Raw genomic sequence first — 115,384 nt, forward strand, 5'->3', positions numbered from 1 at the left:
ATCCTCCCGTCTCGACTATTGCAACTCCATCTTCACATGTTTAAGTAAAAAATCTCTAGAACGGCTCCAGATTGTCCAGAACGCTGCTGCCAGGCTTTTAACCAATTCATCCAAGTTCTCACACATCACCCCGTTGTTAATGCAGCTGCACTGGCTCCCCATTCACTACAGAGTGCATTTTAAAATCCTGGTCTTAACATACAGAGCTCTTAATGACCAAGCACCAGTCTACATAAAAGACCTGGTGCAGCCATACACTCCCAGCAGGTCACTGAGGTCATGTGACCAGGGTCTGCTGGCTGTTAAGAGAACCCGTTTAAAGACTAAAGGAGACAGAGCCTTTGCCACGGTGGCCCCATCCCTCTGGAACTCTCTTCCTCTCAGCCTCAGATCTGTGGACTCAGTGTTTTCTTTTAAAAAGCAGCTAAAAACATATCTTTTTAAAATAGCTTTTTCTTAATTTCTTTTTAACATGTGTTTTTACTGTGTTTTACTGTTGTTTTATCGTGTTGTACTGTGAAGCACTTTGTGATTTTTATCTGGAAAGGTGCTATACAAATAAAGTTATTATTATTATTATTATTATTGTTGGCAAACCAGGCCAATGCAAACGTTTGAGGATGACGTCCGCTTCACAGCGACTGTGCAATGCTACGGAAATTCAGAGTGGTTCCTTGTTTGAAAATAAAAGCTCTCATTGAAGCTCCCCATGCATCCCAGAGTTCAGGGCCTGGAATCAGCAGCAGTCAACCCAGAGGTGAGCTCAGACGTGGTAAAGCTGACAGCAAGCTGCATGTTAGGATTCAGCTGGAAGGAGCTTTAGCTGAGCGCACGTTCATCAGCTCATGCTCAGACTTCCTCATGAAAAGGATCACATCATTCTACACAGTTCACAGGTCACCTCCAGCTGAAGAACTCTGTTTTAGAGTTGAAATTGGTGCAAGCAAATGATGTCGATGCATAAAGAGTAACACCTCTGTAACCTCTACTTCAGCAGTGAGGAGGACCTTTGGCTTAAATAAGAGATAGAAAGATGGTCCTGCTATTCTGATGGAAGTGCTAAAAGGAAGACTCTTTGAAATTATTTAAATGTTATGTATTTAAAAACAAAAAAAGGGTATTGGTAGTATGAAAGGTTTTTCATAGGGTGCCATTGATGTCTTCATAATACCGAGCAACATAATCATTCATCAGCATGTGAGCATTTTTGAGCATGTCCTGAAAACCCATGACTGTGCTTCTGTACACACAGTCGTGCTCGGCAAGAGGCTGTAGGAGATTCACAGGCTTGGCTTTTGTGATCTCTGCAGGCAGTTTCATCAGTGTAATGGAGGAGTTTCCAAGGAGGACGTGCTTCAGCAGCTTCTTCTGAAGGCTTTTCTCCACAAAGGTCAGCAAATCCCGCAGCCGGCAGCCCGCCTCACCTCGGCCCCAGTCCGACGGCTTTTTCTTCAGAAGCAGATGCATCAGCGCAGCTTTGAAGTGGAAATCTCTCAGTGCCGTACTTCCGAACCAGGTTGCATGTCTTCTGTGGAGGAAAAGTGTAATTTCAAGTGTCTGAATGTGACAGGAGTTTTCAGGGAGCTGCTCGGAGAGCTTGTGCATAAGCTGCTCCTCATAGCCGCTCAGGGAGAGTGGCCAGAAAGTATCCAGGTCACTCGAGGACCAGGGGGCGATGAAGAAATGAGCTTCTGCGTTGAATCGAACTACTGGGTTCATCCTGAAGCTGAGCTTCTTCCCAGACCGAAACCGGATGGTCAGAGCCCCCGGAGCCTCGATGTAGCAAAGGATGAGGTCAAAGTCGTACTTGTGCGAGATCAGAGCCCACGCTTGTTTGAGAGTGCTCTGGAACCACCTGGTAACTCTGGATTTTGACAGGAAATGAGTGTTCTTGGAGCACAGAGGGCCATCGCGAGCGTCAGACACTTTTTTTCTGATTGGTTTTGGTTCACAGTGGACCAGACAAACCACATCTCCATCTGCACCCGGGGCCTGACAGGGACAGCCGTTTAAGACCACTGCTTCCTCCACCAGCTTGATCTGACCACAGACCTGCATTTCTGTTGGAGGGACACCACCCTCATCATTCGAGAGCAGACACCGAAAACCGTACGGCTCAGGTGGAGCGAGGGGAATGATGATCTCCTTCACACTCACTATGTGGAAGTCCTCAACCCTCATTCTGCCATCTTCATCACAGACGCTCCTCATGGCTGTCAGCAGGTCGTTAGCAAAGCCTTCCATGAACTCCTCCTCCCTGCACGTCTTCTCAGGTGGTGCTTGAACACATTTGACATAAAACTGGTGCAGAACGCTGGCGTCTGGCAGTGGTGCTTCTGCAGCCATGCTGGTCCCAGAGAAGGCCTTGGGCTCCTCATGGTTCTTTCGAATATTTCCTCCAAGGTATTTCCAAAAGAAACAAATTGTGGAAATTATAGAGAATGCGTTCCAGATGTGTTTCAGGTACTCCGTCTCGAACTGTGCAGAAGCCCTCCCTGAACTCTTCTTGTCTGCCATCTTTGTGTGAACAGGAGAAGCTTGTGAGTGGGTCATTTCCGGTTTTGTGGGCTCCCCCTGCAGACTCTCCGGCTCCTGCAGACTCTCCGGCTCATCAGATGTTCTGTAAATCAGGAGATATTTTCTCTTTTGCTCGTCGGCAGACTGGGAGGCTTCCAGAGCCGGCTCTCCTTGTAGACGTGGGATTTCTTCTTCCAGGAGCTGCTGAGTGACAGCAGCATTCAACTCTGGCATGCTGACTTTTTCTCTGGCAACAGTACCTGACAGACTCTGATCTTCGACATTTCTGTTGGTGTAATCTTGAGTCTTCTTGTCAGATTCCGCCAGCGTTTTCTCGCTGACAGGTGCCACTGTTTGCTCTTCCTCCCTCCACTGTCTCTCCTCAGGCTTTTGCAATCCGGTAGTTAAGACTTCATCCCATTGCTGCAGTCTGGGGTCGTCCTTCGGACACACCAGGAGTCCCACAACCACCACAAACACTCGGAGCAGAGTCTCTTGCATCGTGAGGAGAGTCTGCAAAATGATCAGGTAGCAGTTCTTAGCTTCACCTCTGACATTATAAAGACGGGAGGAAAAAATTCTTTCAGTTTCAGATTTGTTTCCTTAGAGAGGAATTCATGCAGATACTAAGAAACAGAAAATGTGATGACTTTCTCATTTCACTTCTAACACAATTATATTTATGTTATCTCAAAATGCAGCAAATAAAAAAGAAAGATACGCACCTAAAAGAGAGGCTATGATAAAACGAGCTTCTGCTACCATGCATGGAGGTAAAAGGAGGAAACCACCTCTGATGTCTCTTCCTATTCTTGATATGGGTTGTGACTTACTTCCTGCACACCCAGCCCATGTGCTCTCTACTGAAACTTTCCTGTGCAACACTCAAACCAAGGTTTGCACACACTTCCGTTTAAAAGTCAGAGTCACTGAAACCGTCTCGGTAGAAATGCACCGCACAGCTACGAGTGCAGAAATGCCCAGTCATCCACACGCATGCAAGCTTTCTTCCAAAAATGAGAATGAAACAAGCCAAAGTAATGCACAAATACTTTAAAAACAAAACACACACAGTTGTGATGTCATGTTCAAACATCCGCAGCTTCAAAATACCAGAAATGACAAAAGAACAACAAGAAAGTTCTGTGAAACTGTTGTTTTGTCATCAGTGCCTGTTGAACAACATCAACTGAACAGAGTTTTGATTCATCCTGATGCAGGGGCCATCTTTGCAAATGACTAGCTTCATAATGTTTTTTTAATTGTCATGTTATTATTATTATGCATTCAAACGATCCAACTCTATGTTTGAGTTGTAAACTCTTTATTTCCCTGTATTCTTTAGTTTGAATTGATATCAAATCCACCGTTAATTGGATGTTCACATTTTCTCACATTCAAAGTAGTTTGAATTTTCAAATGACAGTGTTTGACAGTGACAGACTTCCAGGAGAATCGAACCAAACGAGCGAAATGCCATTGTAGGTACCAGATGTTCTCGGGTTGCCGGATATTCTCGGGGTCCTTCAGGGTCCTTCAAATGAGTTATATCACTAGAGGACACATCACGTGGTTCCTCATGGGAGGAGAGCACCGCCATCTTGGTGAGGTCAAGTTTTGAAGACCAAATCACTTTTATAACATTTAATAAAGAGCTCTGTTTTTGCTTTCAATCACTTCATTATATGAAAAAGAAGAATGGCTTGAAATTGCTTAGTTTTGTTCAGAAATACAAACTTCACGAGTACCCCTAACTACTTAGATTTTTTCTATGTTCCTTTATTTTATTTTACTTATGTTTTTATTTATTTGTGTGTTATGTTCATTGTTTCTTTTTCCCCCTCTATTCTTTATTTTCTATGTCAATATGTTATATTTGGCAATGGTGACTGATCTTCGAGGCAATATTGATTACATCGTTATTGTTCGTTGTTAACGTTAATGTCATTGTTAATGTATGATACCGCAAATGTATGATACCGCAATTGTCAATAAAGTTTTTTAAAAAAAAACTTAGCAACGTTAACTCATTGGTCGTGGCAACTTACAGCCAATCAAATAGTGTGACGTCATCATTGGTCGAAGGACCCCGAAGGACCCCGAGAACATTCGGCAACCCGAGAACATCCGGTACCCACACCGCCAGTCCAGGTGCACACGGAGCGCCATGACTGACAGGCTGCCATGGGAAACAGGAATATCTGTATCCTGTACAGTTTAAAGGTCAAGATAAAAACTATTATAGGTTACACAGAATTACTTTAATGGGATTTCTGCTCCTTCAAATCAAATCAAACTTTATTTAGAAAGCACATATGTTTGTAACACAAAGTGCTTTACAAAATAAAAAAAAAGCCAAAACAAAGATCTTCACAAAATCATGCAAATATGAGAAATGGCCATAGTCCCCAGACACCCTACTCCCCACATTATGAGAGATAAAGGGGAATGTAAAAATATTAGAAATGGAAATTCATGGTTTTCATTCTCCTCAAAACACACAGCTCACAGCATCTCCTGCCTTTGGTTCTCCCCTTCTCTTTGGTTCATGGAAAGTCTACACGGCACCAGAGATCAGCTGCAACAGAACAGAGATCTTTGTTCTCAACAGGACCAGAATTCACTCGTTTGGTCTGTTCAGGTGAGCGTTCACATCTGCAGAACCAGGAGGACCATCCGAAGAACCAGTTCTGGTGAGCATTAAATTAGGACCAGAACCACACTTCAACAGGATGTTCCAAAGCTTTGAAGTTTTTCCATCTGTCTGTCACAGACTGGCTGCTGCGCTCTTTTGTTGTTGACTCCGTTTCGGATTGGCTTTTATTGTCAGGTTCAGGGTGAAAGTGTTATAAAGGTCCTGTTAATCCTAAACAAGGCCACATCATAGTCCCTCCCCCTCCTTACTTTACAATAAAAAGAATGGTTCTCCTGTGGTTGGTTTCTTGGAAAAACAGAATAACTGGTGACAGGTTAAAGCTGTTTCAGAGGATAAAGATCAGTGGGAGGAGGCTCCTCTTGATGTCAGGCATGAACATTTTTCCTTAATTGCTATATTTTTAGAAGGAATGTAAGAAAATTGTAGGAGCTCTGGTTATAGTCATTTATTAACCTGATTAGAAGATGTTTTTTTTTTTTGCTCAAATAAAGACAATACATGTCACTGTATTAAAAAATGTTGTAGAGGAGTTGCTTTTGCAAAGGGAAACTTGAGCTGATCCAGCTGATGTATCCATTTACTGTTGCATGACTTTTTAAAAAGAATTTAATAATGCAATGATGGTGCATTGACATGATGGTGCAATACTAAAAATGCACATTCATGGTAGATAGAAAAAAAGTGTCCTCCAGTCTGAACGGAAACTAAAGGGTTGGTGGCCATGAATAGAAGGGTGAACTCCTGCCTTTTATTCTCATGTGGGCACATAACTGGTTTGTCGAGCTCTGTTTCATTCTCTGAGGCAGATGTCTTCAAAGCAAAACACACTAATCCCACCACGATACAGATGAAATCGTTGTGCAGATGGTTCCTACTTTCATTGATTTCTTCTTGGGAAGAAACAGGCTTCATTCACCACCATCTCTCAGGCAACAACCAAATTTTCCAACCAGAGCTAAAGAAATTTGAATAGTTTGAAATCTCCTTTGCATGTCTAGATTGTTTGAAGCCACACACGAGCAAAGCTGCACCCTCCAAATTCACATACTTTGTGACACCGGCACACACAGAAGTCAGCCTTCAAAATAAACACACTAATCTCTGACTTTGGAAACTATGTCAGCGCTTCCTAACGCTTGAGTTGATTTACCTTTGAGATATTTGCTCTGAATTCACAATCTTTTCTTACATCACACCAAATCAGGTGCCTGGGGAGGGAGGGGCATGACGACAGACGCTTGGGTCGCCCCCGGAGAGTTCCAGAAACACTTTCGTGTGACGTTTGTCCAGTACGCATAAGGCTATTCCACACAAAATGCTTTTGTACTCTAGGATTTATTCATCCTAATCTACTGGAAAAATCCTAAACAAAAAGGTGAGTCGACAGTCTGACTTCCAGGTCAAAGCTTTCATCTTTCACTGCGTTTTTCTGTCAAATAGAATTTCCTTGATTTAGAAAAAAATCTGGCTAATATTTTATTTAGTGAAGTGGCTTTTCATATTTATGCATGTGTACCTTTGTGATTGCGCAATGTCTCAATTTTAAGGAATGATCTTTGCCAGAGCATTCCAGCCAAACATTTTTTAATGTGTCAGTGGCTGCCTCAAGGCCTGGACTCCCTTCCAAAAGAGGTTTTAATCTCAAACCTGGTCAAGTAAAGGTTAATTATATATTTAGGGATTTTAGTTGTCGTTGGTTTACCATAAAAAACAGTCATTTTATGATCAAAAAACAGTTTTGTGGTATAAAAAGTAGTTTGAAACAAACTGTCATGTGAGTCACTTTGCATTAGCTTTATAACGATAGAAACGTTTATGACATGCGAGGCAAAATAAAGAAAAATACATTTTCAAACAAACTGAACCTAAACTTGTAGGTGACAGACTGCAGAAACTGCGACATGTCTTAGTCTAACAAAACCACTGACTTTAAAAACAGTGACCAACGGGGAACATGGGGCTGAACCAGGACAGCGATGAGGTTTTTGCGATTCATGCAGTGGAACTGAGTGAAGGAACATGAAGCAGGTGCTGCGACTGGTAACCTGAAGCCACCGTGAACACGAACCAGCTGAAACCTCTTGAGACTTTTTTTTTTTCAGCTCATTTTTGACCCTTTTAACTTATCTTATATTTTATGTATCAACCAGCGGAAAACTGAAGGCAGACTGGAGCCAGGAAGGAAAGTCTGTTCTTGTACATCTCCCCCCACCTTTTAGCCCTGGATGAAGGCTCAGAGGTGGCAGTGACAACCAAGGGAGGAATCACTTACAAAAACGGAAACTTGTCTTCGTGTAAGGAAACGTCTGCTGGATTAGAGTCCGGTTTATGGGTTTTCTTCTCTTCTTTCCTTCAGCCTGAAGTCAGACACTGCGACAGTTTTTCATTTAAACTTTACTGTTGTGGAGCACTTTAACAGCTAGCTGTGAGTTGGTTTGTGTGCCACTGTCTACTTAAGTACCACTCCCATCATCTTTTGATTTTCTGTATAAGTGTTCCTAGTGAATGAATAAGGATAAATAGACCCCCCCCCCCCCCCCCCCCCCCCAATTCAGCTTTGTTCACTTTAGACACGAAGGGATCATTGGTGAAGCAACCACCAATGTTAATGCACCCCGTCTTAGTACACACACCACAGACTTAACATCAAGATACGCAAGTACACTCACGCCGGCGTGTTGGTGGCGTCGTGGGGGCCCCTGCGTCCATGACCTTGCGGCTCTTTTCCACGCAGAGAGGGAGTCTACAACATCTGAGCGGGTGGGACGTATCCCCCGGGAAGAGATTGGGGCCCCTTATTTGGGCATACCAGGGCACCCCAATTTTTTCATTGTTGCTCGCAGCAACTGGAGCCTGGTCCTCAGGCTCACCATCCCCTGGCCCTGTCTGGGTGCCGGGTCTCCTGCCTTTGCTGGAGCATTCAGTTTGATCAAGGTGCACTATAAGAAGCAGGGATTCATTCAACCCACCTGCTTATTCACTTTTGCACAAATATGGGCATGGGTATTGTTTTTACACCCCTCTTCAAGAATATTGGTAATGCAAATCTTGTGTGTAGCTGTCTGTCTGTCTGTATAAGTCTAGTGAGATAAATCGTCCATCATGAAGGTATGACTATACTTCCAAACTGTAAACAGTTGTTGTTGTTTATGTGTGAACTAAGTCATGCAATTTACTCATGACATTCTTATGTTTTGCCTTTTATTATCGACTGCCCCCCCCTTCTCTCTTCTTTCTTTCCATCTGGTCCAACAAGGACTGCATAAAAAATATAATTATCATAGACAAAGCTTAGCCTCAAACACAAAAGGGTTTAATACAAATATACACTGTTTGAAGATCCATAAACCCCTATTATAACAGATAAAATTTGTCCAAGACATGAGGCCTTCAGCTCTGATCTGCTTGCTTAGCTGTTGGACAGGGCAAGTTAAAAAAAAGTGTTCCCAGTGGTCCTTTCATTATGATTATGCCATTTTAGGCTAAATAAAAAAACCTGCGTCGTATAGGAACATAGTTTCTGTAGAGCGACAGTAGTTAGGTAGAAATTCTCCTCTGAGTTGTGCAGAGTAAGTCTGCCACTGCTTTTCATCATCCATAAGTATACATTCTCTCCCACAAACTTACAAACCTTCACACCCCCGACCTAACATTACCGGTGCAACAAAAACGTAGATAAGCGATATGTAATATGGAGCAAAATGGAGCTAGCCAGCTGTGCAGTTTTAATCCTGATAACAGTTCAGATGAGATCTCAGTGTCTGCAAGTGGATGCATCAGAATGTAAGGGAGTTTGTGGTTTGCCATTGTAAGTTCTACATCAGACCTACACGCTTTTCCTTCCTCCCTATATAAAACACCAACTCTGAAGGCAGCCTGATACTGCCACCTCCATGCTTTAAAGTAGTGATGGTGCTCCGACACTTGAAAGCTTCTAAATTTCCAATCCAAATGGTAAATGGCGTATACTTATATAGCGCCTTTCTTCCTACAAGGACAAAGCGCTTTACAGTCACGGACCCATTCACCCAGTCACACACACATTCACACACACATTCACACACTGGTGGCGGCTACGCTGCCAAAGACAGGCGCCCGCCCACCACCAGAAGCAAGGTGGGGTTCAGTGTCTTGCCCAAGAACACTTCGACTCATGGGCGTGCAAGGCGGGAATCGAACCTGCAATCTTACGATCAAATGGTTTATTATAACCAAAGAATTCCAGTTTTAGTTTCTGGAAATGTGCTCTTTGAGTTCTTTTTAAAAATCCTTCCTCTGAAGGTTTCAGCAGCATCTTCTCAGGGTCATTCATTGGTGTTCATTCACAACCTTACCATCTCAGTTTGTTCATCTAGTGTGTTTTCATTCTTTGTGTTGTTTAATAGAAGAGCTGGAGACCTTCATATATCTGTAAAATCCTACCTTAGGATGGGTCAGATTAGTGAAGGCTCACAGGTGTTCTAGTTGATGATGTTTGTCTCTCCCCCACAGTTTTAACTGCTCCTGAACCAAAGGTCCACCACATCTCACAAGATGGATAAGTTTCGAATGATGTTCCAGTTCCTCCAGTCCAATCAGGAGTCCTTCATGAATGGGATCTGTGGAATCATGGCGCTAGCAAGCGCACAGATGTACTCTTCCTTTGAGTTCAGCTGTCCCTGTATGCCGGAGTACAACTACACGTATGGGATTGGACTTCTGATCATCCCTCCCATCTGGTTCTTCTTGTTGGGTTTCGTGTTGAACAATAATGTGTCGGTGCTCGCAGAGGAGTGGAAGAGGCCAACGGGGAGGCGGACGAAGGACCCGTCTGTGCTTCGCTACATGCTGTGTTCTATCACACAGAGATCTCTAATTGCTCCTGCGGTCTGGGTGTCTGTCACTCTCATGGATGGGAAGAGCTTCCTCTGTGCCTTCAGTATCAACCTGGACATTGAAAAGTTTGGGAACGCTAGTCTGGTGATAGGAATGACAGAGACAGAGAAGCTGAAGTTCCTGGCCAGGATTCCATGTAAAGACCTGTTTGAAGATAATGAAGTGAGAGTGGCAGCAACAAGATACATCAAGTGTATTTCACAGGTACGCTCCAGTTTTTATCCAGGATTGTTGTGAAGGTTTTTCCTTTAAAGCTCCTGAGCATTTTAAACAACACCAGTCTTTGCAAACATCTGCAAGCAGAGGTTTTGAAGGTTAGGAACCTTTTTTATTTTATTTGACTAGTATCTCCAATTCTAGGACATACTTTTGTTTTCTAGAATAACTAGTTATTTTTCAAACAGAGACTATTGTACACCCAGTTTGAGATTACAAGTCCAATTCCTCCATTCCATGACAGGTTTGTGCAAAACCTTAGTGAAATTCCAGAAACGTCAAAGAAACACAATTTCAAAAACATGGCCACAGATGTGAACAATACTTTGATTCACAGCAGATACATTCACATTTCTACCACGGCACGAGCGCTCATCATCATCCATCAAAGGAGATGTCAGTGTCTTATTCATGCATGATAAAAGGATTTTGGGAAATGGTGGCTGGTGATTTTACAGAGGAGCTGTGGATCCAACAATTCTTCATAACACGCTCAACTTTGGATGAGCTGTGTGAGGCTGTGGGACCTCTTGTGGCGCCCGCTGTGCATTGACCAAGGCAGTCAGTTCCTACTAAGAAGCACATTGCCATCACTATGTGCTTCAAATGAAAACACTATTATTTCTTTTTTATTAAAAAAGAGTGTTTCCATTGCAGTTTTGTGAAACATTTTAATTTTGATATGCTCCAAAAACCACGTCTAATTTCATAGTCAAGGAAAACACAGCTAATGACAGTTTTTTACTTCTTCTTAAATTGTTAGACAATTGTGGGTTTAAAGTCCCCCTATGACAATTTTTTTAAATAAAAACATTCCAAGTGGTGTTTCAATTATGATTATGGAGTTTTTAAACAAAATCCCACAACCTAAATGTCTCAAAGTCATAGAAGTGGCTGGGGCGAGGGAAGTCTGGGCATCTTTGCTTAGACTGCTAACACGAAGACTACGAACACGAAACTATGAGACTCCAGCTGCTCTGCTCAGAGACAAGGTTCGCTTGTGTGGAGCAGCAGGTTCATTCTAACAGCCACAGATCTTTTTACAAAGTGGGTTGTGGCAAAATTTCTCTGTAAACACTACAATGATTTATGTCAGATGCAACTTATGAAGGAAAAGTTTAGATTACAAAAGGGAACGTGAAATGAAAATGTGTAGAGCCCGAGCAGATCTCCACGCTACGTAGTTTGTCCAAGTGTGGTTACCGTAGTGTTACGTTATCCTCAGTCGAAAAGACCCCGAACAGTTATTGCAGGCCAAATGGTTATGGTACCTACACCAACACATGCAGATTGTTGAATTAATCTGCCCAGCAAATAAAATGAGATGCCAGAAGGAAATTGAATATCCCACATAATTTTCCAGAGATGTGTGGCCAGTGCTGAACTTTTTTCTTGGTCGCCCAGAAGGATTAAGTTTAGGATTACAGGTTAGGGTTGAGCTGCGTTCACAATGAATGAAATTCACATGGCTGAGGCAGCCAGTTTCAATGTTAAGTCGATGGTACAGATGCGATCTGAGGTCCCGTGGTGCGATTTGAGCAGCGGGTGCAGCGCAAAGGTCTGGTAGCAGCGCGATTTCAGCGGCATAATTTGGTACCCGTCTGAACCCGTCCTGGCTACTGTTGGACCATCGTGACATCACAAAAGCATTCACACCCGGCGTCTTTGCGACAGTTCGATTGACAGTGATTTGAAAGGAGAAATGCTCAGAAAGGCAAATGAAACCATTTCTTATTAGGTGTTCTCTTTCCCAAGCAAAATGACACAAGTATGTCAAAAACTCAAAAACAGGATTTTCATCAGAGGGAGACTTTAAAAAAAAATTGTGAGCTACTCTCTGTTTTTTTTTCATTTTAAAACCCTAAAGTAAGTCTGCACAGAGAAAAAATATTTTTTCTTATTCCATTACACTTGCAAGCCTTAACCTACCACTTCCCCGTCAATGTTTTCATCTGTTTTCCTGCTTAAAGAGTAAATGAAATCCAAGAGGAACATTACTGGAGCTTCCATCTCAATTCAGTGTTGCCATGGTGAATGTTTACTCTCACCTCCAGATGACAAAAGCTTTTCCCATTCCAAGCAGAGCAAGAAGTGCGAAAAGCCAGTGGCTGACATGCGAAGAGGGCAGTCAAACATAATCCAGATCTTTATTGTTATTTACTAATCCTAATCTCAGATTACAGTCTGAGTTTTTTTTAAAGGGTAACTTTGCAGATGTTTTAAATATAAAAGATGGCTTGAAGTTCCAGACTTATGTTAATACTGGACATTTCATTTGAATGAAATGACTGTCGGAACCAGAGCAAAGAAAACATCAATAAGCGAATAAAAGGTTTTCAATTTATAAGAATTAGGACAGAATCCTCAAACAAATTTGGTTAAAAAAATGAAATTAACTTTGGCCATGGAACACGTGAACCTAAAGCTCCAAATACCTTTTTGGAGGCTTTGTGAGAAGTCAGCAAAAAATGGAAATAGCAGATCAGGAATCTGTTTTTTTCCCCCTTTCTCTGGTGTCCAGACAATCACAGAAAAAAACAAACAGTTTTTGAAAGACATCCCCACAAAAGCCTTTGGGCTGTGAAAAACTGGCTTCCAACTGGTAGAGGACAGCAAGAAACATCTGCAAACTTTAAAGAGCAAAAGAAGAAAAAACTGAACAGACAGCATTAGTGAGACTTTAGAAAGTAAAAGTTCAAAGGAAGAGTTTCAAACCTGTAATCTGAAGTTCAGACCACAGACCCAAAACCCAATTTGCACCTGTCAAGTCCTGTTTTCAGCAGCCATACACCTGCAGGTGGAGGTTAACATCCAGAAGTCTCTCTGAGCCCACATTTTTAGGCTGGGGGGGGGATAAGAATCATAAATTATCTTTAAATTTTAGATGGAGGCTGTAGATAGAAAAGTTGCCAAGATAAAAATTTGACTCAAATTTTTTTCTTAAATTGTAAATAAATTAAAAGTCAAAGAGAATTTTTCAAAGCTGAGTACAAGTAAAAAAGCTAAATGTCTGCTGCTTTGTCAGAGGCCTAAATGATCTTTGGATCAGAAAGTGTGATAAAGTTCTTTGCCAACAAAAACAGCTTTTTAAGTGTATTTGAAGTTTTCCCCATTTATTTTCAACAAGTAGAACAGTCTAAAGTTTCAAAAAAGGTTAAAGTGAGCATCCTCAAACTATCAGGCAGGAATCTCCTGAAGAAGCTGAAAGTTTTCATACCAGAAACAGCAGGAAGCATGAGTTTAAAAACCCACAGGAGAGGATCTGTGAACGTTGAAATGCCTCCGAGGTCCAAACCTGTCTGGGCCTGAGTGCATCAACACATGTTCCTGTGGCAACCAGGTAGATATGCCAAGAACGCACCTGTGTTACTACAGAGAATTTTGGATTTTACTCTCATGCTCAGACTCGTAAATCTTTGGTTGTGTGTTGCAGCCTCAGGCAAGAAAAAGAAAATAAGCAAAACCTCCATGGAGGGAAGCGAGTGTGAGGCTGCAGCTGAAGCGAAAGATTTGAACGCAATGGAAAGGAAACTGAACTCAAAACATGACAGAACAAAAGAGAACCAGAGCACAAAAGCAAAGAAACTAAAACTGTAACACACACCCCTTCTATTGAAAGTGGCTTGGGAGAATCTGTCAATCAAACGTTCGAGGTGAGGGACAGTGGGTACCACATGCTTTTACTGAGGCATCTGATTGGTCCAAGTACAACTTCAATAACTTACGATAAAGAAAAAATGTTGTGAAAAAATATTAGGATTAGCAAGAAGATGTTAAAAAAGGTATCAGAGCAAGAATGGTGATTTTGAACACTGAGTGACAGCTGTTTATCACTGTAAGTGACTGGATAGAAACTATTTAAACTAAACTTGGATTACCTGGAGCCAAAAACAGGAATCTTATGTTCTGTGGGTGTAAACAGCAGACAGCATTGAGGAGTCCATGCCACGAGTGAAACTGTTAGCAGTTAAATGGGAATTGTAAGTCTGTGTCCCATGTCCCTAGAGTCATAAAGGAGTGTGATTCTTCTAAAAAAAAAAAAAAGGTCTGAGGGAAACATGTTTTATGTCTGTGTTCTGCCTCTTCTGAGCGTTTTAATCACACTGCTGCTTTTCCTGCTTTGAATCTAACTTGTGTGTTCTTTCCAGGCATGTGGGTGGATGTTTCTGCTCATGATGACCTTTACCGCTTTTCTGATCCGAGCCATCCGACCGTGCTTCACCCAGGCTGCCTTTCTAAAAACCAAATACTGGTCTCACTACATTGACATCGAGCGCAAGATGTTTGATGAGACCTGCAAGGAGCACGCCAAGAGCTTTGCTAAAGTCTGCATCCACCAGTACTTTGAGAACATCAGTGGAGAGATGCAGAACTTCCACCGCCACCAGAGCAAGGACACCAGCGACGCTGAAGAAGAGGAGAAGCAGAGAAGTGATGAAGACAAGCTGTTGGGAATCAAGGCCCAGGAGGACATGAACAAGGTTCTGTGGAACTGGCACACTTGCAAACCTGCTCTGGCCCTGAGAAAAGACCACTTGGATACTGAAAGCAATGGCAAACTAAACGGGACAATGAACGGAGCTGTAAATGGTTTTGCACAGGGACACACCCACGATGTGGCAAAGAAAGAGTGGGCGGTGTATTACAGCAAGGTCTAGATAGTTCACAGGAAAACAGTCAAGACTGGAAACTCAGCTTTCAGGCAGTTACGAATGTCTTTCAGCAATGGTTCTGTTTCAGGTATGACCTTACCGGAGCTTCAGAAGTTGTGTGCAGCACTATAGTTTTTACAGTTTAGATAATGTCTGATTTCAATGCACAGACATGTTTAGGAAGAAATAGTAAAAGTGTCATATTTGTGTGAAATGAAGGCCGCAGAGGGTAGCTTTTTGTCTTGTCAATGTCAGGTGTTTTTTTTAAAGCGTTTTATGTTAGTTCTCATCTCACAAAGACTTTCAGTCTGTAAAGTGTTGAAGATATTTACAATGTGTTTAAAACATATCCTAGAGTTTTAAAATTGACCGTTTTTACATTAAACTGAATCATCTGCCGTTTTGTACAAGTTCATAAGAAGCGGATCACTTCATCCAAAATCGATTCATCTTTCAATGACCAAAGAGGTTTTTTGATTGTGAGACGTCTAATGAGAGATGTCTTTGGAAGAAAAGATTTTGGTGCAGAAGCAGACATTTACTCCTCAGATCTTAAGCACGGCAGTGGGCATGTCATGGTGTGGGGATGCCTCTGTGATGGGTTGCAATGTAGTTTTACAAGAACATATCAGGCGGTTTAAGGGCGAACTTCATTTAATTTGATATCAAACCTTACATTTTTTTGTGTTGATGTAAAGAATCTAGTGGGCCAACTGCCGCTCTTCCACTCTTCAGTCAGCACTGCTTGGCTTTTAGAAGACATTTGTATAAGCTGCAAATGCTAAATGAAGGTGCCACCACCTTGCCTGTCATCTATCAGGTAAACGCGTATTTTCAAAAGCAGTCTTTCAGCTTCCAGCTCTGTTTCCATTTGCGCCCATGTTCTGTTTGTGACGGAGTAACTTGACATAAGTACAGCCCTGATTCTTTGGATACTGGACAAAGTTCACGAGTAAAAATGGATAACTGCTTGAAGACAAAGTGAGGTCATCTGTCTGAAAGATAAACTCAGAGTGGACCTTTGAACGGGATAATGATCCTCTGCAAGCCAGCAAATCTGCCAGGATCTGCTTCACACAGACGATATGTAAATCTAAACACATTTCAGTGTATCAACCATGAAACTCACATCGGCAAAGCTCTAAAACGAAACAGATCTGTTTTTGTGTTAACTCAAGGCACTTGTCAGAGAGGGTCTCTTTCAAATGTGTTCAGGTTTCATTCCTTCCAGTTGTGTTTTATTCCTGTTTGACTGTGGTTGCATTGATCATCAGATGGTATAAGGTTGTTCCATCAGGACGACCTGCTGTCATTTTCAGCTCTCTAGAATTCTCCCATCAAATGAAGTCACCACGGCAACAGCTAAAAATGCTATTCCTTTGGATGAAAACGTGTTTGAAAAATTAAATTAGGAAAATGAATCAATGCTACACCCATAGTTCACAGAGAAATGGGAAAAAGGACGTTTCATCTTTGTGAACTCCGGGCGTGGCCATCTTCCTGACATCATTGCTTTTCTTCAGAAGTCAAGCCTGAATCCAATTCACAGTTCGTTTGTGGCTGGATGATGGATTATGTCTTGACAGATATTTTTAACAATTGTCATAAAACACAAATTATTAATTCTGAAAAAAATGATTAAAAATTACAGTAGTTTCTTATTGAATACCATAAATCTAGTTCTGCCAAAATTGTTCTGCCTTTCAACCTTGAAGGCCGTGTAAAAGGCTATGAGAAAAAAAGGGAAATTGAAAAAAGTTTAAACATGCCTTAGGTTCATTTTGGAACATTTGTCTTCATGACTTTAACAATCTCATAGTCTATTTTGTGCCTACAAGAACCAGGAAGTTGCAGTGGTCTCCATGTGAATTTGCACAGTTGACATAATAATGTACTCTTTCATGTTTTGTTCTCACTGCACTAATCTGAGAGCAGGAAACAGCCGCTTTGAAAGCAGGACAAAGGCTACCTACCTGAGAAATGAACAGACCTAAGAGTCTGAGATCCTCTCGTGTGGAGAGACCCTTAGGTCTCCTCTTGAGGTTTTGGCGTGATAAGTTGGCTTATGATGATTTTAGAAAACATAGGTAGAAATCCCAAATTATTCAGTGTGGTCAAACAAATTTAATCCTAATGCATCTGTCTCATTCAGAGATTAAATGTCCATTTGAACTCAAAATTTCTGGGCTTCAGGGGGTGTTGGGGATGACAGGGCACCAAATGGTAAAATATGGGGAAGGCCATTAGGAGCAGCTTGAGGTTTCGGTCTCTTTCCACTCGTGAGCAGCCAAATGAGGACAGCAGAAGATTATCCAAAAAACTAACATCTAATTTAAAAAAAAAAAGAAAACAGAAAATCAAAAACATTTGGGCCTAAATAGAAGTCAACAAAGTCATGCGAGGAAATTAACTAACCTTTAACTTAACCATTTGAACAGACAAACTAACAGAAAATAGCTAATCTGAAAATCAAACACAACAAAGAACAAATAGATTCTGATCGGACCATTTTACAAACACTCAAACCATTTCACAAAAGCTTATGGGAGCTGGTCTTTCATTGGACAAAGGAAGACCGAAACAAAAATAATTAACATGAATGCACGACTGCTAAATAGTCATAAATAATAATATAATCAAAATAATCATGTTCATTTCCCTGCTCTGTGAACTGGGAGGATGCCTCCAATTTGTTTCTAGAAAGGCCCTCTTTCTTCGCTCTTCCTCCCATGAGGCTCCACAAGCAGATCCCACCAAGGCTGCAACAACCAGCAACTCGCCCAGCCTTTGGTTAATCATCATGAGGTTAATTAACCTCATGAGGTTAATTAACCTCATGATGAAAACTATTAGCGTTAGGGAGCAGTCGGGACTCGAGGTTGAACATAAACTCCTTCTGGGTTTATTTAGAAATGAACTTGAGTCACACTTACAGAAAAAGTCTGGACCAAAATATCTGCAAACGATTTGCATCTGATTTGCTCTTATGTGCGCAGTGACACCTGTCGAGGTGGTTTTTTTGCTCTCAAATGTGTTTACAACTGAATGTTTTGAAGAAAACAGGCCACACTGGGGTTGTTTGCATGTAGCCGACCTTCTGAGGGGAAACCACACGTGAACCAAAGATATGAGTTCAACAAGCATCAGCAACAACATTCTTTATCTGCAATCCCACATTAAGGCCCGTTCACACCGGGACGAATTTCGCCGGCGATTTTCGCCGACGTTTAACGCCTCGTGACTAAACAAAAGGCACCAATGAGAGTGTGCACCTCAACGCGAAAAAACGCCACGCATCAAAGCATCAAAAAAAAAAAAAAAACGCCTCGGGTTCGTTTTTTTTTTTTGACGCCTCGCGTCGAAATCTATTCGACCAATGAGAATGGCGCTTTTGCACACGTGTCTGAAGCTTCTGAAGTTACAGTAAAACACAACTTGGGGGCGCTCAAACACAAAACTTCCTTGCTGAGCACACATACCAGCGAAGAAGATAGACGCCAAGTAGCGTCTACACTGCCGCAAAGAAATAATGACGGACATTCTAAAATATCCCCGAACCAAGCACCAGTTGCTCCAACTGGTGCTTGAAATATTCATGTTTTCTTTGTATGATTCTGACAAGCGCGTAAATACTTGCTCTCTTCTTCTGAGCGAAAAGCGACTTTAAGAAGCGTAAAGTTGCGCAGCGCCACCTTGTGTACAGGAGTATTTCTGTTTACATTAAGCGCCATCTAATGTCAGGGAATGAAATTGCATGTTCGCTCGGCTCATCGTCAGCGAAAATCGCCTGGGTGTGAACACAAAAAACGCGGCGAAAAACGCTGGCGAATAACGCCTGGCGAATATTCGTCCCGGTATGTACGGGCCTTAAGGGACATCATCAGGCCTTCTATCCGGCCAATCCTCAACCCTTGTGCTATCTTAGATGACCCCAACCTTACACTGACGTGTTCTCCCTACCATGACAAAGGTGGATGAAGGTGGAAAGATTTCATGTAATCCATGGACATCAGTGAAGATCACAAATCATTGAAGAAAAAAGATTCAGAGCACTGTCTACTGGGTCTAGATGACCCAACTCCCAATGGTAAAGTGCCTGGGATAGCACAAGGGTTACGGAAAGTTGAGTGATGTGCAAATGAAAAGTTTCACCCTAAAATCAAAGAATGATTACTAAAATGGATTTCCCTAAGAAAAAATTTGACTTTAGTTCACCAGGTTTCCTTAACCTCTCACCCTGTAGCTCTGTTAATCTGTGAGATTTTTTTTGTTCAAATCTTTCTTGCTTCTCTTATTAGAAGTTGAATAACCGACAAAGGGAGTGCATACTGCCACCTACTGAATACATTGTTCTGGGGAATGAAGGGCTGGACAGAAAGAATGTAGACACGTGGAACAAACATGTTTCTAGCTTGGATCGCTCTGGTTCAGGGGTGTCAAACTCAAATTCACAGTAAACCAAAATGAGGCAGTGAAGTAAAGTTGCGGGCCAAACTCAATAATTATTGAAAAATTAAATGCAACTGATATGTAATGTTTAACCTTTTCATATGGAAACAAACTTTAGTTTTGCTTAAACACAGAATCTGGAACCACCAAAGCTTGATATTACAAACACACGAGAAGTTAAATTTGAAATATAAGACACATCAGTGGTATTTTTTTCTTATTTAAATAAATAAATAAATAAAGTCTGTCTCTACCCACATCCTTTCAAGTTCCTTTTTAACCCTTGTGCTATCTTAGATGACCCCGCCCTTACGTTGACGTGTTCTCCCTACCATGACAAAGGTGGATAAAGGTGGAAAGATTTCATGTAATCCATGGACACCAGTTAAAATGTTAAAGTGCCTAGGATAGCACAAGGGTTACAGTAAATCTCTTTCAAAGTCAACAACAAAAGAACCAAAGATAATCATGTCATTGAATAAAAATCCAACATTTCAACTATTAACAGACCATGCATTGCAGTAAAAAAAAGTGCATAAGAGAGACAGATGTATTCAAGCTCAGTTTGATGCACTCTGACTTTCTCTGCACTTTGGTCTAAGCCAGATACCTGGCATCTTTTCTAAGATGCAAAATCATCGATGTCTGGGGTCATGCTCTGAGCTGAGGAAACCTAGAATTTTAGCAGGGCTGTCTTGAAAGATCTGGTTGTCCATCTTTTGTTTGGCCATTTTTTTGAGAGTGAAATTAATTTGTCCTATGTGACTGGAGCATGGCTGTCAATGACTGTCAACAGAAAGAAGAAGCGCGTGCCAGTTTGGACTGCGCGCCAACATTTGTAGTATTTGTGGTACAGTACATACCGCGGGCCAGCTCTAATGCACATTTAATATGATCTCAGGGTCCGATTATAATGACACTGCAGGCCAAAATTTGGCCCCCGGGCCTGATTTTGACACATGTAGTCTGGCTGGTGTTGGGGTGTTATAATAGAGAATTCACTCAGGTAGATTTGGTCCTGGACTGGCAGTGAGGAGCGGCAGGAGCTTCTTCATATATGAAAGTCAGAGTTGTAGAGGGTCAAGTCAATTTTCTTATTGCTTACAGCTGATATAACTGTGCAATTTTCCAAGATGGTCAGTCTTTGCTTCTATCCTGAGAGCGCTTCACATGACAGCATTTATCAGCGTTCCCTATCTGTCTGAACTGACCTCGAGTGGAAGAAACCTAAAAAACAAAGTAGGTCCAGAAAACTGATAGTAGCCTGGTTCCTTTAGCCTGGAAAGACCACAACATCAAAGTCAAAGAATGGACAAAAAATTCAACATTTTTGCTATTTTAAATGTTTTCTAAAGCCTTCAATTAAATCCACTAATCAATTTTGGAGATTTTTCTTTAGATGAAACCATCAAATATGATGCATTGGGTGGTTTTGTACGTTTTTGATCATCACAGTGTTGGTTTAAGATACAAAAATATTGTTGTTGATGTTTTAACATGTTCTTGAAGGACACACATAAAGAAAATTAAGATTAAAACTGTTTCTGAGAATTTTTTTATTCAAATTGTTGTGAATCAGGAAAAAAACAAAAAAAGCAGTAAAAAACAGCCACTCATTGTTACTTAAAATCTACAATCAACAGGCCATAAGCTTACTGCTCCGCTCCATTCTGATGCATCCACTTGCAGACAAAGACATCCATGTACGTCTTTGTTTTTCTTGTCTGCGTTGGCATTAGGCTCAAAACTCTACGAGTGGATAGCTCCAATGTTATTCGCCATTTTTGTTTCACCGGTGATGTTAGCTTGGGGTTATGAGAGGCTGTAAGCTAGCAGGAAAGGTTTTTTTTTTTTTTTAAATAGAAAGGATGATGGGAAATAAGGGCAGGCTCACTCCGCAGCAATAGTCCTGCCCACAGCTGATGAACTACTGCCGCTCTGCAGAGGTAGATCCTGTCTGCAGAAACTCTCCAAATTCAGGCTCAGCTGAATCAAGGTGAGCGGATAATAATAATAATGGATTCGATTTTTGTTGTTGCTTAAAGCGCTTACAGTGTGTCCATTATTCTTTCACTCCTCAATCATTCTTGGTGATGATAAGCTACTGTTGTAGCCTTAGCTGCCCTGGGGCAGACTGACAGAGGGGTGGCTGCTAGTTTGCACCTATGGCCCCTCTGACCATCACCGGGATCATTCACACACATTCACACAACAGTGGAGCCACACTGGAGGCAAGGAGGGTGAAGTGTCTTGCCCAACAGCTGGCTGGGGGGAGCGGGGATCGAACCGCCGACCCTTTGGGCATTGGACGACCTGCTCTACCACCTGAGCCACTGCCGCCCTTTGAGATGTTCCTATGAGGCAGCAGGGGTGGCGACCTGGTAAATGTTGCACATGTAAACTTTAATCATCCTCACAACTAGTTCCCATTTTTTTAATGTTATACATAAACACGTTACACAAGAGGGCGTGCTGCTCCCGGAACCAGCAGCTTGGCAATAAGCCTGCAGTCACAACATTCTCAACTGCGCATGCGAAAACTTTTGAATCAGTACAGCTGATGCAGCTGTTCCTAAGAGCTCATGGCTAATGTCTTGCTGGGGAGTTGCGAGTGGGATGGGGAATGAATGAGGATGCCGTGCACCTCCCCTTCCCCACGGGGGGTGGGTGGGGGGGCAGTACTCCCTTTTGACCGTCTCGCAGCTTATCCAGCAGCCCGGCAGATGTTCTCCTCCTCCTCGGTGGGGGCTGCTGGTGTGGTGGGCGTGCCTCCTCACGTCCCCCTCACCCCCCCCCTCCCTCCCTAGTGAGAGCGCTGGCAGAGGATGCTCCCGCCGTGTCTGCGCGTGAGCGCAGCGCTGCGTCTCCTCCTTGACCTCCATTTCACTCAGATGGCTCTGTTTTGGTTGTCAGCACATCAGTGGCCTCCCCTGACTTTGCTTCGAGTGTCTCCCTCTCACGCACATGCGCACGCGCGCGCCTGGAGGCGCCCCATTCGCCCGCGCAGCCTCATTGCGCCGTCCTCCGCGTGCAGATTGGAGGACGCGGGCAGCGGGGGAGGGCCGACAGAGAGGAGCGTTGCGAGGCAAAACGGCAGGTCACATGAGCTCAGATCTGTTTACAAACCCGGAGCGACGGGAGGAAGGAGAGCTGCAGCTCTGAAGCACCATTATGGACTGAAGGAGGAAGTCTGCCACGACGAAGCGCGCTGGAGCTGTGAGACGCTCGGCGCGGCACGGCGCACTCCTGCGCGCACACTCCGCCTTTGTCCCCGATTTTTCTTCCTTCAATCGAAGCAGCAGATGGTAGAGGGAGAGTAGGACCCCCTCCCCGCAAACACATAGCAGCTTCTCTGGGGGCTGCATGGAGCTTTCCTCACTTTTGTTTGGGCTTTAAAGGAGATGCAGCTTCGCCTTCTGCGCTGAGGAGGACCGCAAGACCCGAGGAGTGGAGGAGGAGGAGACGGCAGAGGAGGGCGAGACTTGAGAAAATCTCCTGCTAAAAAAGCAGCTTTAGAGAAGACAAAGCACAGATTAATGTTGGATAATTACCTTGACTGGGGAGGAGTGTCATCCTGCTGGCTGGGGGTCTGTGAGTTGGAGGGTCAGAGAGACCTTTTTTCTGCTGGAAAGGTGAGTATTTCCTGTCAGAGAGCAGCCTGTGTTTATCTGAGCGAGGCCGCTGGAAAGCAAATACAGGCCTCTGAAAACCTGCCACTTTCTCTCAACGCCTTTTCTTTGTGTCTGCCTCTCCTCCCCGTGATGACAACATTCTGGTTGGGACCAAGAAGCTCATGAGGTCCCCAGGACCGGCCCAGAGCCCAGCCACAAATCATCTCCCAGTCTGCCCACAGAGCGCTTAATCCAGATTTGGAAGTGCTGAGCCAGCACAAATTCACAAACAACAGAGACGCAGCTCAGGGCGGCCGCGTCCAGAGCGCACTCCTCCGAGTCCGAGGCTCCGGCCCGGCAGCTTGGCCCTCCTCCAGCCTTCTCCGAGCGGGGCCTGAATTTACTGCTGCTGCCCTGGGAGTCAAATTTCATGCAACCATTCCAGTGGAGTAACGGTAAGTGAGTGGATGTCCAGCCTTCGAGCTGCGGACGGCCACATAAACAGAGACATCCAAGATGTTTGTCCTTCAGAACCTCCTCCTGCAAACACAGGAGCTCCCACACATCAGCCCAACACCCCACCATGCATTGTAGATGTCAAATTGTCCAAGTCCAGCACCCCACAAGCGCGCAAGCTGCTCCCATTCATCCCCCAGCATCAATGGGAACACATGCAGCCTCTGCCATTGTTTTACCAAATGGTCCTCATCCCTCCAGCTCTTTTTGGTTAACACGCCCCCTGGATTCCCCCCCCCCCCCCCCCCCCCCCTAACAAATTACCTTCTGTCTCGACACACACAGTCACTCCTCACCTCTGCAGAGCCAGAGAACAGATGGCGGCGTGACGAAAGTGGTCTCTGTCCTTGGTGTTTGTCTTGTTCACAGCCAATTAACGCGCAGTCATACCTGCTCCTCAGCTGCCAGCCCCAAAACTACTCTGATTACTCCTCCAGTTTCTCCTCAAGTCCACGGCTGCACACAGACGCCTTGATCCTCCTGCAGTCCGAGCTGCAGAACAAACCGGCAAGCTCCAGTTTAGACTCAAAACAGGCAGACAAAATGAGCAGGAAAGTCAGTAAAAGTACCAGTGGCTGACAATGAAGGAAAAAGCATCTTGAATGTCTTGTTATGAGGTTTTTGCCTCTACAAAAAATCTCAAAACGGCCAGAAAGAGTTGATGTGTTCTGCATGTACGTGTACCACCGGGTAACAGCTGCCCTCTTCCTGGCAGGATGCCTTTGTAGTTTGGGTCGTCAGTGCTCTGAACACGACTACAGCATGACGTCAGACATCTACCACCTCCCACTCAACGTGTACGTCATCGTGCTGGGCATCGGCCTCTTCGTCTTCATGCTCAGCCTCATCTTCTGCTGCTACCTTTTCAGGTGGGAGGAAGGTTTCAAAGCTACTACCCCCTCTTTGTTACAATCTGCCACCACATCTCGCTAAGATAAGGTCTGCCATGCAGCACAGGAACTGCTCCGGTTGTGGTTCTCAGTGGAAACCCCCCCTGAATGGGTTTGTTTGCATGGCCTTGCATCGGTTTAGAACTTTGTGTTTTGGTTCACTCTTTCTGCTCCTACATGTGGATTCAGAGAACAAAAAAAAAAAACTCAATTTGAATAAAACATAAAAACTGCAGAGATTCTGCAAATGTTTTACCAATGTGCAGGTAACCTCCGCTTTATTGGTGTGTATTTGCACAAAATGCACAAACTGTGTATCAGACCAGAACTGTGTATTATAGAGTCAATGTTTATTCAGGTAAAGCTTTACATTTGACCTTTTTTAAGAGATCAAGTGCAGTTCATGAGAACCGAGCAGCAACCCCTTTGACTTCCTGATCGAAACACGCTAAAAAATGAAATGAACTGTTCCACCTCAATTCACCAACTTACCTCAAATACAGGTGTTCTTAGTGTTTGTCCAGAATGTGTTTACATAGCCAACCCCACTCCCCATTAATACATATCGAGTTAAATAAAATACTCAAAACAAAGAACTACACTAATTGTTTACTATTGTGTTCTACTCTAGTTTAAAATATAAAAAATGCATAACAAAACAGACTTCACAGTTAAGATGATTACTTTTATTTTAATCAAACTTTTGTATATTAAAAAGAATGATGAAGAAATGCATAGATGGCGTTCTCAAAGCTGAGGTTTTTGAGGTTTATTGTTCGTGCCGTTTTACAGGGAAACATACAACATGGGCTCTTCTTTATTCTTTAGGCTTGATCAGTTGGAACAAAATGATAAAATTTTTCACAAATGTTCCTTTAACACAAACACAAAGGCGAAAAGTAATAACAACAAAAACAACAACGAATCTTTCAAAACTGTAACCCATGTCATTTTTCTCAGATGCTACTTTACATGCTAATTTCATTTCTCTGTCTAATATCCCATCTTTAAATATTTTTTAATGTAACTAAAGTATGTTTGTACTTTCTTTCAATGCCCAGTGAGTTCCATAGATTGACCTCATAAACTGATATGCGTGTCTGTCTCGAAGTTGAGCGGACAAAAAAAAGATTAAATTTTGTTTTGGAGAGTTTTCAAATAGGCTTTTAACATGAATAATACTTCCACTTTCGGCTTCTCCCATCAGGGGTCGCCACAGCGAACGAGTCGCATGGAAAATTTGGCAATGTTTTATGCCGGATGCCCTTCCTGACGCAACCTTCTCAAACCGGGCTTGGAACCGGCAGAGGTAGAGAGGGGAACAGGGAGCAGCCCGGAGTCGAACCCGGGTTTCACGGACGGAAGGCGCCGCAAACCAGCACGAGCTAAACTGGCTCCAACATGACTTAACATGAATAATAAAGTTTTTAAATCAACTAAATATTCCGCAGTTGGGACCAGTAAACAGATTATTTGCTGCCTTATTTGTTGATCATTCTGATTGCTTTTTTATTCTGTTAGTCAAACAAAGGTTTAATAAGGGATAGAATATGCTTTTGCCCAAACTTCAAGACAATAACTGAAATACAGTAAAATAAATGACCAATATAATATATTGACCGTTAAATAAATCCTTTACTCTGTAGAGAAATCTGATATTTTTACTAATCTTCTTTTTTTAAATAATTATAGTGGGATTTCCATTTTAACCTTTTATCCAACAATAACCCCAAGAAATTTAATTTCCCTCATTGCGCAAATGTTAACTTGATCAGTATTTAGTGTTAATTCTTTTGTTGTTTGGCTACTAAAAGTTATGAACTTATTTTTTTATAAAACCAATTTTCACCTTGGCTATTTCTTCTTTTAACGTTAGCATTAGTTTAGGTCCATTTGCTCCGGAGTGGATAATTGAAACAGAAACTGAATTATTGTAGAGACTTTGCAGATATCATTTATGAACAAAATGAAAAATAAGGGACTATGACAAAATAGTTTTGGCTAGAATCATGAAACTGTGAACCTGTGAACCCAAAGTGTAGTTAACAAGTCCAACAGAACAACAGTACTTTGAAGTATGCAGCCTCTTTTTAAACTTTTAACCCATGTGCTATCTTAGAACATTGACGTGTTTTTCCTACCATGACAAAGGTGGATAAAGGTGGAAAGATTTCATGTAATCCACGGACACCAGTGAGGTTCACAAATCATTGAAGAAAAAAGGTTCAGAACACTGTCTAGTGGGTCTAGATGACCCACCTCCCAATGCTAAAGTGCCTAGGATAGCACAAGGGTTAAATGTTTATTGTGTCATTTTGCTTAACAGCCAGAAGTCCCCGGTTCGAATCCTGGCTGGGGGACCTGAAACAGAATCCCCAACCAATTTGCAATTCTTGTTCCCACCATGCTTCATAGGTGAATTGGTTTCTCTAAATTGTCCCTAGATGTGAATGCGAGTGTGTATGTGTTTGTGATTGTAGTCCTGGCGTGGACATGAGTGGCTGGGTTTGGCTCCAGCAGTCCCGTGACCCCAAAAGGCAGAAAACGGGTTTAAGGTGATTTCTTTGATTTGATCACAGAAAAGGATTTTATCAAGAACCAAATTTCAATTTAACTAAGAAGGCGGGTTTCTGATCAGCAGGTTAGTTCTCCCAAAATTTACTTTTTCCTGCAGTTTTTGTATCCTTAATTAGGTGGGCGGAGGGCAAAGCAAATTTCTAATATCTGTGATGGTGCTTCTTAACACAGCCTTAACACCCCCCCATGCAAGTCCAATGGATGATGCCATGGTTAATCCTTTCAGCGTACACATGTATGTGGTTAAAGCAGTCATGATGTACTACAATACACTTTTATCAGGCTCAATAACATTACTTCATTTTTGCTTTTGTTTTATTTTTGATGGAAGTCGTTCTTTTTACACTTGAGATCAAAGTTGCTCATGAAAGGGGGTGTGGTCTTTTGATTGACAGGTGACAATCATATCCTCAACTGGTCAACAGCCTTGCTGGGCGGGTTCCAACACTTTCATGTTACATGTCCGGTTCTAACCCAGAGTATGAAGACGTGGGGACAAAAAACTAAATTGGAGGGGTTGTCTTAAGGTGCAGCTTAAATAAAAGCAAAACGTTACATTTAAAGAAATGTGTTTCAAAATCAGTGTAACCTATGATCCAAAGAAAAGAAGGATTGGAAAATTAAGTTACTGATTTGAAAATAATAATAAAGGTAATTTTATTCCTACAGGCAATATTGGTAAAAGTTTAATAAATAAACCTGGTCTTTTAAATTGGTTTAATGCTAATCTTACATTATATTTTTAATGATATATTTAAATATACGTTACATTTATCTTATATTAAAAAATAATACAATCGGGAAATTATTTTAAAAAAAAGGTTAAATAAAAGTCTCTGTAGAGCTGTGATAACTGACTTAAGTGACAAAGACTGTTTTTTGAACTAACCTTGTTAACATGTTACATTTTGTGAATATTTGTACCATTTAATGTAAATAGTAACGGTCTTATGCCTAAAAGTTGCTTGGTAAACTGCATGTGCCTCCATTTTTGTTTTTGTAGATCAACCTCTCCATCAGGAAGTCAGAGCTGCTGTTTAGGTTGAAGGAAACCCTGGTGGTTCCTGGTGGTACTGCAGGTTCTGCCATGACGCTTTGGCTCCTAAAAATCATACAGAACTAAGAAACTAAAACTGTTAATTTCATGAAGACATTATTTAAAGTGCTGCATCAGAATGAATTACACACATACATAGACAGAAAGCCAATGAAGACGGTTTCTTAAATGTTTATTAAAAAGTTTCTTCAAGTGATACATTTAGAAAAAGGTAAACTGTTGTATTTGTATTTACTTTTTAAGTACACAAGATAAGAATTGGGATTTGTCATGATATTTATATTCCAGTTCAGTCTAGATTATTCCAGTTAGGCCAGTTTTCTCCACTGAATTTCAGTCATGTGACCAGCAGATTAGATGAATCAGTCCACCCTGAGAATGAGATGGATACAAATATTGTATTTTTCTTTTAGAGGTTCCAAGTTAGAGTGCGGACAATTTAGCATCCAAACCCTGCTCTGTGTCTTGCAGGCGCATGCTTTCACCCCTGCACTGATTCCCTGTTTGACTGAGGTTGTCAACAGATCTGTGTCAGTGGGCGGAGTCACGCTCATGCTGTGCACGGACTCGTGGTGCGCACGGTCTCCTCTGACGCTTGTTCTGTCTGTCCCCCAGGTTGAAACAACAAGGAACGAGGGAGCAGTTCAGCTACAATGAGGTATTTGCTGCAGTCTGTGGCTGCGGGTGAATCTGTAACTCAAGCCTCTGAGGCGCGTTATAAATACATCTCACTCTGTGAAACTGAACGCTACCCTTTATAGATGACCTTGACAGCGTATCATTACCTACGCTCTGCTCCTAACTGCTAATCCAGCTGCGGTGAAAAGGTAGTGGGGCATGACGGCGCGCTGACAGGAGGTTCAAATGTGCTCAGCCTCGGGGAAGGTTAAACTTCCGCCTCCGCAGTCCGAGTGCGCACCGCTTTAAGCCTGGAGACTGAGCTGGAGGGTTAGAGTCTGATGTCTGACGGGAACATTCACCCGGTTGTCCTTCTTCTTCCCTCTCTAGGTGGTGCTGAAAGGAGCGAGCAAGAAACTGAGTCTTCTTGGAGTAAGTCCATATTTGACCCCAAAGCTTAGAGCTTTTCTGCATCCACTAAGACGAGTCATTATGGGGAGGGGAGGCGGGCATTGAACTAAGTCACCCTCCCTTTTGGGATGAGACTGACAGGAAGGAGGCTCCCTGCAAATCTCTACCATCAAATCGTCTGCATTTCTGGACTAACAACTCGCTGCAGGTTCTCTCTCCTTTGTCCCTGAAAAGACTTTTTAGGCATCTTTTATTTAGCACACTTTGGGTCTGAACCCAAAAGTGTCTTGCTGCTTGGAAACAAAGCAAAAAGCAGTGATTGGGATGCAGTGAAGTGACAGAAACTCCCCAACAGAAAGTGAAGCAGAAGTCCAATCGCTTCTGTTCTCCTTTGAACATTGGCTGTACCAAAGAATGACTATAAATAAAATAAAAACACTTGGCAAGCACATTATTTTAGAAAATTGTTTTCTTTGAGATTCTTTCTAATCGTGTAAATTCTGAGGCCTGTACGTCTGATGTGGCTTAAGGGTGAAAGAGCAGCTTCATTTGAGCTTCAGTTCTTTCGAAGACGTTTAACTTGGCGTTTGTGTTCCTGCAGCAAACGTGCGCGGTGTGTCTGGAAGAGTTCAGGACTCGGGATGAGCTGGGAGTGTGTCCGTGCTCACACGCATTTCACAAGAAGTGAGTGGCGCCACACCAGGAAGAAAACGCTGCAAGCGAAAAACAACTCATTTGTGCAAATGAGCGGCTGCAGCAGAACCAGTTCAACTCCTCAGGGCAAAAATAAATCTACACAGTTTTTAAAAAAAAATATTATTTAACTTCTGTTGTTCACATTTGGGCAAAAGAGGTTAAAGAGTAGGAGTTGGTCGGTGTGCAAACCAGATCGGCTACACATGCAGTTTCTGCATCACTAATGCTTAGAAACATTTGTAAATAGTTTGCATCATCTATAAGCCCCCATGTGAAAGAACAAACTTTGATCTCAATCTCTTTCTTTCTTTTTCTTAATCAAATGCTCTTTTCCGTCCAGGTGCCTGCTCAAGTGGCTGGAGATCCGCAGCGTGTGTCCCATGTGCAACAAGCCCATCCTGCGGCTCCACCCCGACGCCCCGCAGGGTGCCGAGGGACCGATGGACCCCGAGGAGGTGTGAGGCAGCAGGGCAAACAGCAGACAACCCCCCTTCCAGGAACACGCGCATCAAACACACTAAGGATGACGAACAGTGATCGTCTGACAGGAAACGTTGGGTCTGAGAGGCGCCACTTGTGACCTTCAAGCTTTCTGCCATGACAGGAACCGCCGTGATTCAGAGGAGGACGGAGAAGTTAGAGCATAGGATCTTTCATCAAAAATGTTCCTTGTTGTACTTTCATGTTGCACAGTTCACCAGAAAAATGAAGAGAGACGATACAGGAGGCTGCCAGCGAGCTGGTGCAGCACTGCCACAGACGTCACGGAGGCGCCGAGGAGCCCGGACTATGACCAACCTCCACGAACTCAGGGGCGTCACCAGAACAGCCAGCACAAACCCCGACGACAACAACGCATCAGCCCGTGCCACGCATGCATCTTCAGTACTGCCAACGCTTCGGCAGCCAAGAGCCGCCACCACTTCAGGCTGAAACAAACCAGCTGGAAGACGAACTTCTACGTAGACGATGTTGTTTCTGATTGTGTCCCCGCCCCCTTTCCTTTCTCAGAAAACTAAAAACAAAAAAGAAACAGAAAAAGATAGAAAACTAGTCTTGGCTCTGTGTACTGTACGTAAACGTCTCCCTATATATTGTTTTTTTGTATTTTAAATAAAGCGTCCTGTCATGTGTTGGATTTATTGAAAGAAAGTTCATAGAAAACCTGTCGGAGTTACAGAAGTTCTGCTTTGATCCTTAAAAACGTTCTCATACAAAAAGAGCAACAGCTGCCCTCAAAAGTCTGATCTGACGCAGATATCCAGCTTTCATGTCCAGAAACGATAACCGGAGGAGCCAGTTTGATCCTTCAGCTGGAAGCTTCCGCACCTTTAGCTTCCACAAACTCCACAGCTTTGTCTTTGACATCCTGGACGCTCTGCGCTGTGCCGTGCTTCTTCTCGTACTCCAGGTAACGCTTGAAGAAGAACTTGATCTTCTTGGCAGAAACGCTGAGGTGGATCACCCGATCGAAGAGCGCCCTGAAAGAGGAGGAGAACTTCATGAAGGTTTTTGTGCCTTCAGGGATCAGCTATCTGCAGCTGTGAGGGCGGGATCCTCCCTCTGCTGCCCACGCTCAAAGAATCGTGGCGATATTCCCCTCAACATGCTTTGGATAACACACCAAGACAAGCGGCTATACTGGAACTTTCCTCATGTCCTGTCAGACTTTCCTAGGGTTTGGTGCACCACAACAGGATCATTAAAGTCCGGTTTATGCCATGGAGACGTAGAAAAGCAGATGAAATTAGTTAATGTGGAGATTTTTTTCCTTTCGTAATCTGTTTTAGAGCAGAATAATATCCAGGAGAAGTCAATCGTTAGGATTAACCTTTAAGTCCACCTTCAGTTCCTCTTTTTTTTGTTTGAAACTTTAAAGTGAAACTTTAACTTGACAGACTGCAGCTACGGCCCGTCACCGGTGCAGTTTATTTTTTTAAAGATGAAAACAGCCTCCAGAACTGTCTGACAGTGGAGATCCACATGTTGTCGTCGTGGCAACAGAAGCGACTGGCAGGCTTGTAAATACCAGAATGAGATAAATACCGAACAGCTTTCTCAATTAAAGGTTCTGGGGTTCCACAGGCACACAGCACTGAGTGTGCACATGTCGCACATCATCATCTACATCTGATGATCAGATTAGAAGATCATCCTTCAACCAATCCTGAAAGTCTTGACTTCTGTGCAGAGTCCGGCTCACAAACGTGCGCCGAGAGATCCAGGCTGATGGCTTCCAGCCGCGTGGAACGGGTGACTGTTGCTCACCTGACTTCCTTCTGGGAGCCGTGTTTGATCTCGAGGTCGATGAAGATGGACCACAGGTCCGTCCGCTTGGGATAACTCGTCAAGACCTTGTCCAGCATGTTCCGACCCGTCTCTGGATTGCCGTAACGGAACTCCAGCTGAGCAAACTTGGCAATCACATCGACACCTGCGAAGGAGACGGTGATGGTTACGTCCGGAAGGAAACACCAAATGGTCAATCCTGGCGAACATACTTTCTTTGGCAGGCAGACTCGCTAGCGCCCTCTGCAGGAGAGCACTGGCAGCGTCGCTCTGACCCTGCTGCAGAAGGAAGGTGCCATAGCTCAGCCAAACCCCTTTGTTCTGACGGAAACGCTTCACCATCGTTTTATACAAGCTCTCTGCTTCCTGAAGGTAAAAAGAAATGCACAAACTAGGGTGAGAAGCTGCAGTTAAGTCTGAAGGTACATTCCCAACGCACTCATGGCAACGTGCATTTAAAAGGACCACTTCAAATGAAAAGTCTATACGCATGTAGACTTCTGCATTCAAAACTCTCGGATTCCCGCATAGCTCTAGTTCTTACAGCCCTATTTGGGCTCTACCTACAAAACATGTGACCATTAAATGCAGCTTGAAAGTCAAACCAGGTCAAATCAGGGACTTGGATTTAGTAGTGACGTATGGATGGCGTCCCTTTTAATTCACGGAAGTTCCAACCATTGGAAGATTGGTGCACAGATGGTGCACGGCCGGAATCCTACGGCATATCGGAATAGAGCTGTGACAGAAAAAGCCTGGAGAAAGATTTGAACCACTTCAACATTTCGCACCAAGCCTCTTCCAACTGTAGGTGGCGGACATGTGCCAGTAAAGAACCCCACCCTGCTCATCCAGTGTAAATATCATGGGCTAAACGTGTATCCAAGATCCAAGAACCTGCATTTACTACGTTCTTGAACGCGCGTCACATGCCCTGTGTGAACGTAGCTTGAGACATTTACCTTGGTTTTGTTGGACTTGCTGTAGATGTCTGCCAGCTGCTGGTACACAGGCATGGGCTCACAGAACTGCACGGCTCGCTCGAACACCTTCTTGAGGCTCTCCTCCGTTCCGTACATGTTCTCCAGGTTCAGCAAGGCTACCCACACGTTCAGCTTCTCCTGCTCCTCCCTGGACCGGCAGCATCAGTTCACACATTTTCTCTCTGAACTGGAAAAACTTGGCCCTTCTGTCAACCACTGAAACCATATCATGACACGTGCACCGCCATGCTTCACTGTGTCATCTGTAAGACTGTGACCTAAAGGCCAAAACTTTTTCCTTCCATCAGCCCCAAAAACTTTTTTATTTTTTATTTTGACGGCTATTTAGAAAACGGGCTTGTCTTCTATCGACAGACTCCACGTCTTCTGACTGATGCAGTACCTTCGGGTAACCTTCAACACTCCTGGGTCCTCCTCTGATCTAATCAATTTGTTAAAGCATTTGACATGATTTGGGCTCAGGTGCTGTTCAGCTATTCTGCTTTTCTTGATATGTTTTAAGCCTTTTGAACTCCTAACTCAAAAAGCACCGACATACTAATAAACAAGTTCTCCATTCAAAAATCTTCACAAAGAAAAACTTTTTTGTCTGGCTTCTTAAGTTTGAGGATTTTGACGTGAGCATACCTGAAGGAAATGGTTTTGAGGGCCCTCTCCGCAACAGAACGGGCCTGTTCGATCTGCGTGGCCTGCAGGTGGTGGGCCATGTACTGCAGCCACAGCAGGGAGCTGTTGGGGGAGGCCAGGATCAGGCGCTCAAAGGCAGAGTCATCCTGCGGTCGCAGGTTCGGGTCCATCAGCTCGGCCTCACGCTGAACCAGAGCCCTCTCTGCTGCCTTCTTCTGCTGTTCCAGCTCACGGCGCGACTTCTTCTGGGTCTGCCCCACAGAGACGAGGATGAGAGGAGGCCACAGAGTTCACAGACTTGAATTCAATTCAATTCAATTTTGTTTGTATGGCCCAAATTCACAACAACGGTCGCCTCGATGGGCTTCGTATCGGTAATTATAAAAGTAAAACATAAAATCAAAAGGATCATGAATGCATAGAATTTAACAGGAAAATACTAAAATGAACAAACTGACTACCGGAAGCTAAACTGGCATCCCTGCCCTTAGTCCCCCCTCCGCGGTAAGGAAAAACTCCTAAAAAACGGATTCCGGAGAAAACGAAGAAACCTCAGGGGTGCCCACATGAAGGAGGGATCCTCCCCCAGGACGAACAGACGATTTACCAGAACTCATAGAGAAAAATTAACTTATCTAAATCTAAAACTACATATATAAAGTCCAGCAGACGAGCTTCATCCAGCCAAACAGCCATGTTGGGGCTTTACCTTCTCACTTCTGTCTTGATCTTCGGCGTCACTGGACTCTGCATCCTGAGCAGCAGACGGGGGCTTCAAGGCGCTCAAACCTTCATCCCAGGAGAAACCTGCCGTCACCTGCAGCCTGGACGGACCGGATGAGCCGGGAGTCTCCTGTGATCAAGAGAATCAGAAACCAGCTTTAAGATGCTGCTGAAGGTGTTCTTCACAGAAACATCCTCTAAGTTTACCTTTGATCTTCTTGGTTTGTCTTCTGCTTCTTCATCCTCGTCTTCCTCCCTGAAGTACACTTCCACTCCGCTGTCTTCCCCATCAGCCTTCGCTCTCCTTTTCTCTTTCTTCTTCTTATTCTTTGTTGGTATCTGGGACTCTTCTCCTTTCTGTTGACAGGAGACAACAAACAGATCTTCTGTCAGAGAGAAATGTTCATGTTTCCAAAACAGTGAGGAGGAACTGCTCTTTAATTCATCTGGAAAAAAAATTTTCTCTAGCCGGTGAATGTGTTGACCTTCCCAAGGTCAGAAGGTCAAAAACTCAAAGGAACAGAGAAGTAAGATCTTCATCTCAGATTTGCCTGAGGCAGCCTCCAACATTGCAGGACTCCTGAAAGAATGGGATGTTTGGTGTGAACTGTGTGCAGTGGCGGTTTTTGATATGGGCGATGTGGGCGGTCGCCCAGGGCGGCACTTCATAGGGGGCGGCATTTGCCGTGCCTGAGGCGTTACACCTAATGTGCTACATACTATATTCAAAGAGGAAGCTTGGAGCTTTTAATTTTGAAATTGCTTCAGCAGCCGACACTTAGTGCTTTAAGTTTGACACATCAGACTCTTAAGAATGTCTTCCTCCTATTTGCTCTTCACACTTATGGTGCAAAAAAAAAAAAAAAAAATAAAAAAAGAATATCTCAGAGTGAAACAACGTAAAATAGGCACATGAAAAGGAAATAGGCAGAACAAACACCCGTGCTCAACCCAATTTCGAAAAAAGCAGGCAATGGAGATTATTTCCCACAATTCTTTGCTCCGACACAGCAGACCCGATGCGCACGTGACCACCGCCCTCTGCTGCAAGACGCTTGCGGCCACACCTCTTTGCGGTAGTCTTTGGAACATAAGTCAAAAAACTCGAGAGGGGAGCGCAACTCACCGGTGGCTGGCTGAATCACACTAACAGGTGATTGGGAGTCTTTTTCTATCTGACAATCAACTCTGAGCCGCAGCTGCGCCTCCCGTCATAGAGACGGAGCCGCGTGTGTCAGAGGGAAGGGGAGGGGGAGGGGGGATGAGCGCAGACCATTTTTTATGGACTGAGTTTTTTCTGAGGATTTCTGCTGCTGGTGTTGCACAAATTTAGGGAAATGCCAAATATTTCTGGAGTAATCCCACTGATGAGTTCTAGGATTTAGTCTTTAATGTTTTATAAGACCTAAACATATTAATCACAATAAGTTTTATTTTTTAGATCTAATCCCTCTGATATGTTTCACAAAGACACACACAGGACGTCACACATTAAGAAATTATTGCTAAAAATGAAGCAGGAGTCCAGCTCTAAAAATATTTCTCTAAAAAATGATGAAAGAGCAAAAAAAATGGAATTATTTGATATAATTTCTTATTAATATTTCCAGGCTTTCTTTGCTTTTTGTCCTGCAGCATGTTCATATTTGTATAATTTTGACAGAATATATTTATATGGAGAACAAAATATTACAACTTATTTAAGGTTTAACTTGTGTTCCTGTTTTTATTCATATTTATGTTCAAAAAGTTCAGTTTAAAAGGTTTAAAAGTTTAGCTTTAGCGTGTTCAGTAAACATTTATCTTCTTCGGCCCAAAACCTTAAGCGTGTTTTTAACTTAGGCCCCTGTGTGACTGAGTTTGACCCCCCTGTAATACGAGTCTAGAAAATTCATGCATTTTTTGTGTAAAATGGCTAAATAGAAGATAGGGAACACAGCAGGATGTTGTCAAATTTTGTATGTGTGTGTGTGTGTGGGGGGGGGGGGGGGGCGCTGGTGGGGTTACTCGCCCAGGGAGTAAGTTAGTGTAGAACCGCCACTGACTGTGTGTAATGAGAAACATCAAGATCTTCATCTGGAAGCACAAACTGAACAAAAATGTATGTTTCCAGCAGGCTTTGACATTTTAAAAAATCATTTAGACTTTTTAGAAAGTCCTGCTTGCACTCCTACTTTTTCTCACTTTGAGATATTAAAAATTTGTTTGCTCATCTGCAATAACCCTTCTTTTAAAGGGCCTTTACCATGCAAAATCAACATTTTGAGCTTTTGAGTGAATTATCATGTTCATTTCTCAAGAAAAGAAGCCTCAAAAACTGTATTTTAGATCCGTTCATGCATTTCTGAGTATTCCTCTAACAACCTGCGTTCTGAGCACCAGCCCCTCCCAACCCACGAAAACGAGCGGATCCTCACACTGTGATGTAGACAAATGAGGAAAAGCCTCTTCCAGGAAGAGTCTGCGCTGAAGGCCCCGCCCCAAGGCTGACACACACGCCCTTTCTCCACGGAGCAAGTAGTGATCGACGAAAACACTTTCCTTTTATATGCATAATACACACATCCATCTTTTCAAAAGTTTGGATGTTGTTTGTCTTTGACGGCAAAATGCAGCCTTTAATAAACATTTCCTTTTGGTCATTGAAATTTAGAATAAAAAACCATTTTACCTTAGCCTGATCCCCAGGCTCTGTGTGGACCTGATTTGAAAATGTTTTTAAAGGTTTTAAGAGCTAAAAGGCTTTTAGAAGCCAAAACCTAGCTTAGGTTAAGTTTTAAAGTTCTAAAGCCTAATTCTAGGCTTAATTCAGTAGAATTAAAACAGAGGCTTTAATTATTTGTTTTTATCTCGATGAAAAAAAAAATGTATTTTTATTTTTAGCACGGATCTTCAAATGCCCCCAGTGGTTTTTGGTGGAACTGCAAAATTTAGTGATTCCTGGTTTGGATTGACATAAGGGAACCATGAAGGAACCACGAGGGAAACCAAGGACTACTGTGTGACTCAGGCACGAGCCCATCTGACTGAAAGACCCACAAAAGAGAGGATAAAAACATGGAGGGCAGATCTGAGGGGCTCAGAGGAGCAGAACATGATCTGAAGACGGAAGAACAGCAGAAAGAAATTCCAGAAAAATGATGCAGCAAGCTGAATCTGGAAACACCCTGAATCCCTGAGGTACCAATTATCCGCCAACGTTTCCTTCTTTTCTGGCTCCATTAAATCCATAAATGATTCCAAAAAACAGGAAGTTGGTGAAAGGTGCGGGAAAGTGCTGTCAGGTGCTGCCATACCTGTTCACCCTCAGACAGCTGGCGCTTCCTCTTCTGCCTCAGGTCGTGCTTCTGCTTCTGCTCTCCAGTGAGACGCAGCGGCAGGTCCAGGGACTCTGGCAGGACGTCGGGCTTCCCCGTGTCTGCAGGAAGCAGGGAGAGCTCCACAAACTCCTTCTCTTTGTCGATGCTGGGAGGATGAAGAAAATAGGTAAAAAACAAAGACCGAGTAACGGAAGAAAAGTCTGAATGCTTCCTGGTGTCACCTGAGGACTTTTGTGCTGAGAAGAGAGTTGGGCTGCAGATGTTCTGCCAACACGCTGTGGCTGTTGACAAAGTACTGTGTGGCCTGCTGAAGCTGGGCTCTTCCTATGATTGTTCTCGACAACCTGAGGAGGTAAACAATGAAGAGAACGTACAGAAAACGATGCAGAGAGCTCGAGCTCCGTCCGTTACCTGATGAAGACTCCCTGCTCTCCCACAGACTTGACAAAGCCTCTGATGATCTGTCCTGCCTGGAGCTCGTCCAAAGTCTTCACCTCTGGGTCTTTGACAGCCTTAGGCTGCTTTGAGTTCAGCCTGGAGGGGCAGGTTCCAATGAAATCAAGGTTCCTCAAACATCTCCACAAATGCTGCTGCTTCTTACCTTGAAGGACGCAGAGACAGATGCCACTTTTCTTTTTCTTGACACAGGAGGAAACATCTGAGCAGACAGGAAACAGTGGGTTTATGGGTTGTATGAGCCATCACAGGCAGACAGACGGGTCTTCTTCATCCACAACATTCTCTTTAAATAAACATACTCCAGAAACATCTCAGATAGAATCAGAAGAAAATAGGAAAAGGGACATTTTCCCCAGGATCTGGATCAACCACCTTCAGCCTAAATGCCTGAGGAAGCCAGTTCCCTGGTGGTTTCAGCGTCTTTGGATCTTTTAGCTCTGCGGCTTTAAACGCAGCTTCAGTCTGGACTTGGAGACAAACTCAAGACAGAAACCAGCCATCAGGAAAAAGCATGATATCTAAATCCGAAAAGTCTCCAGGTCGGCCTCCAGAGAATTCACTGAACTGAACCTGAATCGCAGTGGTCACTGGTCACAGAGGAAAGACGATGCATTTACTGACCTGACCAGCTGACCTTTGCTGAACACGCTCAGCTGGTTTGGCCGGTAGGCGTCGGTGAGGTCCATGACAGAAGCGGTGCCGGTGTTGCTGAAGGGAAGCTTAACCTGAAGACCGAGCTGTGGATGAACGGCGGTCACTATTCCCAAACTCGAGCTGCCTTCCTGCAGTTTATGAACACCTGAAGAACATGAGAGATGAGCCAATGGATCCTATGGTGACCATCACGGAAGTGAGGGAGAAAGCAGGGGGCGGTTCGTACCTGTGAGCGAGAGCACGAAGCGAGAAGGTTTGACGCCCACTTCCACCACTTTGGCACGTACTGCCTGGCCCAGCTTGTACAGTTTTTCGGGGTGACCAGCATCCTGAGGGGGGAGAAATGGTTAGGATCTGAAGATCTTCCCCCCCCAAAGCAAAACAAACAAACAAAAAAAAACTTCCATCTTGACTTCAGCAGTTTTAATTGGTTTAAGCAGACCAGCCATCTACATCATGGAAGGGTAACCCCGTACTGAGGTGGCACCTACCCCCAGCGTGCACGCCGTGGTAGGACCAACCTACCTTAGGGTCGGTAATCATGGCAAGCAGCTCCACCGTCCCGGTGACACTTGGATCAGTGGTGACCTCCAACGACCTCCGGTCAGCATGAAACTGGAGACAGAAGGGAGAGCCGCTGAAAGAAGGCGGGCCTTCAAACAAACGCCGGCGGTTTTGGTTCTGTGAGTCTAACCTTTGACACGAAGCAGGTGATTTCATCACCCGCCTTGTAGAGCTCCAGCTTCTCTTTGGCTGAAACTGATGGTAAATCGACGTTCTCGTCCAGTTTGCTACAGAAAACAAACCGATTAACTGCTGAATGTGCAACCAAATCATAAAATAAATGACAGTTTAAAGACACAGATTTGCTTCTTTTCCTCCTTCTTACCCCCTTTAGAGAGGACGTACTACTTTAGGATTTCATTGACAAACATTTTTCGCTCAATTAATGACTGAAAACAGAAAACTCCATGAACTTTAGTTACCTGGGTATGAGTGTGAGCTCCGGAATGGTGTAAGTAAACCTGGGATGAGAGAAAGGCAGGAATCTGGAAGGAAAGTTAAAGCGAGGGTTTAAATAGTGATTCTATGGGATTGTCCTCAACCACTGTGCGTGTCACATTACCTGTTACTGGAAGCCTCCCATCCCCCAATTACCCTGGCGGTGACCCGGCTGCCCACCTTCACCGAGGATGTCGGGAAGGATCCCACACGCACTTGGCTGGGCTCCACGACCTGGGACACGTGCACACTGCCTTTGCTTCCGTCCTCCAGCGTGACCTGGATGCAGGTGGGCTTCACGGCGCGCACCGTGCCCTGCAGGAATTCTCCAAAGCGGTGGCCCCGGGAGCCTGCCTGGCCCTCTGAGGTGGTGCGCTGGCGTTGGGGTGCTCTGTGCTCCCACGACACCAGGGGAAGGCCTTGCAGCTCCTCGCAGCTGGCCTCCACCACTTGAACAGGGAAAGTTCTCCCTACGTCCAGCTTTTCAGACTCATGAATGACAACCTCGTTCAGGTGGTTCCTGGTCTGGATCACAGCCAGCTGTGCCGTGTCGCCCAGAGAAACAACAGCGAAGTCGGTGTCGACGTGCTGCACCGTGGCAGTGTATCTGTAACCTTTATTCAGCTGCAAGAACAGGAGGACTCCCATGAAAAATCAATCTGACACGACCCACCGAAGTCTAAACGCTGCTTTGATGGTGCTTAGATTTTAGGTTAAAGACGGGAAACGAACCGTTTTCTTTTTCCCCACCAGCTTGGGAAGGACGGACACGTAGACACAAGCAGAGAGAAGGTCGACGTGAAGGACGGGGGCTGAAACCTTCTGTCCGACAGTCAGGTTCACCCCTGGAAAACATCACACGACACATTGTGTTTACGGAGGTGAGAAACTTACACACAAAGAGACACACTGAAACCGCAAACTTGACAGTCATTTTAGCAGAAAACCGAATCAACAGACAAACAAAACCACAGAAGACAAACGGATCTATTTCACTGAAGCGGCTGACAGGCAGTTAATGGGGAGTACAATCTGGAAAGACCCCCCTCTTTGTTTTCTCGCACTATGTTCAAGTCTGTTTACCTGATGTGGCCCCGACCATTTTATCCGCATTTCTTTTAACTTGTTTTAAATGATGTGCATAAGAACATCATTGGAAAGAAAACAGAAGCAACATAAGGATGCTTCATATTATGGAGCTACAAAAAACATCAGACTATGAAGCATATCAACACTTTTAAAGCATCGCTTCTTCTTCAGTATAAAAGAATCTGGAAGCTCTGAAGGCCAAACTTTAGCTTAGCCAGACCCTGTATTATTTCTTTAGTTAACATTAAGAATGAACCACAGGAAGAAGAACCCACCATCATGCGGCTAAGTAATGTCAATGGGTGTACCCGAGCTTCATGCTGCTTTATTTTATTTTGGCTTTTAGTTACAAAATAGAACAAAATGTTGGGATTTAGAAAATTATGTTAATATATCCTAATAATCAAAAACAAAATTACATTTGTGGAAGTCCAGCTTTAAGGCTCTTCCTTTCACCCGACAATTATCAAAGTTACAGAGAGTTTGCACTAAAACAGCCGACAGTCCGTTGTACAGGAGTCCAAATGCGCCACAGAGTGGCTGAGTCCATGCAAAAGCTGTCAGGAGTTCTGCTGCAGTTCCTACCCGTCATGTGTTGTTTGCTGGCCAGAACCGTGGCACTGGTCAGGCGGTCTGACTTAAAGATGGCGCCGCTGTCCTTCACAGAATCCACCGTCAGCATCAGGCGCTCGCCCACTGACAGCGCAGCCAGACTCTGGGCAAGCTCTGCACCGTCTGAGAGGCCAGAGAGAGGATCGTGAAAAGACTGACATGAAATGCGACTTTTCCTCGCCCGAAACGCAGCTCAGTGTTCTTCTGCATGAAGGAAACAAACCGTCATCAGAGATTCTGGATGAAAGGTCTCAAACAACATTAAAGCATTTATGCTCTCCAGCTTCTTGTGATGTTTACGTTTTAACAAACATGCCAAATTTGCTTAGCTCTGCCTGGAAGAAGTCCAAAAACGGGATCTGCCCGTGTCTCAGATGTGCAGGAGGGTAGTTTCTCTGTACACACACACACACACACAAATGTACATGAGCACACCTCTGGAGGACATCATTTCCTTCACAGCTTTCCTCTCCTGCAGACCGTTGATCAGTCTGGTATAGACGTCTCCCTCTGGACAGATGACCTCGGAGATCTTCAGTGTGACCAGGAATCGCCGCTTCTCCTCATCCAGGTTGGTCACCTTGGCGAAGACGGTCTGGCCCAGCTGGAAGGCGGCGGTCGCGTCACTGATGAACTTGTCGCTCATTGCCTGAAAGTGTAAGAACAGCAGAATTGAGGAAGAGCTTAAAACCAAAATGGAGGGGAGCTTCGAGCTTCTGTCTACCACTCACAGATTTGGGAGCGAGACCCAGAAGGCCGTAGGGGAACTCCACGAAGACGCCATAGGGCATGATGTTCTTCACCCATCCAACTAGCTGCATTCCCACTGTGAGCTCAGAGAAGTTTTTGGCGACTGCTCCTTCCTCCAAAATCCTCCTGACCGCGGGCTTCTTGGTGAGAGTCTTCAGAGCAGAACAGTTAAGGAAAAAACCTCTCAACCCTCCCCGTCTCAACCTGTGAGCTCACAGAGCAGCAAAGCGGATACGATGTTGAGGTTGATTCTGTTGAAGCAGACGGCGTCCGAGATGACGTCCCCCTCCTGCAGGCTTTCCCACAGCAGAGGGCAGTTGGACACGTGATCAGACAGATGCATTGTGGGTAAGATGGCACGAATTTCATCGGGTAGGATGGCCACCTCCAGACCGTTGACAGACTTTTTCACCACCTTTGCTTCCAGCCTCTTTATCGGAAAGACATCCAGGAAGGAAAAGTGAGGAAGGAAAAACAAACACACAAACAAACAAACACCCCCTCATCTCACCTTCCCTACGTCACAGTCAACATGAGCCTCAGTGGCCTCGGCAGCACCTCCCTCCACTGCTGCCTTAAATGACAGAATCATCTTGGATCTCTCTGGGTCACACTGAAGAACTGCAGCTTTTAAAACCTGGAACAGAAGGAGAAACATTCTGATACCCGACAAAGCCACAAACCTCAGCCTCAGCCGCCCCTCTAACCTGTCCAACATAAAAGACATCTTCCGGATGGACAACGGGCTCGGAGCTGAGCTCGCTGAGCGGCACCAGGCCTTTCACATCGTTGTAGAAACGGACAATGCAGCCAAAATCCTTGATGCAGACGACGTAGCCATGCGACACGCGGCCGGGACGCGCGTCAGAGTAAGTGAGGAACAGAGGGAGGGGGCTCTCCACCAGAGCCTTTTTTCGGGTCAGGTACAGCTTCTTACCCTCGGGATCTACGGACAGAACCTGAACCAGCAAACAAAATTCAAAACTCCTGAAGCCCCAAAGGTTTGATGCAGGAACTTTCAGGAGAGAACTGAACTCACCCGGCATTTCACCTTCATGCCCGGCGCATACTTCTTCTCTGGGTTCTTCAGGACGATGTCGGAGAGGTGGGTGCGAGGCACCAGACCTTTGATGTGGTCCGACAGATGCACCACCATCCCATGACTCAGGAGGACCGACACCGTCCCCTTAGAGGAGAAGAAGGTGAGACAAATGATGGACACAGTGGGCCGATCAGTCCACAGGGGGCGTCAGACAGCACTTTAGTAACTCTGGGGCCACAATTACGGTTGCTATGCAACAACCCAAATGAGGATTGGAACCCACAGCCTCCCTATCCCAGACCAGAGACACATTTTCACAAGGCCTCTGACGGAGTCTCTGCAGACAGGGGTTTCTTACCTCCACCACCTGACCAGCCTTCAGGTCCTGGTATCTGTAAAAGGGCTTCTCAATCACGCTCCTGTAAAGAAAGGCGCATCCATCAGCGTCAGTCCTCCGCAGCACAAGCAGTGTAATGGGGGAGGGGGCACATACTTTCGTAAAGTGGCAAAATGAATCTGTTCCATGGGACTGAAGTCCAGGATCCTGCAGGTGTGCTCAGGTGCTGCGTACACTCTGTTCTCATTGGTCGGCTCGTTCGGCTCCTTCAGGTGGTTCCTCTGTCCGAACAACAAGGAACGTGCTCTCAGACTCGACCCCCACAGCATTTCCCTCAATGCACCACACCATTTGCTCCATGTGTCAGGACTCACGTGCACAAACGCTGGGCTTCCGTCCGGCAACTCCAGCACAGCTCCGGACTTGTGGTGCATGGCTGCCAACTTGCACCCCTTCAGCACTTCCCCAATCCGGTCCCCCTCAGCAGGAGAGGGTTCGATTCCGGAACTGGGCTGGAGGAGATGTCTGCGCAGGCTGAGTCCCACCAGCCGGGAGGACGGCTCCACGTAGAGAACACACGCTTGCACCTGTGTGTGTGTGTGTGTGTGTGTGTGTGTGTGTGTGTGTGTGTGTGTGTGTGTGTGTGTGTGTGTGTGTGTGTGTGTGTGTGTGTGTGTGTGTGTGTGCGGGGGGTAAGAAGTAAATCGTTTTAGCTCCACTCAAACAGCTGAAGCTGAACAGCAAATGAAGAGGAGACCTGAAGCCTTGACGAGAGCAGCAGACCAAAAGCCCTGCATGTTAGAGAGCTGCAGACACCTCGTTTCATGGCCACACCACCTTTATATTTGTTAGTTCTAACTTTCTTGAGCTTTTAAGTGTATTTTAATGTTCATTCCTCACTTATGTATAGTTAAAGAAAAGAGCATGATATAGGCCTTTTAAACAACAATGTTCCTCAACACAGCCAAAGAGTTTCTACTGCATGATACCGAATCAAAAGAAAGACTTTGTAGAAATGTTTCAACTTCAACATTCACAACTGAAAAACACAAATACCTTCATTTTTCAATTACCTACATTTCAGGATATATTTTTAAAACATTTTCCAACACCACCTGGTGTCTTTTCTGTGTGCACGACCGAAACGAAGACATCAATGAGATCTGAGTCCAGACGTACTCCAGTCAAAAGCTTCAAACTGGGACTGTTTCATCAAATGACTGAAGCGGCTCTGACCCAGCTACAACTGCAGCAGCAGTTCGGCTGCTGAACTGTGACACGCTCAAGCAGGTGGTTGCCTGTGACGTCGATTCATGCCGTCTCATCACATGCATCCTAGCAAACACACCGGAGTGCATCAAATCTGTGCTTCTTCCTGCGCAGCCGCAGCTGAGACGCTGTATGCGATGACGTTGCTGAACCGGCGCAGCATCCAAGGGGTTTTTGGGACATGGGAGTGGGCTGCATGCACCGCTAAGATGTTCCAAAGAGCAGGTTTTCAGCTGATGGAGCCTCTTTTTGTTCTTCAGCTCCTACCATCTCCTCCTCCTGCAGCTGAATGATGTTTGCATTTGGTTTCAGCTTTGAGTCCTGATCCTGCTGCTTTATAACTCAACTCATATTTTCTAACACTCACACCAGGAGAAAAAGCACCAATCAAAACATTTTACCTTTGATAAAACTCCAGTTATTCCACATTTTGCAAAAATTCATGGAATTTCAGTTTTCAGTTTCAATTCAGTTTCTGTGCAGCTTTTAGGTTTTGGGGGTATAAAAAATAAAATTGATACTTTATTGATCCCACAATGGGGAAATTCCTCTCCGCATTTTGACCTCTGGGGGAGCGGTGAGCTGCAGCCTAACCGCGCTCGGGAGGCAGTAGCGTTAAGGGCCTTGCCTAAGGGCCCTCACTGGGTGATGTTCATTGCTCGCCATTGATATGGTAATTGACCCAGTACCATTGTTTATCCCCCTCCGGGAATCGAACCCTGGATTCCTGCCTCTCACCTTACCAACCGAGCTACCCAGCCTGTATAAAAGACACGCGATTTTCCCACACTGGGATCCAGGTGAGCTTACTTGAAGTCCCTCTGTGTAGGTAGATGTCGGTTCAGGCTCCATGTGCAGGAAATCCACCTGGCCACTGAAGGAAGACAGGAAGTCCAGCAGCAGCCCGTGTTTGGTCACCTGGTAGACAAATGCGAACATTTGTTTATGAAGAAGCTTCAGATGTGAGTGAGCATTCTGGACCAAATGGCTTCACCTTTTTGACGGTAGATTTGACCAAAAGGCCCGGCAGAAGGTTGCTGAGGCTCCAGCCCTGTCTGGGTTCAGCACACGCCTGAGCGACAGCAGCCGGGTTCACGGAGAGGCTGACTACGCGTCCGTCGTTTTTGACCCGCTCCACTAAACAGGTCAGATACTGACCCAATCTGAGCTCTGGGCAAAAGAACATAGAGTCTATGAGAAGACCCCACATGCTCCACCTCAGAGGAGCCAAAAATCTAACACCAAATGAGTACATTTACACATGCATGAAGGCATGCAGGCGCACACACACATGCTTGCTCACACACACCTCGTAGTTGGTTTTGTTCTGTTTTCATGGCTTCTTCAGGCAGAAAAGCTTTGGTTCCGTTGACACCTATGTCAATAATGCAGCCATGATCCTCCACACTCTCCACACACCCACTCAAGACCTACATAACAAAAAACTTTATTAAAACAGTGCTTGTTTAAGAAATTAGATTGAAATCTTTGGGGCAGATCCTAACCATTCCAGCCTTCAGGGAGCTGGAAGTGACACTCTTGTTGACCAGTTTTGGGTTGATTGACAGCTGGATGCTCAGTGATCCTCCTTTTGTGACATCCAACTGAGCGACCACACATCTGAGCACCATGCCGGGGTGGAAAAGGTGGGGCAGGGAGCAGATCTATAGGGTGAAGATGCAAACATCTCTGAAAATCTTTAAACCAACTCCAACCCTCAACACTCGTGGGATTTTCCGTTTGCAGGCTCACCTCTGCGTCATCAGACTCCAGCTGATCGCTGAGCAGCTTGGTGTAGGAGTCGCAGATGTTTTTGATGCTGAGGAAGCCTTGCAGGCCACAGGGCAGACCCACGCTCACCTCAAAGTCTGCCACCGTCTTCACACAACCCAGCATCAGCATGCCCACCTTCACGTTCTGGAAGATCGACAGAGGCGGTCTGCACAATAGCACAAAAGCAATCCAACATGCTGACGGTTCCTGAGGGGGGCATTACCTTGGTGTGAAGAATCTCCAGGTTCTTAGCAGGAGCATTGAGCATCAGGGCATCATCTGATTTCTGCTTTTTGAGTGGTTTGCTCTCATCTTTGGCTCGTCCTTTTCTTTTTTTATTCTCTGTTGGTTCATTCACCTGAAGCAGGAAAACAATCCTTTACAAATACAAGCATCTCTTTGCTTCTCCGTTTCTTTGCACGCATGATTACGTCCAAATATCAGTGCATTTTAGAGAGCAGAGAGCTTCCTGAATGTCTCAGTGAGCTGCTTCTATTCTTCTGCATCCCGCTGGGTTTGAGAAAGAAACAAACGTGTGCCTGAAAAGACTCCTAAAAAAAAAAAAAGACTGCTTTGTCAAGCTTCTTGATAGGAAACACCAGGCAGACAACTGCAACCAACCCTGTCCAGCATGTCCAAACTGGAACAGAAAGCACCACCTTCCAAAAATCCGTTTTGAGTGATGAGTATAACTACATCAGCGAAAACGATCAGGATAAAAAAGATCTCAATCTTCTCAGCAGCTAGCAGATGAGCGTCTGCCTGGTCTAAAGCAAGAAGATCCAAGATGAAGACAGATTAAGAGATGCTCCCATCGTGTCAGAAGTATTAGCACTGGGGCTGTGGTCTGGATACAGACACAGCGGGTATGAGTCCAAAGGTGGACCAGAACACCACTGACTGAGGGAGGGGCTTCTGGGTGTGCTGGTCTTACTCTCCAGCATCATCTTTGCTGAAAAATGCTGCATCTGTGGTGTGTGACTTACTGCTTCTAAAATGATTTCAGGTAAAGCAGAAGCCAGAATGATGTATACCTGGAACAGGTTGTCCACTTGAGCTCGTCCCACCGCGATTTTACTGTCAGCAGACTTCTTCTTTACTGTCCCTCCCCGGGGAAAGTCATCCTCTGCTGATGCCATGATTTACCTGACTGTCAGATTTCAAACACAGACGCTGCGGTTAATGTTAAAAGCAGGGATAAACACATCTAAAACATATATTCAAAGAGCCGCAGGGATTTAAAAGGTTAAAGTGCAGCGTTAGCACGCGAGCTAAAGCCTAAATAGCACATGTTAGCATGTTAGCTAATAATAAAGAGGCGGCTAGCGCAGATGCATGAAATAATTGTTTTAAAAATAGTTAACTTAAAAAAAAAGCTTCATAAGGAATCAATTTCTTGATTAGTCTCCGGTAGTGCGAGCAAAAACTCACATGTTGTTCAGCAACACGCCTGACCGTGACCCGGAAGAAAAGAGCCCACGAGCGTCTCTGTTCTGTCCAATCACAAAGCAGAATGATGATTGACATTTGAGTAGGCCATTCGAAAATCGAGCTATAAGATGTCTTTGGGTGATGCTTATTTTAGCCAATAGCAAAGCAGGTAGAGGTGTTTCTACTGGGCGGGACTTCCTGTCATTTTCAGCATTGCGGCCTCTGCTGAAGGGCACTTGTCCGGTTCAATTTACGCAGGGGTCGAGTAGCAAAGGTAAGCGTTAACTCGTAAACCAGCTAGTTGTGCCATTCAGTTTGTTTCTGGTAGGTTAGCGGAGGCTAAACTGTAAAGTCTTTGTTGCGAATTGCTGTTTGTTGCTTCCAAACCCGACTCACCCGACAGAAAAGGCTGCATGCTAGCCGATGCTAACGAACATGCTAGCCGTTTACTAAATGTTCAGGGTTTTTTAAATGTCTATAATAAAAATGAACCTGTGAGGAAATGTATCATTCCGATCCGAGTGTTTGGTTTCCAGCTGGATGAGCTGAAGCAGTTTGCAGTTAAAAAGTGTTTAATTCTAACAGTTTATTAAATTCAAACATCTACATTTATCAAATTAGGCTAAGGCTCCCTCGTTTTCAGACGTCACTTTTTTTTGATCCAGTCCCTTCAAATCAGAGTAGACATTTTAAAGAAAAAGACGTTGATTGTTTTTGCTCCACAAATATCAGAGAATCGCCTGTCGCGCTGGAGTTTTTGTTATAAGAGAACACAGCAACATAAATGTCAACACTTAGTTTTTCCTCTTTCATTATATCGAATCAATCAGTTCTTCTGTAAGGATCGTGATTCATGCTCTGTGGAGACCTAGAGGTCAAAGATCTCCAGTGAGCGCAGCCAAAGCTCTGACTGCAAACCACTAAACTCTCCAGCAGCAGAAACTTGCTCTGAAGACATGAACGTTTGCTGTTCTTTGAGTTTGGCTCTGATGTTTTAGGAAATCTTTGTTGGAATTGCAGAATTTTGCTTTTGTTGATTTAAAAAAAAAAAAAGTAAACATTCATTTTTTTAACCCTACTGAGACACGGTTTAAGCAGGAAATCACCTTCAAACAGCTTAAAGACTTTAAACGATTTAGAAACATTGTTTTTTTTCTAATTATTTTTGTTTATTGTAAACAAAAAAGTAAACTATGACAAGGAATTTCTGAGATAAAAAAAAAAAAAATTCTTGATGATAAATTTCAAATTAGTTGTAGTTTGGGTTTAAAAATCATTTTATTTGCTGTGATGAATGCAATGAAAACACAAACGTTGATGTAGTTGCTGAAGAAATGAAAAGGATGTTTTGATGATGAAGAGCGCTGATTTTGCTTTCCCACAAATATCTTAATGATTTAGCTTTCAGTGTTTCTCCAGAGAAAGTTTGTATTTTTAAGCCTTTTCAAGCATCAGACTTGTGTTTCCGCAGGACCATTAATTTCTTCACCATGGGAGGACACGACGCCGGATCGCAGCATCAGTTCACTGGAATTGCCAAATACTTCAATTCTTACACAATCATAGGAAGGAGGAATGTGAGTTTTTGAAACCTCTCATGATGTGAAGTGGGGGGAAAAAAAACAAATCTGTAAGAAGAATCCATTATAAAGAGAGAGAATGGTTTCCTTTAGCATATTACAATGGAAAGAAGGTCATAACCAAAACATATCAATCTGCACCCCTGTATTTCTGTCTTCAAATTGCGACACCACACTCAGAACTAAAAGTTTCTTCCCTCTCGGCTGAAAGTTTGGACTTCTGCAGGTCTTTCAGGATTTTGAGATCCCTCCATCAGATTCTGATCTGGACTCATTCCAGAACTCTCAGCTTTTTGAAACCCTGTCAGAGAGCTCTGATGATGTTTCAGCTTCATTGTCCTGCTGGAAGACCCATGAGGTGGAGATGCAGCTTTCTGACTCTTGTTCCCTGGAAGGTTTTGGTGGCCGTCACACTTCCTTCTTGTGTTCACACAGCTGAGGCTTCCAGTGCCAGAAGCTGCAAAGGAATTCTAAAATATGTCCTTGGTTTTTCTTTTTCCTGAAAGGCCTCATTTCTTTTCTGTAGACGGTACCATGATGGGTTTTTTTTGACCGAACGTTTTCCCAGGATTGTGCTTCTGTTAAACTCCACTCTTGCTTATCATGTCCTTGTTGCAGCAGTGATGTTCTTCCTTTTCAGTCAGATGGTTACGGTCAGAGTGAGCTGACACTGTTGGACTCTGCAGATCAGATGGAATTTATTTGGAAGTTCCTCAGGGTTCTTTATCCACCAGAATTTATTCCAATTTTTCTCTTCCTTCCACGTCCAGCAGGTCATGTAGAGAGACATGAGCTCTAAACATCTTTATTTCCCAGAGTGGACACAGAAACCTGAAGATCTTGTAGTCTTCAGCTGTTTTTCGAGTTTTCTCATTTAAATGGACAGACTTCTTTATTTCTCTTTTCTGTATGTTCAGTGTGACCCACGACTCATGTTCTACTTTCAAAACAAAACTTGATCAAATTGGATTCTATATTTGAAGCGACATCCCCACGCAATTACACACGTCGACCCGGCATATAACACCGGTGTCCACTGTCACTGTGAGTGACTAAAGTTTAATTTTGGAAGTACAAAAACAAAACTTCAGGACTAAGTGAGGAGAGGATTTTTGCCAGAGTTTGGATGTTGATGACATGGGTGCTGCAGGACAAACCACAGAATCCAAGCGGGAGGGGGGCGGATCGGAGGTGCAACAGAGACAATGCAAAAGACAGACTCCACACCGCAGATGGATCTGTGATAATCTGGCATAAATGATCTGAGAGGAGTGTTGGGTGCAGATATTTTTGGTCAGGATTGTGTCCTTCAGCAGAGGAGACACTGGACTATCCGTCCTGAATAGGACCTGTCCCACAAAAGCTTACAGCCCCCAAAGACTGAAAGGGCAAAGAGCGAGTAGCTCCAAAAACACAAAGACGTACTTTGATGCCATAAAAGTCGTGTTTTGTAGTCCAGAGTTCTGCAGATGAACTTCCTGATTTACTGCTACAATTTAAGATTCTAGATTGAAGGTTTGGGGCTTTCTGATGCTGCAGCACAGATTGTGTTTGCATGACGCAGCATGAAGTGTACGCTTTGCCGTCTTTCTTCAGGCATTTAGTTTCATTGTAGAGCGCAGTCGTATCTTTGCTCTGTTTAGTCATTTATGCAGCTGTGGGAACGGTCAAACTCTGAGACATTACATAGATTTGAATGAAAAGAAAGGAGGGATGTTTTCTTCTTGTAACGTCTGTCATGTCTCCTCGTTTCAGTGCGTGTTGGCCACGTACGCCAGCATCGCAGCCATCGTCCTTTTCTTCAAACTGAAACCCAAGAAACAGGCGGCCGTCACAGAAAAATAGCCATGTGAGTTTTCTCTGATGATCCGCTGTCCTGCTCGCAGCTCCATCACATTAACTCCAGATGTTCTTCCCTGACAGGTTCAAACATCTGGGAGTGGAGAGCAGCTGGACGTGCTTGTGTGAAAATATGATTTCTCTGTGTTGAATAAATAAAGAAGCATTCTATCCAGATCCTAGAAAACATGTTTTATTTACAGTGTCCACCCGTAAAAAATACTATGATACAGAAGAGCCGTCAGCCGCTCAGCTGCAGCCATGGCAGTGATTTCTAAAAAGGGTCTTCAGCCCACTGGGTGAGTCTCCAGAACTGCTGCAGGCGACCCGCCGCCTCATGCAGCATAAGATCCTGCAGCCAGAAGCAGGTTCCTGCGAGTGAAGTGGAGGTGGACCACAGGCGTGGATTTGCTCATGTATGTCCCCAGCAGAAGCTCCTGGGAGTTGTCCTGCAGGTGGATGTGTCCTGTGGCAGCTGTGAAGTCGTCAGTCTCTAAATCATCGAACGCCTTCGCTGCATCCCAAAGGCGGACCGTGTTGTCCATCGAACCTGGAAGTCAGAAGAGCAGTGAGTCTCTGCAGCCGCGGCACACCAGCGGCAGCTGAGGAACACCCACCAGAGGCCAGGATTTCTCCATCCCTGCTGAACCTGAGGGCATAGACCGTATCCGTGTGGCCTTTGAGCTCTGAAACCATCAGCCCATGACCGATGTCCCACAGAAGAACTCTGCCGTCAGTCGCCCCCGAGGCCAAGAACTTCCCGTTGGGAGAGAAAGCCAGAGTGTGGATGGGACCCTGAAAACAGAGCTGAGGTGGATTTCTGAGGAACGTCTGAAGGTTCATGCAGGATGGACACAGGATGCCCTGCTCCTCCGTCTGCCCCCCCCGGCTGTGTTCCAGCTGCTGTCCGCCTGGATCAGAAGGCGGCAGACGTGGAGGAGCAGGTGGGGGGTCTGCTCTGATCCTGGGTAACAGACTAAAGCTGCCCAGCAAAGGAAACATTTTGTGGAGAGAAGTTTGCTCAAGTCCATCAACTCTCATTGAGAAGACGAAGCTCACTCTGCTTCTGCAGAAAACGGAGCCCTGCTGACCTTGTGACCGGTGAAGATCCGGACACAGTTCCCCGTCAGGACATCCCAGAGCCGGATGGTGCGGTCAGACGAGCCTGTAACCACGTAGTTGGAGTTGGGGTGGAAACGGGTGCAGGTGACATCAGCCAAGTGACCGGCAAATATCCGCAGGGGCTGGTAGTGATCCGTCGCCCAGAGTCTGAGGGAGACGAGATTCGTGAGTGTGAAGAGCTGTTTGACGGGAGCGTCCCGTTACCTCTGTGCGCTAGCTTACCGAGCCACCCGGTCATGACCCCCAGAGACAAAGTAGTACCCATACGGGGAAAACTGAGTGTCCCACACTGGGTAGTTGTGGCCTTTGTAGCCCACTAGACACGTGAAGGTGAGGAGACTCCACAGCCGGACCGTGCCGTCCTCAGAACAGGACAGCAGGTAGTTTCTGAAAGACATGAGCACCTCATCTCAGGACAAAGGGAACCACTTCAATGCAGCACTGGGTCAGACTATTTACAGCTCGGTGTAACCTCACTAAAAATTAGTTCAGTTTTATTACAACACAGTTGTCTCGAGGGGTTTTCACTAATAGAAAATCAGTCATAAAACCCAATAGCTGATAGCTAAACTAAAGTGGGCGTCTCTGCTCTTAGACCCTCCTCCTCGGAGGGTCATCTACGTTTTCTATTTCTGTTACTAAACCAGTTTTTCCTGCTTATAAAAAACGTAATTGATTCAAACAGAGGGAAATGGAACAGCTGGAATAAACTCTGCTGCAAAACAAGCAGCCATGCAGGAGATGGAAATCCGTTTACGATCTCTCATGAATCCTAGTCACAGTTAGTTGAAATGGTTGAACACTTTGAAGCCCGGCTCTGTCAGGAGCGCCGGTTCTGTCAGGAGCGCCGGTTCTGTGGTACCTGTCTGGGCTGAAGCTGATGCCGTACACCGGGCCGCTGTGTCCGTACAGAATCTTCGACTCGCTGGCCGTCTTCTCATCCATGATCCTCTCTAGAACATCGTCTGACTCTTTGTCAATCAAATTCAAGTCTTGAGGGGGTGAAACAAAAAGAAGAACCGTTAAGTATCGGCATGATTCACCCGCTGGCGTTGTCCTGTGTTTGCGCCCAACACCCACCTGCTGCAGACTTGACCTTGCGCAGCTTTTTTGGCGTCACACTCCACACCCGAACCGTGGAGTCGGCAAAGCCTCCTGCTATCAGGCTGGAGTCGTCCGTGAAGTCCACCGCGGTCAGACCCTGAACAAGTCCAACGGAGTCTAAAGCTCAACGAGAACCGGCAGCCGTCAGACAACGGCCGGTGGGCGCCGCTTACCTGGTACGCGTTGAGGAAGGTGTAGAAGCAGATGGAGGGCAGGTTCTCCCGTCCCAGACGGATTCTTTTTGTGGATTCCTTCATGTACATGATTTTGTCCAGCTTGTCAGAGTCCTTCAGTTCTGGCAGAGGTATCCTGACCATGAAAAGTTGATTACTCAAGACTTTCAAAGGAAATGACTGCAAGAAAACTCTGGAAATCTAATAAGCACAAACGGATGTTTCAGAAATGTTTTCGGTTTAGGAGCTGTGACATCGTCCAGCCAGGACACGTGCACATGTGACAGACTGTCTACAGGGGAAACTCTGCAGGTGAACCAAACAAGCCCTCAGAGCTCAAAAGCCCCGCTTTCACTGATGTTTTCAGACTTTCTAAGCTCTGTCCTGTAACACCTGCCATTCAGACGGATTCCCGCCTCAACAGCAGCTTATTTGCCCCACCGTGAGCAGTAAGAGGGGGACGGAGCTGACGGGGCTTTTCTAGAAACTAAAGCCATCCAAACACAAACCAGAATAATCCAGAAGCAGATGAAACGTCCTGGGAAACGTTAAAGCTGCTCTCCCACAGAAAGAGGAAGAGCCTGCCTGTGGCGGAAGCTCCTGAAGATGCAGAAGCTCTGCTCTGCTGACCGCAGAACCTCACCTGTTCTGCAACGGAGCGTTGGGATCTTGCTTCTTGCTCTTGGAACCCATGCTGTCCTTCTTTGGCTTCTTCTTCTTCGGCTTGCCCTCTTCGTTCTCCGCCTCTTCATCTTCATCATCCAGGGGCACTTCAATCTCTGGTTCTTTCAGCAGCCCATAATAAACCTGCAGCCAGAACAGATGGCATTGTTCTCACGGGATTACAGAGGAACGTGCTAAATCTGTCGGGAACTTCCCTCACCTTGGCTTTGTTGGCCTCCCGCTTGGCCTCTCCTGCTAAGCTGCCTGACATGGCGTCTATCTGGCTCTTGCTGCGGGGCATGCCGTCGAAGATGTCGATGTACAGGTGCTCCTGGATGATGTTCCAGATCTGATTGTTCTGGCGCTCCTGCAGGTGCCTCTTCAGCAGCTGGTAGGAGTCACGGGAGATGCGCAGGACGAACTTGCTGGTGCGGAAGTCCAGCAGCGTCTCGTTGCCTCTCATGTGCTCTTTCTTGGTGAGGCTGGATAAAACCCGGAGGTCGTCTTCGTAGTAGCACTCCTGATCCCCGCTGAACCTGCGGACGAGGCCGTGACGAGAAGGCGCGCGGAGCAGGGCGTACTTTTTTAACGTAAACCTTAAAGGGACTTACTTTTCAAAGAAGGCCTTGGCTTCACTCTCATGATTGTTGTACACCAGCTCCAGGTACATGTGGACAAAGAGCGGGTAGAAGACCTGCGACAGCTCTGCCCGGTGGCAGTCCAACACCGACTCGATGAACTTCTTCAGGTCGCTGTAGTAAACTTTGTAGAGAGCCGGGTCTCCCTGCTGGCTGTAGGCTGACAGCACCACACTGACGTCGGGCTGATCGTCTGCGACTGCTGCTGAGAGAATCCAGAGGTGATGAACCCCCACCGCGAAGCAGCCCAGAAAGACTCACAGACCCTTCAACTATGGACCTGTTGCTGGATCTGCAGCTTACCTGGTTTCAACGGTAAAGCCAGGATGAACTCATCTAAACTGGGATTGAAATTGAAGGTGATGTCTAAGAATCAAACCCGTTTACCTGATAGCAACTCTGACATATTTCAGGAAAACGATCACCTGGTTTACAGTCCATTCTCAGGGTTTGTTGACATCATGTGTGCATAAAGACTTCAGGTTTTCTGGAATCTAATGAATCCCATCTATAGTCTCAAAGTTGGAGCTCTTCAATCTGCTAAATCTGCTTTTGCCATCTTCATTTATTTATCATTAAATAACAATGAGGCTTTGTCCTGTCTTCTGAGTAGCCACATCTCTGAATGTAAAAAACAGACAAAATCAAATGTGTGAAAATGCTGGAAGTTGTCAGATGACTGAGAAGTGTGAACCTTGTTAAAGCACTTCATCACAGGATATTCTGCTGTGTGTGTGATCCTGATCACCTCAATTGATCTGATTATTTGTGTGCAACACTAAACTGTATCAGGTCAGCTGTAGACCAAAACGAACAGTGACAGACACAAATATTTGTATAAAGTATTTAGACTTATTTATATTTATTACTTAAAAAGATTCATGGTTTTAGTTTGTGTTCTTGTTAATTTGGATTCTCAGTTTGACCACCTCTCTGCTTCCCCGGGACGTATGTTGCGATCAAGTTTTGTCCACATTTGTTTGTCAGTGTGTGTAATTTACGTTCTTTTTGCAGCTTCTAAACGTGTCTTTTCGATTCTTTTACAACTGTTGCGCGCGCTTTATGAGGAGCGAACAAAGTTCCGGTGGACGGGCTGAGTCCCGCTTGGAGCGTCATACCTTTGGTCGGCGCCGGAGTTCCAGCGGAGGAAGACACGGCCACCCGGCTGAGCAGAGAGCCCGCATCCAGGCCGTCCACGCCGCCAGCGGTGCCGCCCGAGCTGGGCGCACTGCAGTCCGCCCCCTTTGTGTCCAGCGCATCCTCGGGCAGTCCCGCCTCACGCCGCAGAATTTCAACGGACTCCGTCAGCTTGTTCTTTCTCAGGAACTGTAGAACCGCCAGCAGCGTCTGCTGGTCCTCCGGCGCCCCAGCCGCACTTTTGGTGCTCCCAGCCGAGCTGCTGGAGCTCGGGGACGGAGAGAGCTGTCGCCCGTCGGTCGCATTTGTGTTCATGAGCCCGTCGCTCTGCGGTTCGGTTTTTATGTCGACTTCTTCTTTCTCGTCGACCATTCCACCCTGCACGGCCGCCATTTTCAGAATGAAGTGCGCATGTGCGAGGTTGAAAAACGAGAAGAACTGACTGCGCAAGATAAGCAAATCTGATTGGTTCTCAGAGTGACATGTGTGTGAGAAGCCCGGCCCCCTCCTGGACGGCTCGTGCGGTTCCGGGTTTTTTTTTTGTCTTGTTTTTTTTTTTTTAAATAAACCTTTATTGACATTTTATCATTCAAACTGTGTCTATGATTTAGAAAAAAATCAAAACAATTTTTAAGGCCAAAATTGATAGAACTGTATATGATAAAAACTTGAGCAAATTTTTTTCTTCAAGACTACATTTTTTTAAGAAATACACAAAATGATACATCCATACAAGGAAACAAAATAAAATAAAATAGTGGTCTAGTTAGAAGTAATACATTTGAGGTCCTAAACGTTTTAATAATTTCCTACTTTTGTGCTCATGAGATCATCAGATGACACAGCCTTTGTTGAGCTGATATTACAATGTTGTTAATATTTTTTATTAAAATGGGTAAATTCCTCTGATCAAACTAGTTTTTTTTGTCTCTGTGATTGAAATTAACTTTAAATAATTATATAAAAGATTAAAGAATAAACAAACAAAAAAAAACGAATCAAAGCGAAAACATGAAAATCAAAGAAAGAAACAAATGGGGTAAAAAAGCAATCAAAGCAAAACTATTAAGATCCCAGGAAAAGTAAAAAAGAGAAAAAAGCGTTCAGATTAAGAACAAAAAGATCAACTGAAAATTTTAATCTAAGCAAGAATATAAAGATCAAAAGGGAAATTCAATCGGAAAAGATGGATCAAAGCAAAAACATAGAGCTCAAAGAGAGTCAACGGTTAAAAAAGCAATCAAAGCAAAACTAAACTAAACAGCTATCAAAGAAAAAACACAAAGATAAACGAAAAAAATACAAAAGGGATCAAAGTAAAAGCATAAAGATCAACAGAGAAAGATCAACGGATAATTCAAAGGGAAAAAAGCAATCAGAGCACAAACATAAAGAACAGAAAAACCAAAGAGAAGAAAGCAACAAGAGCATAAACAAAATAGTCAAATGAAAAGAGGGATAAAAGTGAAAACATAAAGATCAAATAAAAGTCAGAGGGAAATAAGCGATCAGAGCAAAAACCTTAAAATAAACGAAAAACTCAAAGGAAAAATGGGCATGTCTTCTTATCTGGGGATTTAATGCAAATAGCACTTTATGGGGGGGGAAGGTGACAGATGCTAATGGTGAGGTACTGGAGGACATGATGGATGATTTATACTTGGTCTGTCTCATTGATTGGGGAGGGACAAGGATAGATGAACAAACAGGGAACATGTCAGCACTAGATCTCACTTGTGTTTGGAATGTATTGGCAGGGTGTTGTTAGTGGGCTTTACATGACAGCACATGGGGAGTGACCATTATCCTCTTTTCTCTAGGGTTGGTGGGGATAGAGAACCATCAATTAATGAAAGGGAAGGCAGGTGGCTTTTTCATAAAGCAAATTGGGGTGTGAATTTACTCATATATGTGAGGAGGAACACTCAAACATCAGTATGGACAATATTTCTATAGAATTTGAAAGAAAAAGTGGAAAATGTAATAATTGCAGCAGCAAAACGGACAATTCTAAAGAGCAAAGCTACTATGACAAGGAGAAATATACCATGGTGAACTGAAGATTGCAAGACGGCAGTTAAAAATCGAAATAAGGGTTTGAAACTCTTAAGACAGACGCACACCTATGAGAACCTGTTGAACTACAAGAGACTTTGGACGCAAGTGAGAAGAGATATTAAAAAGGTGAAAAGAGAGTATTGGAGTTTTTTTTGTGAAATAATTGGTTGAACTACACCGGTTAGTGCAGTTTGGGGAATTATTAGAAAAATGAAGGGATAAGTAGGGAGTAACAATACCCAGTATTAAAGATGGGTAATGACTTGGCAATAATGAATGCGGACAAAGCTGAAATATTGGCTAAAACCTTTGTGAGAAGTCAAAGTAAGGAGAATTTATCTAGATACAGGAGAGAGAGGAGAGATGAAAATAGGGAACGACACAACAATGATGTTGATGGTAACACGTATTTGACAGCTATGGATGCTCTGTTCACATATTTTGAACTGGATCTAGCACTACATAAATCAAGAATAACACTACCAGGAAGGGATGGCGTAAGTTATTTTATGCTAAAGTGTTTAGGTGGGCAAATGAAGTTGAAGTTATTGGATATGTATAACAGAGTCTGGAGAGAAATTAAATTACAGAGTATTTGGAAAGATGCTGGGGTTATTCCTATATTAAAACCTGGAAAAGATCCAAGCAGCCCAGAAAATTACAGACTTACAGCACACGTGTCTGCAAAACAATGGAGAGAATAATAACTGAGAGACTGACTTAGTACCTGGAAAGTAAAACAATACTGTCCCAATATCAGAATGGTTTTAAGAAAGGTTGAGGGACAAGGGACCCTGTAGTCTGCCTAGAAGCAGACATTAGAAAAGCCCAAGTAAATAAGGAATATTTGGTTGCAGCATTTTTTGACATAGGAAAGGCACATGACATGGTTTGGAAAGAGGGTATATTTATAAAACTTGGTAGGTTAGGACTAACTGGACACATGTAACCCTTGCGCCATCCTAGGCACTTTAACATTGGGAGTTGGGTCATCTAGACCCACTAGACAGTGCGCTGAACCTTTTTTCTTCAATGAGTTGTGATCTTCACTGGTGTCCATGGATTACATGAAATCTTTCCACCTTTATCCACCTTTGTCATGGTAGGGAGAACACGTCAATGCAAGGGTGGGGTCATCTGAGATAGCACAAGGGTTATAATTGGATTAAGGGATTTTTATTTGCTAGCTATGCTCAAGTCAGAACAGCAAACTCTTTTTCTAATAGAAACTTAGTGGATCATGGAACCGTGCGAGGAAGTGTGATTAGCCCTGTGCTGTTTTCAATTATGACTTATGATATCTATAATTCCATCAGATGTAAATTTGGGAAGGCATTATTTGCAGATGACGCAGCCTTGTGGAAGAGGGGACAGACTATTCTAATGTGGAGAGAAAGGTGCAAGACGCTTTTACGGAGGTGGAAAACTAGTCCTCTGATTGGCACTTCAAGATTTAGTGGCTAAAACAAAATGCATGTTTTTTACAGGGAAACAGAAAACTCTTGTAAACTTAAAATGATATGGAGAAGCAATGGAGCAAGTGCATAGCTTTAGGTATCTTGGAGGTATATTTGATACGAAAAAGAGAACATTGATAGTATAAGAGGGAAGTGTAAGGAAGTCATGGATATAATGAGATGCTTGAAAGGCACTGGGTGGGGAGCTAGTTCACGGGCTTTGAAACATATATATATTACAATGATTAAGTCAGCTATTTATGATGCAATTATTGTTTACAATTTAGCTTACAAAACACTGTTGCATAAGGTAGAGGTCATCCAAAATCAGGAGTTGAGACTATGTGCTGGGGCTATGAGGACAACTCCTGCTTTGTCGTTACAAGTTGAAACGGGGGAACTGCCGTTGGTTGAATCTCCGATCTAAACATCTGCTGCTTAATTATTGGGTGACAACACAGGGTAGTGCAGATGGAGAACACGTGGTTAGAAGAGCTATTGCTCCCTGTTGGGAAAGTGGTAGTAGGAATAACAAAAGTGTAGCTTGGAAATTATCTAGATTGGCGAGAGTAACAAAGATTGATGATAAGGCCCTAGTTAAGAAGTTTTTGTACCTGGCCACTCTTTTCTGGGTTTTTCCAACTATACAAGTTGATTTCTATCTCCATGGGAGGAAATCACAGCGCTTCAATACATACAGAGATAGATCTAAAGATCCAGAAACAAAAACGACTGGTTTTTCTTTCTGTATCCCTAAATTAGGAAAGTATGTCGGAACTAAGATGTCAAAGGATCTTTCAGTTTTTGCAGTTGAAATGTTGGCAATACCCTCTTGGGGCCTACAGTTGCTCACTTTCCATGGCTGTGGTGTTGCGGGCCTTCTCCTGGGTGCTGTCTGTGGGAGGTGGGGTCCACTATAGGTGTGGGACCTTGGAGGTTGGGTGGGTTAGGGTCTTCACTGAGGCAATCGTGGGGGCCCTGACTGGTCAGGCTGCCTCCATTTTTTTGGTCCTTTGGTAAAATACAACACACAGAAAAGCCTTTGCGTGGAAAAAAGTGTGGATACAATTTTTTAAAGTTTTAAATTTCACTTTAAATTTCTTGAACTTGTTCAACCCATTTGCTGTTCTAGTGAAGCTTCACTGGAATTAGTAGATGGTTAACAAACAGATAACAACTGACCTGTAAAGTGTGAGTTAATGGTGGTCTGATCCACCATGGTCAATCTAAGTTGTTCCAAAAGACTTCAGGTTCACCAACTTTTAGTGCAAACCGTAATTAACTTTTAGTTGGATTACGGTAAGTACTGGAACCAAGTCTGTCTTTTTCTGGACGGCCATAATTCTTTGTGTTCTTCTTGTGTGCACAGTAGTGTTTTCTGCATGCAGGTTAAGAGGTGTTCACTTACATTTCTTTATTTCTTTAAAATAAACATGATTGACTGACAGAAGAAAACAATCTGTCAGTGGTGAGCTTCTCTCAGGACATTGCATGTAATGACTGAGAAAAAAAAACAGTTTTCTGCAGATTTTGTCTCTATTAACCCTTGTGCTATCCTAGGCACTTTAATATTGGGAGTTTACCCCACTAGACAGTGCGCTAAACCTTTTTTCTTCAATGATTTGTGATCTTCACTGGTGTCCATGGATTAAATGAAATCCTCTTCACCTTTATCCACCTTTGTCATGGTAGGGAGAACACGTCAATGTAAGGGTGGGGTCATAGGATAGCACAAGGGCTAATAATAACGGATTGGAATTCTGTAGACGCTCAAAGCGCTTACAATGTCTGTCCATTATTCATTCACTCCTCATTCATACTTGGTGGTGGTAAGCTACAGATATAGCCACAGCTGTCATGACAGAGGCATGGCTGTCAGTACACGCTTATTTCTGACCATCACCGGGACATTCAGACACATTCACAAACCAGTGGAGCCACACTGGAGGCCGAGAGACAAGTTTTCCTTAAGTAAAAGAAAAAATGGCTTCTGGACTTTCTCTGAATTTTTTTGCTCCCTTTTAATTTTGCCTCATAAAAGCAAAAAATAATCCTAACAGCGTCTGCCTTCATTAGGTCAAATCAAGAATGTTTTTCATTCATCTGAGGCTGCAAAAGTCTTCTTTCCCATACAGCTGCAGGATGCATCCACTGGTGGTCGCTGTCTCTCCACGGCTGTGTCATTGTTTGCTTAGATCACAGAGTCCAATGTAAACGCCCAACGTCTTTGATTGATATGGAAAGACACAGCAGAACGTTCACTTCTCCTGTTTTCTTTTTCTGTTATTGGACAAAAATGGGAAGCAAATGTCTCATTGTCTCATTAGCTGGAAGCACCAAGTCAATGAGTCACCGAGCTGCAGTTTAATCTCAACAACAAACATGTTCATCTATTTAAGATGCTCAAGAGATCCCAGACTTTTCTACATGATGATCCAGCTGTGGCAGGACAGGATAGGATATGATAGGATGCCCCCCCCCCCCCCCCCCCCCCACACACACACACGCACACACTTGCGTTAACACACTTCAATACAAAGTTTCTTGAGAAGAACCAAAACAGTCCCACAGCATCACACTCCCACCGCCATATCTCTGACTTGCTTTTTTCAATTACGAGCTGTGACCCCCCCCACCCCCCCGGGCTACTCATAATGAAACACCTCTGGTTAGTGAGTTCTAGTTTTTTTTTTACATCTTAACTTCTTCTAATTTATATTCTAGGTGTTTTAGACTTTCTTTTTTCTCTCTCTCGTTTTAATGCACTTTTTATGCATCAACTTATTTACATTTATATCTTAATATTTTAGCTGTTTTTATACTTTATCTGTTATATTTATTACTTCTACATTTTAGGAGTGTCTTCTCACCCTTGGCTGGTTTCGGGCTCCCAGAGTGTTGGCCCTGCTTGTCCTCTGGCATCTCTTGTTCGGGGTCCTCCGAGCTGCCTGGCCTAGTGTGCCCACGTTGGGCGCATTGGACCTGGGGGTTGGGGGACAGTGGGGCGGGAGGTGCTGGGGGGAGTTGTGTTTGTGCTGCTTAGATGCTGACACTCCAGCCAACAGGAGGAAAAGGCGGACGGCGCCTTCTGGGTTCTCTCTTCTTTAGCTTTGTATAGTCATCTCTCTTTTCATCTCTACGGGTTGGCTGTGGTGCAGCGGTAGGGTGGTCGACCTCTGATTCCTGCCTGGCCCGCCCATGTGTTGAAGTGTCCTTGGGCAAGACACTGAACCTCACCCCCCCTCTGGTGGAAGGTTGGCACCAGTGTTCGGCAGTAGTGGACCTGCCACCACTTTGTGAATGTGTGTGTGAATTGGTTTGTGACTGTAAAGCGCTTCGGGCCTTCGAGGAGGTAGAAAGCTAAGCAAATATACGCCATTTGCCATATGGTTTGTGGTTGTTTGTGTATTTTGTTATGCAGGGCTCATTCTATTATTTTACACCATGCGTGGGAATTGGTGTTTTTGCATTCTCGTTGGTTTTTATGTCCAACACCTTGAGCTGTTCTTGTTTCATACAAGGTGCTTTAGAGGTGCTTTAGAAAATAAATAATTTGAATTTAAAGATTAAAAATGCAGCAAAAATATACCTACACTTCAAAAAATAAACAAGAAAAAAGGAAAAAAAAAAGAAATTAAAGATCCTGTTGAAGTTCTTCATTCTTGTCAAATAAAGCACATTTTTAATTTGATTTACTGGCAGATTTATTTGCTGAAACTACACGTGTTTTGGTTTTATTTTTGCATGGAAAAACTGCAAATTTTCCAAAGTCATGACTCAGTCTTTGGAACATTTGTTCTTCCCATTTCAGTTGTAATAACCTCACCTCATCCAGAGGTACGAAAATGTACTTCAGGATCTTCAGGTGATGAAGACCAGTTTCTCTTGCTCACTTTCACAGTTTTACTGTTTTTGTTTGCAGGCTTTCTTCTGCGCATCAAAGAGCTACTTTGTCAACAAGAAGAAGCTTTTATTATTTTAATTTTTGTATTGTCATTTAAAGAAAGTAGCATTCTGATTTTGTATTTGCCCACTTCAAGAAGCTCTGGGCAAAAAACTTTTTTTTTGGTTCAGATATTTACCTGATTAATCAAACGGTTTGGTGGATCCTGGGTGACCAGCAGCTGTCTAAGTGTCCTCACTGTGATTTGGTGGACGTATGGACCTTCTTCCTTCCAGCTTTTCAGGATTGTGGTAAATTTGACCCCACCCCTGCAGAAGCTGCTTGGCGGGAGTTCTGGGTCCAATGAAGATGTGCTTGGATGACACTTTGATTTGAAGATTCTTCAATGCGATAATTTACAATTATTGCATTGAAGAATGACCAAATTCTGCTAGTTTCATTGTTGTAAAAACAATGTCAATAAACAGTTCTACTTCTTAATCTTAACATTTTGTCAAGAGGCCTAAACAAAAGATCTGCTCATGAAAGGTTTGGTAAATCTCGCCGTGATATGTGAATATTTCTGCTTAGCCTCGCAAGACCTTCATGCAGATTCAGTGTTTTTTGGATGCAGCCTGACAGGAGGATGTGACTGATGCTGTGAAGGCGTCCGTGCAGCAACCAGAGGCGGTCTTTGCTTTTGTGTAGTTTCAAAAATATTTGGCAGCAATTTATAACAAACTACATTTATTCTAGATTTAGATTCCTAACTCGTTGTACAGTCTGAAAGGTCGTTTCTGGAAACAAACAAAACATCATCCAGGAAAAGAGTTTGCATGGAAACAAAAATCACTTCAGATTAGAAAACAACAGGCTGTGCCTGTTCACGTGCACACAGGAATTCTTGGCGTCAGGACGAAGGAAAACCGTCTAAAAGCCTTTTTTCAGGAGAAATGGAGTTACAGTCGAAGATGTAGTAAAAAAAACATGAATGTGACTTTGAAAGAGGAAAAAGTCTATTTACAGCTTGTTAAGCAAACCGTTTTAAAAAAACAAGCTTAGAAAAACAAGAACCTGGTGGAGCTGAAATATGGATGATGCTTGATTTCACACTTTCTTCACTTCAAACCTTTTTTTTTGTACAAATATGCAGTTTCTGGTGTAAACTACAGTGACAAATTAAAAAAACAAACAGACAGAACGTGTTTTTAAATGATGGAAAAGAGGAGAATAAATGTGATATAGCAGAATGGATTTGATGCACATCCTCTGTGATACTAAAACTGTGGTTCTTTCATTAAAACACACAATTGTTCTTTTAACCATAAACTCATAAAGGCTCCGCTTCACCGATCTACTCCTCACCAAACCAAACCCATGTGTGCAGGAGCAGTTTTCCCTTTGAGGCCCAAACATTTACAGGACTGACGCTGGTCGGGACTAAAGTGCCCGCTCTGTGCAGAACCCTGAGCTGCTCCGATGGCAGGACAACGACAGAAAGGATGCTGATTGGTGTTTCCCACCTATCCTTTAGCCCAAAACAGAAAACAGAAAAGAAATCACAAAGACAGCTGCTTTCTAAAATGATCTTAAAGCTCTATTTTTTACTAAGTTATTTAGAAATGAAAAACTGAATCGGAAAGTCTGAAAAGTTTGGATATCCTTGGATATGAACACGAGTGTGGAACAGAAAGAGGGCGCTGCGATGCAGAGGAGTGTTAGAAGAAGGACCAGCACTTTTTCAACATAAAAGAAAAGGTTCAAATTTAGGAATAAGTAATAATTGTGAAGTAATCCACTTTCTAATAAAATCCCTGTTTCCCTCATGATATCCAAACTGCTGTCATTTCTGTTGAGGAGCATCTTCAGGGACACGAAAAGGTCCATCACAGACTAAAGAGGCACACAGAAATCCGGAACACGCCAAAACTCTTCACTTTTTAACACTTTCATGTTCCCATCATGCACCTGGCAAACATCCACTCACACAAACATCTGTTCTGTGCTGCAGCGCCCATTATGACTAACAAAACATCTCCAGAGAAAAAGAATAAGCTTCATTGAAGGAAAAAAAGCAGTTTGATTGTTTGTGGCGACAAAACCGAGCAAAGGCTTTCCTCTTTTTGTTTTCTTAAAAAATACTACAGACAGCTAACACTGTTCCTGCGCAGACAGCATGTGCTAAAGAAGATGTCCTCTCTAAAGCAGCATTTGCTCTTCAGGCGCAGACTGAGAATGCTGTACAGCAGAGGATCTCTTTGGGCAGGCAGCCTGCAAAGACAGCAGGTGCCATCCATGCGCAGACAGTATTTGCTGTTCTCTTGCAGACACTCTGTGCAGACAGAAATCTTGACCATGCGCATCCAGCAGAAGGTTGGTTGAGCAGCTCGGTTGTTTCACAGCAGATGGTTTGTTACTCTCAGGATACTGAAGTCTCAGTCAGGCCACTTTGGCAGATGCAGATCAACATGAGAAGATGAGAGACAAACATTTAGAAGATGACGCTCTGCTTTACTCCATTGGAGACTCGCAGCTCAGGCTGTAGGGGTTTCTTAGATTTATCCTGCTTAAAGTTAGAATTACAGTAAAGATGAGCTGGACTGAAGTGTAAACAGTTGTTTGGATGCGGCACTGCAGGCCGACGCCTCGCTTAGTGTTGGATGTTTGCTCACGTGCAGCTCGTTAGTTCAAGACAGAATCTCTGCTGGCAAACAGGAGGCGTCAGGAGCAGAGAGCACATTTCTGCAAATCTCTTCTATTACTCCTCCTCTTCTTCTTCCTCCTCCTCGTCATCATCCTCATCGTGGCAGTGGGTGATCTCCTGGGGCGTCTGGGGGAACAGGTTGGGGGGCTTGATCTCGCTGAAGGAGCGGGTCAGCTGGTGGCGTTTGCTCTCCAGCTCCTTGCAGTCGCTGCAGTGGGTGCGGTTTCGTGTGGCGAGTGGAGACTCTATGTCTATGTCCACATGCGCGTGCTCCACCGTTGACTCATGTGGCATCTGCAGCAAACGGGGGGAAAGGAATAAAATTCAATGACGATACTGGCAATATTGTTAATCTCATCCAGTTTATTTGTTCTCACTTTCTTACAAACGTTAAACAATCCCTTTGTTTTGCCTGCAGGCGTCCTCCTCTGACCTCTGTGTTTCATTTGGAACTCAGGTTTTCCTGGTTCTACTCTGATTTAAGGTAAAAGTTCCGTCTACCTTCGTGTTCTTAGCTTAAACAGACTTTTAATGGAAATGTTTTTATTTTTAACGTGAAAGTTCGTTTCTCCTTTGGTCGACTTCTCAAAGGTCAAACCTATCTAAAACCACTAGGAAGAAAGTTTGATTTTTTTGTGACACTTTGAGCCATTTTGAAACAAAAATTCAATTTAGAGCTTTTAATGTTTTTTTGTTAGCAGCAGAAAAGCTGAAAGGCTACAATGACGTCTGAATCCTAAAATACAAATAGAAAACAAGGGTGGGAGGGGCTTCGGCACGCCGCTGCACACCACAACCAGACGGGGTTCTGCTTGTTGACCTTGATGAATGGATTTAGGTCAAAGATAAACACAGCTATAAACTCAAGCTCAAAATAAAAGCATATCTAGACTTTGGTCTTTCGGAGCATTGAAACAAAGAGATGGTCACATGTTCGGTGGGTCTTCAACCACAGAGGGGCCTCTGCAGCATCTGCATCTGATTATTATCATTGAGAGTCCTAAACCCAAAGAAGACGTCAACAGCTGAAGAAGTCGCTCATGTTGGAAAGCGTTGGTGGTGAAATACTAGTTAAAAGGTTTGGCAGTGAAGGACAGAGCAACCTTAATAAACAAACAGAGGGATTTGCAGACACTCACCAGCACGTGCGCGGCTCTAAACAGGTAGCTGAAGGGGTAATACAGCAGGTTGATGAAGGAGGCGGCGTACAGGTCGGCGTAACGCATCACCTGGGAGGCGAACAGTGTTTGTCGAGAGCCGCTGCGGAAAAGGCTTCCCATCATGCCGTAGCACATGTCCATGTCATGAGTGACTTTCTGAGGGGAGGGGAAGACAACAACTATGAGGAAGAGGAGGAACCCTTGGTCATTGAGGAAGGTGGGGAGTGTGCCTGTGCCTCCTCACTGATTCTCTCTGGGATCACATTTATCCCCCCAAAGCTGAGCTGAATGTCTGTTGATTATCAAAGTCAGTCTACTACAAATCCCACAATGCATTGCGACCGCCCCTGTGCTGCTCTTGCTGAGACAGCGGCACCCGTTTGTGTCAGAATCAAACATGAGTCATCTAAAGGAGTGCAGACACGCGTGAAACCTCCTCCAGATCTGTCCTAACATGACTCCTTCACATGAAGCTCTCCGTCTGAAGGTGTTTCTTTTCTATGAATTGAGATCATTGTGGGGTTTTCTTCAGAAATGAGCCCTTCATACCTTCACTCTCCTCTGAATGGTGCTGATGTCTGGTCTCTCGTTGCTGCTGCTGTCCAGATGCCTGCAGACAGACAAGGAGAAAGACGCTTTGTCAACCTGAGAGGACGGAATGAAATACTATCCTGCTGAAAGGCAGAATGTCACACATGTTCAGCTCATGCCAGAACATAAATACAGCAGGGGAGCTTCTGTTTCCTGCAGGAGCTGCAGCCTTTACCCTTCTGACCCTCTTCATGAAGGTATGTGCTCACATGCCTTTGATATGTGCAGCCAGCAAAGTGCAGCAGAGCTGGAGGCTTTAGGGGTGGAGGTGTTTGTGGGAGGGGTGTTCTTACTTGTAGAGTTCTGCCAGGAAAACGTCCAGGCCTTGCAGCTCCTCAAATAAAGCTGCAAAACACAAAAGATCCACATCTGTCACATCTGCATCTGTGATACCGATGTCACGCTGATGCTGCTCTTCTGAGGCTAAAGTCCCATCAGTCAAAACCACTGACTGTATATAGAGACCTGGACTGAACGCTCCCTCCTCCCTCACGTTCAAAACAGGAAGTACCCACTGGCTCCAAGAAGCCAAAATCCCATTAACTTCTATTGAGAAATAAACAGCTGCTACTCAGTCATTCTATTGCTCAAAATAACTCTGCTACGTTCTTCACATCTTCTTGCTAATCCTAATTGTTTTTCACATTTTTCTTTATCATAGTAATAACTTTTAGTTCATAACTGATTGGTCAGTTTAGATGCCTCAGTAAAAACATGTGGTTCCCACTGGCCACACCTCAAAGACTTGATTGACACTTCCTTGAGCTGCTGTCAGTGGAAGGGGTGTGGACTTCTAACAAGCTCACTCATGACTGGCGACAGTAGTTGACATAGAAACGTTGACTCAGACCGACTCGGACCAATCACTGTGGTCTGGCTCCAACATGGCGGTGTCCGCATGGCAGAAAGATTACGGCTGAATTAGCTTCATTTTGCTGGAGCTAAGGCATGATCTAAGGGTGACGTTACACTCGATCCGTCCAGTTCTCTCTTATACAGTCAATGGTCGTAACACCTGGCTGTGCAAAATGTGTTCTCTGCATTTGACCCCTCCCTTGGGGGGCCGGGGACCTTCAGGTTCCAGGCAGAACCAGGGCAGTGAGGGGTACTGTTTGGACTGTCAGACGGGTCACATGACTCACATCAGCTGTTTCTCTCAGGTGTGGGCGTCTGAACGGAGCTGTGAGCTCCAGCTTTTGAGGGCGTTCCCTTTCTCTCCGTTTGTTTGACTTTGACCCGAGGATCGGTCTGGCTGTGCTGCTGACTCGAGGTTTTTCTGTTCTGCTTTCGCTCTCGTAAGCATCTGGTTCCTTTTCCTCCGCCTGTTCTGTGCTTGTGGAACCAAAACACTGCTTGTACTATTTCTCACCTTTATGTTCTGTTAAAAAAGAGCTTGAGCCAAATAATCTCCATAAATCTTAGCAGGTTTGGTTTTTGACATAAATATTTCCTTTTTAAAAGGTGTTATCATAAATGGAACATAGTTCTAATTGATCCAGGCTCTTCTAGGACATTGTTTAGGGTGTTTGTCACTGTTTAACATTCTTTTTTTCCAACAACCCCAGACTTTGGGCTAAAGACTATGGATCATTACTTCACATTACGTTATATTCGATTTCTGCTCGTTTGTGAACAACTTTCTTAGTAAATACCGTTTTACATTTTTGAAAGTTTAATCAAACATCTCCGCTTCTAAATTTCCTTTTCCGCATTAAGAAACTTTAGCTTCTTCAGCATTGCCAGAGTTTTTATCCTATACTCATGCTGAGTCTGCATTTCCTCATTTTTGTTCAGCTATTCTCAGAGTTTGACATGATTGAGTCTTTTTGCTAAAACCTCAGCCTTTTTCAGCTTCTTTTCTTCTTTTTTTTGGCGTCAGATTTGTTTCACTTTTTAAAAAAAGTGTGAATTCACCACAGACGTTTCGCACGAAGACAGCAGGAGGGATCAATGTGTGTAGAAAACATCTTTCCGTCTGATGCTGTTGGCCCATTTGTTCCCTGTTTTTATGAACACTCAGCTTGTCTCACCCCCTCTTGGCGACGAGTCTTTTTGTTCAACGGCATCATGGGAAACTGAATTTTTCCAGAAAGAGAAAGAAGAACATCAAGACTTCTAGAGTGTTTTATGAAGAATCCAATGACTCTTGTGGGAAAAACACAAAACTACCGTTAAGAAAGAGCATTTAGCATCTGAAGGTGGAAAGACGACAAACTCAATGATGACTTCTGTGCCCAAAAGAAAATAAAGAGTCTGATACCAGACAAAAAAAACAATCCAGCCTGAAAATGCAAAGATCGACAGAAAACAGGTTTAGACTTTTGAATCAAGAAAATGTGGCAAAGAGCACAAAGGAGGAACGCCAAGAGGAGGGTGAGCTCAGCTGGACAAAGGTGACAGGTGTGTCTGCGTGGCCACATCACAGACAAACGTGTTGTTTGTGAGAAAAAAGGTCAAAGTTGAGGAGATTACTTTCAAGGAGATCAACGTGTTTTAGAGGAGAAAACACGGTTCTTGTCTGAGCGTGCCTTTATGGGAGGCTGCAGAGGCGGGGCCAAGTTCTCAGATTTACTCTGCTACCTGATGGTGGGGCGGAGGTACACACAGAGCCTCAGCTCATCGCCATCTAAGACGTTCCTGCTGAGAGTCCCTGACACCATGGAGTGGCAGGAGGTTGAGGCGTGAGGAGATCTGCCCGAACGGGTCAGGTTTTTTCTTCAGACCCAACCCCGACCGGATCAACCGCTGACACATCAGTGTGTGAGTGTGTGTGCTCACAGCTCTTGTCGGTCCACACATGCAGCTCCTGGGCCAGCTCAGGGATCACTAGGAACGTTCTCCAGCCTTGACGCTTCTTGGACTTCAGGATGTCTCCAAAGATGTGGTCCCCAATGTAGACTATGTCCTTCCCTTTGGCCCCCAGCAAGTCACACACAGTGTCCGAGGAACCTGGTGGTGACAGAGTCTGTATTTACACACCGTTTACTTGCTGTGCTGCCAACAGCCGCAGGAGTGACAACATCCAGTCTGACCTCCAGAGTAAACTATCCCATGCTGCAGAGGTCCAGTGTAGGTTCCTATTTTTAGACGACCTGTGGTCTGAAACGGTGAAGAAATCGATCAAACACAAACTTTCTGTCTCAGAAAACAGGAAGGTTTTCTCCGTCTGCCTGCTCACCGTGTCCACCTGGCGGAGCACCGTCCCCTCCCCAAAGAACATCGGCTTCCTGGCGTCCACCAGGATCAGATCAAAGTAAGACTGCCAGGGCCGGTGGGGGGTGCCAGGCTGCAGATGAACAGAAGCAGACAGTCAGACACGCACATGCTCATAACCCTCGTCTGCCAGCACGCTTAAGCCCCTTCAGCTCACCTGTGGGCCATGGGGGAAGTCAAACAGGTAAGTCATGATTTTCTGAAGGAAAACAAAACAAAGACTCAGGAAACGTGAAGCCCTTCATAGAAACCAAGCTGAAAAGGCATCTCTGAACGCCATGCTCACATCCGTGTATTTGTAGTCACTGTTGGTCGCCAAGAAAACCTTAGCGACTTCGTTCATTCTGCTGAGGAGAAGAGACAGCTTGGCCTGATGGGAAAAGAAAAAGCTGTGAGCCCCTTCATACAGAAGCTCCTTCACAAACTGACTGGGGGAGGAAACTCACATCTTTCACCACATACTTCTCCATGTTCTCCACAGTCTTCTCTTTCAGCGTTCCCTGAAACACAAGAGGAAACCGCATAACTGAAGACAGCTCCAGCAGAGGAGCATGCTGCCCCAAACACATTTACAGACGTGTGTTCAGAGCACACGTCTGTAAATGTGTCTTCACAGCAACACACTCTCAATCCAGATGAGTTCAAAAACTCAACTAGCAAACAATGCAAAAAGAAAAGAAGCGTGATAAAAAGAGAAATAATCAAAAACATTAAAGTTTTGGGAAAAATGTAATGCTCCTGCAGAGGAACAGTTATGCTTTTCCAACCATTTAGTGGCTGGATCCAATATCCAGTCCCGCGGTTTCAGTGAGAGGACTCAGATTTCAGGAACTTTGACATCTTCCATTAAAAATCCAAAGGAGTTCTATGGGGAATGTCGGTGAAGGTTCTCATTTCACCAGGTGATCTTAAAATGTCTTGAAGTTAAACCCATGACTCAACTTCAAGAGATATTTAGGGATGTGAAAAGTCTGAATGAAGCTCCAGCTCCGGCCGTTTGTCTGAGCGGAATTTGTTGTTTTTGAGTGTGGGAGTAAAGGTTAATCCCGACATGCTTGAACATCAGCACGCAATCCTCCATCAGCTCCAATCCTCTCCATTCTTTTTGTGTAAAAGTATGGATTTTTTCCCCATCTTTTTCTTCCACAATCACCCATTTGTTTACATAGTTTAACAGTTTAAAGTCCCACACCAAACGTCTTTTGATCTGTTGTAAGCATTCCCAGTGCTTTTTTAATTATGATTGTACTGTTTTTGGGTTAAACCAAAAAACCTAAGTCATTCCCTAGGACAGTTTCTGCAGAGCGGCAGGAGTTCATCTGAGTTGTGGACCGTGTGGAAGTGAGCCTGCACTTATTTCCCATCATCCATTTGTTTACATTATCTCCTGCTACCTTGCAGCCTCTCACTCCCCCAACCTAACAAAAAAATGCTGAGCAATATTGGAGCTATCTAGTCTTACAGTTTTAAGCCAGATACCAGCTCAGATGAGGAAAACAAAGTCGTTTATGGATCTATTAATCTGCAAGTAATTGCATTAGCGGGGGGAGCAGGGAGCTTGTGGCCTGTCAACTGTAGTTTGTACGAACCAACTACAAGCTTTTTCAAACAGCATTTTCTTGTCTACTCCTAATTCCCCAAGATTTGAATAAAGAGATACGCAAAGACACAGTTTTAATCCTAATTTTCTTTATATATATCCTCCAACGTGAGAAAAATGCTTTAACTGTACTAAGGTTAAACTAAAGTTATTAACTTTTACATTATAAAGTAACAGAAAAGCTGTGTTTTTGGCAGAAAGAATAAATTAAGGAAAATAAACCCATCTTGAAACCAAGTGATGAACCTGATCAGAGGTCAGCTTCACAGCTGCTCTGAGCGTTCCTACTCTACCTTGAAGTGGACCCAGTCGACGGCGTCGCGGACGTCCTGGAACATGCTCTTGTAGGACATGAAGAGGTCGCCATTTTTGAAGCCGGTTTCACAGCTGGGGGAGGGGAGCAAAGACAGACAGGTACAAAGCCGTCGGACAGGCCTGATCTTTACACAGCTTCTCAAAAGCTTGACATTAGTTTTTTGGTTTGCTTTTAAATGGGATAGCCTTCCCTTGTTGGAGGGTCCCCAGCCAAACAGGAAAGCATTCTCCCCCTAAAAGACCAACAACCAGGTTTCAGAGGACAAAGGACATGCAGCCATTCCAGATCACATTCTCAAAAATTACAGGCTATTAAACACCTTTACAGCAAAAGTAAGGAGATTATGGTTTGTTATTTCAGGATTTTAATCTGTGATTATTCAGAGAAGATGTTTTTCATTGCTGTCTCAATCTGATGAGGTTCCATGCTTTGTAACATCTGCTGCAACAGATTAAAGAATCCTGTGGTTTTAACAGAGAAGAGGAGGGGGTTTTAGACTGAAGTCCCATGGGATTACCATCTTTAAGGAATTAGCTGAGATTAGCGGATCAGACAGCTGGACCCTCCCATGCTTTGGTCTTGAACCTGTGTGGCTTGCAGCTGTCTTTGCGTCATCATGCGGCGCTCAGAAAATTGTTGCTGAGTGCAGCACAAAAGCTTCTCACCTAGTGTAGCTGTCACAGTTGGTGAAGAAATCCACGAGGCAGGCCAACAGGTAGGTTTCTGAAGAAGACAGACAGACAGAAGGTCAGATGTCCGTCTCCTGCACACCGTCAGCACCTCCTTGCTGCTCTAGACTTCACCTGGCAGGTTGAAGAGCGTGTTGAGGATGTAGAAGCGTTCGGTGTCGTCCCTCTGGATGAACTTGTTCGGGTACCGTTCACGGATGTCCGGTCTAAAAAGAAGAACAGTCAGTTGAGGTAGTAACACATGGAGACATACGGGAGGAATCGGACAGAATGACTCACCCTCGGAGGAAGTTAAATCCATGGACACAAACCAGGATATTCCCGTAAGCGTCCACCTTCAGCAAGTTCCCGTACATGTTGTCAAACACCAAGCCCCTGACATGAGCAGAGAACAAAGGCGTCGTTGTGTGTGAAGAACAGAATGAAGAACGTGACAGCGCAGAGACGCATGGACCGACCTGGTGGGAAAGGACGGATCATAGACGAAGCTGAGCAGTTCCTGGGGGTAACCGATGGAGACCAGCCGCTCCACAGTCAGCTCGAAGCCGAGAGACTCATACTCAGGTGACTTGTAAACTGGAAATAAACAACACACAACAGCTCATGTAACAGTTCAGAGCAAAGCCAGAGCAGAGCTAAACTGCAGAGGATTTTCTCAGAAAACATCCTGATGTTTTTGTTGACCGTGCGGTGGAGGGCTGGAAGTTTAGGCCACACCCAGCTTTTGACAGAATCCTCCTGAAAAGATTTGATAGAACCAGTTTGTCTACACTCTAAATGAAGCTCATGACCCGTCAGGACAAAGTTCATGGAGCTTCAGGAGTGAAAAACGATAGAACTGCAAAAAGGAAAGTCTGAAGAACATTTGTTAGTCTGAAAGAAAAAGAATTTCACCAGAAGTTTTGCAAAAGTGCAATAATCTAAGGTTATGAAATATGTTTTCATGTAAATATTTGATAAGATACTTTTGTTCTCGCAGTGGAAGTTTTATCTGCTATCAAACTTTAGAAATGTTCTTTTTCAAACCACCACAGATTACGATTGTTGTGAAAATGAAAACTAACATTAAGAAACAAAAGGAACCTGGTCCATTCTCCAAAAAAATCCACGGCTGTCCCTCCATAGCAGATGTAATAAAGAGGAGGGTGTTCTTCGGTATTCTGATGGTGGTACCAGTGCTGGTCAACACCGAAGCTGCAGAAAATCTGCAGTTTCATTGGTGCACCTGCAGCCGATGTCCTCAGGGTATTAAGTTCCACTCCTATGAAATGTTATCCGAGAGGGTGCAGCTCCTTATCTCATAATGATTAAGCCTCGGGATGTTACTGGACCATAGAAACGACCCCCAAGCTTCAGTAGAAACACACATTCGATTCAGATTGTCCAAACCACAAATCCCACTTCATGGAACAAACCAGAACTGAAATAAAGGAAAACAAGCTGCTGATTTATGAATCACCTAAATCTAACAAATCAGAAATGAGTCCACCCAAATATGAAATCATTCATAAAATAAGCGAAAATTAAAACTCTAATAAATCTACTTTTGTTATGAATTATTGTGGGCTGTTTTCGCACTGACCTGCTGTCTATTGAAAGAGAAACTATTAGATGAATAAATGCAGGCTGAACTGAATATTTTGGTGAGACTTTATGTTTAAGAACATGCTTAAGTCTGTGACCGTCAGGCTGCCCCCCCCCCCCCCCCCACACACACAGCTGCTCCTGCTCAGAGTCCGCGAGCCACGCTGAACATGCGGTTGTGCAACACAAATACTGTTGAGCAAAAGAGTGCCCCCCACCCCCACAACCCCGGGCCTGGAGCCACAGGGCTCAGGTCTACAAGGACAGGCGGGAAAATGAAGAGTGGCTCTGTTTTCAGCAGCAGATCTGACATCCGTGAACACACACTTCAGAAAACAGAAACAACAGCCCACAGATGCTAAAGCAGTAACTGACCCTAAACATTAAACATATAAGCATGGAGAGAACTTCTGTGTGTGTTCGTGTGTGTGTGTGTGTGGGGGGGGGGGGGGGGGGGGGGGGGGGTGTGTGCAAACAGGAAACTATGTCAATCAGCAAAATGTTGAGCTGCTGCAGCGTTTGTCACAGGAGCTCTGGGGAGGGGGTTGAACAAAGAAACCCTCAGCTTAGAGGGGCCAAGCAGGGATCGGTCCTCCCTTCTCTGTATCTGCATGAGACTCACGCACACGCCTGATGAGGACTCTTTTAAAGGCAAGTGTGTGGGTGTGTGTGTGTGTGTGGGGGGGGGGGGGGGTTGTGGTCCCCCTGTGCCCACAGCAACATTGGACATTGTTTAACCCCCCACTCCAAACCGTTTTAACAGGTTCATTTGTAATAGTCTTGAAAACCTGTGATGCAATAAAAAAAGCTGCTTCGCACTTATGCTGTCCAATGGGAATCAATGTGACCCCCCCCCTCCTATCAATAGCATTGATGCTGGATCAGTCGAGGGCGGGGTCAATCTGCAGAGTTTAAAGATGCTGCCATTATCGATAGAAAAACACAGAGCGATTTGAAACTACAACTAAAGCAGAAAAGAAGTTGTTAAGCTAACAGTAAAGTCCACAGTTCCGCTTTTATTTTGAAAATATCAAATAAACCAAGAGAGTAGCTGTGGTTTGAACGAGGAAGTCTGGAGTGGCAGAGATGTGCAGGACATGTATGAGAGCTGTAAGGCAGTGGTGGGATGAGTTTCAGGTGGAGGTGGGACTGCGGCAGGAAAAACTATTTGAAGTGGAACGGTGAGGATTCAGGGAGCGGAGGAGAAGAAGGTGGAGGACTTTCAGTTCTTCTGGTCTACAGTCCAGGGGAACAGAAAGGAAGAACAAAGAGGAGGTTCATGGATGTACAGTGAAGAAGGACATGATGCTGGTCGATTTGCTGTAGTGCCCCAAAACAGGAAGGAGCCAAAAGGTAAAGACAAGAAAACTGACAAGTCAGACAAGAGACAAGCTTGTAAAGATCTTGTGAAGGAGTAGTTTCCTAAACCTTAAAGTTCTTCCCGCTAAACCATCTGGATGTGAAAGATGAGGAGGTGAGCTTTGATGAACTTGACCTTCAGCTCTTTAAAATAAGACGTTTGTTATGACACTGACCTACAGTTGCACCTGAAAAACACATGTTCACCTTTAAAACCTTTGAATTACTGTCTGTTGCTTCAATCTTCTGAGCAAGTTCTGGTCCTTAAAGTTCTCAGAACAGAGACGACCCCTTTCTCCTCTCTAAACAGAGTTAGAGAGCATGAATGAGTGAGTTGGCACTGCAGGGTGCCTGCCGCTGCTTCTGTCCTTGTTTTTGTGGTTTTGATGGAGTCTTGAGCTCCTTCCGCCCCTCCCACTGCTGTCTGATTCATTCCCTACATACTCTACCAAGAACCAGCAGAACCGCAGCATCTCATGTGTTTGACAGGATTGCTGTCAGACCTGTTGTCCCTCTGGTTGCTGAGCAGTCTCTGCACAGTTTGCAGGTCACTTCAGGCCAGCATGTAATGCACACCACCCGCACACAAGGTAAACAACCCCCCTTGTTCTAACAAATGATTACAGCCAAGTGTCTCCAACAGGGACTCTGACCACAAACACGTCAGCATTTCTGTGCAAACGCAGACATTTTTCACAGATTTAAAAACTCCTGGGGAAAAAAAGTAAGATCAGGACGTCAGCACCGCCATGAAGGAGGGAAAAGGGGGTTTTGAGGCCACAATCTGTTAGAAAACTGGGACAATTTTTTCTTCAGGCTGTTTTCTTTAACACAGAGCCAAGAGTCCCACTTATAATTCATGAGAAAGTCTTTCCAGGTCAGGGATCCACCTGGTTCCTGAAGACCTCTTATGGCTTTTTAGTCACCTGGACAGTCCTGGCTTCTGCTTTCGGTCCACTGCAGAACCAGGATAACCACGTTTTATTTATAAAACTGGCACAAGTACATCACTTTGTGGACCAGCATGCATCCCATAGGTCTCAATGGCCCAAAAAACAAGAAGCCCCTGACTGCAGTGTGCAGACCGAGGCGTGTCTCAACATGGACGTGGTTAAGTGTGTTGTGTTCTGCCCACCGAAATCGCCATTTCGCATTTTACAACCTTCCATGTGCAATACCGCCATCAAACGGACTTGAAATCATTTAATTAAGGCTTGCTGGCGACATGCAATATAAAATGTATACTAGGGATGTGTCGAAAATACATATATTAACACGTACTTCTTGACGTTCAGTACGCTCTGTAAATTGTCATGGGGTCAAATGCGATATCAGTGAGGTATGTGAGAATTGTGATGTCATCTTTTGGGTTCCTTGCATAAACCTATTGTGTATCTATATCTTCAAAAGAAAACATTCTGCAAATAAGGCAATAAAACAATGAAAAAATATATTGTGATATATCGGCAACAGTCTAAACTACCACAAGAAATTCAGAAAATGTGCTTGTAGTTCATAGCTTATTCACAGGATGTTAACAAAAATGTTTGTCAAGTTTATGTTTGTTCTGTAAAACTTGAAAACATCAGAATTTAGTTGTAGAATTGTTTTATTTAAATGCAACTGACCAAACAGTTTAGCATTCTGTTTTATTTATGTTCCTTTTTGAAACTTTCCTTTAATCGTGTTCCTTCAGTGCGTCTGTTATGTTCAAAGTCTTATAGGGAATAAATATTTAAATGTAAACATCCTCCTGATGATTACACATTTGTCTTTCTCAAATTTGACAAATATAGTTATTTGGATTATTTTGTGATATATATTGTTATTGCCTGATATGAAAAAAACTATATCTTGATGTAAAATATCGCCTGGCCCAAGATGGGGGACATATATTAATGAAAACATTAAGATTAAAACTGTGTTTCTGAGTATTTTCTTTTTCAAATCGTTGTGAATCAGGAGCAGATAAAAAAATTCCATTTGAAAAAGAATAGTTTTGTCATGTAAAAAACTACAATTAGCATGCCAAAAGCATGAAAAACCTCTGCACCAACAGTCCTGCCCACAACTCAGAGGCGAATTTCAAACGAACTCCTGTCGCTCTGCATAAACTATGTTCTAGAAAACGACAGGTTTTTGATTTTGGCTAAAAACGGCAAAATCCTGATTAAAGACCACTGAGAACACTCTTTTAACAGATCAAAAGATGATTGGAATGGGAATTTTAAAGTGAAGGACAAAGATGCTTTATAAAGAGGGCTGTTGGAAAAAATCGTTTCGGCGATATATCTCGATAGTTCATGTGGCGACCATTCAAAATGCTGTCAGGATGATGTTCTTTTCATTATTTATGGGCATCCTTCAGAGTATGACTCTTGTTTTCCACTTAAACTTCCGGCTGCTAGTTGGCAGCACAGCACACTGAGCCTCTTTGAGCTCTACACCGCACAAAACAACAAGATCTCAGTGAACCAGCACGACTAGTTTTACTTAGGATGGGTAACGAAAGAAACTATGTGCCATGTTGCTGCCAGTATCTTATAAAAATGCGGACTGCAGTGCTTAGTAGCGGGCGGGCTCAGATAAGAACAAGTGAAGAACTGCAGCTGTGCAGCGGGCTCATGGATGGAGACTCCGCCAAAATGCTCTTGGCAAAGCGGGCCAAAGTTCTGCAGAACCTCACAGCAATAGATTCTAGTTCAGCGACCCGATGGATGAGAGTGGTGTGTACCACGCTCTAAAAAAAGGCCATCATCGTGGCGATGAACGGTGAAATACATGTTTACTTTCGCATGTGAGAAAGCCCGGCTGCAGCCGTGGTGCAGACTGTAAACAAAGCATCTTAGCCACATTAAAGCAACTTTCTGTCACCCTGTCATGCTGCCTCATCATCACACTTTAATCTTTCTGGAAAGAATTAGTGTTTTGTTTTTTTCCCTTTATTTTTGAAGCACCGTTCAGGCTCCTAAACCATTAAAAAATACTGGAGAAGCTACATTAAGCAATCCTACTTTTAGAACTTTATTGGTTAAGGTCTATTGATTCTATTATTTTTCTTATACTGAAATATATTTTGTTGTGGAAATCAAACAATGTTGACTGTTCCCTTTATATATTTAAGTTACCAAAATAAAAGCACTATGAATTTGCTTGGGTAAAAGCAACTTATATATGAGATACAGTTGCAGAGCTCAACATTGCGATCATTACATAAACAATCAAAGACGTTTTGAAATTCACAAAGTTTTTTTCTAACTTAGACTAAAAAAAAAAGAACATTTGTTGCGGTACAATATTGGGTATCGTATCGTGGGACGCGTATCGGGATACGTATCGCCAGACTGTTGCCAATACACACCCCTAATGCTTTATACTTGTAACTCTGTGCAGCGACGCTCATCAAAAAGCAGCCACAGCTGCAAACATCTGGGAATTGGAGTGTTTAAGAAAAGAATGAAAAACTCGGACAAAGCTTTAAAACATTTTACCGTCTTAAAGCTTAAAGTTTAAATGTTTTAAACACTGTTAACGTGGATTTTACAGAAAAATGTAAAAACAAAAAAATGCCTTCACCTAAGAAGGCAAAAAGTAAATGTTTTAACAGATTGAAAAGTGCAAGACTGCTTGAAGAAAAAGGCCGCAGCGCCTGCAAAGCACATGTTGCCATGGAAACACGTGGTTGTCCAGGTTAGCTGATTGTAAAAGATTTTTTTTTAAAGTTTTGGACACATAGAAGTGAAACAACCCTAGTTTGAAGCACTATCAGTGGAAGTTTCATGTTCTCTAAAGAGTTTTTGTTTCATCTGTTGTCACTGACTAGCTGAAATAGTCTTTAGCATAGCTTAAAGACATCTTTTTCTGAAACAAACAGGATGGTTTGTGGTTGAGTCTGAATCTTTCATGGAGATCTTAAAGGTCTGAAAGATTAAAGCCAAACCTTCTGCATCATTTGGTACGACCCTGAATGCTTTTGTTTGTGTCAGAAATGCTTCCTGGAGAAGATAGGTGGAGCGCTAACAGCTTTTCTTCTCACATAAGCAGCAAGCTTGAAGCTTCAGGGTTTTCTGTGGTTTAGCTGACGCGCCGGCCTTCAGATTGGAGCAAACAGTCTAGAAAGAAGCCTGAAGAACTGCAGGTCAGCCATCTTGTTTCAGAGAAACTGCAGCTGTGTGTGACATTTATTTCGTCCTCCGTCTGTGAGTGACGGAGTGAGCAGAGATGCCACAGGCTAAGGCCACCAAAACCGGTCTGCTGTGAGGACATAGCCAGCTTACAGAGCAGCCAGAGGGGATGAGGAAAGACAAAGACAAATACATGTCAGCCTCGTTCTGGCCTTATTTATAGCAGCAGTACAGCTTGGCCTAAAATAAACCTGACGTCTGAAATGTGGAACAGAGGCCACCCTTCCTGGAGAGCAAACTGTCACGGACATTTCATGGAAAATGCAGGAGGAGCTTTACTTTTTACTTTTGCTCGTTCACATATCTCCTTCCCTGTAAGGCGGACTTATCCATGCTCAGTCTGTCGCAGTCCTAAGTGACCATCAAGTTTAGACTCATCTATTTAAAGAGGTCTATGTTTATGAAGACACAAGCAAAGAGTAAAGTAAAGCTGAACTTTGACGATAAAACTCTTTGATTCCTCTTCAGGCAGGTGCTGTAAACCTGCAACACCTCACTTGTCAGAGAAGAGTCTCATGCATCCAGGTGACGTTGTGTTGAAGATGAGTCATAGGATCTGGACTTGTCTTCTTTTCAAAAAATGTTTTGCCCACATTTGTAGTTAAGTATTGAGCAGAAAAGCTGTCATAACATCGTTATGTAACAGAGTTAGAGAAAAACAGAGACAAATTTAATGAAGGAAAACGCCTTAAAACTACAAAATGAGGTTTTCTCCAGTCCTCTATTTTTCTTTGCCTAAACTTTCTTTAGATTTAACATCTTTGCTCCCATTTCATCCAGCACATTTAAAAATAAGTGGATCCATCATCTCTCTCAAGGGTGGGCAATCTAAGACCTGGGGGCCATACACAGCCCAATAAACCTTTTAAATGGCCTATACCACGCAAAATCAACCTTTTGAGCTTTTAAGTGTTTTTAAATTAGTATTATGTATAAGTGTACACAACAAATAAACTGACATTTGTTTAGGTGCAGAAAGTTACTCTGCATTTAAGTGGTGTTGAAAGATGTGTTGTTTTTGTTTTTGTTTTGTGAAAACAACACCTCATGGATACAATATTTCTTTAAGTTTGCGTTTCTCCCTGGTGAACATCAATCCATTGGTGCAGTTGGCACAAAATGAGAACAAAAGCCTCCAGTTTTTAAAGAAAAACTCCAAAATGTTCTGTTTTAAGAGGACTGACTCCCATCCATCCAGACAGACAGACATCAGGTGTGGCGCTGCGTGCTGAAAACAGCCAGGATCTATGGCCGATGGAACAGAGCGTCTCCAGCTCAAGGCTGATGGCCAACACGCCTTGGGAAGAAGTACGGGCAGATTTGAGCAAAAAGGGAATATGGCCTCTTCCTTACTTCACATATCCAGTCAGTTCTCCACACATTTCCACAGGGGAGTTCTTCAGGTATGGGTTTCATCCAGTAAAAAGACTGCTTTTGTTCTTTGTCTGTCTATGCCCCTAAACACAAAACTGCAATCTTCAAAGACGATGGTTTCCCCCCCCAAAGCTCCTCTTTCAGACTTACAACCCTCCCACCCCACCACCACCACCATCATGAGAACACTCCAAAGATACGCGACAGCCAAGCTTCTCGCAAACATTAACACTTGGTTATGAGCTCGCATAAAGAGAAGCATGTCAACAGCTGAGCATCTGTGACATCTCCAGCTCCTGAGCAGGGATTGGGACCGTGAGCGAAGCCCCTTCCCAGGGGGGCCACCACTGCTAAACTCAAAAAACGAATGCGACCTGCTTTCCAAAGCCGGGCGGCCTCTATTTTTAGACCCGTGGAGAGCAAATGCTGGAGTCATGTCCCTGAACAAAGAAGCACGGGGTAAGTTTGCACTCCACTGATAAGAAACGGGAACAGGAGCACAGAGTCAAGCGCAGATGAAGCTCTGCTCACATGGAGCTAACCAGGACTAAATTGATTGAGGTCTTCAGCAAACTGCTCTTCAGTGACCAATCAGAAGAGAGAAAAGGACTGGAGGACCTCATTTAGGACAAAGACTCATTAGTTTAATGTTTTATAAACATAAAACCATAAATAAATGCCTTTTTAAAAGAGTTACTCTAACTTGATCAAAGTTCCATATTTACTTTTTTTACTCCTGTTATTTTTAAATAGTTTATAATATGGGTATTATTTATGTATAAAAGGAACAAAGAGAACGTAAAAGTTTTCACTGGTAAAAAAATTTAGTCAAATTGTGTTTGGAGTAAAAAGTCAAATAAGTTTTCAAATTTGAACAGTTGTTTTAAATGAAAAATTAACTTTTATAATAAAAAAAGAGAAATGTTAGATAACAAAAATATTTTAAGTACATCAAATATGTGTAATTTTGTTTTAAAATGATACAAAGTAAACTTAAATTAAAAAAATAAAAACTCTTGTTGACAGGGAGCCAACTAGAAAAGGTTTTTTTCTTCTCTTATCGTTTCAGAAAAAGGTGCAGGTCTTACCTGCTAAGGTGTAATCCATGTCAAAGCCGAAACACTTGATCTTCTCCATCGCCAGACTTCTGTTGACGAAGATCCTAAAGAAACCAAGTTGAAGAAATGGTTAGGTAGACGTAAACACGATTAGTAGCAGTCAGGAGGACAGAGTAGAAACTTCGCGTGCATATTTGCGCTAATGACTTGAACTTTTCCCCTCTTCATCTCAAAGCTGCCTGAGGCGGCTCGGGTCACCCAAGTCCACCACAGACTCAGAGCAGAGCTGGACTCCACCATCTTCTACTGAAGTTCAGCCAAAAGTCATTCCTTGACTCCACTTACACCAAACACGACAACGCCCAATGAGAGGTCGCTGGACAAAAACCCAACATTACAAACGTGAGAGGACAGAAGCCTGAAGACACTTTTCAGTGGCCCCCACAGTACAGCTGTGTTCCTCCACAACTTTCTAACTTTCAGTCTCCCTGTAGCCGCACACTGGAACTCAGGTGGAGCCTGGAGAACCTGGAGATGAACCCGGTGATCCCCAAAGTGTCCTGTCCTTCTCACAACTCCTCCACTACCTGGCAGCAGATCCATAGTGAACCAGTTCCCATTTGGAGTTTAGTCCAGGACACGACCGGCAAAACATTCTGTGTGAAATTAAGCTGGAGTCGGACTGTTCTGACGGGCTCCCCCCACGGCAGCCAAGAGCCGTGGCCACAAACAAAGCGCCCTCCCTCCCCCCGGCTTTCTTGCCATTCAGACATTTTCTGACTTGTTGCAAAAACGATTGTGGCCTTTCCGCATCCTTCTCTGTTGTTGTGTGTTGCCAGTTGGGGCTGTTGTTGTGTGATGTTTGTGATCCCTCGAAGAGGTCCAGAACAATCCGAGGCGGTGTGGAGCGAGGCGCGCCGCAGCAACAGCTGCAGAGCTCGCTGTGGAAACGCGAGCAGCGGTGGCGGTCCCAAAAGCTGATATTCACCTCTAACAGGCTGGAATCTGCCTTAAAGCTGCAATCCAACAACGTTACAACACTGATCTCAGTTTTTATACGTTTTAGAAGAAAAACTACACTCCCAAATAAACACTGAAATATCTGAATTTTCCTGAAAAAGATCAAACAGTCTTACTGACATTTAACTTAGCCTCCTCAGAAGTTTCAGGAAGACTGAAGTCCATCAGCGAAAGAAGAAGCAGCTGTTCTGCAGAAGCTCCCCGTCAGCCTGATGGAGCCAGCCGGCTCACGTTGAGCCGCAGATTTCACTCCTTTTCTATTTTAGAGCATCATTAGCTTTGGAAGGTAAGATCTTTCCGGGGGGGTTAACAGCACCACAACACATGCCACTCCTTAGCGACCCTAGATTAACAATAGCAGGGGTGGACTCTGCCCCTGCATGTTACCCCCTGCAGATAAACACTGATATCAGCTTTATTACTGTAAAAACAAAATCTTGTTTTCCCTATGTGTATGTGTGTATGTGTGTGTGTGGGGGGGGGGGGGGGTCCTGGGTTTTGGTTATAGACGTTACTAAAAAGGCTATAGAATCAGACGTGGTGTTTAACTGGAGCTTGGTGGGCTGAAGGCCTGGGAAGTTCTGCACAAATGTTCATGCCGAGAACCAAGCAGTCCAATGTGGGATCCGATCCAACAGGAGCTGGTCTGCTTCGTGATTTCCGACGTGTCCCACATAACAACCACCAGAGACTCGGAGGGGAAGCATCACTACAGACCCGGAGCCCAAAGAGACAGAAAAAAACCGCTATCCACTTCAACTCCTTTCAAAGGTTTATGCAGAAAAGGAGGCAGATGAAGAAAACAGTTGGGTGTCAACAGTTTTTTTTGCCTCTGAATTGATTAAATTATAATTATGTTGTAATAAAGTAAATAATCCTTAATGTACAAAGTACCACAAGCTCAAAGTGTGGTTTAATTTCCAATTTAACACAAATCCTTTTATTCAAAACCCAACTTTGGTTGTCTCCTCCTTTCGCCGGCTCCCTTTAGAGATCTCTCTCTCTCTCTCTAGGCCTCTGACCTGGTAGCTCCAACCTCTGCATCCATCTCCTATAATAATCACAGTTCCTCCTCTCAACATGTCCAAACAATCTCAATCTGCTTCTCTGCATTTATCTCTGAAACATCTACCATGATCTGGTCCTCTGACGGATCCATTCTTGATCCTATCCATCTTCATCTCAGCTACCTCCAGCTCTGACTCGCCCGAGGAACATGGCTGCACCGTCTTCTACACCTTTCCCTTCATTCTGGCCGACGCTCTTTAGTTACACATCACACCTGAAACCGTCCTCCCCCCATTCCAACCTATTTCCCACACTGCTTCTCATACTTCACCTGCCTTCACAGGCCGTCCACGAAGACGCATTAACAACACCAGCAGTATCTGCTCTTGCGGGTAACAAGAACAGGAAGAGGCTTCGTTTTCCTGCCCACAACGTCAGCTGAGGAAACCAAAAACAGCTCTTCTGTATTTCTGAAGAGGATTTTTCTAAAAGAACATGAGCCACTTCTTTCACAAACGCACTTGATGGCTCCAGCTTTTGGAAGTCCTTTTTCCTTGTTTCAAAATGCTGTTTTGCATCCAATGTTACCATAGTTTTCCGAGTTTAAATCAGTTGTGGGAGGATGATGAGAGAGGAGTCTGTGATGCTTCCTCTGCGGATCATCAGATCTTCAAGTGGGGCCTCTCACCTGTGGTAGGGCTCCCTCCTGTATTTCTTCATCGCCAGGCCGTCCATGGTGGCGGGCAAATCTGCGTAGTTCTGCAGTCTGTCGCTCCATGAAGTAGTCATCTTTCTAAAGTGTAGAAAGTCTGAAGAAAAGAAACACAAACAGAACACAACGTCCTGTCAACTTTAGATGAGTCGGTCTGGGTAATTATGCTTGTTTAAAAGATTTTCTCACAACAGGGGAACATCAGAGGTTGGATCATTAACCAACACCAGCAGATGACAAAAACCGGACACAGATTTCTAACTCAATCAGTCTCCGTCCATCACCAGAACCTCCAGATCAACAGAGAAACGTGATTACAGCGGCTTGAGCCTGTGGACTTTGATCAGTCAGCCTCGCGCTGGTTTCTCCTCTGTTGACTCTGGGGTGGGGGGTGGGGGGCTCCAGCCCGACGGGGGCTGTCAGTCGGGCCGCAAACGCCGCGTGTGGCCTTCAGGGACACGGGGAACGGACAGTCCGGGGCCGCGGCGACTTGGGGGCACCTCCTTGACAATTGTCGCGCGCGTGTAAAGTCATAAAATATTGACTTGTAGGAATAAGCGACCGCTGACGTCATGGTTTACGGGTTTTCGTCGACCTCTGTTTAGTTTTTTTCCACGGTTGAAGCTAGCTAAAAGGGCCCCCACTCCGGGAAGGTCAGCCCAAGCTGAGCGAGTGACTGTCTCGAGAAACAAAAGCCGTCAACGGCCCGCGCGGGTTCGCCCGCCTCCCGTCACGGATCTGGCCAAACTCACCTCGGGGCTCCTCAAAAACACTAAAGCGCGAACGGTTGGTCTGAGCATGCGCCGTAAGCAGAGCAAACGCGGGCAGAAATCCTCAACGCGGAGCAGCAAACGTTCGAATGCGGGGCTCTGTCTGTGCGGGGCTCTGTGCTTCCCTGTGAGCCTCCTGCGGGTGTAGGCGGCGTTTGTCTGAGCACTCCTCAGAGAGGCGGAACTGGCTGTCTTCGTGGCACCGACACGTGACCTGCTATGGGATGTGAACACACCGCAGTCCTCGCGCAGGCCATCCCATAATACTCCAACCTCACCCAAACACCCTTCACGCTCACCTACCTGCCTCTGAGTCTGAACGTCTGCTCCTGCAGAGAAGTTCCTGAAGACTGCTTACTACATGATAATTAAATGGAGGGCAGCCTGGAGCTGTAGTCGAGTACGAGTAACGGTATTTCTGAGTATATTGCTCAAATAGAACAAAAAGCATGCAAATGAAGGATTCATTCATCACATCTGTTTGAAGGAACTTTTCACACAAATTATGCAGAGCTCCATATTATTTCCAGCCCAAACGCATTGATAAAAAAGGCACCTGTATGCATGTATCCACCTCATGCATGGTTGCTGTTGCGTGGAAACAGAATACAGGAAGACAGCTGTTATTTGGTAAGGGTGGCAGCGGGGGCTCCACTACTTGGCAGTGACTGTATGGCGAAAGCCTTGTGGTGGAGAAGTTTCAAAACTTCCTTTCATTTTTTTTTCTTCCAGTGATTTTGTTTGTGCTTCCTGTGCTGCTTCCTGTCCTCTGGTTGCCATAGTTACTAGCCTGCCATATTTGTTTTGAGGCAGATGGTGCTGTTTTTCTGCGTGTGACTGAGAAACTGAGAAAAGATGCAGAGCCACAAACCGTCGTGGAGCTCTTGAGGGATCCCATAATGATTCCACTTCACCACCGTGCAGCCATTACCAGGTTTTTACTTGGTTTTTATGTTCAGAAGTCTGCGGATGAGCGCCGACTCTGAAAAATCAGTGTAATAACACTAAAAGCTCAGCTGATAGTATACCATCCTGCACTGTCTGCACACATCATCACTGTGGAATGAAAGCTTGGATGTCTGTACGGTGACTGCCTCCAAATCCTTGCAGGGCAGGGGAATTGTTTTGTGCAGCAGAGTAAGTGCTCTGATATGTCATAATTTGAGGATGAATGCATCAAGTGGCTGGAAAATCCTCTGCTCAGAGAAATACAGCATGGAAAACTGGCATCTTGAAGCACCAAGACTTTTTTCCTGTTTTTGAAGCAGATGATTAAAACTGTGTTTCAGTATCTGTTCCAGTGTTTTTCTGTATGTTTGTGTTTATCTGAAAGTTAAATACGACAGGCTGATGAAGAACACTTAAAAGCTTAAATGCTTGAAAGTAAAGAAACACAGCAGCTAAACTTAGATTCAAGAAAACAAGATAATTAAAATTAAAAATGATAACAAAAAATTTGACTTAAATGAAAATGTTCAAATTTACTCAAGCTATATTTGCATTTGAATTATAATTTGTCACCTTTAAAATGACTTTTAATAAGTTTTTTAAAATACAATAAAGCTTTTACAGTTCAACTTTAAAATACCATGAAGAGGAAAAACAATCAAATCCATGGAGCACAAACATGTGAATAAATAGATGGCACAATAAGAATGTGCAGCCCACCTCCCACAATCAGAGGTAATCTGATTGACTGTAATTCACTCTCAGTCACTTCCAAACATTCACCTGTCTGCCCTGTAGACCAGCAGCATCTGAATGTGGATTGTCTTTGTAATTACCTGGTGTTTTTTTATACATATATATATATATATATAATTTATAATAATTTTAATTGTTACTCAATGAATGAAAATGTTTAAAAGTCTTTTTTCTTTAGATGTGAGTTTCAGAAACTGTTGACATTAAAAATCTCACATGCCAAAACAACAAATGCTGACGCCTGACTCACCACCATAGGTAAATAATAAATAAAAATTTAAATCAAAGACGAAAGAAGAATATTTTAGGGGGAGAGGGGGGTGGGGGCTTTGGGAGGGTGGCAAATGAGAACAGCCATTACAAATGAAAGGATATAATGTGTAGCCTACTTCAAACAGTTTTAGTAGTATTAACATTAATACAGCAGTTCTTGAAATGTTAATGTTGTTTTTTTAGCATTAGTGTTCTTTTATTATTACAGTGCTTAAATAAGCTTGCATTGATTGATTTATCTTTGTCAATATTATTAATAATTAATTGAAATTAGTTCAAAATATTTAACCAAATTTAAAGGAAACCGTTTTTTTAAAGAAGTATTAAGATTTTTCGTTTTATCAATGGCTTTTTGTTTTTAAGTGCTATAGGAAAAGCATAATCAATAATGAATCAATTACATAACATTTGTCATAAAAAATTCTAATCAAGCATCATTTGTTTCTTTTGTATTTAAAGTTAATTTTAGATCATCATACTCTCTCATGTTTATGCTAATTCTGTTGAGTTTTCAAATGACTTTTTTTTCAAAGCAGACATTTTTTCTTGCTTTTGTATTTAAATTGAGAAAACTCTATACTAACAACAAATAACATTTGTCAACTTAGAAAAAAGAAAATCACCACACAGATTATCTGGCCCACTCCCACTAGAACTTTGTGACTTTTTTTCTTAATTAACCTTTATTTATTTGAAGTTGAATAATGTTCATCATTTACAGACAACACCAAGTGAGACTTTCAGACAACAGAGGGCAGCAAATATCTGTTTTCAAATCAAATTCGGCATCCTTTGCTGCCAAGAACTTTTTCATTTCTACTTTGTTTTGTGTCATATTGAATTTCATTTCGGCATATTTTGTTCACATCAGGTACAAAAGTGTCAAATATAAATTCTTTTGGTCTAAGGCAATTAAACAAATAAATGCGTAATTTGTTGATTTTGTGACTTAACATTTGATTGTTGGGTTTTGCTTTCTTAAAAATAAAAAAAATAATGCATAAATAAAAGAGAACTAATGATATGTTTGTCGGTTAATGTCTATCTTTTTTCTAAAACTGCGTCCCCGTTGGGAGGAAGTGGCACGCATGATGATGTGCGTAAAATACGCACACCTGCTGAAGTCACGTTTTATTCAGTTTGGTGTTTGAGCAGAAAAAAAACATTTTCAGAACAATACATCATCCACTGGACGTCTTGACGCACTTGGAGCGAACCGAGCCCGGATGTTCCGAGCCGGCATTAATTAGTGATTGGGTTGATCCCCGTATAAAAGGAGGACGCGCCCACCGCCTCGCATCGTCTCCACACGAGTCAAGATGAGCTACGGATCTGAAGTCTTCTCCTCATCCTCCTACCGGAGGATTTTCGGGGATTCTCCCCGGTACTCCTCTTCTCCATCGCGCACTGCGATGAGCACGTCTTCACCACGCGGAGGATACCGGTCCTCCTCTCTGTCCCGGACCGGTATTTCATCCCTGAGCTCATACAGCAAAAGGTCCGGCCGCTCTTTCTCTATGCCGCTGGAGACCTTCGACCTGAGTCAGAGCAGCGTCCTCAACAATGAGTTCAAGATCGTCCGCACCAACGAGAAGGAGCAGATGCAAGGTCTCAATGACCGCTTTGCCATGTTCATCGAGAAAGTGCGCAACTTGGAGCAACACAATAAAGTGCTGGAGACGGAGCTGGTGGCGCTACGCCAGCGGCAGGCGGAGCCGTCCCGCCTTGCGGAGCTTTATCAGCAGGAGATGCGTGAACTTCGCACGCAGCTCGACGAGCTAAACGGCGAGAAGTCCCAGCTGCTGATAGAGAGGGACAGCATCGACGAAGACCTGCAGAAGCTCAGGGCCAAATACGAGGAGGAGTTCCGCGCCCGGGAGGAGGCCGAGGCCATCCTCAAGGCTTTCAAGAAGGATGTGGATGATGCTACCATGGTACGTCTCGACCTGGAGAAGAAGGTCGAATCTCTTCTGGATGAGATCAACTTCCTCAGAAAGGTGCATGAAGAGGAGGTGGCCGAGCTGACAGACATGATCCAGGCCGCCCAGGTATCTGTGGAGATGGAAGTGTCCAAGCCGGATCTCACCTCGGCTCTCAAAGAGATCCGCAGCCAGTACGAGTCCATGGCGTCCAAGAACCTGCAGTCCGCAGAGGAGTGGTACAAGAGCAAGTTTGCGGACCTGTCTGAGCAGGCCAACCGGAGCAACGAGACTATCCGAGCCAGTCGGGAGGAGCTGAACGAATTCCGGAGGCAGCTGCAGTCCAAGACCATCGAGATTGAGAGTCTGAGGGGAACCAACGATTCCCTGGAGAAGCAGCTCCGGGAGATGGAGGACAGGCACGGCGTGGAGATCTTATCCTACCAGGTAAGCCTAATTTTCTTTATTTTTAACTCCTTAAATCCCATTTTAGTCCCAGTAAAAGTTTCAAGTACAATGCCGGGCCAAGTTGTTTTCCCCGTAGTCACATTATCATAGAGAAGGGCAGCTGCTGGTTTCGGGCTCTGTCCGCGGTCCTGAAACAGCTCCCCCGAGCCACTCTGGTGTCCACGCCCATAGAAGAAGCCATTTAATGATAAGTGTTTAAGCGTTCACTCATTCCCTCTGAAAGTGCTTAGTCCATTTCTCCCACATAAATGCCATGGAATGCAAAGTCGAATCAAGCTGTCATTAGGAGTGAGTTCCCCCTAAACCTTCTGCATTTCCTTCACAGGAAAGCATGGTAGAGCTGGAAAATGAGCTGAGGAACACCAAGAGCGAGATGGCTCGTCATCTGAGGGAATACCAGGATCTGCTAAACGTCAAGATGGCACTGGATATCGAGATTGCAGCATACAGGTGAGTCCTAGAGCCACAACCCATAAAGATTACCTGCAACACCATAGCAAAATATCAAATCATGCATTTTTTCTTACTCCCCTGTTCCTCGTCCTCTTACCTTTGCCTCACCCTTACTTGCTCTACAGGAAACTACTGGAAGGAGAGGAGACCCGCATTGGAACAGGCATAACCTATCCCAGCGCCCCCTTAAGCACTGGTGTTGGGCAGGGCTACAGCTACCAGACCCGCATTTACACCAGCTCCAGCAATAGGTCTAAGAAAGAAAGCAAAGAGGAGGATCAGCCACAGCAGAGCAAGCCTGCAGGCAAAGTGTCCCAGCGTGAAGTTTATGAGGAGACCGTAGTCTCCTCCAAGAAGATGGAAAAGCAGCAGGAGGAGGTCCCCACCAACCAGAAAAACTAGAGAGATGAAGAAAATCCCTTCCCTTCCCTTTACCCAATCATTGTGAGTGTAGGATATCTTCAAGTGATTAGAGTGCCAGATCTTCAGGTTTGTGTGATGTTGAAGAACCTCTCCCCCATTCTTATATAAAACATACAACATCTGAGTCTCCCACAAACTCAACACAGAACAGTTAAGTAGCATCTGTCTTCAACATTCAGCCGGTCTTCTCATTCATCCACCTGCAGGACCATCGTCAGTTTCTGCTGTACTGCACACAGTCAGCACAATCCAAATATGTGTGTGCATGTACACAACTTCCAAACATATTTTCTGTAAGACCAATGACACAATTTGGACAGAAAATACACACATTTTAGTGTCTTTAGGGGACAGTTTCTGTTGTTGATCAAGCAACAGCTCCATTTTTGCACAACTCAGCATGACATCAGTGTGAAGAACCATCAGCGTCCTCAGTCCACCATTGAATATTTCTAACATAAGGAGAAAGCTTGAAGTAAACAATAAACCATGAGCCCAGCATGTGGGGTTCATGCTTGTGTGTCGTCCATCACTCTGGACTGCATTTGCCGGAACTGAAGGTGCAATTACGCATGTGTGAGTGACAGTTCTTCACAGTTACCGAGGATCAGAAGCAGCTCGGAGCTCAGCATCTTGTCACTTAGCATGCAGAGCACCAACACCATGTGACCTTGCTGCTTTCTGATTGTAGCCATGACTGGATAAAACAACTGTTGTAGCTGACATCAAGCCTCCTTTGTTTCTGGTCAAGCACTGCTGCCTCCAGCACAGCAATCCCAACACACAGGGAGAAGGAGACAAAACCCCAGACTGCTCTGCAAATGTCTTAGTACTGTACTGTGTTTGTGTCTGTACACTGTGGCCTATCTCAACTGGACTGCTATTAGAGGAGTGCATGTAGGTTCATAAGGATCGTCTGAAGAAATCCAAGCCTTTAATAGCTCCCACACTGATAACTGTTAAGCCTCAACTCTGTAGACCAAATACGTCACCTCTGCAGCACTGCCAGACTTTTCTAAGCTCACTCATAGAAAAAAAAGCTTTTGACACCAATCCATAACCAAGCATCAGTGTGCCATAGGATGAGTAATGTAGGATGTAAACTGCCTTAAACACCAACAGGTCCTGGTTTTGTGCTTGTATGATTCTGCCCAGTGAAGGTGTTTCATCCTTTTTATTTCTATAGTAGAGAAAGGTTGAGGATTGAACGTGTAGTTGATATGCTGTTCTCTTTACTGTGACTCATGTATTGCTGTGTGAAACCATAAAATAAAGACTTGTTATGATTCAAGCAGTGCTTTTAGCCTATTTTCTATCAAAGTCACAGATGCTTGCTCATCACAGATCACATAATCATGGCTCCACTTTGTCTGGGCTCTTTCTTGGAGTTGGGTGATGACTGTCATGGGTGCTCTGCAGAGGTGGATCACGTGCTGCTGGCCTCTGATGACCCACCACCGGTTCTGGCCCTTGCAAAGAGTCTCCAACTAGTTTCTCCGCTTGTTTACTGCCTGGGTGGGACCCAAATGTGACGCAGGCTGCAGGTCTTCAAAGATTTATACCCCTGCAATGCTGCTGGGTGGAAGGTGTGGCAGGAGAGATTCTACTGTGAAAGCCGTAATCTCTCCACTTAGAAATTGAGAAAAGATTTCAATTTCTATTTCCGGCATTTAATTTCTTTAAACTGCAAAGAGTTTTAAAAGGCAGTGGGTGCCCACTAAACTTTAGAAAGAGCGTGTCTTAACTGGATGGTTTAGATTGAATCTGTGCAAAAAGGGAGTCGCAGACAAACTGAGCAAGAAGATCTGATTTCATTTGTGTTCTCTGTGATAACACATTTGATGTTTTGGTGTTAATATCTTCTGCTCCAAATCCAACGTGTGGCCTAACCAATGTTCCAACAAACCTGATCTTCATGAAGATCTACAGAAGCATGAAGAAGGAAGAGAGCTGAGAAAACATACATGATGGTGGACCAGAGAACATAATCTGAGAACCATGGAGTTGAATAGAAAATCCTACATTAATGCTGCTGCACTAAAAAAAAACCTGAGAATTTTGGCTTACAGCAGGACTCTGCCAGACCTGTTTGTCACTGATTGCTGATCTTTTTATACACTGCTTAAAAAATAATGGGAACACCTAAACAACTCAATGTTACTCCAAGTCAATCACACGTCTGTGTAATAAAACTGTCCAATTAGAAAGCAACATTGGCAATTTCACATGTTTTTGTGCAAGCGGAATAGATAACAGGTGAAAAAATAGGTGATCAGCAAGGCACCTCCAATAAGGGAGTGGTTCTGCAAGTGGTGACAACATTAAACTTCTCCTTCCTTATGTTTTCCGCCTGATGTTTTGATCACCTTTGGATGCGGACAGTGTTATCACTCCAGTGATACCATGAGATGGCGTCTACAACCCATACAAGTGGCCCTGGTAGTACCACTCATCCAGGACAGCATAGAAATGCCAGAAGGCCAGAAGGTTTGCTGTGTTTGTAAGCTTAGTGTCTAGAGCTTGTAGGCACTACCAGAAAACAGGCCAGTACATCAGGAGATGTGGAAGAAGCCATAGGAGGGCAACAACACTGCATCAGGACCACTAACTCCTCCTTTGTGCAAGCAGAAACAGGAGGAACACTGCCAGAGCCCTGCAAAATGACCACAAATGTGCATGTGTCTGCTCAAACTGCAAGAAACAGACTCTTTGATGGTGCTGTGAGGGCCCAGCATTCATAGGTGGGAGTTGTACTTAGAGCCCAACACCGTACAAGACATTTGGGATTTGCCAATGAAACCCAAGATTGACAAATTCACCACTGACACCCTGTGCTCTTCACAGATGAACTGAGTACATGACAGACAAAAACAGAGGCTGGAAATGTCATGACAACATTCTATCAAAAATGGCATTTCTTTGAAGGACCAGACAGCTGTCCATCTGCTCACCAGAGGTAGCCTGACTAAAACGTTTCATTCAGTCACGCAAACTATGTGTGCAAAGGTGAGCTAGTATCTGTGCTAGAGTGAGTGTTTATGTTCTGCTGGGGTGGATGATCGAATGTAAAAAAATGGGGAGAGTGCCCAGTCAACTCCACAACAAGACCACAACAAGTGGTAGCCAGGACCCCCAACACCCACACAGTATAGTAGATAGAGGAAAACCGCCCGCCGGGGCAATCACTTCTGCCACCCAGTCCAGGGCCAGCAGGTCCGCCACAGGGATTTGCAATGCCAGAGAGTAAGAGGGCACAGGAGGACGGAGAGTGCAAGCTCCAGCCTGAGCAGAAGAATAGCCCCCCCGCCACGTCCAGGGGCCCAGCGAAGAGTACCCCCAGGGGCAGTCCACTTGTGTGCAGGAGGAGGATGCCCAAGAGAAGTGGGGGTCCCCAAGGAGTGTTGTAATTATGGCCTGATTAGGCTTACCCACAGTTGGAATTTTGGAGAAGGACAGTACGCAAGGGCAAGGACCAGAACCAAAGGGACACGGACACCCCTCGACTCAGATGTGATCTGAACCCAGGCTCATGGTCTTGCCAGAGAACTCAGGGATCTCTCTCCCTGCGTGGAGAGCGGGGAACTGCAATATTCAAACATGTAGTTTTAGAGTTAGATAAGCTACAGTAATTCTTCTTCAACAGTCCTTGTACATCGCCTGTCTGTCCTGGGAGACGATCCCTCCTTCATGTAGACTTCTCTGAGGTTTCTTCTTTTTTCCCAAAATCTGAGTTTTTCCTCACCAAGATGGAGGATCTAAAGGCAGGGATCTCCAGGGTCTGTTTAGTTTAGTCTAACAATTAGCCATTGTTAATATCTTATGACTGATTCTATATTTTTGTACAATTATTGGTGGGAAGCCTGTTAAGACAACTATGTTGTGATATTGGGCTGAATAAATAAAATTGAACTGAATTTACTTTTTTTTTGGGTTAGTTTTTATGTTTTCCTGCATTCTCTTTGGAGCTGTGGTTGTGAAATGTTGTTTTATAAACAAAATTAACCATTAGAATGTCTGTTTAGTGGATTATATATTTGTGTCAACCAAGTTAAAGTTGATCAAACTCCTGTATTTTTATGAAATCTATTTATTTAAAAAATCGCTTCTCATACATTGCGCAACTCGAAGTGCTTTAACATATAGAACAAAAAAAACAACAAGCATTACTACAATAAAAATCCAACCCACCCTTCACCCTTACCACTCCCTTCCATTAACACATATGACCCACACACAATAAATACTGATAAAAGTAACTACTAAAAGAAGTTTAAGGCTTGGCTCTGCAGTGAGGAAACAGGATTTGGGAATCATTTCATGCCAGGAGCCAGGAGCCAGCTCTGGTAGGAAAGATCCCCACAAGAAACACTGGGGCTAAAATCATAATAAGAAACTAAAATTAAACACATAAGAGGAATATAAAAACATAAAATTGTGAAAAAGATTAAATGCATAAAATGAAATGAAATACATAAAATAATATCTAATACGTATTAAGACTGATAGAATAAATAAGCAGATACGATAAACTAAAAGCTAAATTGAAAAAGTAGGTCTTGAGCCTCTTCTTAAAAACCTGCACAGTCTCTGCAGCCCTCAGGCTCTCTGGCAGGCTCTTCCAGAGGCGAGAACAGTCACGGCAGAACGAAGCCTCACCATAAGTTTTGGTCCTCACCTTTGGGACAACAAGAAGTCCAGCGCCGGAGGACCTCAGGGTCTGCGAGGGCTCATACTTTAAAAGAATATAATGTAACCCTTGTGCTATCCTAGGCACTTTAACATTGGGAGTTGGGTCATCTAGACCCCACAGGACAGTGCACTAAACCTTTTTTCTTCACTGATTTGTGAACTTCACTGGTGTCCATGGATTACATGAAATCCTTTCCACCTTTATCCACCTTTGTCATGGTAGGGAGAACACGTCAATGTAAGGGTGGGGTCATCGGAGAGCACAAGGATTAAAATAAAATTCTGAAATGCACAGGGAACCAATGCAGCGATTTTAAGATGGTTGTAATGTGTTCCCGCCTCCTGGTCCGCGTCAGAACTCGTGCCGCCGAGTTCTGTAGAAGTTGTAAATTTGAAAGAGACTTTTTTGGTAAACCAGAGAGCAGTGCATTACAATAATCTAAATGACTAAAAATAAAAGCACACATCAGCACCTCTGTGCTGGCAAGAGAGAGGAAAGGGCGGACTCTGGCAATGTTTTTGAGATGATAAAATCCTGTCTTAATGACACTTTTAATGTGTGGAATAAAATTAAGCTCAGAGTCCAAAAGTACGACCAGGGTTCTCACACAATGATAAGATTTAAAATTCTGAAGATGTGGTAAAATCATCTTTCTCTTGTCTTCAGAAGTGATGAATAAAATGTCCGTTTTGTCCTATTCGAGCTGTAGGAGGTTTTCTGCTATCCATGACTTTATATCAAAAATACAATTTAAAAGATCATCAGAAGACACAGCGATGAAAAGCTGTGTCATCCCCAAGAGGCAACATATATAAGTTAAAAAGTGTAGGACCTAAAATCGATTCTTGGGGAACCCCACGACTTATTTCATTGATTCTTGAATAGCATGAATCCATAATAACATAAAAGTGTCAATCTGTAAGGTAAGAATAAAACCACTTAAGAAGAAAATTTCCAGAGAGACCCTCTAGACTCCTCAGTCTGTCTGATAAAATCGGGTGATCCACTGTGCCAAAAGCGGCACTAAGATCCAGCAGCACAAGAACAGAAAGTTTCTGTGAGTCATAATTTATTCTAAAATCATTAACAATCTTTAAAAGAGCAGTCTCTGTACTGTGGTTTGTCCTAAAACAAGCCTGAAATTTTTCTAAACTTTTTCGAGTATTAAAAAACTCATCTAGTTGAGAAAATGCATGATTACTGTTCAAAACATGAACCTTAACCTGGGGGACTCTGTGTTTTAGACCTGGTTGAAGGTGATGGATGAACTTCAGGCTCTTTAACAGAGAAACACACCATCCATCCATTTTCTTAACCCACTACATCCCTGTTTGGGTCATGGGGTTGCCAGGGAAAGGCAAGGTACACCCTGCTGGACAGGTCAACAGTCTGTCCCAGGGCAACACAGCCACACACTCACACCTAAGGACACTTAAAGTAACCAATTCATCTATGAGACTTGTTTATGGACTGTGGGAAGAAGCCAGAGTGCCTGGAGAGAAACCACACATGCAAAGTCCACACAGAAAGGTCCTTGCTGGACCTATAGACCTACAAAACACAAAAATACCAAATCATTGACATCCTTTATTCAGGGAAAAAAGGCTTCAAGAGTCTTAAATAAATCAAAGATTCAGCCAGACCCAACAGATATTCTGCATCTTTAATGACAATAAACTAAAAATGTTTAATCAATAAGTCCATGTCGTGTTGAAGGCATTATTCATGAGGAGTGTGTGTGTGAAAGAGAGGAAATGAATCAGATCAGATTAAAGGAAGTTACCAGCATGATCTGCCAACAGAACTAGAGGAACGCTTCAAAATTTATTTTTCACAAAAAAATTAATTGTATTTGCTGAGTCATAAATCAAAGGGCTTCAATGCACAACAGCCTGAACAGAAAAGGTTGTCATTCAAATAAAGAAAAGGAATCCCCAGGTTTTCTGGCTGTAAGTCCACATTGGGTTCTTCAGCTGTACCTCATTCCCAGGAGCCCAAGCTCGTCTCTGTGGTTTCTGCACAGCAGCAAGCTCTCCAGTGTTTTCCTCAGTTTCAGTGTGCGGCAGCTCTTCAGCAGGCTCATCTGAAAGAGGGGAAGATGTCGAGCCAGAGGGCGAGCTGGTAATGAGAGGATGAGTGCAAATTAAAACAGGACCACAGATTTGAGTGTAAATGGAATCAATCAAAAGCCTCTGACAGCTATGTCCTAAAATAACTTGTTGATGTTCTGTGAGTAGATGATACACAAAGCGACTGGTTACATCCACGGGTATTGCAGCAGAAAGTGCTGAATCACTGAGGTGGGGTCTGTGTGTGACGTCTCTGTGCCATCCATGGTATCTGCAGGTTTTTGCTGTGCTAATAATAGCAGAAGGCAGAGGCAGACACACAGAGGACATTCACTAACAAAGGAGGAGGCGGCAGCTCATCTTCCTGAAATCCTCTAAGCTTGTGCCAGGCTCAGATTCTCATTGGGGGGCATTCAGCCAGAGAACACAATTACATTATCTACAAAAAAGATGGTCACATTAATCAGAAAGCTGAAGGTGCGGTTCCTGCTCAACCGATTGCGTTCTCATCTCAGGGGAGGGTTCCCCAATCATTTGGAATCATTTCAGGACAGATTCTTTTTAACCCTTGTGTTCTCTTATGTGGTCCAGATGACCCCACCCTTACATTGACATTTTATCCCTGCCATGACAAAGGTGGATAAAGGTGAAGAGGATTTCATGTAATCCCTGGACATCATTGAATAAAAAAGGTTTAGCGCACTGTCTTGTGGGGTCCAGATGACCTCACTGCCAAAGCTAACGTGCCTTATTTAACGCAAGGGTTATAGCACAAATTTACCAACACATGAAGTTCAAAATTTAAATCTATAAAAGGAAATTATGTAATGTGTTTTAGGTTTAGTCGAAATCATCATTAAAGTTTAAATAAGATAAAGGTGGAGTGTATATAGGAGAAAACATGCAGTAAGAAATATCCAAATAATTTTTGTAAAAAAGATGAAACTGAATTAAAAGGTTCCTCCTGAATGGAACCTGGAATTCATTACAACAGTGTGATGAAATATTAATAAGAGAGTATTTTTAGCTTTTAGATGGTCGGATTGAAGCTTGCAGGAAAGGAAGGTTGTTGGAGAAACTGCAGTATTTATTTTCAGTTCGCTAATGCACTCAGTAATTTAGTTTGTACAGTTTCATAAACAGTCTGAAATGTCTGCCTAATAACCAACGCTGCACATTAGCGCACAACAGTTCTGCAGCTGTGGTTCCTTTGTGACTCTTTTTTTGCATTTTACCGAAAAATGAAGTTTTCAACAGAGTTATTGCGGGTTGAAAGAAAAAAATTGCATCAGTTCATCACCTGTTTAGACTTTGACAGCTGCTTCAAATGGTGCATTCAGGGACCTGGAGCAGGGCTGTTCAGCAGAGACTTGTTAGTTTAGAGACAACTGAGAGGATGCAGAAAAACAAGCGGAGCCCGGGGGATTTATCACAGCAACACTCCTGAGTGAATTGGTCTGGACTTGAACCTGGATTTGGGTTCATTTGAGCTGAGTTTGATCCTAGGACGACACAGAAAGGCTTTTTTCAGTTATTCGCTCGTGTTTGCGTGATGCAGGCTGTTTAGACAAATGCCTTTCTTTCTGCAGAACATGGTGTCACATGTGCCCAGTAACAATCCCCAGCAGCTCTCAGAAGAAAGAAGGCAGCTGCCCCCCACCATTCATAATGGATTAGCTGAGTCCAAACTGGGCTTGACTCACCATTCAGCCTATGCATGACGCAGCACTCAGAGGCATCAGAGGGAAAGCTCATGTCAGGAGTGATCTTTTTTCAGTTGGTCCCATCAAAGACAAACTAATAAAAATCAAAGATTCTAACCTGTGCATGGCTCTGATCAAATTGAGATTATTCTGATCAAATTAGCAGTTTAATTTGATCTTTAAAACTTGAACTCTGATCACTAGAAAGATCTACTGGATTTTTGTCATTCTGATTCCTCTGCAAGGCCAATCTGAAGTCAGACTTCAACTCATAAGTTAGGTGTCCACATTTTCAGAAACATTATTGCAAAAACAGATTACATCTACTTTTGATTTTCACACTAATGATTTAATATCCTTTACAAGCGGGGGGGTCAGGCAGCCCATGTTTCAGTCATTCATCTTGAATCTCTGACATCACTGAAACTTTCTTCAGTTTTTTAAAATCAGCTCCTTTATTTCTAAGTAAAATGGCGTCTTAAGTTCTTGCACGCAAGAAAATAAACTATCTTTTTGCAGATTATGTTGTGTTTATGTGATCAATCTGAGCATGAAGAAAAAAATGGTATGAAGACTGGCAGGCCTTGGCTGTTTCTGTTTTCTGTGACTCAGAGGGACGGCTCACTGCAAGTTTCTGAGATCACCAAAGCCAGTGTTTGTGTGTGATTGCAGTTTGTCATCTATCTTTGATCATATTTGTCTAACAATTGGAACACCATCTACGAGACGAGGTGCAGAAGGGAGTCCTGGAGCAGGTTTTAACTAGTTGACGTGGAAGACTGGATGGATCCTAAGGGTGGAAGGGATATCCAGCCTAAATACCACCAGGTTGATGATCTTAGTGTAGCCCGGTCTTAATAAAAAAAAAAGAGAAATTGTTCATTTAAATAGTATTTGTCTTAATAAATATGTGGTACATAATTTAATTATGTTTAAGTTTTCTATACCACGTAAGTTACTTATGTTAAGTGAAACTGTTGGTAAAGATTTTGACTTAATATTTGTTTTGATATTTTTATAAGTTACTAGCTATGATTTGGCTAATTCTATTGGATGTCAGATTGTCCATCAAAGAATGCTTTGAGTGTTATTGATTGGTTGAGAATGGTAGTCCAATCACACTATTTGAGGGAAGGATGATGGAAATCTGCATATGTGTTGAATGCAGAATGCAGATTTCAGTCAGTGATTTGTGGCAGCACCAAACCATACTTTTTTTGTTTTTTAAATCACACCCAGGGTCCCGCCCATAGAACTGCAATATTTTAGTTGTTTACTATTTCATTGGCTACATGGGACAAGCGCTACATTAGTGAAGGGGAAGGGACTGATGTAATGTGGTAGCAGTTTCTTGGAACCCCCTTTTAGGTGCACATCAGTGGAAGAAAGCCACACCGTCTCCCTCCCAGTACTCTGGTGCAGCAACCCGTCTACGGGTTGCCACGGTGGTCAACCTCTACCTGGTTTCTCAGTAACCTTTCTTGAAAAAACCTCCAAGTATGCCCGCAGCGCCTCACAAAAGCTGCTGGACCAAACAAAGCCAACTGTTGGGGTGGCTGGTACCCATTGGCCACTTGGAAGGGGGAGGGGCCTTATGAGTTGACCAGAGCATTATGAGAGTACTCTGCCCACGTTGAGAAGACTACATGTTTGGGTTCTTGTTGCACATGGCTCGCAGAGTCAGTGTAGACAAATTACATGGTTGGAGATTATTACCGCTAACTCATTGGCAGATGGAAGCTCTGGCAAAGGAATGGCATGAACCAACGTGGAAAATCTGTCTACCACTGTCAGAGTAAGGGTTTTACTTTGGATCTGGAAAGTCTCATGATAAAGTCTATAGCTATATGAGACCTGGGTCTGGAGGGCATTAGTAGAGGCTGTAGGAGTCCAACAAGGTGAGGGGGTGGGGGTACAAGGAACCTTAACACTAGCACACACAAGAAAGGATGCAGCAAAGGTGTGGCGCCACTAGAAAGCCAGTCAGAGCAACTCCAGGGTGGCAGGCCAAATGTGTGGAGTGTCCCCACTTTAGCACCTGGGGACGGAGACTGGGAGGGACATACAGACACCCAGAAGGACAACCAGCAGGAATGGTAGAGGAGTCAGGCATAGAGGATTTAATCTTACACTCAAGTCCATTGACGTATTCCCAGCACCATCTTGTGAGCCAAGATAGTTGTCTCACTCCCCAAATCCTTGACCTCCTCCTTTACCTGGTGCTGATAAGACAGGGCTTCAGGCTTAGCGTTCTTGCTGCCAGTTTGGTAGGAGAGTGTATAGTGGAACCTGTCAAAGAACAAGCCCAGTGTGCCTGACAGGAGTTTAGTCTCTTGATACATAATTTGTGGTCGCTCCACACCAGGAATGGCTGCTCTGCACTCTCCAACCAATGTTGCCACTCCTTGAGAGCTAGTTTGACTGCCAGGAGCTCCCTTAACTCTCTTACATTAAATTCAAAATGGAGCCATGAAGAGAGAAATTCCCAGCAGTCCCATCAAACAGTTCAGGAGATCCCAGCTGCACTTGTCGGGATGGGAGGGCATGGTCCAGGTGGGGGACATTGTTATGTCACGCCTGACAGCCTCGCACATCTCAGACTAAGGCTGACAACTCCTCAGCTTCTGGCTTGAGACCATCCTGCTGGGATTGACATGGTCGGCTCGTATTGTCACGGTTTGGCAAGCAGTAGGAAACCAAGATGCAGGACGGAACCACAAGCACTTGTAGAAGCAAAGTCCAAATATTTAATTTACAAAATACATATTTAAACAAGAACCAAACTAGTCAAGAGGCAAAACGAGCCAACCCTAAAGGGTCCAGCATAGTTCCTTAAATACACTGAGATTAATACTAAAGTGCAGGCAGCTGTGACTGCTTAACACAGGAGAATAGGCGGAGTCACAACCAGCCTGCACAGAAGCAAAAGAAGAGACTGGAAAAATAACACAAAACAAGCAAAACATGACACTCTTCTGTTGGGCGGATGTCCTTGTTACAGCAGGGGGTTATGGAACTTCAGACACACCATTTGTATAAACCTCTTTAGTATTTGAGGCTAAACTTGATTTTCGGTAACGCTTTAGAATAAGTCCTTAATAAACCATTTATAAGACATTAACAAACACTACTAATGTTTTATTAAGCCGGTAATAAGTACATTAATTAGCATTTGTAAATGTCTTACAACTGACTTACAAGCTGTAAGACATTTACTTTGATGTTTCATGTCAAAGTCAAAGAATTTTCAAGGACACTGCAGGGAGTTGAACCCCGTCTAGCTGAAGCCAGAGAACCATCTACCAGTGCCTTTTGCTTTTTTGACTGAACACGGACGGCAAAGAAAAACCTGGAGTCCAACCAGCATATATATACCCTCTCCATTTCTATGGGCTTGGGACCATCACAGAAAGTTTGCGACTCTCTGAGGCTGGATTATATATATGTTTATTTTTATTTATTTTTTATTTGTATATTTTTTATTACAAACTAAAAACTATCTAGCAATTGAACATTATATACATTATACATTATATACATTTTCATAAATACATGGAAATAAAACCTAATACAATGTTGATAAATGACTTGAAATGAACACTTATTAAATTTTTCTAAAAATAAATGTTATTAAAATATTTTTAAATGTTTTCCTGGATATTAGCAGTGTCTTGTGTCATTACATTTAGGAATCTTGATTTTCACTTTTTTTTGTGTGTGTGGGGGGAAACTAGAGCACCCAGAGAAAACCCCACGCGTGCATGGAAAGAAAACGCCAATTTAACCATGCAGCCCGTTTTTTTTAACTAAAAACAAAATCCAAAAAAGATTTAACTCAATCACTTCACATATTCCCACTAGCATCAAAACCCTGACGAATCTTGATTTACATCTTTTTTATTTTTGGTTGTGGGGGGAAACTAGAGCACCCAGAGAAAACCCCACGCATGCATGGAAAGAAAACGCCAATTTATCCATGCAGCCCGTTTTTTTAATTGAGCGCAGTCGCTTGCTTTACTTTTTCGAGCAAAAAATTCTGCGGCAAAATTTGGTGAAGGAAAACCTCTTGACCTTCTTTCCTTTCTTTGGTTCCACTTCTACTTCAGCCTGTTGTTCTGTTTTCTCCCTGCTTTCGAAGTTCTTGACTGAAAGTTCCTCTTGGATTTCTTGAGGATCTTTCTTCATTCCATCACTCTTCTTCTCAGCCCTTCCATCATTTTCTGTGTCAGGACAGTTTGTTTTTTCAACCTCTGTTGTCTTTTCCCCAGTCTGGTCTTTGGGATTTGTGGTTTCTCCCTCTTTAGTGATGCATTCCTGATTCACAGAGTCAGTCTGTACAGAGACGGTTTTCTTCTCCTCAGCATCAGAGTCAGTCTGTACAGAGACTGTTTTCTTCTCTTTGTTTACCTTCAGTTCTTCCAACTCCCTTTTTGCATCTTCTGCTTCTTTTTCCTTGAGTTTGTTCAATTCAAGGAGTGCATTTTTCTCCTCTTCGTGTTTCTTCAGTTGCTCTTTCAGCACAGCGATAGTGGATTCATGCTGAGCAGAGACCTCCAGTTTCTTGTTTAAGTCAGCATTTTCTTTCTCCAAATCTTCAACTTCATCAACCAGAACTTGATTTTCTGCCTTTAGTTCCTCATTTTCTTCTTGAGACTCCTGATATTTTCTTTCAAGGTCCTCAAAGGCTTTGTTGTTGTCTGGTTTGGGTCCTTTGCCTCCCTTTGCAGCCTTCTGCTCTTTTAAATCTTTAAGCTGCTGTTTCAGCTTTTTGATGTGAGCTTCATTTTTGTCAGTGATGTCCATTTGTTGGATCAACACGGCCTTGCATTCTTCCAGCTCCCAGACCATGTCAAGGTTGGCCTGTTTCAGGGTCAAATGTTCTTCTCTCGTCTGATCTTTCTCTTCTTTTAGGTTTTTGAATTTCTCTCTCAACTCTTTGGTGTCAGTTGAAACAGCAAGTTCTTCCAGTTCTTTCTTCAATTGAGCATTTTCACGCTCAAGAGCTACCACTTTGGTAGAAAGACCCTGGCCTTTTTTGTCCTGGATGAGGTTTTCATGGGCCTTTTTCAGCGTATTGAGTTCCTCCAGAACTTCACTGAGTTTTGGGCTTGGATTTTTGCGCCTGTTTGCGTTGGTTACACGGGGCATTTTTACTACTCGTTAGGTGTAAAATAACAGAAATGACGGTTTAATGAAAGTTTCAGAAACAAAAGCTTTTTGTCTCAGCAAAGAATGTGCTCCAAGTGCGTTTTCAAAGTACTCTTTCTAGAGCAATGACCTTTGATATCTTCGACCACAGCGAACGTTTGGACTAGAATTCTGAGATGTATATCTGGACTAGAGTGCCTCATCTGCATGATGTCATATGAAATCATGTGATATCATTTAAAGTCATATGATTACTTAAATTAGCATCATGTGCTCTGACATTATTACATAAGGGCACTGATGTCATATGATATCATGATGACATAAGCTAACATCAGGTGCTCTGACATCATCATTACATAAGGGCGCTGATGTCATGAGATCTATGACATCAGTAATCCCTGATTCTATCTTTAAAATTGTATACATTTACCTCGTGGTGTTTTTCTTCTATTTTTTTTAAATTAATTAGTAATTAACAAAGAAAACATCTTCCACACCAAAAATAATACAATTTTAATATTTAAAGTTAATAATAAATAAGTATTTAATAATGAACATCTATCAATCTTCTCTACTTATTCCTTTCAGGATCACAGAAATACAGGCTCCTGTTCCAGCCATTGAATGAGATTTTAAGTCCTTACTTTTGTATTAGAATACAATCAAAGCAATATTTGATCATTGAATCAGATTGCCTGCTGTCCATTTAGGCAGATTTAAATGAAAAAAAAAATAAAAGGTGAAATTGTTTGAATCCACAGAGACAGTTTACATTTTTCAAATCTCATGCTCCATCTCATAGAATAGAATAGAATAGAATAGAATAGAATAGGTGGTGAAGGCTAAACTATGGACCACCATGGACAATCCCTCCCATCCTCTCTACAAAGTGGTGGACATTCAGCAGCTTTTTAGGAGTAGACTCATAACATGGGACTGTCCTGCAGGACAGTTGGAGGCTGACTCCACTCCCAGCCCAAATTTAAAAAATGAAAGAAAAAAAATAAGTGGCCGGGCTAGGGTAGGTTACACTCACACTGAATCTTCAGTATGAAGAGTGATTCAGAACAAAGTGATGCCAGTTTCATCACAGAACTTTCTGTGGAGGTTGAGGATTTTCTATGCCACCTTCTCCCGAGGCAGGTGCTCATGGTCCAGAACTTTATTGTTTCAAGCCGCTGACTCAAGACACTGCCTCAACAATGCTCAACGGCGGGGCTGCTGGCACAGCTGAGGGTTTGCAGGATCCCTGTGTCTGAGTGATAAAATGACACTAACATCATACCAGCAGTCTCTGGATATCTGGAAACATAGCCTATTAAATTATAAAAAAGCTCTGCGTAGAGCTAGAAGCCAGTACTATTCAACCTTAATATCAGAGAATGGAAACAATCCAAGATTTCTTTTTAGCACTATAGCTAAATTAACTCGCAGTCAGAGCTCAGTAGAACCACATGTTCCTGTTTCTCTCAGCTCTGATGATTTTCTTACATTTTTCGATAGTAAAATCTCAAATATTAGACATAAGTTAAATCAAGTTATTCCTACTATCAGCCCAGAGCAGGCCGAAGCGGTAGAAATGGAGGCATCCATAGAAACCTCTGTAACATTGGACTGCTTCACTGCTGTGGATCAAGCGGAAATAACATCAATTATTACGTCCTCCAAATCCTCAACGTGTCTGTTAGACCCAATTCCCACTAGACTTTTTAAAGAAACTTTTCCCCTAATTAATGATCCCATATTAACAATGATAAATGCCTCTCTGGAAACGGGTTACGTGCCACAGTCTTTTAAATATGCAGTTGTTAAACCTCTTCTGAAAAAGCCCAGTTTGGATCCTAGCATCTTGGCCAACTATAGACCGATATCAAACCTGCCCTTTATTTCTAAAATCCTAGAAAGAGTTGTAGTTAAGCAGCTTTACTGCCACCTACAGGACAACAGCCACTTTGAAGACTTTCAGTCGGGGTTTAGACCTCACCACAGTACGGAAACTGCACTAGTTAGAGTCTCTAATGACTTGTTATTGGCCTCAGAAAAGGGACTACTTTCTATTCTGGTCCTGTTGGACCTCAGTGCAGCCTTTGACACTATCGACCACGGTATTTTACTCCATAGATTAGAGCAGGACATAGGGATCAGAGGATCTGCTCTCCAGTGGTTTAAATCCTATCTGTCTGATAGGTATCAGTTCGTTAATGTAAATGGCCATTCCTCTCAGTGCACTCGAGTCAACTATGGAGTCCCACAGGGCTCAGTCTTGGGACCGATCTTGTTTACGCTTTATATGTTACCCCTAGGAAACATAATCAGGAAACACAGCATTAATTTTCATTGTTATGCCGACGATACGCAGTTGTATTTATCCATGAAGCCTGACCAGAATGACCAGATAGAGAAACTGAACGCCTGCATCAGTGACATCAAGACCTGGATGACAATTAATTACCTCCTCTTGAACCCAGAAAAAACTGAGGTCATTATACTTGGTCCTAAAAACCTCAGAGATGCTCTGTCTGCTCAGATAGTCTCCCTGGATGGTATAAGTATAGCCCCCAATTCCACAGTTAGAAACCTTGGGGTTTTACTTGACCAGGATTTATCATTTAAGGCTCACATATCTCAGGCATGTAGAACTGCCTTTTTTCACCTGCGGAATATTGCTAAGATCAGAAATATACTTTCTAAGAGTGATGCTGAAAAACTCATCCATGCATTTGTTACGTCGAGGCTGGATTACTGTAACTCCTTGTTAGCAGCGTGTCCTAAGAGTTCCTTAAGAAGTCTCCAGCTTGTTCAGAACGCAGCTGCTAGATTGTTAGCTGGAACCAGCAGAAGAGATCACATCACTCCTGTGTTAGTTTCGCTCCATTGGCTCCCAGTTGATTCTAGAATTAAGTTCAAGATCCTCCTGTTAACCTATAAGGCCTTACATGGAATGGCCCCGTCCTATATTAAGGACCTCATAGTCCCTTACCAACCAATCAGAACACTTCGCTCGCAAAATGCAGGACTGCTTGTGGTTCCTAGAATTAGTAAAAGTACGGTTGGAGGTAGAGCGTTTAGCCACCAAGCCCCTGTCTTATGGAATAAACTCCCAGCTCATGTAAGAGAGGCCGACACAGTTTCTACATTCAAAGCTAGACTGAAAACGTTCCTCTTTGGACAAGCTTATTGTCAGACTAGTTAGTATTCAGAGATTATTTAACTTAATGTTAGTTTGTTTAAATTAAACTTAATAAAAACTATTTCTTTTAAAAGGCTGCTAGAAGTTGAAGCTGGGGTAACTATGGTGCACTGGGGTTCTGTCCTCTTTCCTTTTTTACTTCTACCCTTCCTCTCCTCTATTCTTGATCATAATTTATTATTTAGTTCTCCATGCCTCTGTTTGGTGCAGTGCGATTCATGTATTGTCCCTCTTTTCCTCTCCCCTCCTGGGGAGTGGGAGTGCTTCCAGACTCCAGTTGGCTCATCCGTGCTCCAGTTCCTGACCGTTTACCTCGCCTTTGCTCCTGCTCCTACACCTGGCTGTGGATCCTGCCTCTGGCTCATCTCTGGCTCGTCTCTGCTCTGTACCTGACCGAGTACCTCGTCTCTGCTCCTGCTCCTACACCTGGCTGTGGATCCTGCCTCTGGCTCATCTCTGGCTCGTCTCTGCTCTGTACCTGACCGAGTACCTCGTCTCTGCTCCCGCTCCTACACCTGGCTGTGGATCCTGTCTCTGGCTCATCTCTGGCTCGTCTCTGCTCTGTGCCTGACCGAGTACCTCGTCTCTGCTCCTGCTCCTACACCTGGCTGTGGTTCCTGTCTCCGGCTCGACTCGCGCCTTTGACTGTCCCCACAACCACGGCTGGATGAAGCTCGTCTGCTGGACTTTTATATATGTAGTTGTAGATTTAGATAAGTTAATTCTTCTCTAAGAGTTCTGGTAAATCGCCTGTCCGTCCTGGGGGAGGATCCCTCCTTCATGTGGGCACCCCTGAGGTTTCTTCGTTTTTTCCGGAATCCGGTTTTTTGGGGAGTTTTTCCTTACCGCGAAGGGGGGTCTAAGGGCAGGGATGCCAGTATAGCTTAGTCAGTTTGTTAGTTCATTTTAGTATTTTTCTATTGAACTCTTTGTATTCGTGATCCTTTTGATTTCATGTTTTACTTCGAAGCCCATAGAGACGACTGTTATTGTGATTTTGGGCTATACAAATAAAATTGAATTGAATTGAATTGAATTAATAAAGTCTGATGTATTAAGCAAAGAATCCCGAGTGAATCTTCATTGCAAATCCCAAAAGGACAGAGTTTGCTGGATTCAATGCCAGTTGCAGTTGCAACTGGTGCGTAACTTCCATGTCCGACCGTTACACATTTTAAGGTGGCCAGGGCTTTTATGCTAGAGCTGCCAAGCATGACGTGAAACTTTTCAAATGAGATGAGACTTGTATGAGTTCAACAATCGTGAAATTAAACCTTAGTACCTTGTTTCAACCTCTAAGGGGCAGCACACAGACTGTGCCAGACCATATTATCAGGAACATATAAGTTTGACAATCAGGGTCAAATTTAAGTTTGTTAGCATATTGATTAAAAGGTTAAGGGAATGCAGTTGGAAAAATTTTGGACCACATAAGTTAATATATGTCATGCAAACCTGCAGAGTACACAATTTAAATTCATTGCTTGACCACCATTTCTATATTTCAGCACGTGTCCCTGATGAGGTGGTAGAGCATTACCAAAAGGTGAACAAGGCCTACAACAAAGGACGTACATTGTCCTCAGCATTTCATAAAGTGGGAGTCGATCGGAAAACAATTGTTTGCAGGGCTGCGGTGGCAGAACTTGCCATTGCAGCCCCAAAGAAAAACTCAGAGCTGAAACAACTGCACAGTCCAAAAAGAAGCTCAATGACTTTACAAAGGGTTTCATCGACATAATTTATGTGAATTTAAAGTTTGGAGACACAATTTACACTTTTTAAAAAATTGGAAAGTTATTAACCCTTGGTAAGGGCAGATTCTGAGTGGTTTGGTTCAAAATGTTATATAAAGTAGGGCACAATCTGTAAACGGCAGTACGGGTGTCTCTTCGTTCACAATGTGGTTGTGATGTGTTGAGTTGCTATATGTTTGTGGCCTGTTTAAAGTAAAAAAGATAATTTTTCATTTTCTGTAGTTTGTGGTTCTTTATGGTTCTTCATTGACTCAAACTGTCAATGAAGGTTCTCGTTCATCCAGGTGGTGTAGTGTTGAGGTTGAGTCATATCAGCTGGACTTAAAAAAATGTAAGTCCATCTTAACATGGGAACTGTTATTATTAATCCTGTACAAGCCATTTATAAATGGCTTGTAAATATTTGGTCACGCTTTAGATTGGGGGGGCTGCAAAACACTCAATAAACTGTTAACAAGAACACAAGTATTACATGCATTGTTGTCTTATAAGGTATTTGTATAAAATTGCAAATGCCAAAAAATACTTTATAAATGATTAATAAATGCTTATAAATGTCTTTATAATCAGCTTCATACCACATTAGTCATGGTTGTTAATGTCTTATTAAGGCCCGTACACACCGGGATGAATATTCGCCAGGCGTTATTCGCCAGCGTTTTTCGCTGCGTTTTTTGTGTTCACACCCAGGTGATTTTCGCTGACGATGAGCCGAGCGAACATGCAATTTCATTCCCTGACATTAGATGGCGCTTAATGTAAAACAGAAATACTCCTGTACACAAGGTGGCGCTGTGCAACTTTACGCTTCTTAAAGTCACTTTTCACTCAGAAGAAAAGAGCAAGTATTTACGCGCTTGTCAGAATCATACAAAGAAAACATGAATATTTCAAGCACCAGTTGCTCCAACTGGTGCTTGGTTCGGGGATATTTCAGAATGTCCGTCATTATTTCTTCGCGGCAGTGTAGACGCTACTTGGAGTCTATCTTTTTCGCTGGTATATGTGCTCAGAAAGGCAGTTTTGTGTTTAAGCGCCCCCAAGTTGTGTTTTACTGTAACTTCAGAAGCTCCAGACACGTGTGCCATTGCGCCATTCTCATTGGTCGTATAGTTTTCGACGCGATGCGTCAAATCAAAAAAACGAACCCGAGGCGTTTTTTTAAAAAGTGACGCTTTGACGCGTGGCGTTTTCTCGCGTCGGTGTGCACACTCACATTGGTGCCCTTTGTTTAGTCACAAGGCGTTAAATGTCGGCGAATATCGCTGGTGAAATTCGTCCTGGTGTGTACGGGCCTTTAGTAGTTGGAAAAGTTTTATGTATTTATAACAAGCGTATTTAAACTTGTAAGTCAGTTGTAAGACATTTACAAATGCTAATTAATGTACTTATAAGCGCCTTAATAAAAAATTAGTAGTGCTTGTTAATATCTTATAAATGGTTTATTAAGGACTCTTATAATAAAGCGTTACCCTTTATGATAAGAGTCCTTAATAAACCATTTATAAAACATCAACAAGCACTGTTTTTATAAACAGCTTATTTAAACTTGTAAGTCAGTTGTAAGATATTACAAATGCTAATTAATGTACTTATAAGCAGCTTAATAAAACATTAACAGTGCTTGTTAATGTTTGTAAATGGTTTATTAAGAACTCTTATTATGAAGCGTTACCGATGTTTATCAAAGTGGTGTCCAAAGAAAAACTTATCCATACACCGAATAACTACAAACATACAGTACAGACTCACCTTCAAATGAATTGGAAGTGGTGTCCAAACTTTTGGTATGTACTGTATCTGTTTGCAAAAACCTTCACATATGTACATACTGAAGTACAAAATACAGATGCACACGCACATACAGTACTTATATGCATACAAGACAAACACATGTTCAGTATACAACATTCCTGGGCAAATACAAACATTACAAAGGTGAGCAGGCACCTGTTCTGCTGCAGTCATTCTGATGAGGTTTTAGTAAAATTCTGCTAAAGTTGTATTGGAAGGCTGCTACAGTTCTGCTGGACTTCTGTTGCAGTTCTGCTGGAGTTCTGTAGCATGTCTGTGGTTTTGAGACTTTTCTGCCATGCAGAATAAAGAGCATCTCCAGGATGATAAGCCGGTAGCGGGTATTAACACAAATATCTTCTTCATCAGAAAATTATTTTCTTCCGTTTTATTTTCTGTACAAGAAGTTAAATATTGTCTGCACTACCTTCACTCATAAACTGTGGTATTCTTTTAGTTTACATTGATTAGCATGTGTCAGTCTAATGTGTCCCCCCTCCCACTTCTTGTCTGCTCTCTTTCAGGGTATAAAACGTGGTTCACAGTCCTACCCCCACAAAAAAACAGTAAAGATTTTCTGCCTCCAGAGGCCTCTATTGATGAATGACCCCCACGCTCCTCAGAGCATACAGATATCAAACATGCAGACGTGTGCAGGGCGGCTGGACACCTCTGAGGTGGGGGTGAGATGCTATCTGCTGCACTCAGCTGACGACCTCTCACAGCTCATTTGTCTGCTGCAACAAACTATTACTTAGAAAGGATGAACCTTCATTGGACAATTAGGAGAAGAATAGATTTTTTGTCCACATTAAGAGACCACCCACAGCCCTCAATGCACAAATTTGTCTGCTTTTCTTATTTCAAGAAATACAATGACACCCCAAGGACAAACACAGACGATCATCAAAATGCAAAACACATTCAGGTCTGTCCGAAAACTGCTCAAAAGGAGAGGTGTGCTCAGGGTTTAGCAGCTTCTTCCTTTAATCTGTTTCATTTAAAGCCAAATCAATAAAACTTTATTAGAAGAGCCACAAGATAACAACAAGCAGGCAGAGCAGAGACCACTAAAAATAATCCATCACGCAATCCTTTTCTTGTTCCAATTCTGAACACTAAAGCATTGAGGGCTGATTTATAATTTGGTATATTTCAATTTTAGCCAAATCTTTTTGAGTCTCTCTGTCTAATTTTCATCAGTAGGCTCAGGTTCCAAATGAATGCTTTCTGCAAAGAAGGTTCAATTCCCAGTTGGGAGTCCAGTTGAGAGTTTGTAAACAGAGAGAGAGAGAACAAATGTTTAACTTGAGCTCCAACACTCAGCTTGCTTTGTCAAATGACGACTAGAGTCTGAATTCAGAAGGAAAACTGTTTCCCCATAAGTCCCATGTTCAGAAGTTATACTAAAAGTGCACACCCATTGGTTTCAAAAGGCTTTTTTGAGTTTGCTGTTTAATTTAGTTAATTTGATGCTAGAGCTCACATTTGAACACAACTAGGGGGGTCTTTGATTGTCAGATAGATGAACTTGACAAAATCCAATTTTACTTTGTCTCACCCCCTTTTTGGAACATTGTTGTTGGGCAGAACTAAGTATGGGGGACTTGCTTGTGGATTCCTTTGTGCCATGTGGAGATTTGAGGAATATTCTTCATTTCTGAAGGCCTTAATGTTTCAACTGTATTGTGATCACGGAAAATACAGAACAAGGTAAATCCTGAAAATCTTTTTTTTTAAAAGGTGTTTAATTGAAATGACTCATTCTTGTTGGAGATTGTGCGCTGAGAGGATGTACAGTATTACAATATTTGTTTGAAACAAATATTTGATGTTCGGTCATCCATTTGGCCCGTTTGTCCTGCCGCCAGATTTGCTTTTCCTGGCTGCTCTCATACCCCCCCCCCCCCCCCCCCCCCCCCCCCCCCCCCCCCCCCGCCATGCTGGTCTTAGTGTGGTCAGGTTGGTGGGGATAAACAACACTGCCTTCCTCAGCTGTCTCCCATGAGTCACAACAGTCATTTTATCCTTGAATGCTGCAGAAATGGCATAAAGCTCAGCTGTGAACTGCCACTCTCCTACTGCTGGGCGATTACAGGATATCCTTCAGAACCTGATCACTCAGAGGTTATACTGGAGGACTAATATGGCGCTGATGTTCCCAAGATGTCCGTGTGTGCATAACTAGCCGCCACAAAGGTTTTGCTTTAATCAGAGACACAAATGTCACACAAATGACTATTTTAATAAATCCATTGCCTCTCTGAGGCAGAGGTGGTTCTGACTCACGACATGAATTATTGTGCCACTGCTCTTCTCTGTGATTAAAGGCCACATTTGATAGGCTCCTTATGAGAATCCAAGCATATCTAAGTCTGCAGGCCACAGATTATTCATTTTCTTGTTACCGCCTCTGGTCTGCTGCTTAAATCCATACATGCTCTTTGCAGGTTCACCTGAAATTTCTCAAATCTTTAAGCCATTAAGGGGCAGCACCTGTGCAGGCCTTGCTTTGTCCTCCTCATCAGCATCACAAATACTTCAGGAATGTGTGTGCACATGTTTGTCCTCGGCACATGCACGTCTTCTAAAGTGCTGACTGGAGTCATTTCCCGCCCGCTGGCAGTCTGCCTGCAGCCTGAGATACTGTGTCCCTGTGAGCTTGTGAACAG

The 115,384-nt window shown here is 43.6% G+C and overlaps 8 protein-coding genes across 17 annotated transcripts; 4 read left to right on the forward strand and 4 right to left on the reverse strand.

Annotated features, from left to right (window-relative positions):
- Window positions 1-1,084: 1,084 nt before the first annotated feature.
- LOC101155331 (inositol 1,4,5-trisphosphate receptor-interacting protein) lies at window positions 1,085-3,018 on the reverse strand. The gene has a single exon (XM_004066244.5). The coding sequence runs from the start codon at window positions 3,016-3,018 to the stop codon at window positions 1,141-1,143; it is 1,878 nt and encodes a 625-aa protein (XP_004066292.2). The 3' UTR covers window positions 1,085-1,140.
- On the forward strand, window positions 2,904-15,315 carry calhm1b (calcium homeostasis modulator 1b). 5 transcript variants are annotated; one of them, XM_078949909.1, is made up of 6 exons: window positions 2,904-3,045; window positions 5,022-5,210; window positions 6,378-6,548; window positions 7,324-7,467; window positions 9,665-10,252; window positions 14,413-15,315. In XM_078949909.1, exons 5-6 carry the CDS (start codon window positions 9,707-9,709, stop codon window positions 14,920-14,922), a joined length of 1,056 nt encoding a protein of 351 aa, XP_078806035.1. In that variant the 5' UTR covers window positions 2,904-3,045; window positions 5,022-5,210; window positions 6,378-6,548; window positions 7,324-7,467; window positions 9,665-9,706; the 3' UTR covers window positions 14,923-15,315. The 5 variants fall into 5 exon arrangements, with proteins under 5 accessions (XP_078806035.1, XP_078806041.1, XP_078806045.1 ...); XM_078949915.1 differs by having other exon boundaries at window positions 2,906-3,045; window positions 5,022-5,158; XM_078949919.1 differs by having other exon boundaries at window positions 2,906-3,045; window positions 5,022-6,548.
- A 7,051-nt stretch (window positions 15,316-22,366) lies between these two features.
- zgc:175214 (RING finger protein 122) lies at window positions 22,367-30,879 on the forward strand. Of its 2 annotated transcripts, none has more exons than XM_011479543.4 (7): window positions 22,367-22,997; window positions 23,153-23,431; window positions 24,208-24,361; window positions 28,632-28,674; window positions 29,025-29,066; window positions 29,647-29,729; window positions 30,082-30,879. In XM_011479543.4, the coding sequence occupies exons 2-7, from the start codon at window positions 23,407-23,409 to the stop codon at window positions 30,200-30,202; spliced, it is 468 nt and encodes a 155-aa protein (XP_011477845.1). In that variant the 5' UTR covers window positions 22,367-22,997; window positions 23,153-23,406; the 3' UTR covers window positions 30,203-30,879. The 2 variants fall into 2 exon arrangements, with proteins under 2 accessions (XP_011477845.1, XP_078806052.1); XM_078949926.1 differs by having other exon boundaries at window positions 22,398-22,997; window positions 23,156-23,431.
- Window positions 28,172-48,202, reverse strand: pdcd11 (programmed cell death 11). Its single transcript, XM_004066242.5, has 36 exons — window positions 48,123-48,202; window positions 47,726-47,841; window positions 46,915-47,049; window positions 46,671-46,835; window positions 46,424-46,582; window positions 46,228-46,348; window positions 45,913-46,088; window positions 45,729-45,836; window positions 44,024-44,236; window positions 43,806-43,930; window positions 43,671-43,731; window positions 43,310-43,456; window positions 42,978-43,229; window positions 42,782-42,907; window positions 42,506-42,700; window positions 42,252-42,422; window positions 41,956-42,169; window positions 41,494-41,643; window positions 40,552-40,664; window positions 39,944-40,443; window positions 39,804-39,866; window positions 39,512-39,608; window positions 39,343-39,432; window positions 39,044-39,146; window positions 38,785-38,962; window positions 38,306-38,362; window positions 38,116-38,238; window positions 37,926-38,048; window positions 37,681-37,849; window positions 34,592-34,741; window positions 34,371-34,514; window positions 33,662-33,912; window positions 32,993-33,161; window positions 32,243-32,396; window positions 32,010-32,175; window positions 28,172-31,222 (listed from the first exon to the last, which is right to left on the reverse strand). Exons 2-36 carry the CDS (start codon window positions 47,828-47,830, stop codon window positions 31,051-31,053), a joined length of 5,445 nt encoding a protein of 1,814 aa, XP_004066290.1. The 5' UTR covers window positions 47,831-47,841; window positions 48,123-48,202; the 3' UTR covers window positions 28,172-31,050.
- Window positions 48,203-48,256: 54 nt separating this feature from the next.
- Window positions 48,257-51,728, forward strand: atp5md (ATP synthase membrane subunit k). Its single transcript, XM_004066188.5, has 4 exons — window positions 48,257-48,396; window positions 49,594-49,699; window positions 51,458-51,551; window positions 51,626-51,728. Exons 2-3 carry the CDS (start codon window positions 49,613-49,615, stop codon window positions 51,545-51,547), a joined length of 177 nt encoding a protein of 58 aa, XP_004066236.1. The 5' UTR covers window positions 48,257-48,396; window positions 49,594-49,612; the 3' UTR covers window positions 51,548-51,551; window positions 51,626-51,728.
- On the reverse strand, window positions 51,708-56,914 carry taf5 (TAF5 RNA polymerase II, TATA box binding protein (TBP)-associated factor). Of its 2 annotated transcripts, none has more exons than XM_011479534.3 (11): window positions 56,360-56,914; window positions 55,215-55,443; window positions 54,824-55,139; window positions 54,584-54,747; window positions 53,941-54,076; window positions 53,744-53,864; window positions 53,526-53,655; window positions 52,886-53,050; window positions 52,633-52,810; window positions 52,159-52,336; window positions 51,708-52,091 (listed from the first exon to the last, which is right to left on the reverse strand). In XM_011479534.3, exons 1-11 carry the CDS (start codon window positions 56,769-56,771, stop codon window positions 51,877-51,879), a joined length of 2,244 nt encoding a protein of 747 aa, XP_011477836.1. In that variant the 5' UTR covers window positions 56,772-56,914; the 3' UTR covers window positions 51,708-51,876. The 2 variants fall into 2 exon arrangements, with proteins under 2 accessions (XP_011477836.1, XP_011477828.1); XM_011479526.3 differs by having other exon boundaries at window positions 55,215-55,446.
- Window positions 56,915-64,506: 7,592 nt separating this feature from the next.
- nt5c2b (5'-nucleotidase, cytosolic IIb) lies at window positions 64,507-87,627 on the reverse strand. Of its 4 annotated transcripts, none has more exons than XM_078949935.1 (18): window positions 87,422-87,627; window positions 86,325-86,445; window positions 83,639-83,712; window positions 74,508-74,625; window positions 74,329-74,424; window positions 74,164-74,255; window positions 74,026-74,083; window positions 73,338-73,431; window positions 71,891-71,944; window positions 71,731-71,814; window positions 71,602-71,643; window positions 71,410-71,517; window positions 71,264-71,330; window positions 71,010-71,180; window positions 68,525-68,576; window positions 68,190-68,250; window positions 67,620-67,796; window positions 64,507-66,774 (listed from the first exon to the last, which is right to left on the reverse strand). In XM_078949935.1, exons 1-18 carry the CDS (start codon window positions 87,588-87,590, stop codon window positions 66,535-66,537), a joined length of 1,878 nt encoding a protein of 625 aa, XP_078806061.1. In that variant the 5' UTR covers window positions 87,591-87,627; the 3' UTR covers window positions 64,507-66,534. The 4 variants fall into 4 exon arrangements, with proteins under 4 accessions (XP_078806061.1, XP_004066235.1, XP_011477802.1 ...); XM_004066187.4 differs by lacking the exon at window positions 87,422-87,627 and adding an exon at window positions 87,101-87,411; XM_011479500.4 differs by lacking the exon at window positions 87,422-87,627 and adding an exon at window positions 86,538-87,279.
- Window positions 87,628-90,237: 2,610 nt separating this feature from the next.
- On the forward strand, window positions 90,238-93,649 carry inab (internexin neuronal intermediate filament protein, alpha b). The gene is made up of 3 exons (XM_004066240.5): window positions 90,238-91,461; window positions 91,808-91,932; window positions 92,061-93,649. The coding sequence occupies exons 1-3, from the start codon at window positions 90,415-90,417 to the stop codon at window positions 92,335-92,337; spliced, it is 1,449 nt and encodes a 482-aa protein (XP_004066288.2). The 5' UTR covers window positions 90,238-90,414; the 3' UTR covers window positions 92,338-93,649.
- Window positions 93,650-115,384: the final 21,735 nt, after the last annotated feature.

The sequence above is a fragment of the Oryzias latipes genome, chromosome 1, assembly GCF_053564925.1.
Source record: "Oryzias latipes strain Hd-rR chromosome 1, Olatipes_Hd-rR_3.1".
NCBI classification, from domain to species: Eukaryota; Metazoa; Chordata; class Actinopteri; order Beloniformes; family Adrianichthyidae; genus Oryzias; species Oryzias latipes.

Bases quoted from the DNA above. Each gene is read 5' to 3' on its own strand.
- zgc:175214 (XM_011479543.4), top strand. From the start codon at position 23,407: ATGCAACCATTCCAGTGGAGTAACG. The intron at 23,432-24,207 runs GTAAGTGAGTGG...TCTTCCTGGCAG, and splicing joins ACCATTCCAGTGGAGTAACG to GATGCCTTTGTAGTTTGGGT. The intron at 29,730-30,081 runs GTGAGTGGCGCC...TTTTCCGTCCAG, and splicing joins TCACACGCATTTCACAAGAA to GTGCCTGCTCAAGTGGCTGG.
- LOC101155331 (XM_004066244.5), bottom strand. From the start codon at position 3,018: ATGCAAGAGACTCTGCTCCGAGTGTTTGTGGTGGTTGTGGGACTCCTG.
- calhm1b (XM_078949909.1), top strand. From the start codon at position 9,707: ATGGATAAGTTTCGAATGATGTTCCAGTTCCTCCAGTCCAATCAGGAG. The intron at 10,253-14,412 runs GTACGCTCCAGT...TGTTCTTTCCAG, and splicing joins ACATCAAGTGTATTTCACAG to GCATGTGGGTGGATGTTTCT.
- pdcd11 (XM_004066242.5), bottom strand. From the start codon at position 47,830: ATGGCATCAGCAGAGGATGACTTTCCCCGGGGAGGGACAGTAAAGAAG. The intron at 42,908-42,977 runs GTTAGAGGGGCG...CTTCTGTTCCAG, and splicing joins ATGTCTTTTATGTTGGACAG to GTTTTAAAAGCTGCAGTTCT. The intron at 34,515-34,591 runs GTAAACTTAGAG...TCTTGATCACAG, and splicing joins ACAAACCAAGAAGATCAAAG to GAGACTCCCGGCTCATCCGG.
- nt5c2b (XM_078949935.1), bottom strand. From the start codon at position 87,590: ATGAATGAATCCTTCATTTGCATGCTTTTTGTTCTATTTGAGCAATAT. The intron at 71,644-71,730 runs GTGAGCATGGCG...GTTTTCCTTCAG, and splicing joins GTGACTACAAATACACGGAT to AAAATCATGACTTACCTGTT. The intron at 68,577-71,009 runs GTGAGCACACAC...TGTGTTTTGCAG, and splicing joins TGTGTGGACCGACAAGAGCT to CTTTATTTGAGGAGCTGCAA.
- atp5md (XM_004066188.5), top strand. From the start codon at position 49,613: ATGGGAGGACACGACGCCGGATCGCAGCATCAGTTCACTGGAATTGCC. The intron at 49,700-51,457 runs GTGAGTTTTTGA...TCCTCGTTTCAG, and splicing joins CAATCATAGGAAGGAGGAAT to TGCGTGTTGGCCACGTACGC.
- taf5 (XM_011479526.3), bottom strand. From the start codon at position 56,771: ATGGCGGCCGTGCAGGGTGGAATGGTCGACGAGAAAGAAGAAGTCGAC. The intron at 55,140-55,214 runs GTAAGTCCCTTT...CCTCGTCCGCAG, and splicing joins GCCAAGGCCTTCTTTGAAAA to GTTCAGCGGGGATCAGGAGT. The intron at 53,865-53,940 runs GTAAGCGGCGCC...GGACTTGTTCAG, and splicing joins CCTTCCTCAACGCGTACCAG to GGTCTGACCGCGGTGGACTT.
- inab (XM_004066240.5), top strand. From the start codon at position 90,415: ATGAGCTACGGATCTGAAGTCTTCTCCTCATCCTCCTACCGGAGGATT. The intron at 91,462-91,807 runs GTAAGCCTAATT...TTTCCTTCACAG, and splicing joins TGGAGATCTTATCCTACCAG to GAAAGCATGGTAGAGCTGGA. The intron at 91,933-92,060 runs GTGAGTCCTAGA...CTTGCTCTACAG, and splicing joins ATCGAGATTGCAGCATACAG to GAAACTACTGGAAGGAGAGG.